Source organism: Pleuronectes platessa, chromosome 13 (assembly GCF_947347685.1).
Source record: "Pleuronectes platessa chromosome 13, fPlePla1.1, whole genome shotgun sequence".
NCBI classification, from domain to species: domain Eukaryota; kingdom Metazoa; phylum Chordata; class Actinopteri; order Pleuronectiformes; family Pleuronectidae; genus Pleuronectes; species Pleuronectes platessa.
Window position 1 is genome coordinate 6,078,550 of NC_070638.1, and position 139,785 is coordinate 6,218,334.

Sequence of the window (139,785 nt, forward strand, 5' to 3'; positions counted from 1 at the left end):
AAGATCTAAAGCCTCTGGCCTCAAACCAGAGAGACTGTTTTCACAAACGTAATAAACTGCTAAAGAAAAATTAAGAAATAAATCACACAGTTTTTCTACAGCTTTGGTGGAAAATGATGCTTTATGGTGCAATTGATTCATAACTCACCTTTGACATCTGACTAAAGTCAGCAAAACCACCTCCTCTGCCTCCAAACGACTGGCTTCGAAAGGGGTCCACCTTCCCAAACACTTCTGTGACAAGAGTACATTGAGAAGCATTTGGAACATTTGAATACATTTATGGAAAAGTCCAGAAACTATAATGAAGTTCAGTCCCCTGAACCACGCATTCAAAAGCATCTCTACATCTCGGGCCTATTCTGAGAGGGCCTGCGTATGATTTCCAGGGGAGGGAATGAGGCATGACCGTTTAATTTTCCATGACATTTTTCGGGGGGGGAAAAAACCTGGAACGCAGAGGTTTTGTTTAACCTGACGTATGTATCTGATCAACTAATTAAAGGCGTCAGTTGGCGCAGTGTTAACCAGAACTGTGCCCGGCTTGTTTTGAAGCTCAGTGGTATGCTGCTTAATGAAAAAAAAAAAAGGCAAGCTGCTGATCGTTACAGTGACAAAACAAAACATTGTAATAGAATATGTTTGTTGTGCATGTGCAACCACAAGAGACCCCATTCATGTGAGCTCCGCGGTGTTTTCTTTTACTCACAGTCACTGGGCTCGGGTCTACAGATGCCTCTGTGTTCTGGTGGAGGTGTGTAAGCGCTGCAGAGCACTGGCCACTAACTTAAAACAACTTCTGCACTGAATGAGGCAGAGCGAGTCAATAGCAGCCGATATAAAGGCAGGACAGAAGCAGGAATGAACTGGTTAAAGGAGTGGCAGTGTATTCTAGTAGAGCAGGACCAGCAGTCACAGAGTTTCTGTTATGCTTGGATCCTGCGAGCCTCCTGTTTTTCCAGGGTAGGGGGGAGTATTTTTAGTTGGCCAGTAGTTAAATGCGTAGGTACTCAACTAAAAATAGCCCAAAACCACAGGAAAAAGTGAAGCCACAGTGAGTAAAAATTGTTTGCCCCCCATGCCCCCAAAAACATAATCTAAATCTAACACGTCACCCAGAAAAGCAAAGAAGGACTCTTTGAGATGAGCTTCACAACGGGGACGCTCTCTCACGTTCTGACCTCTGTTAATAGAGTCGCATTGTGGGAAACCTGTGTGGAAAATCTGCTCATATTTAACACGGGGACGACGAGGCGTTCGCTCTTTCTATTTGACCAAGTGCCATGGCAGGAAGTCAGCGTAAAGTACCTTCTACGGCAGTGTAGTAGCTTCCTGATTACAATAATAGTAGTAAGAAATACTTCAAATAATATACAAAGGAATCTTTGACAACCTGTTTTTGTTCCGTGTGAAAAGAAAAACAACAAATACAAAATGACAGAACAGCCTAAATACTCATTTAAACAGGAAAATGAATAGTTTTGGACTTGTCTCAGAAACAACAGGGATAAACATGAACAGAAGAATAATCAGAAGTTAATCATCCTCTGCGAACTGACTTCCAATGTGTGCAGCAAAGTACCTGAAACGTTTGGCTTCGGGCTGTTTGATGTGAAGCGATCACCGCCGCTGAAGGCACTTGGCTGGGAAAAACAAGCAAAGCACAAGTTCAGCGGGTGAGCTGTTCAATGGATCTTTTGTCAAATCCATACGAAACGACCACATCTGCATAACCGCGTGCACACAATGGTGAAAGCACGTCAGGGCTTGTTTCTACAGTATCAGCACCACAGCAAGTCATTAAATCTAGAAAGGAAAACAGCATTTCAGAGTTTGATCTCTGAAAAATAGGAGGCGTCTGATACCTTGGCTGGCAGCGAGGGTTTTCTTCCAAAGGGTTCTGAGGATGCGAACAAGTCGGACTTATCCGTCCTCTTAAAGAAATCTTCAGATGAGGTGCCTTTAAAGGGATCGCTCTCCTTAAAAGGGTCTGCTCCAAATGGATCTGGAAAAAGACAGTCATCTTTAGCCTCTGACAAGAAATGATCATCGCCGCCGATTAGGGAGCTGGTGTTTCTTTTCCATAGATCATGATAAAGAAGATCAGGCATGGTTAGGGACATGAGAATGTGAGATTTGGTGCAGATTCAAATAAAAAATCCAGATCTACAGAATTAAATTGTGGTTTCATGCGGGGCCTGTTCGGCCTTGGTGGATGTACACGCTCTACTGAGTGCAATTCAAGATACTGTATGGATATAGTATCTTATTTATATTCTTTCACCGCATGAACAACAGCACCTATTCCGGTAGTAAAAGGAAGAATGAGAGCATTTATCTTCAACCCCACAGATATATAGATGCAAATAATAGAGAGATTCAAGAATGTGTTTGAGACCTTTGAAGGGGTCGGACTTAAAGGGGTCTTCTGTCTGGAAGGGGTCGGCTGGGGCCTCCTTAACACTGCTGGTGTTGAACATGGTGATCTTCGACTTGAAAGAATCATCCTGGTGCATGAAAACAGAAAAACAACCACGAGTTCAGAGAGAGACAACACTGAAGGAAAGTGTGCACACTAACTCAAAAAGAAAGAGAACAAACACAGAATATCTAATCTGTAGTCATAAGGAATGACTTATAGCCCCATTCAACAAAAATACCTTTAAATTACAGGAACTAAAAAGTTTGATGAGTGCTGTCCAACTATGAAAACAAGCTTTCAAGAGAGTATTTGTTTTTGAACTCTGGCATCTGAGTCGCACTGAACAGGTAAAGTAGGGGTAAGAGTGGTAAAAAAAAAAAAAGGGTAATTGGGAAGATTGAATAGTCCCCACTTTCTCCAGTCTGTCTGGGTTTTTGAGTGCAAGCCACCAAAACCAGTCAGGGTTTTCATGTGGAAAGGTCTAGACAAAAATAATATATACAGGTTTCATCGTCTCCTCACCGTGCTCCTGAATCCTCCGTTCTCCTTCTCGGCAAAACCTTCACTTAAGTCCGGCAGGTTGCTGAAGTTTCCTCCATTGATGTCGCTCAAGGCGCTGTTGTACTGCTCAATGGTCTTGGTCATCTCCTTCTGGTTTTCCTGGATCATTGACAGCTTGCTGCGAGCCTGAGCACATGTAAAAAGTATGTGATTCCATTTAGTATAGTTCATGTATTTGATTTCCCACCTGGCAGAAGTTAGTAAACTGATTTGATGCCACATTTTCAAATATGAAAATATTTTTAAAGCAAAGTAGAAAAGTGGAAATCCGGCTGCGAAGAGTAGAAATCAGTAAATTCTCATTTTCCCTGCTGTATATTCAGATGGGCTAACTCCGACATTTTACAAAAGGGCTGTCGTGAAAACCCCCAGAAATGTCGTTCGGACATTTGTGTTCTCACATGAAGAAAAAATATCCTGGGCTCAGTGCATGTCTGGAAGCAGCTTCGAACAGTTGCATTTCACTTAGCTCCAAAGCATGAATCATAAGCAGGACAATGATCGGGAGAAATGAAAGTAAAACTTATGTTTCCAATAGTGAACTTGCGGCATTCCCAACACGCTTTCCAGCTAAAGTTGCAGATAGTATATGAAATATAAAAACCTTTCTACCTCCAGTCCTGCATTATGACTGAGTATCCAGAGCTAATATTTGTGTGAACGACTAAACCTATCTAACTTTACAATCTTATCTTTATGCTACAAAACATTGGGTTAATCAGTTACTTGAACAATCCTTGTGTAACCGGTTGTCTCCACATCTGCACTGACCTGGTTGATCTCTTCCTGGGTGGTTTTGAGCGACTTGATGATGCTGTCCAGTTGGACCTGACCAGAGAGCAGGCTCTGCTCCAGCTGGACCTCCTCGTCGTGCAGCCGGCCCAGGTCTGCCTTGGTGCGGCTCATTTCATCCTCCCTGCTCTGGACGTCGCTCTCCTGAGAGCGGATCTGGCTCTGCAGGGACGATATCTGATACGTGCAACAGAACGAAAGAGAGAAGCTTTAAATACGTAGACTTGCTTTTATTGAATTTGAGTTTGATCCGTTAATTTAGTTTTGCTTGTTTGGACAAATTAAAGCAGTAGCATTTAGTGTTATTTAAGCTTGCTCTCAAGAGGAAAGAAACCTCAGTACAGTAAGATGATGATGATCATTATACCTACGTGTAAATTACACTCTTGGACTGAATCAATCAATTAGAAGTGCAATGATTCATGTACTAACATATTTATCATGTCACAAAAAAGATTACACGCCACACTTACACTGTAAAACACTCAGTGACTGTTTAAAAATAAAAACGTATCCTCGACTGACCTCAATGCTCGACTGAGTGTGACATTGCGTTCATGTGGTGTAAAAATAATCAGAATGAATCCACATTAATATCTGTAACCTGACTCCAAATACACCACTCTCTGCTTAGTAAAGAGATTTCAACACAATACGATGAGAACTGTGTGTGATCATATCACAAGAAGCAGAATATTTAACACAGCAGAATTTTTGTTATGTATTTAAGTCTCTGACCATTTGAGATTCCTCCTGGCACTTAATCTTGACGTCGTCGAGCATCCCTTCCAGCTTGGAGCGCTGCTGGTCCATCTCCTCCAGACGCTCCTGGGAATCCTGCTTTTGGGAATCCAGGTCCTGCAGGCTGCTGCCTTCTCTGTCCAAGTCATTCTGCATATTCTGAGGAACACACACACCAGGAGTTTTAGAAACCAACCACTGAGATGAATTGCAACTCGTGAAATACGAATTCACTGATGTTTGACGATAGATTACCTCTACTTATCCTTACCTGAACGTCATTGTTTTGCTGCCTAATGGCGTCCTCCTTTTCCCTGATCTCCTGCTCCAGGATGAATTTCTCTCTGTCGGTGAAACATGTAGGAGGAGAGCGAGGGAATCAAGTAAGAAATTCTGTTATCAAAAAAGCCAACTCTGACATTATGATATGAAACGCCTTTTCAACCTTGAAATCAGAAAAGATGAGGTATCTGTTGCAAACATCTGATCAGTATTTTTATTTCCTTATTTCAATGGACTAGCCATGCATAAAGCATATAAATATATCAGACTATTTTGTATATAATTGTATGCATTTGAAATATAAATCCATATTAAGTCCAACGGAAACTTTCAAATTATCTTGTTAGCCTTACAAAGTATCAGTAAAGCTTCATGGTGATATTGTTTTCTTTGCAGAGTCTCTCTAGGAATAAAAAACAAAAACACCAAGGAACACTTGGTTAAATAAACTAAAACTAATGTTTTAAAAGAGCTTTGATCCTGAGCCTCAACATCACCTCACTGCAACCTTTCCTCCTTTTTCTCAGAGGAAATGTAACAAAACCATCCTTCCCTCCTTATACTCAGGGTGCAGGGGCTCACCTCTGCAGCTTAGTTATTTCCTGACCGAGGTCATCCAGCTCTCTGATGCCTGTCAGCTCGGCCGACCCTGTGGAGCTGTTGCTGTCCTGAGGCCAGAGACATTGAGGCAGAGGAGTAAGAGAAAATGAAGGCAGGGTAAGAGGGTTCACTGTAGGATGTGAGGGTGATGGGAGGGTGAGAACCGAGAAACAGAGAGTGGCAACAGCAGCTCAGACAGGGGAATGAATAAATGGATGCGATTAAGATTTTAGCAGAAATGTTCTCATGTGAAAAGGGGGGGGAAAGGGGGGGGGGGGAGAAGGAGAACAGAGGGGAGAAGGAGAGGTATGCAGGAGGGAAGAGGAGCTCCCCACTGATCAGTCTAACAAAACAAAAGACAGGAAGGAAATACAAACACCTCGCACAGCTAGGGAGGGAGCCAGAGACTCAGACAATAGAAAAACAGAAGTGCACATAGGACAATGCAGAAGAATGTAACTCCACAGTGGCATCGGTCTTATCCATCAGTGTTCAACATCAGGCTTATAACAAATGAATGAGTTTCAATTAAAAAAAACTCAGTGAGAGCATTTGTGAAAGATTTACAAAAGTGTATATAATTCTAGTCCTTTGAAATCTCTCAGACTGAATTGTATTTTACTCTATTCTTATCATCAATTTCTTAATTAGAAACAAACTACATGTTATATTGGATTTAGTAAGCACGTCATGATGGACACATGTTGAAACTGGGTGCAGTGATGGGCCATTGCGGGCGAAGCTCCAGCAGGTGGCAGTGTGAGCCATAAACGCAGCTAAAGTTAAACTAAATTCACAAAAACAACAAAATATGTTGACAAAAGCGAAGAAGACCTAAGACGTCCTGTGCTTCCTTCTGTTCGGAACATAACTTGGAAAACTGATGTAAAACAAAAAAGGAACAAGGTGTTTACACCCTGTGCTTCAGACAGAGATGGAGAATATGACAGTACAAGAGCGCCACCTTGTGACACAAAGCTAAACTACTCACTCTGCGCATACTGGCAAGTGCAGCCGGTTCAGGCCTCACAGAGGACAGAAGGCCCCCATAGCTCTGTTCGGTTGGATAGAGAAGAGGTCATACACAGAAAAAGCATATAAGCAGGGTTGCAGAGCAAAGGCTAAAAGGCCAGAGAGCAAAAGTTTGAATTCAAAATGCGGCAGTTGCAGGGAAACACAGATTCTAAGATACAGAATCAGATGACAAGGACAACATTTGCTTTGGAAATGAGACAGAATTTAAATAAACAGAGAAACATAAAGACGAAGCAGGAGTGAGCTGAAGTCCAGACTCACGGGAACCGTTGCTGCTGCTCCAGTCCTTTCTGAGGGGGGAATCATGTCTGGGGTGAGACTGGAAGGAGGGTCGACACCTTTAGTGACCTTCTGCTGAATCAGATACATGGCCAGAGAGAACTGCTCATGGCTCAGCTTTCCCGTCCGTTTAGTGTCGGCCAATCCCCTGCAGACAGAAGAGTAAGCTTTCCTCAGAAAACTCATATACCATATATCCCTTTGTGAGATAATAATAATAATATCGGAGCATGTTTAACCATTTCCACTGCTGCACTTAAGAGGGACTTCAACGTTTTCATCTTATGTTGCAAACTTATGCGTGAGAAAATGTAATGATTCAAACTGTCCAAAAGATGGTGCTATGGTACTGAACCTGATAAGACTTGCCCTTATCAAGTACCCAGGTATGACAGCATGCGTATGATTGGATCATTTAATCTTAATAATGAAAAAGCCATTCAGATAAGAAATTTAGTTTTTCTAGGCAGGACAACAAAATGTGGGATTTTTAGTTTTGATCTAATGACAAGTGGACGGCGTTCGTCTGTTCACATTTGGCATTAAAATGTGTCCTGAATGTGTCTCCTGTCAGCACATCCCCACTCTATATGCAAATAATCACACCAATCAAGGTCCAAATTAGGTTGTGTCGATCCAGTGTGTGTTTGTGTTGGTGCAAGCTAGAGAGAAAGACAGAGAGATTTAAGATGTGGTCTCACCATATCTGCGCCAACATGGTCTGGGAAAGACTGGACTGCATAAAGATCTCTATCACCTCGGTGCCAGTGACCAGGCCGTCACCGTCTGAGTCTGTTTGATTGAAGATGTCTTTATATCGCTCCCTGTCAGCCACCGGCACCACCCAGTTCACCGCCGGCTAGAACGAGCAAAGAACAACACTTAGGTGATTTCAAAACATCTACAACAAAATCCTGTGACTTTCAATGAGCTGGACTTAATCTAAACAGGGCTGTTGAAATAACATGTGGCAATGAAGTCCAATGTTGTTTTAGGATGGAAATGAAGAATATAACATTTTAAAATAATTTACTATGAATCCTTCCTCTGATGAAAATGCAATGCTTTGCACATCAGCCATTTCCTATTTGTAACACACGTTCACACCCATACTGGAAATGAGATTACCGTCACTAAATAAACTAATCAGATTGACAGTGAGTAAACAAGAAACATCACAGTACCATTTTACACAAGGATCCCTACAAAATATGGCAGTTAGTTTTTGGTATTAGAGATAATTTACCACCTTAGTGAGGTTAAAAATAGCTTTAAAAGAAAATTTGAAATGACATTCATTGAGTAAAAATGTCATGAGTGCCACGTCAGGTAATGTGCCAAGACTGTGAGCAGGGAACCTCATTGCCATTCACTCTCAGGGAAACCTGTTCCTCCGAGTCGCGGGTGAAAGATCACTTCACAATGCTTGGAGCAATGTGGCGAAACAAGTCCAGCCATTAGCAATAGAAGAGCATCAATACATAATATGTTGGTTTCTTTGAGATGATAGGTCCCGCCCTTCAGACACTTCTCTGATGAGAAGCAGGATATGTGTTTATTTAACATTTTCACATTATATTTCTACTTCTACGAAAATTCTCTATATGAAGAAAAAGACATCCTCATACATACATGAGATTACCCTGGATTACCGGTCACTGCATTTAGAGATATAAATTAAGGATGTATTCTTTTTCTAAAACAAATCAATCCAATCAGTAATGAATATGTATCAATGACATCAGACAGCTTATAAAAGACCAGTTGATTTTACTGGAAGTAAGGAGGGAGAGGGAGAGGGAGAGAGAGAGAAAGAGAAAGAGAAAGGAGACAGAGAGAGAGAGGGAGAGCGAGAGCGAGAGCGAGAGCGGGCACTATTAACACTTATGAACCATGTTATAAATTGTTTTGACAAAATAAGTTGAGTGCTTCGATTCAGAAATAACTACACTAGAGTTATGGAGTTTATCATTGCAATGAACATTAGTCTCGTTATTTCATGTGATAATTCAGACTGTTTCTATTTTGGGGTGTATCGTCATTTATTCCTAACAGCACCTCAGGACAAACACAAGTGAGGAGGTGAGGTGACAGACCTGCGTGCTGGATTTGAAGGAGTGTTTTGGAGAGAGGCTGACGGCACTGACGCTGAGGGGAGTCGAGTTGCTCAGAGGAGGAGTGCTTCGCAAGGAGTCTTTGAACAGACCGTGGCCGGATGGAAACCCCGACAGACCCGGCAGCACAGCCACAGCACCGGGCATTGCACCGGCAGACTTCTTCCTTTTGGAAGGGGGGATGAGGGAAGTGGGTAGGCTTGTTGGGACGGGCTCCATCTCCATGGATCGGTATACCAGATGCATGGCCTAGACAACGGGGAAATCAGTTCATTTATGTGATTTAATGTTACATTTTCTTGTGATATAAAGTATTTATTTCAATTAGCTTACCACTGTGAACTCATCTTTGTCCAAAAGCCCATCTTTATCGACATCACTTAGGTCCCAAATCTATGGAAATGAAAGAAATAAAGATGATTTAGCTGCTCTGAATTGTTAAAAATGTGTTATTAGTGGGTATAACCACTCTAAAAGGATCATGTCACCTTTCCTAACACATCCAGAGGTAGCTTGGAGTTTATCAGAACGGGCCTGACTTTATCCCCAGGGAGGAGACCCTTCACAGGACCCAGACTCTCAAAAATACCCTCAAACTTTCCTTTTTCATCAGGCTGTGGAAAAAAAGAAAAACTTAAGATTAGATGACGAGCTTTACTTTCTTATATCTTCAATAATGTTTGTTTTATTATTATTAAATACTATCAACTCACCCTTATTGCCCACTGCGAGTCAGGCGCTGTCGTGGGAGCACTTAACAATGGGCTGCTGCTGTCTTTCTGTAAAAGATAAAGTGAGAATAAGGTCATTTTCAAGACAAACACTGAAACAAATGCAGGAAGCTCCAGGAATGGACCGTTCCCCAGCTGCCATTCGTCTCTCTGTCACACACTCCATTTCAACACTCACAAATTTCGGTGCCGCTAGGATTTGGTTGAGGTTGTTGAGGCTGATGTCATTTCCCCCCTGTGCTGAGGCCACCAGTCTCAAAGCGATGAAGAAACCCTACAAAAGAGGAAGAGAGGGTGTTAAACGCACATGTCAGCATCAGCAATCACTGCAAATGTACAGAGAAATCCAGTGTTACCCTCTTATCCAGAAATCCTTTACGTTCCGAATCTGCCAAATCCCAAACCTAAGGGAAACAACAACAACACAATCTAGAAGCCATGGATTAAATATACACACGTGTGTCTCATGTGTTCATGTGTTTGAAACCCACCTTCCCCAATGTGCTGTCCGACAGCCCGGACTTCTTAAGGAACTGAGCCGAGTCTACAGCTGATATTCTGCCTGTGTTCCCAGGATCCAGCTACACAAAAGAGTCAAAGACACAAACATGAAGGGGACACATGGAGACACAACTCGTGTTTGTTACAGAGATAGAACTGGGTGAACAGTAGCTCCTAGTGGACGTCTCACCTGTCTGTAGTAGTGTTCATAGGCTGGGTTTCCACCCGAGAGCTGCAGAGGGCAGATGGGAGAGACAAACACAACAACAGCAGCTGAGTCACAACGAGAGAGTAGACAAACTGGAGCTGTTAGTTCGCACTCTTTGACACTGAAGAAGATAAACAAAGCTAACGTTAGCTAGCTGCACATTGGCTTTGGTTCCACTTTAACGATATTGCGAGCAGGTGGCCCTCTAGATGTTAGCTCCCCTGTGCTAACAGTCGTAGCTTCCCCTCTTCCATGGAAGAAACCCACAGTAACTTTGTTATCTTCACTTCAACGAGCCAACCAACTCTTTCCTCCCCACAACGAAACGTCCCTGATACGGGTCCCCAGCTGGGTGTTCACCGCGGTTCGCCCAGCAGCGGGGAGGAGACCATCCAGGGACATGGACACTGTCCCTGGATGGTGAGTAGCTTCTCATTTAACAGGATTTTATGGACATATTTCGCTTCTTACCTGACTGAGCGTCATGAGCGCCGCCATATTTCCTGGTGTCTCGGGAGCGCGCACACGCCCCTTAAGCGAGGAGACGCGGGGCCGAGCGGAGGCAGAGGGCGGAGAGGTTCCGGAAGGGAACCGTCTGAGTCACAACACCTGGGGCCACTGACCTGGATTAACCGGGCCCAACCGGGACTAACCGGGACAGGAGCTTTGACGAAGTGGCCAAGAAAGCCAAAACAGAGCCAAGAAAAATATTACCAGTATCAGGGAAAATTTGTTTCAATGGGATTTACTTGGAAGAGCTGGAATCCGCTTTTTTGAGTGACAGCTGTGATTCAGTTGCTGTTAAACTTACATTGTGCCCAAAAAAAAGACTGGATTGTTATTATATTTATAACTTTGGCCAAACAAGTGATACAATAGGGATGGATCCAAATGTATAGTATGAAGCAAATACTACAGATTATCATCATTTTATTTAATTTGTTCATTACATTCTAGATCGTTTCATCCATAAAATGTTGCTATTATTCTTTATTATCTCCAAAAACCTCAACCTGAGGAATTATAAATGTATCCACATGTTTTGTTCAACTTTAACGATTACAAACAGGTGGCTCTCATGGTATTAGCGCCATATGCTAACAGCTGTAGCTTCCCTCTTCAATGAAATAAACCTACAGTAACTTTGTTAGCTTCATTTCATCTAATCAAACCATCTCAGGTTCAGAGATTCCACTTTTCAAATAGAGTATATGAGTTACTACTAGGGCCAGTGCCTCAGTAAACATTTACACTTTGACTTTTTATTCCATGGACTTGAGAAACAGAGAAAAATAAAGTTTTAATTCCAGGAATTTTCAGCCAGTCCTTGCAGGTCACTCTGGGAATGTTTGAGACTTTCTTACACACAGGGCGAGTTTTAGATCCAGTAGACGTCAGTGGACTGAGAGGGATTCACTTCTCCAGAATATTTAGATTTTTAGTTAGTCACTTGGGGTTACCAAGAAATGTTAAATAATATAATAATAATATATGTTTTCCGTTGTATATGTTATATTTTGTATATATTGTGTCAGTATTAACTTGTAATTTATCCACACATCATTCATTAGCAGAAGTATGTGTGTTTTCAAAAATATCACATCCCTTAATAACCTGATCATTACATCTTTAAATCTCATTCATTACATCAATCAGTCTGACACTTATTCTTACTTCTGTAGAGAAAGGAAGTATAAAATAAATATAATTGAAATCATATTTACAATTGAAACTGAATATATATTTAGTGGAATGCATTGCACATAAGCCATGGAATTCCACAGATAGGAGTGAGTAATAAACGGATAATAGATATGGTAAAATATATATCCAAGACAGGAACTCTCCTATCTTTCCTTACAACCCTTTTTAATTGATGTGTGTGTTATTGTCTTGTTAGTTGATCTCTGGACTCGTTAACGTAGCAATCAGACATTTTCTTTTTGCACTACTTTGTATTGAAATTCTATATGTTTAAAGGCAGAAATGATAATTCAACATGAAAAGTTTCTTCGTGGTTGAAGTTGATCCAACGTTCAAGAAACGTTTCTGCAGCGTCTTAACATGTTGAAAAAGAGTAGCTGAAACACTAAAGGTCAAGTTTTTACAATCATAAGTCAGTCTCCGCTGTCAATCATGTTTCACACCCTATTTTATAGCAACAAATAACTTGAAGTCCATGAAGTCGAAAACAATTTTTGAGACTAATGTATTTGACGAGTACTGTAACCTTTTGGTTTGGTCCATTGACACAGCAGATAGCAGCGTATATTACCCACACTGCAGCCGGCCACCAGGGGGCATTCAAGAAGCTTTCGTCTCAATTTAGAGGAACAGTCATACAGTCCATCCTTATACACTATCTATGGTCTTTACCAACACATACGAAGGTTGAATAACCCACCCAGCAGTGTGGGCAGCAGGCCCTCAAATCCAGTTTGTAGTAATTTGTCAAAGTGCAGTTTTGTTCGATATTCTCACCACTGAAGTTGTAGTAATTTATTTTTCTGTCTATATTTTGTTTTTAATGACACATGACTAGTTTCTGTAATCTGCCATTTCTGGACATGCATATATAATTAGAAGAAATATGACAATAAGGCAAAATGGTTATAATCTTTTAATAAAAACTTTGGTATCAATAACATTCTGTCCAATAAAAATAGGTTTGACCCTAATTGATGTCATGAGTCATACCAGGGGCTCACTCACTGTCTGTTTCTCCAGACTTTCAGGAAACAATGCATGTCCAATCACATGTTAAATTCATTTCAATGTCAGAAATCATTTACACTTGGGATACCATTCAATTGTGCCTTAAAGAGTGTAGAAAGGAAAATAAAAACTCAGTGCCAAAGACATAACCAAAATAAGTTACACTACAGACTGGAATTCTGTATTTTGTGATTATTTTTACTGTAAGCTTTACAGTTTTTTGCCAATATCATGTCGGGATTTGTGGATTCTGTGTTTCAACCAGGACGAAAGAGTTTTAAGTCAACACATGATTGTCTCTATTCTCCGCCGATCACAATTTGCCATATCAAACTTTTAATCACAGATGAGTGAGTGTGCAAAGGGAATCTGCAAATAACATGATTGTGTAAATCAAGGAAAAACAAATCTAGAAAACAGAAGATGTCAGCGCCTCCTTATTTTCTGTTTTGACAAAACGAGGGATGGACTTTGTCATCGGAAAACCATATAAATCAACAGGGCAACATCAAGACCAAAATGAAAGAGAAACTATGTCCGTTAACACCCACCTGCCCCACTTCACTAAATTTGCCCCCCAAGTTGGGTCGTGTCCAGATCTCAGGGAAAGGATGCACAGCAGCCACATTACCCCTGGGGAATACAGGACAGAGTTTCTAAAGGAGGGACAGAAAATCTCTGGCTCCTTAAAGCTCATCTTTAAGTTTTGCTTCCTCTTCATCCATTTCTGAAAGTGCCTCTTCCATTGCATCCTTTGAGTCTTCCTCATCCTCCTCCTCATCTTCTTCCTCTTCATCCTCGTCCTCTGCTGCGGCTTCTTCTTCAGCTTCGATATCTTGTTCTTTGTTCTTCGCATCCTCTTCTTTACGTTTCAGGTCATCTTGCTCCTGCTTCATTTTCTTCTCTGGTTCCTGTGAGGAAAGTTAAGGTAATTACAAACCGTGTCCCTGGTTGATGTATTCGGTTTCTCCCCGACAATAGTTTCATGTGTTGTGTTGTGTATGTAACAAAATATATATCAACTTACCTTTGTGGCACCCCACGTCTCGTTTCCTATCTCCTCTGCTTCCTTCACGTCATCTGAGATGAGGAAGTTGTCAAAAATGGTACCGGATTTCACCTGAGATGAAAAGTAAAACGTGTTAAACTGGTGATAAATATCACTGCAACAATAACAGGACTATCTAAAAGAGGATCTCTTTCTCTCTCACCTGCCACAGATCAAGACCTAAAACTCCAATGTTATCGAACTTGTAGATGGTGGAATCTGCGCTGTACTCAGGATTGTCAATCTCGGGATGCACCCAGGATCCTTTGTAGTTGGGGTTGTCGATCTGTTTGGGTTTCCATTCTCCCTGTAACAATAAATGTTTATGAGTCATTAACACTGAATTTTAGGCATTTCTCAGATAGAACGATCATATACATTATTTTAACCTACCTTGTACTCTGGGTTGGGGATCATGGGGGGCTCCCACTCTCCATCCATATCCACGTCCCAGTCTTCAGGCTTTTTAGCATCAGGGTCTGGAATGTTTTCAGGTTTGTCCCACTCCTATAGAGGAAAACAAACACAACTGTGAATGAAAGCTCCTTAAAGCCCAGGACTCAAGTGGAAACCCTGTCAGCATTTGAGATTTATATACATGATTACTTAGTTACAACAGTAAGCTCATCTACCTCAGGCTTGACGTCATCAGCATCGTCGATCTTGGCACGATCATCCCAGTCCTCTGGCTTCTTGGCCTCAGGGTCCTTAACCTTCTTAGGAGGCAGGAGGTCCCAGTCTTCCTCCAGGCTGCCAGACTCCACCTTCTCATTGTCAATTTTCACCTCATAGGTCTGGTCTGGATTCAGGATCAGTGTGTACAGGTGGCTCAGCTCATCATCCTGCAAGAAAAAGATGTGATTAGATTAAACTACAGGAGCAGAGGCGATTGCATTTTATTAGGGTATATAAAAAAACGAATTTAATAGTCTGAATTACCTTGCACTTAATCTCTTTCTTGATTAGGTGATTCTTGCCTTTGTAGTTGAAGATGACGTGGACTTTCTTTGTGCTGTAGCCACAGATATCAGGACCTGAGGGAAATAAATTGAATAAAAACACTTAGCAAATCTTGTAATTGTAACTATTCAGTTTATTTTTCATCACTGTGGCCGTCACCACTTACCAAACATGATGTAGTATGAGGAGTCTCCATGCATTGCAGTCTGTTCCAAATCGGCAGGGAACACCTTGACGTAGCCACCGCCGCAGTCGATCTTCTGCTCGTGCTTCACAGTGAACTGAATGACCAGGGACTTGCCCTCATTGCTGAATGGCTCAAAACGGATAGAGGAGGCATAGAACCGAGCATCCTGGCTGGTCTGGAGACCTGAAATACAAGTTACGAAAAATAAATATTTAGCAAAAACCGGTTCTCTTTAGCGAACGTTACAAATATTCCCAAACTCCAAGATAACAGCGTCGGAATGCCTCTGATGCTGCCGAAAGATTCTAGGTTGGGCACTTAGTTAAACCAGTTACGGAGTTAAGTGTCTTGTTTAATTCAGTAAATATTAAAGCTGTAGAATTAAGTTGCATCTGACCAACAAACTTAATGATTCTCTCAAAGATCAGAGACGGAAATGCTGTACTGATAATATGAAATGTAAATTTAATAACCCACCTGTTCAATCTGGTGTTCATAAAGCATTTCCCAATTTTATAGTTTTATAGTTACGATCTATTTCACAGGTAAGGCCATTTTGTTTTTACTCAAATTACTTTCACTTTCTCTTATAGTCTACTTTTCTATTATCTATTACTTTGTAATGCATTAATCTCTAAATCCAAATGTTTTAAACAGTTCTATGTCGATCACCTCGAATTGCATTGGATTTGTTGAGCTCTTACACTTTATTGATCTCTCAGACTTTACACCAAAATACCTTTAAGGACCTTTGAGGCCCTAATGCAAATAGAGTTGATTATCGTTTGAAGATACGTGGAGTAAAACCTCATTTACCTTTGTCCTTCTCTGCGTCTCCGTAGAAGTCCCCAGCCGTCAGTTTCCACTCTCCGTAGTCCGACTTGTGTTTGGAGCTCACCCAGCGACTTCTCCATTCATCTGCACAGACCAGAAGCAGGTTAAACCCCGGAGGAAGCGTCCAGACACACGCAGACACCTCAAGATAACACTCACACAACCAATACAACCTTTCCTGCAGGTTTAACCCACTTTAAAAAAAACTAAAAACACATGCAGACTCCACAACTTGGGGCTGGAACGTGTAACTTCAGCTGGGTGGGACGTCGCGTCTGCTAGCTAGCTTCGGGGCCTTTGCTAAAGTGAGCTAGCTAGCAGGCTATATATCGCATGAAAGTGAGACGACTGGTGATAACACTTGATTCCGTGAACACAGGGTCACTTCGATATCAAACCCAAATTATCTATTCACAGGTAAAATGCGAGGAATGAATTTAACACACGATTTGGTTTTAACCCCTAAACCAGCTCGTGTTGAGCAGAACCAAACTGGGAACTCACCACCGTCCAGGAACTCCTCCCGCAGGTACACCTTAGCATGTGCACAGTAAAGCGCCACGACCACCGCTGCTACACCGAGGACCTTCATCGTTCTTCTGCCCCACGCGAGCTGCTGCTGCCGGCGAAGTCTCTGCTGGATGAAAACCGAGAGGAGGAAGAGAAGGAGGATTTTAGAGTCGCTCCAGCGAACAGATGTCTCCCTGTCATTGGCCGGGGACGCGCCGTGGCTGGACCAATCACAGGAGACCACGAAACATATGTCTTCCGCGGTTTGCTGATCCGGAATCGGTTTTGTTATGTCCAACGTGTTGTTGTGGGAGACAGCCGGTAGAGGGCGCCAAATACTAAGGCCCCCGATGTTAGCTTAGCTGTGTTTGGTTATCAAAAAGTCAAAGCTGACATCCAGGGTAAGATAGCAACCAGAAATAATGAACTGTACTAATTATTAGCAACTATGACCTTTAGCCTTTACTTTTAGATGAGCCACTTAGAAGATTGATTACTGTTATAGTGGCTCAAAAGTTAAAAGTAACTAGCATTTAGGTCCCTGCCTGAAGTGTAATTCATTTACAAGCGTGCACATGGCATATTGTTGTGTGTTGCCCAATTCTATTGTATCATAGACTCTCATAGATATTACGTATAAGGGGGAATGACTGTTTAATGGTGGCTTGTGACTTTAGGGAGTGGTGGAAACAAAAGAAATGACTTGAACTACAGGATCTCTGAACTGTGAACCAGTTCTCCTGTTGATACCTTAGCTTTCCTTAACCAAGGCTCACCTGAAACTGCTTCGAGCCCCCTCCCACTTTGAATACCTGTGGCCTACACTCACGGATATATTATAGGACCTTATATATTGTATCATATATAAGACCTTATCTTATAATATTATAGTACATCCATGTCTGTACTGTACTGTGGCAATTCTTGTTAAATTAATTCCCTCTTCTGCCAATGAGATTCTGGCCTGCTCCATCTGGACTGATCCTGCCATTCTAGCTTAAAATATAAATTATGATAACGACCTACGACTGGGGAAACAGCAATATAGTCTTTGTGAAAAACTATTTTTGCAAATAAGCGATTGCTAATATTGTTCAAAATGAGAGACAGCAATCACTGATAAGTATCAGGGTTAGTTGAACATGTATGAATCATCAAGAGTTACTGGGTGAGTGGTCAAGTCAATATTAAAGTTTCAGTATGTAAAACTTAGTGACTTCTAGTGGTGAAGTTGCATATTGCAGCTGAACACCCCTCACCCTCCCCTTCCAAACATGACAGAGAACCTGTGGCAGCCTTCAGCTGTCATTAAAACTCAAAAGGTGTTTAGTTTGTCCAGTTTGGGCTACTGTAAAAAAAACATGGTGGCCTCCGTAGAGAAGACCTGCTCCTGATGTAAATATAAAGTATTTAAAATAACTTGATGTAGAAAATTACAATTTGTACAATTTAGATGAAACATACATAAGGGAAAACATCACTAGAATGATTTAATATTCCATTTCTGCCGATAGATCCTCTCACCTAAATCTTAATCACTGGACCCTTAAGCCATTGACACGGGCACTGGTGCATGTCAGGCACATGTTTGTAAGGCAAGTAACTGTTTGAGTGACATGTGCACCTCCTCAAAGTAAAGAGTGGGATGAAGACGAGCAACTGGCGCCAGCCATCAACCCCCCCCCCCCCCCCCCCCCACCCCCGTCACACACACATGCGCACGCACATGAACACACACTCTGCAATTACGTCAAGAGGGAAAAATGGTGTCCCTTTGAAAAGTGTTCTTAATCAAACCCAATTATTTCCGCTCTTTTCCCTTATTATTTCCACCATGGACCACGTCCCGCCAGTCAGCCTGTTAACTAGAGCCCGGGCCCCAGCGAAGGTCATGCTTGGCCAAGCAAAATAACATAATAATAATTACGAGGTCTGAGTGCGTCGCTTGTAATTTCTGGATGTTGCTACGTTGAGTCTTTTTGACAAAGGTGTGGTGAGAGAGGTTATCACTAAATATAGCATGGTCAAACACTTCTCATCTACATGCCTCTGCTGATTTATTATGCCAAACTGCTCAGGCATATAAATGGTGAGAAACTTTAGTGATTTCTCTAGGCCAAGCATTTCTCTCCCTGCAAAAATAATAGGAGGGCAGAGGGAGCAAGAAACAAACTATTGTCTCTGTCTAAGATTGCTCATACAGTATAGACATTGGGTAAAATGCATACATTCATCATTTTTTAATTGTATTCTCAAAGATCACAGGTCCAGGTTTCAACTCTGCAAAAATACTTAACTTGCTTCTAAAGTAGCATACTGCTCTGATGCAATATATCATCAAATATAGTCATTATAACCCTTTGTAGTAACCATGGACTTATTTGTTTTTTGCTATCACCTCTTCCCTCAGATGAACTGTGCACGCCATTGTTACTTTTAATATCATGACCGTTACACATACCTATTCAACCTGTTGTTTCTGTCATTAACATTTTTCTAATTTATTTTAATGTAGATAGAAGTAGTGAAGTATCTGACAGACGCAGCTAATTTATGTCAATTTAAATTGCTGAATATTGCAGATTAGGTTGTTACTCATGTGTTGCTGCAAAATGCTGCAAAAAAGACCACTGCTCAAACCTTTATCCCAAAATAAATTGGGGCAGTTAAGCCACACGAGCTACTGGAGGGCAATTAAGGCTTGAGCCCTTGTGGCCTCTGCAGCCTAGCAGGCGGGGCCTCCTGACACCCCTGGTTGGGCCTGATGGAGTGGAGCCTCATCTGCCTAACGGCCTGGCAAAGCTCCACAGGCCTGGGCGAACACAACAGGCCTCCATCAGGCCAGCTTGCTCTGTCACAGCTTACATGGCCTATTGTATGTGGGCGCTCATTAATGGCACTAAGTCATGTTGGTGGCTCACTAATGGATGTGTGCAAAGAAAAACAAGGTCTACAATCAAAGTGCTTCTACAGTAGTGCTACTGTAACTTTATTCTATGTTTTGCACATGGAAAAAAGGATATCACAGTTTTAAAAACCTGGAAGAACTAGAAATTAGTATACAATGATACTGAAAATGGATGAAAAAATAACAATCATCCACAAATATTCATAAATGTTTTTGCTAGTAAAAAGAAAAGTTCCTTCTTATTTCTTTGGCCTTTTCGTCCACCGGTGTGAACAGGGATTAGAACAAAACAAACAGCAAAACCTATACAACTGTGGATGATGCCATTTCTAAAGGCTGTGCTATGCAGACAATTGAGGACAGTGTTATCGATGGAGTCGTATTGATTCAGGTATTGATCAACTTAACGTCATGACACATTTTGATAAAGGGATGGGGGAGACGCTTAGCAAGATCTTTTCCCTCGAGTCCATGGAACAAAATGTAATTTGATTTATTGATTTAGAACCACAGAAGAAATCCTAATCATGAAAAAGGTTGTTTTGCTAACACAGCAGCCTTCGACATCAGCTTAATGCATAAACATAAAAAAGAAACACGTTGTCATCTCCTCCCATTTGTGGTCCAACAGTTTTTTTAACTGTGCTATTTCCAAGAGGTACGAGGGGCTGCCAGCATCCATTAACTTTCTCAACTGAAATCCATTTGACTCAAGTGACTATTGTATCAACAATGTAATAAGAAGCATCCTTTACCAATAAGGATGAAGACCAAGACCGTAGTAGTAGTGATGTATCTGTAAATTAGAAATAAAATAAACGAGCAAGTTTGAGGGGGGGTTAATCAGGTCTTTTAAAGGGGTTTTCAGGGGCATCTGAGGGCATGCTGTCTATGGCTGAAAATCCGGGGTTAATCGCTTTAAAAGCAGTAATTAGGTGTTAAGAGGTATGCTTGTCTGTTTAAATTAGCCCTCGAACCAGATTATGCTCTCTGACTTCCGATAACCTCCCCCATTCAAACTCCTTGCTCTCCAAAAGGCCATTTTAATGCTTTAAAAAAAGTAATCAGGTTGCTTTTTAACCCAAAATACAATAAAGAGATGAAACTTTTTATCATACGAAAGTACAGTAAAAAATTTAAATTAAATGGACAAAGTGAAAAAGCCAAACAATCAGATATACATGGGGAAAAAAACAAGTTTATACCAACAGTAACTATTTCTTGAGGATTTAGATACCAACAAACACCCTGAAAGTGCAGTTCAGTGGCCATTTATGTAAACCTCATGTTATCACTTCAGGGAAACAGGAAGATCTTACACTCAGGTACCTGTAGTGAGAGTTAGGTTCAGAAATTCTAAAGTATATTTCAACAAAAAGGTCAGAACGCCACTGGATTAAGACAGCACACGTATATAAATGTTTTGAAATCTGTAAAGTAATAACTCTAAATGGGAAAATGTTGCTAATACTGACCACATGGCTCTGCTAAGTCTCTCATATACTATAGTGTATTTCATTGTTTCAGTAAAATGTCTGAAACTGGTCAGAAATATACAAAATTAACAAGGACACTAATTGAAAGTGTCAAAACATTCACGTTGAAGATTTCCTCTCACTCCAAAAAAAAAGAATATTCCCAAACATCTAGTGCTCAACCAAAGTAATGACCACCAGAGATTTGATCATTATTCCTTGAGACCAAAAACCTTGTTTGGTCAAAATTAATAACTTTTTTAAAGTGAATTTTTAAAACCCCAAAAATCACAACAAGTCCAATTTGAGAGTTGCTTATTAGCCTCGTTTTAAAAAAAAAAAAATAGCAGCCTCTCAAACGCCTTTGGGGTCATGTACTGTATCCTCTTCATCAGTACATGAAACTAATTGTTGAAAAGCAGTTTGTAAACATTCACGGGAGCAGCTCAGAAAACCGTCCATAGTGCCGCGCCACATCACATGTGCTGCCAGGTTTTATCCATCGACTGAATGTGCTCTTTGGCCTTCATCCTGAGTGCTGCGATGCTGGTACTCCTGTCATCCTCCATTGGGTATTTATCGTTGAAGCTGGGAGGGCACTGGTAAGCAGGTGGGCCCATGGGCTGCATACCTTGAACCATGCCAGATGGGTTGTTGAGAAAGCCATGGCTCTGATAGGCGGGCTGCAAGCCCTGCGGTGAGCCCATAAACCCCGGGATGCTATGCATGGGCGTGGCACTGGACATGGGTGAGGTCAGCCAGGGATCCAGGGGCATCGTGTTGCCCACGGGACCAACGTTGGGAGGCATGGAGGGGCGACTGAAGGAGAGCATGGGGGAGTCGTGAAGCTTCATGGTGCTCGTGTCCATCTTTTCTTGACGTCGCCACTTGGCCCTTCGGTTCTGGAACCACACCTGAACAGAGAGAAAGGAAATGAGATGAGATGCAGTGACGAAATGGCACTGAGACATAAGAGCAGGAATACAATCATGAGACAAATACATGTAAGAGGGGATTGTGTTGTGTGCCAATGTGTATTTTCCTTTATTATCATTAGGTAGTGAAGAAGTCGGCCGCATTCCACTCCGTCACAGAGGTTATGTTGTTCGCCCCTGTTAATTTGTTTGTTTGTGGTTTAGTTTGTTTATTTGTTGTCAGGAGGATTACGCACAATCGTCTGAACGGATTTCAACGAAACTTGGTTGAGACAGAATGAGACATGGGCCGAGTAAGAAACGGTTAAATTTTGTTGTGTAAACCAACAAAAGACAGATTCCAGGATTATTTAATTTGTCATTTTCTTTAACATTGTGAGATAGGGTATTTTTTGTTGATGTTGTTTTTGTTTACATTTTCACAGAGTTCCCAGTGAAGAATAACTGATCTCGATGACAAAGGCAGGCACATGTAAGGGACCGTTATCAATTCTCAATTCGGCGTGGCTTGATTGGATTCAAGGGAACTCTTGGACCGTGGCGATCTGAGCATCACTCTAGTTTTGTTGGATTCTGAAGCATGAATTGATTAAATGTGTCACTTTGGCGGTTTTGTAATCTTTACCTGGACTCGGACCTCGGGCAAGTTGACCTTCATCGCCAGCTCCTCGCGGCTGTAGACGTCCGGGTAGTGGGACTTCTCGAAGGCTCGCTCCAGCTCATGAAGCTGATAGGTGGTGAAGGTGGTGCGATTTCTTCTGTGTTTCTTCTTAGTGTGCTCCTCCTCTTTCAGGGTCTCCGGAGACTCCTCGCCATCGTCCACGCTCTTCTGCAGGTCGCTCATTTCTCCATCACACTTGTCACCTGAGAAAAGGTCAGATTCTGAAATGAAGAAGAGAAAACATAAATAAGTTAGAAATCTTGTGTCTTAAATAACAACAACAGACACCCACTTGTTTATCTTCCTTGTTGGGGATTTACATCCATCAACACCTTTCAGAATTGATGAAACAACGACCAACTGGTGTGCAACTGGTATCAAGCCACTAAGCAGCCCTTAAATTTGGCAACACTGCCAAGTTAACAAATCTTATTGGCAGAGTAAAGCCAATGACGTGAGGGCAGAGCAAGGTTGAGCTAAAAGAGCAATTAGGGATCTAAGTAAGTATACAGAGGCTACGACCTAAACCACAAAGCCAAATCCACCAGTTTAGGGGCCTCACTGTGCATTACCACACCGATAACATCCCATATTAATTCATCCATGGGATTGGAAACCTTAAAGAAAATGTTTGGCTCTCCAGACTTGTGAGGATAGTGATTCACAAATACGGACATTAACTTCCTAAGTTACTTGACACCTTGTCACCAGAAGTTAATTTGCAGCTGTTGACGATATCCGACTATAAATCGTTTTGCGTGAACATGAAGACTTTAACAGTATTATGATCACTAGACAAAAATCTTTCTTATTACATTTTATACTTGATTTACATTATATTGTATTTGATTTAGTTCGAGGACAAAAACGTGTCTCCAGGAGAAACCGTCTTTACTCGTGTGATTGTGAATTATATCAAAATAAAAGAAATTTTGGGGATATTCAGTCTGATCAAAAAGTGAAACGTTAACTCCTCTCCTCACGATAAAACAGCTTAATGACTGATGAGCCTTTATAGGGTTGATGGTTTGGGAACCCCGGGGGTTCAGTGAGTCCAAATGACAACGTCTTTCACTGAATTCTTCCCCTGCAGTAATCCCATGGTAACAGATGCCACCAGTTAAAGCTGCGAGTGCCCGCCTCCCCTAATCTAACAAGGGACTTAAATTGGCTTCTGCACAGGTGGAGTAAAGAGCCATATTGTGTGATCCAAGAAATTGATGTAGAGCATGTGAACCATGTGTGTGTGTGTGTGTGTGTGTGTGAAGAACAAATGCTTTTTAATCGTATCACATCACTGGTCATTATCACATAACTGGTTTGCAATTGGAAGGACTTTGTGGTTGCAAAAGCTTTGTGGTCAGAGTTTGTTGTGATATTGAAAACGTGATTATTATAAACATGAATATAGAATGAATGGGATGTTTTTGTTCTGAATGACAGCACATGTTTTCCATATCAGCAGCTTGCTGAACTACGGCCATTGCATATGGTTCCACCTGTGGTGTGACAAGGCAATCAACACCCCATAGTGGCTTCAAGCCTGCAATATCAGGATCAAATATTGATCAGCAATTGTGGTGATATAAATGTTGAGTTTCTTCACGTGTTTCCATTGAAATCGGATTCTGTGGCCAACTTGTATTATGTCTCTAGTGGATCTAAGGAGAAAGATATCATTCCTGTCTCTTTCCTCTGTCAACATCCTGGTCCTCCATCGGACAGAAATGCTCCAGCCGAGCTCACCCACCATCTTCTGTCTGTTGTTTTTACTGTAGTCTGATTGTTATTGTACTGTTCGCATTAAGTATTTGTCTGCTATGATAATCAGCTGTGTATATTTGCTGCTTACATGGATAACATGCCATATTCTCACTGTGGCAGGTAAGAAGATGCAGTTTTTAGGGGTCCTCATGATGCATATGACATTAGTTAGGCTGAATAAGTTACACCAGGCCACATTCTGGCAATATGAGTAATACATCACTTGTGGATTTGATGGTATCCTTGATTCTACAGTGCTTTAACTTCTCTTATTGTTGCTATAGCCTAATTTACATGAAATATTTCAAATAACATAGTATAAGTTTATAAGATTGCATACAGCAGGTGATCGTGTCAACCACATAGGATTTATTTTCCAAAAGTGACTGAAAATTCAAAGTATCTATTAACATCCCTGATTTACAGTGGGTAGCAATGATATAAACGACCACTGGCCTCCAAAGCTCTTACTTTCAGCCAGAGTCACCTGTTGGTTCACATTCACTCGTGCAAGAAGATAAATTCTAAGTTTCCCAAAGTTACCAGAGCAACAGATAAATTAGGCAGAATGGACTTTTCTCATGATCATCATTTAAACAACAAGAGCACAAGTGAAGCTAATGACATTAACCTTCGCTCCCTGCCAGTCCGGTGTGTCGCTAACACATCATCAGCTGCCACACGTGTATGACATGCCAGTGAAATGTATATAATAAGATGTACAAAGCTTTCCTCACATTTGGCTTCTTATCGATAGATATAAAGCAGGTCAACAGAGAGTCCTCATATGATTTTGTCAGGCATGTTTTCTCTAATTTCAGAGCAATGTATTAGAGATGGGAGAAGAAAATCAGGATTCAACAGCGTAGCCTGGACCCTCATGAGTAAAGCTATATCATGGTGTTGAGCCAGTTTGATCGAGAGCCATTAGTGGATAATCCATCATTCTTCCACCTACTAGCCTTTCTATCAAGGTTTTTCTAGAGTACCTACTTCAAATGTAAATATTATATTATTCAAACCAAAATTGCATCTTTTTAGAGGGATGTACACAAATATACAGTAACACCACTGAATGTTGTTACTGTAATATCAAACAAGCCTCAATGACCAATAAAGACAAGATGGCATTTAGCTTCTTAATGGAAGAGCACTCGTCCAAAACAGTGGGAAAACTTTGGGGGAGTATTGTGTTCTATTCTCTGACAAACTTAGTTCCGCTCCAATTCCACTTGTTGCATGGTTAAAGACAATATGCCCTGAACTTATTACACTTCAAAGACATTTACTGGAGTTTCTGTGGTCGACAATAGCTTTTTTAAATCTCAAAAGACTCACCATGATAGGAGGAATGCTGGGAGCTGTCGCCCAGTTCTGGAAGGTGCCCATACGGGTCGAGCTGGACCTGCTTCTCAGAGTGATGAAGGTCTTCTCCGTTGGCCTTTTGTTCGTCACCATCTCCTACCGAATGGAGTAAAGGGTCCTGGTCTTTAGTGAATCCCAGTATGACATCGATACTGTGGACCCTGCCTCCACTGCTCGACCCGGCATTTTTTGCAATGTCATAGTTGTCCAGGCAACTATCGTCCACTATTCCAAGGGCATCCATTGACAAATGCATCCGATCCTTTGTAAACACTTTTTCTCCTCCTCGAAAAAAGACTTGGAACGTGACAAAGTGGGACTAAGCAAAGCAGCTGTCGAACCGAGCGCTTTAGGTTCTGCTTCAGGTGCAATGGGGCAGATTTATGTGAAGCATGGGGGCCGTATCCTTTAAGGATAACTTCTGTGACGTTCAATATAGTGTTTCCACAGAAGCAGAGCAAACTTGCACCTTCGGCTGCAAGTGAAAAGACAAATACAGTGCAGCTGTGAATTTACATTTAAAAAGTACTTATAAGTGCTCTGAACAAACTGTTTAGAAATTAGACATGATACTTGTATTACTGAGCAGTTTTACATGTTTTGAATATTATTAACTGCCTTAATAATGCACGTGAATAACTAGGCATAATTCTTATTACTAATGATAATTACAGCCATAAACTTGTGTTAATGAGATAAAGTGAGAAAGAAAATAAAAATACGAATAATTCAGTTTTGGATCTGAGTATGTTTAGCATGTAGCAATCAAATCATCTTTCCAAACTGTTTCCCATCAGTTTTTACTTTGACTCATCACATGTTAAAAGAGTTACTTCAGCTGAGAGTCGTTGGTTTATACACCCAAAGACATTTGAGCCTTTTGACAGGCAGCAAAAAACAAGCTGCATTTTGTCAATATTTTTTTTAATCTTTTAATGAAATAATGAACCTTACAGAAACCTATTCACAGAAAAATCTTAGATTTAAAACAGAAATCCCACAGATAAACATTAAGTAAACTTACCGCTCTTCAGGTTCCTGCAACGCACATGGTGTCTACATAGTCCATAAGTCGACTAATGACACTAACAACATGTAGTGTAGGCACTTGTTGCTCCCAGTTAAGTCCTTGAAATCCCCTGCACACAAGTGAGCAAAGGAGCGACTGTTGGGAGCCTTCAGCAACAAGCACAGATAATGTTGTTCTCCTCTGGAAAAACTCTCCTTAACCACACAAGACACCAAAGCTTGCGGGGGAATGGTCGTAAAACCAAAGGGTTTAAGAGGTTTATTAATTGGAATCCTTCCCCTTTAAGAATGACTGACAGTTGTTTTCTGGTCAAGTAATTGCTCCAAATGTGTCCTGCATTCAGACCACAGAGGGAGGTCATTGCTAATGAAGCCTCCACAAAACTTTCTTTCAAAAAATCTATTGTCTGAAAGATAATGGCTCGTACTGAGAGTTTTCACTAATCCTTTCATTATAGACAATGTAAGGGAGAAAAGACACAGAGATGGACTTTTAATTTGAATGGCTACACACTGTTCATAAAATAGTTTAATTCAAGTAGGCACCTGATTCTTCATGGGCACCGCTGCGTTTGGAGCGGCAGACTTTAATAATGAAATGAAACAAAGCGGTGAACACTCGCGGTTTAAAGCAAACATTTTTTAACACTGCATTGTTTTGTAGGGGAAAGGGAAGGGGCTTATTCTCGTTATAGTGGTTCTCTAATTAAGGAATTTATCAAATCTATTTTTTATTTTTGGTTACTATAAATAGCACAGAACTAATGAGATGCCCTGAACTTTAATAATAGACGACGGATGCTGCACGTTTCATGGTCGGATCAGGAGGAGCAGCAACAAGGCAAATGAGCGATGAGTTAAAATGCAGGTCTAGAGAAGCAAAGTAATAAATGGACAATCCGCTAACCTACTTTAACCTAATTAGCCTAGTTTAACCTAATTAATTCAAACGCGACCAATTAGTGGACAAAACCAATGTTGAACCTGTTCCCAATTATCCCTTTAAAATGTCTCCGTTGCAACTGTGACTCAGAATCATATTGCTTTCATGTGTTGAATAAATAAACAAATAGCGTGGCCTGTCAGACTGTGAACTTGTTGCGCTTTCCTCTTATGGTTCCCAGTGGAATTGGGCTGGGGGCATCGGGGGTGTTGCATCCTGCAGCCTACACAGTTCTACTTGGCCACTTGGCAGAACCGAAGCTTTGGCAGCTCCAGTAGGTGTTGCAGAGATCAATCCTGTCCTTAATGAGCCTAAAGACTTCACTAGAGATTTCCTCTGACCTCACTCCTCCTATGCGGAAGATATATTTAGGAGCTCTTTGCACGCCAAACACAAACTCCAACCAGAAAAGTGCTGCCGCATTTTTGTGCATATCTAACACAAGAACACAAATGTGTAGATTTTTTAGCATTGAGTAAAGTCTCGAGCATCAGAGCATCAAATCATTTAATGTCATATTTGTATACCCACGTCATTTGAGTTTTTCTTGATTTAGACAAATATTTTTGGCAGAAACTTCGCAGATCATTGAAAGCATAGAAATAATAATTAAAAAAAAACATTACAGTAATAAAAAAGTATTTCTGCTCACACAAGGGTCGAGGGTCAATCGTTTCACCATCTTCTCTGAGTCCGACTGACACAGACGTCTTCACACTTGTTTCTAGGAAGAGGGCATGTGTCTAAGCAGCTGAGGAATTCTAAACGCCAACAAGTTTAAAGCCATCTGGCAACACTGGGCTGCGTTGCCAATGCTTCTATGGGCAGAATGCCTATGGGTTAAGTGGCTTTGGCCCTACACCTTTTCATGGTTGTCAAGGTTGTTTTCCAAGAGAGCAGAAACTGCAAAGCCTTTTTACTTTTGCCTGAGACCCACAAGCTTCCCTAACAGACACATGAAGTAAAGAACTTAAAGATGCTTCCGTGGCAGGATTTACTGTGAAGTAGGTTGCGACCATATGATGACGGTAAGACAGTCCAGCCATGTGAGATATTTCATTTTGCGGAGCCAGCTTTTTCCAACTTTAACTATATGCACAAAACTCCACTGGAAAAAACAACCAATTTCCATATCGATGTATTCATCAATTAATAAGATAATTATGCTACTTGTAATATCTGGCAAAACGTTGAGAGGAGCATTAATTGCCTTAGTAAGCTGATATCATAAGAGAATCAATGGACTTAGGGGATGATAATTAGTCTGATAATTAGTAAAGGAGATGAGAAGATTCACTGTGATTCTGTCCATTCATTTGTACACCGAAAGATTGATGGATATAATTATCAGATGTGGGTGTGTGTGTGTGTACAGCATTCACATTATAAAAGAAGAGTTTGAAGTTATTAATCATATTATATTCATTAATCATATAAAGTGGAACTGATATCTATGTTATCAGTGCAAGTAAATCCATTGTATATATAGAATAGTTGGTAATCTCAGTTGACTGAAGCATGTTTGTGTTGCATTAAACCACTGGTGTATATCAGTGGTTCATCTTCATTAATGGCTCAGTTCCATTAGCGTGTTAGCTTGTGTAATGCATGTTCCGGCCTCGTAGTGACACACACATTCATGGGACTCAGCTTATGATGACCCGTGGTGATTTAAACTCGTTAAATAGGTCAAAATGTCAGATCTTGCATCTGTATTTGGAAATTCGACGATGCTATCGACAGGTAATCAATTCTCAGATCCAATTTAAAATATTCTGATGCAGACTCCATCAAAGAAAAATATTAATATAAGACCTGGTCCTAATACCAGCCAAGTCATAGATGAGGGGACTTGATAATCATTTTATCACATTGATATATTAAAGCTGTCCCTCTTTGCCTGTTTCCCCATTATCCTAATTGAGTACAAATTGGTTAAGAGGGTGCAGCATAGCCATCAAGCTCCTTAGTTTTATCAGATGACAATTTAAGCCCATGGCATCCTATTAGAAAGAAAGCGGCTAATGTTTAAAGGCGCTGTGTCAGCTTACAAGGGGGAAAGGGGGATGGTGAGCAGCAGGGGGATGACAGGGAGACAATGGAAAGGGAGGGTAAAACGCTGGTCATGTGATCAGTTTAAACGTGAAGGAAAAGCTCATTGGGTCACTTAGTGTACAGTCGTAGATGTCAATATCAATATCTTGTTTATTTTTTTATTTCAAACAGAATCTTTATTCAATGCTGACGCTGCTTTGAAGCTAATTTAAAAAAGGAAAAATATGTCTCATGTCTTTAAAAACAAAAAATATCAACCAAAACCATTTCAATATCAGAGTGAACAGAGGAGGACAAACCGGTATCAGGGTAGAAAGTCTAATCCTAGCTTATGCAGTATGTCCTATGAGGTGCTCTATAGGTACAAGCATTTCAAAATGGCTGCCAAAGCAAGGTGCACACACACCCAGGGGGGGAACATGCTGTATTTTAACCCGGTGCACTTGTCCTATACTTCTATGCTATTTTAAAATATGGTTATTTAACATTTGAACCATTGCAAACAATGACACATAGGTCGGGGGGGAAATATATGATTGGAGCATCAGGTATATCTCTTTTTTTAATCTTTTAGTTTGTCTCAACAGCCCCCCCTCCTCCATTCATCCAGATTACAGGACCTTCATTGCCCTATGGTCTTCTTCTTCTTCTTCTTCATCTGGTTAATCGGCGGGTGGCAACCAACATCAAGTTGTATTACTGCCATCCACTGGGTGTTTCAATATCATATTACTTCTTCTTCTTCCTCATTTAGAACTGTATTTATTACTACCCTTGATATTTGATAGCGGGGGGGGGGGGGGGGGGGTGTATCGGCTATCTGAAGTGTGGCAGAAGGAGTCTTGAGCGCTCTGTGAGATGAGTCGTTAAACGTGATTACATTTAGAATGATATTTACAGACCAGAGATGTTTCCTGGACAAAGGCAATGCATGTAGAATTTTAGAAGAAGTTCTTTGTTCTTTATTGGTTTTAAAAAACATGTAAAAAATCCATCCATCTATCCGATTTGATAGATAGATAGATAGATGGATACTTTATTAATCCCCTGGGAAATTCAGATCATCCAGTAGATTGTACACTTAACACATCACTGACATACTTTCATAAATCACATACGGAGAACAAATTTACAGATACAGGAATGCAATGATGTGATTGTGTCAGTGTCCAGTAGGAAAGTGTTCTTGTGCTGCTGGAGTGGGTAGTACAATAAAATATCAAATGTACATATATAAAAACAGCAGAAAAAAAAATATATCTAAATATATAAGAATATGATGCATACATTCCTTGCACATTGTTCGCACATTTACATGTGTTGTAAATCTCTTTATCCTCACTCCACCTTGTCCAGGAAGCCTAAGCTCAAACAAGTGTGTCCACGCATAAGCACAGTGTATTAAAAGGTTAGAGGGTAGACAAAGAAGCAGGTGGCTTTGAGTAAAGCTTTCCTTAAAGATCAGTGTCTTATCATCAGCAGCATTACCCATAGGCATTACCACATTACAGTAATGTTGTTAGCAGGGGAAAACAATTGACTCCAGCCGCACCTGAGCGGAGTCAGTGAGCTCACTCTATGAAACATTATCTTATTAATCTAATCAATTAGTCACACGTAACTGTCTGATTGTGGTTAACCAAGCTGGTTACTGGTCCTCATCCTTGTATGACTCTATGTGTGGATTAGTTAGAATAAGACAGTACTAATACCTTTTTGTCTTCTTTTGCATCCTTGCCACACTCGCAGTTTATCCTCATTTCTACTCCCAAAGTAATGAAGGAAGACAAAGTTCTCTTGTCTTTGTATGTTGGCACAGACTGACCTAACGGGGGCGCTGTGACTGAAGATCAGTAAACCTTGAAGTACCTTGAGTACTTCAACTAAAGGTCTGCATGGTTTAGTTTGAAATCTCCCCTGACCTGGATTTGACAGAACACATGTCTATACGTTTGGTATTTGCATTTTAATTATAGCAATGAAGGATCTTTATATATATACTTTTTCATACTTATACAGAGGTACTTATTTGTATCTTTTTAATACTAATTGTAGTAGTTGCATTTTAGCAAACCTTTTCATTTCAAGCTGAAACAATCGGCGCATTCTTCCACATCAAGATACACAGGTTATTTAATTCCATCAGAAATTTAATTCATTTTTATTTGTAAAGCATCAGATCAAAACACACATTATCTCTCCGGGCATTTTGCAGTGTAAGTTAGTTTCCATGTTGACTCTAGACTTGACCCATGTCTATTTAAGGGTGGTCTGCTCAGGCCCCGACTCTATTTTAATAAGATTATCTGATCCGAGAGCTGCAGCTTGGCACAGATTTGCAGTTACTTGGTGCCTTTAAGTTCTTTGACAGGGCGGCACTCCTTCACATTGTGCTGAGCACCATCTCTAAGATACCGTTTTGTGCTTCGACAGTTTATAGATTCTAGTTTAACCAAAGAAACTGTAAACAGCTAACGCACTGAATAGCTCCTGTGCCGCCCAGCGGGGTCATCACTGTGTGGACAGTGATGACGACCTGGAACTGTGAACCGTGAGTCAGTCACAGACCTAGATACTGACTCTTACACACACAAAAACTAAAAGTGGACTTATGTACCTTATTCTTGGAATAAAGCTTGAATAACAGTCAAATAGAATCTTAAACAATAAACAAAACTTATTGAAATCCTGGGTCTCTGTGATGTTTTACAAAAATGACTGACATGTCATTCAGTTCACATTCTCCGTTGGACTATGAGACACCAACGTCATTTAAAATCTGCCTTTTCACTTGATAATTGAGGACAACTAGCACGTCTGCATCCCCTGAGTGTGTAAGGTGATTAAATAATAATTGTTTTAAAGCGCGCTGCCTAGGAGATGTGTTTAATGGCGGCTTCTTGAAACTGAGCCCTGACCAGTTATTGCTCACGGAGCCTAATCTGCTTCTCTGGCTAATTTGAGCGCCGAGGAAATAAACCCCCACCTAAAGCTACCTTTTAAGCCTGGCTCGCATCCGTTGATGTCACACACGCATCACATGACGCCGCAGAGGGAAGCTAGTTCAAACTGCCTAATGCACGCCCGCACGCTTATATAAAGAGCTGTCAATCAATGCATCTCAGTTGTTATGGCTTTGTAATAAGCTGTATTGCTGGTAAATCAATAACGCTCATCATCTTGTAATATATTATCCACAGCTTGAATTAAATGGAATTAATGGAATTTAAGTATTTAATCAAGTGTTTGTGTATAAGGAAAATTATTTATATTTTTTTTACAAGTCACAAGTTTGTATTGTTCACTGAACACACTAGTTTATTGTCTTGTGTGGCAGATGGACCACATCTGGAAGAGTTTGCTAAAAAAGATCCAGAAGAGTTGTAGTCATTAAAATACTCAGATCGATGGATCATATTGTATCTGAAGAAGTCAGACTTTTTGGTTTGTTTGTTTTTATATTGATGGTTCTGAGACAAACATGAGGCGGGGGCCCACTTTAAGTCATACTTATCACACCTGCTAATCCCTGTTTATGGATATGTAGGTCATATTTCCTATGCTATCTCTCAGCAATTCACAAAGAACATTAGCACACTAATAATGCACACTTTTGTCCATGAAATATCAATATCTCTGAATTTTATTTCAAACAAAGTCCTTCTACTGAAAGACACAAAAACATTTAGACAGTGTAATGTTATTTCGATTCTTGCTGTGCACGAGGAAAAAGCACCTTTCATACACAGAGAGAGATTCATGGTGCACAATCGATTTTAAGCTGGACTTCATGAATATGATTTTCTTAGCACTGTAGCCAGTCGTCCTATTAGCATCTTTGCTTACTCACTTTTCTTCCACCAGCTTCCTCTGGTACACCTCAAACTCCTCCCTGGATATGACTTTGGATTCTGGGCTTTCCTTCCCACGTGTTGCTGCTTCTTCGTCATCTTCCTCTTCCTCCTCTGATGAAACTCTTCAACTTGTCCCCAAACATTTGATTCATGAGAAACGCCACAGCTCTCTTCAAATAGACGTTATTCAGTCCTGCAGGGATGAGGGGAGTCGAAGGCTGCAGGAGAAGTATAACGTAAAAAAACAACAAATTAACAACAAGAGCATCTCACTATTCAGACTTCTCAAAGTGAAACGTTGGATATTGTGTGCCGAGATGATCAGACTGTATCAATAACTTGTGGCTGGAGGAAAACCTCTCAAGAGCTTAGCTCATAATTGGCAGCCGACAGACAATGGAGAGTCACTGTAAACAAGAAGCAGGATGATAGACCTTCAGGATGAAGGCGGCTGTTGCTTCCCCGGTAATTACCTCTGCAAAGAAGATTGTGTTTTAGCCCCTGTCCATTGGTTTGTGTGTTTGTTTTATCTATTGGTTTCCACTGACTCCAAAAAACACATCTCAAACTACCCCTGGGTTGATGCCTGAGAGTCAAATTTGATTTGATAGTGACATTAGATAGTTTCCATTTCACAATCATCTATATCAGATCCTCAGCCCAGTTTGCACCATTTCAAGGGATTTTCCTGTATGTCCTGATGGGATTCCTGTCACTTGTAGATTTGTAACTATAACGTAAGCTGACTCTGTAACTTAAACAGACTCAAGTTGCACTAAGATACTTAAAATCTCCCTGATTAGCTCCACCGTCCTCCACCTTTGTCATATTGTCCTCATGAGACTCAGTGTTTTAAGGACACAGTTGACTTAACACCTCAGTGACCTAGAACCTTTGTACCCAACCCAGAACTAATAAGGCTGTGTACGTCAAGCTTTCAGGACTTACTTATAATCACAGAGTATCTGTTTGAATTATTTTCCGACAGACTAAAGCCACATTATTCAACTTTAACAAGGTGTGGCAACTTTGTGATTAGTTATAATAATAGTAAAATACACATTTTATAGAAATAAAATCTATAGGCTAAAGAAAAGAGAGTAAAATGAATAAATTAACCATTTGCCAAAGACACAAAGTTGATGATTAATGTAGTGAAGTGAATTTGTTTGAAATCAGCCAAGAGAAGAACAACTGGACTTTCCGACCTATTGATTACTTTGACTTACTGCTGACTGGACTTTATGCATTACAAGGACTAACAAATCAAAAGGTGATTTTTACAACATGTATTTATTCATTTAATTGTTTATTTGAGTTATTTAAGTACCAACCAAATGTGAGAAGTTCACCTTTATTATTTCTCTTTAGTTACTTCTGTCATGTTATTGATTTGTCACTTGTTGGTGTCTTTATTTAACTACAAGTTCATTTTCATAATTGCATCCTGGAGAATTATTCACATAAGTCCTGTTGTCCTATAGAGACAACAAACACTTGTCTCTGTCGTTCTTCACAGTCTTTGAGGACCAACAACCAAAGAGATGGAAACAGATTGTCTTCAGTCTGAGTTGACCTCAGTAGAAGTTGCAGAACCTCAGGAAATTCAAACATACCACAGATGTAATATTGTGGCGTTCCTGAAGAGAAACACTTTTGTTATTCTCACAGTTACAGCTGTTCTCTCAGGTAAGTGATCATCAAACATACTTCACTGTGGAAATTCTACTTTAATCCACCGTTGATCTGTTTTATAAGACAGGTTGGGACCTGCTGCTTTATATTAACATTCTTATTCTCTATCACTTCTCATTGAAGAGGCTCTGTTATATATATATTTTTTAAAACTCTGCCTTATGACAAACACAATAACTGACCAGCCTGTGCTTCTGCTTCTTCGAGGAATTGGTCTGGGCTTTGCTCTACGACCCATTCACATGTCAGACAGGGATGTCAGATACTTAATGTTTCCTGGAGAGCTGCTGCTGAGAATCCTGCAGATGCTGATTCTTCCTCTCATCATTTCAAGTCTGATTTCAGGTAAGATGCACTCATCAGCCTGTTCAAATGGATTTTCAGGCTCTTGACAAAGACACGGTTTGACCCACATTTCATGTCGTAATGGCTCCTGTTAATAATCAACCCACGTGGATAAACATGAGTCATCTGTTTGTCGAACTGAGGCTCTCAGAGATGGTAGCTTTGCTAAAATTGCTTATAAACGTATAGACTATAGTATATAGTACTTTCGTTCATGGTTTCACCTTTTTTGATACTCTGCGTTTGTTATGTTATAAAAACATTTGAACTATCAATACGTATCAAAAGGATTTTATAGATTGTATGGATTTATATTTATATTTTAATATTTGAATGTTTGAATCAGGTTTTTAACCCAATAAACAGATTTCCATTGATACAGTATGTGAATGTGAACCTGTTGCCCCTTCTCTTTTCATCAGGCACATCGTCTGTGGACAGGAAAGCTTATGGGAGAATTGGACTGAGGGCGGTTTGCTACTACCTGCTCACCACACTTATTGCTGCATTCACTGGCATCGTTTTAGCCGTCATCATCCAGCCAGGGAACTGGTCCAGGAACACCTCGGCCTCCTCTGGTGGTAGAACGGAGGCTGTGCAGAGCGTGGACGCTGTTCTGGATCTTATCAGGTTTGTGTGATGATAATTATAAACCAAGTTGGATATCAGCCTCCAAAAACACCCGGATATGTTTTTTTATTTTAGAAACATGATCCCCTCCAATCTGGTTGAAGCTTGTTTCAGAAAGGTAAGATCTGCAGTGGCTATGATTTGTCTTTATATTGATACTCTCACATATTGTTACTGACTTTTAACATTTGCTTGTTCTCCAGTTTAAAACAGTTTATTCCAGGAGTGTTTCTACAGGATTTAATATCACTGAGGCCGGTGAAGACAGTGAGACTCCTCTTTTTATTTACCTGCAAGGCATAACCTTAATTATTCCTATCAACATTGATACAATCTAATTTTGCCGCTTATTTTACTGTCATCATTTGGACCCTGTAGACAACACTGTACCAGTGCCGGGCTCGTCAGATGGTATGAATATGTTGGGGCTGTTGGTCTTCTCCGTGGCCTTCGGCCTCATTCTGGGCAGCATGGGGTCTCAGGGAAAACCTCTGAGGGATTTCTTTGACTGCCTCAATCAAGCTATTATGCATCTGGTCAACATATTCATCTGGTAAGCAGGGAAATCTCACATTTAGACTGAGATTGTTTCCTAGACGAATGTGTGTCACCTCTGTTTACCACAGGTACTCCCCTGTGGGAATCTTCTTCCTGATGGCAGCGCAGGTGGTGAAGATGACAGATATGGGAGAGATGGGCCAGGAAGTAGGGATGTTTACTCTCACTGTGATTGCTGGCCTGCTGATTCACAGTTTCCTCACTCTGCCCCTCATCTACTTTTCTGTCACACGGAAGAATCCCTTCAGATTCATGAGTGGTGTTCTGCAGGCTCTCGCTACTGCCTTTGGGACGTCATCAAGGTGAGCCAGTGCATTAATACCAAACATGAATGCATAACAGTTAAAACGTCTTTGCTCTTCTGTGTTTTCACAGCTCTGCAACTTTACCTGTAACTCTTCACTGCATGGAGGTCAATCACAGCATGGACACACGGGTGACCCGCTTCATGCTGCCTACTGGTGCCACTATGAACATGGATGGTGCAGCCCTCTATGAAGCAGTGGCAGCTTTATTCATAGCCCAGCTACATAATATTAATTTTGACTTCGGTCAAATCATCGTCCTCAGGTGAGTTCATACAGAAACCTTGACTATGTAGAAGTAGGTCTGTCTGTATCTACATATTTACATATAAGTCTAAAAATAACTTTTTTTAATCATTTTGTGTTGCTCCCTTTATTGCTCCCTATTATTATTGATAACACTAAACAACTTGTATTAGTCTTTGGCATTTAAATAGGTAGAAAGCAGACGTAACAGCACAGGACCAGTTTCCTATAAGGTTATCCTGGCTCTTGCTGATTGGTTGAGCTTGCACATTAACATTTTTAACGTACGACTTCACAAACCTAACTGACTGATCATAATTGGCTGATGCTAAGATCCCTGCAAATGCTGTTATGCTTGTTTTGGATATACCCCAATAAATGGATAACGATGCTTCGTCCCAGTTTGATTGTTACAGCTGCAAGCACTGGTGCAGCAGGCATCCCACAGGCTGGACTGGTAACCATGATGATAGTGTTGTCATCCGCTGGACTGCCCACTGAAAATATCTCACTGCTTATCATGGTTGATTGGATTCTGTGAGTGAACATTTCTTCACAGGGTTGTTTAAGGTCTCGACGTTAAGGTTGGAGATAAGAACAATAAAGTTTAGAAACTTTATATTTTGTTGATCCTGTTTGGAATGGAAGGACAAAAAAAAAAAACGATTTGAGGAAATTGAATAGTTTCTTTCAGCTGTAACATTTTGAAATCAAACTTTTATCTCGTTGGTCAAGTTCCTGCTATAACCTGAGATATTCATGTTTGTTTCTTGAAAGTGATCATTTGAGGACAACCACCAACGTACTGGGAGACTGTATTGGTGTCGGTGTGGTTCAGCATCTGTCCAGACGTGAGCTGCAGAGCTCCGGGCCTGCAGGAGAAAGTTTGATGGAAGAAAACCTCCAACTATGAGTTTCATGATACTTGACAGAATCATTTTCTATAAGCTTATGATTCGTTATAGCAGAATTACTAATCAAACCAAACTTTCTGAGATAAATATATTTGACATGCTTTGGCTTCACTTTTGAGCAGCTTGCAGTCTGTCGGCCATGATTATCTACAATCTGTGATGTATCCTAGCATAACTCTGTTACTGTATATATTTTGTTCTATATTGTTGTTTTTATATTGTTGTTTTATGTTGAGTGCACCAACGAACGACACCAAAGCAATTTCCTGTATGTGCAAACATACTTGGCAAATAAAAGAATTCTGATTCTGATCTGATTCTGATAACCGACTGTAGTGGTCAGGGTTTCTCACAGGGAACACTCTGCCACCACCTGGTGGTAGGAAAGTCAGTGACCCAGTTACATATGCTATTCATATAGGCCTATACTGAACTGTTTAATATTTTATGGTGCTACATTTCATGGAATCAAACACAGCACAATGCTTCACTGCAACTGAAATGATTGTGGTGTGTGTTTACTCTGCAAAAAGCTTCTGGTTTATTGAATAAAAACATCAGAAGATCCTTTCACCTGCTGACGATTAAAAACATCTTCAGATAGTGAAGCACTCGAAAAAAGACAATTAAAAGTTCAGAGAACCTTTCCTCAAACTCCTCCCTTGGATATGACTTTGGATTCTGGGCTTTCCTTCCGACATGTTTCTGCTTCTTCGTCATCTTCCTCTTCCTCCTATGATGATACTCTTCAACTTGTCCCCAAACATTTGATTCATGAGAAACGCCACAGCTCTCTTCAAATATACGTTATTCAGTCCTGCAGGGATGAGGGGAGTCGATGGCTGCAGGAGAAGTATAACGTAAAAAAACAACAAATTAACAACAAGAGCATCTCACTACTCAGACTTCTCAAAGTGAAACGTTGGATATTGTGTGTCGAGATGATCAGACTGTATCAATAACTTGTGGCTGGAGGAAAACCTCTCAAGAGCTTAGCTCATAATTGGCAGCCGACAGACAATGGAGAGTCACTGTAAACAAGGTGCAGGATGATAGACCTTCAGGATGAAGGCGGCTGTTGCTTCCCCGGTGATCACCTCTGCAAAGAAGATTGTGTTTTAGCCCCTGTCCATTGGTTTGTGTGTTTGTTTTATCTATTGGTTTCCACTGACTCCAAAAAACACATCTCAAACTACCCCTGGGTTGATGGCTGAAAGTCTAATTTGATTTGATAGTGAACTTTGATAGTGTCCACCTCATGGCCATCTTTAGCAGATCCACATCCCAGTTTACACCAGCTCAAGGGATTTTCCTGTATCTCCTGATGGGATTCTTGTCACTTGTAGATTTGTAACTATAACGTTAGCTGACTCTGTAACTTAAACAGACTCAAGTTGCACTAAGATACTTAAAATCTCCCTGATTAGCTCCACCGTCCTCCACCTTTGTCATATTGTCCTCATGAGACTCAGTGTTTTAAGGACACAGTTGACTTAACACCTCAGTGACCTAGAACCTTTGTACCCAACCCAGAACTAATAAGGCTGTGTACGTCAAGCTTTCAGGACTTACATATAATCACAGAGTATCTGTTTGAATTATTTTCCCGAAAGACTAAAGCCACATTATTCAACTTTAACAAGGTGTGGCAACTTTGTGATTAGTTATAATAATAATAAAACATACATTTTATATAGATAGATAGATAGATAGATAGATAGATAGAATCCTTTAATAGTCCCACAGTGGGGAAATTTGAGGGTTTACAACAGCAGCGCAGGTACAGTGCAACAAGAGAAAAAGAAAGAGCAAAAAAAACATAGTAAGAAACAAAAACAACAATGAGCAACAAAAAGTAAATAGTAAATAAATTGTAAATAATAGAACAATTAAATAATTAAATTAAATCATTAAATAAATTGCACAAATTGTGTTGTGTGTTAAATGGGATCACAGCTGGTTGTACAGTCTGACAGCAGCAGGAAGGAAGGACCTGCGGTACCTCTCCCCCACACACCGGGGGTGAATCAGGCGGAGGCTGAAGGAGCTGTTAAGAGCTGCCAGGGTGTCCTGCATGGGGTGGGAGGAGTTGTCCATCAGGGAGGATAGTTTAGCAACCATCCTCCTGTCTCCTACCACCTCCACCGTATCCAGTGGACACCCAGCACACTGCTGGCCTTCCTGATGAGCTTGTTAAGTCTCTTCCTGTCGGCTGTCGAGATGCTGCTGCCCCAGCAGACCACTCCAAAGAAGATGGCTGATGCCACCACCGAGTCGAAGAAGGTCCTCAGGAGTGCTCCCTGCACACCAAAAGACCTCAGACTCCTCAGCAGATAGAGTCTGCTCTGTCCCTTCTTGTAGATAGCCTGTGTGTGATCAGTCCAGTCCCGATTATTGTTCAGGTGAACACCCAGGTACTTATAAGATCTCACGATGTCAATGTCCGTTCCCTGGATGTTCACTGGTGTCGGAGGAGAGTGTTTACTCCGGTGGAAGTCCACCACCAGCTCCTTGGTTTTTCCAGAGTTGATCTGGAGGCAGTTCCTCTGGCACCATGTTATGAAGTCCTCGTTCAGTTCTCTGTACTCCTTGTCATCACCGGCAGAAATGAGGCCGACGATTGCAGAGTCATCAGAGTATTTTTGCAGGTGGCAGATAGTGGAGTTGTATGAGAAGTCCGAGGTGTAGATGGTGAAGAGGAATGGAGCTAGAACGGTTCCTTGTGGGGCCCCCGTGCTGCAGGACACCAGGTCAGACTCACACCCGCGTATCCGCACATACTGTGGACAGTTGGGGAGATAGTCCAGGATCCATGCGGTGAAGTGGTGGTCCACTCCGGTCTGCTCCAGCTTGTCCCTCAGAAGTAGAGGCTGGATGCTGTTGAAGGCACTGGAGAAATCAAAGAACATTATCCTCACAGTGCTTCCAGCCTTTTCCAGGTGAGAAAGGCATCTGTGTAGCAAGTAGATGACAGCGTCATCCACCCCGATGCCAGACTGGTAGGCGAACTGGAGCGGGTCCAAAGATGAGCTCACCAGGGGGCGGAGATGTACAAGGACCAGCCTCTCTAGCGTCTTCATCAGGTGGGATGTTAACGCCACCGGTCTGAAGCTGCTGAAGTCCTTGGGTCGCGGGGTCATTGGGACTGGCACCACGCAGGAAGTTTTCCACAGCTGTGGTACTCTCCCCAGCCTCAAGCTCAGGTTGAAGACGTGCGTCACTATCCCACACAGCTGGACTGCGCTGGACCTGAGGAGCCTTGAGCTGATCCCGTCTGGACCCGTGGCCTTCCTCACCTTCATCCTGCTCAGTTCTTTCCTCACCTGGGCAGTTGTGAGGGACAAGTTGGGGGATGGGGGCTGAGTGCCGTGGGTTATTGGGGGGGGGGGGGGGGGCGCTGATTGTGGACTGTGGTGTATGAGGAGTGGGGGAGGGGAGACGAGTGTTGTGGGGGAGGGGGTGGGGGAGAGGGGGGGCAGTCCACAGGGGGTTGCAGCAGCAGAGAGGACTGGATGGGGGGAGGGGGGAGTGGCTGATCGAATCTGTTGAAGAACAAGTTCAGGTCATTCACCCACTTCTGGTCCCCCGTAGGCTGTTGGTTGGGCCCCTTGAAACCAGACATGGTCTTCAGGCCCTTCCAGACCCCGCTGATGTTGTTCTGCTGCAGCTGGTCCTCCATCTTCATCCTGTAGACTTTCTTCCCGTCCCTTATCTTCCTCCTCAGCTCCCTCTGCACAGTCTTTAGCTCATCCCTGTTACCTGATCTAAAGACCCTCTTCTTTTCCTTGAGGAGGGCCTTTATTTCAGGGGTGATCCATGGTTTGCTGTGGGAGAAACACTGTACAGTCCTGGTGGGGACGGTGTTCTCCATACAGAAGTTGATATAGTCCGTTATGCAGGTAGTGAGACTGTCGATGTCCTCCCCATGGTCATCACTGAATACTTCCCACACAGTAGAGTCAAAGCAGTCCTTCAGAGCCTATAGTAACTATAACAGAAATAAAATCTATAGGCTAAAGAAAAGAGAGTAATATGAATAAATTAACCATTTGCCAAAGACACAAAGTTGATGATTAATGTACTGAAGTGAATTTGTTTAAAATCAGCCGAGAGAAGAACAACTGGACTTTCCGACCTATTGATTACTTTGACTTACGGGTGACTGGACCTCATGCATTACAAGGACTAACAATTCAAAAGGTGATTTTTACAACATGTATTTATTCATTTATTTGTTTATTTGAGTTATTTAAGTATCAAACAAATGTGAGAATGTCACATTTAGTATTTCTCTTTTGTTACTTCTGTCATGTTATTGATTTGTCACTTTTTGGTGTCTTTATTTAACTACAAGTTCATTTTCATAATTGCATCCTGGAGAATTATTCACATAAGTCCTGTTGTCCTATAGAGACAACAAACACTTGTCTCCGTCGCTCTTCACAGTCTTTGAGGACCAACAACCAAAGAGATGGAAACAGATTGTCTTCAGTCTGAGTTGAACTCAGTAGAAGTTGCAGAACCTCAGGAAATTCAAACATACCACAGATGTAATATTGTGGCGTTCCTGAAGAGAAACACTTTTGTTATTCTCACAGTTACAGCTGTTCTCTCAGGTAAGTGATCATCAAACATACTTCACTGTGGAAATTTTACTTTAATCCACCGTTGATCTGTTTTATAAGACAGGTTGGGACCTGCTGCTTTACATTAGCATTCTTATTCTCTATCACTTCTCATTGAAGAGGCTCTGTTATATATATATATATTTTTTAAACTCTGCCTTATGACAAACACAATAACTGACCAGCCTGTGCTTCTGCTTCTTCAAGGAATTGGTCTGGGCTTTGCTCTACGACCCATTCACATGTCAGACAGGGATGTCAGATACTTAATGTTTCCTGGAGAGCTGCTGCTGAGAATCCTGCAGATGCTGATTCTTCCTCTCATCGTTTCAAGTCTGATTTCAGGTAAGATGCACTCATCAGCCTGTTCAAATGGATTTTCAGGCTCTCGACAAAGACACAGTTTGACCCACATTTCATGTCGTAATGGCTCCTGTTAATAATCAACACACGTGGATAAACATGTGTCTTCTGTTTGTCGAACTGAGGCTCTCAGAGATGGTAGCTGTGCTAAAATTGCATATAAACGTATAGACTATAGTATATAGTACTTTCGTTCCTAGTTTCACCCTTTTTGATACTGTGCCTTTATTATGCTATAAAAACATTTGAACTATCTATACGTATCAAAAGGATTTGATAGATTGGATGGATTTATATTTATATTTTAATATTTGAATGTTTGAATCAGGTTTTTAACCCAATAAACAGATTTCCATTGATACAGTATGTGAATGTGAACCTGTTGCCCCTTCTCTTTTCATCAGGCACATCGTCTGTGGACAGGAAAGCTTATGGGAGAATTGGACTGAGGGCGGTTTGCTACTACCTGCTCACCACACTTATTGCTGCATTCACTGGCATCGTTTTAGCCGTCATCATCCAGCCAGGGAACTGGTCCAGGAACACCTCAGCCTCCTCTGGTGGTAGAACGGAGGCTGTGCAGAGTGTGGACGCTGTTCTGGATCTAATCAGGTTTGTGTGATGATAATTATAAACCAAGTTGGATATCAGCCTCCAAAAACATCTCATATATGTTTCTTTATTCATAGAAACATGATCCCCTCAAATCTGGTTGAAGCTTGTTTCAGAAAGGTAAGATCTGCAGTGGCTATGATTTGTCTTTATATTGATACTCTCACATATTATTACTGACTTTTAACATTTGCTTGTTCTCCAGTTTAAAACAGTTTATTCCAGGAGTGTTTCTACAGGATTTAATATCACTGAGGCCGGTGAAGACAGTGAGATTCCTCTTTCTATCTACCTGCAAAGCATAACCTTAATTACTCCTATCAACATTGATACAATATACTTACACCTCTTATTTTACTGTCATCATTTGGACCCTGTAGACAACACTGTACCAGTGCCAGGCTCGTCAGATGGTATGAATATGTTGGGGCTGTTGGTCTTCTCTGTAGCCTTCGGCCTCATTCTGGGCGGCATGGGGTCACAGGGAAAACCGCTGAGGGATTTCTTTGACTGCCTCAATCAAGCTATTATGCATCTGGTCAACATATTCATCTGGTAAGCAGGGAAATCTCATTTAGTCTTAGATTGTTGCCTCGATGTGTTTCACCTGTCTCTAGTTTGTCATCAGTTCACTTTGTATTTAAGTCACCTGCTCCCCACACCTCACTGTGACATTATGTTTGTTACATACCCCAAATTATTAGGGGAAGCCTCGAGGTTATTGTTTGAAAATCTATATATCCATGTCCTCATCCCATGAACAACTAGTGTGTGTCACCTCTGTTTACCACAGGTACTCCCCTGTGGGAATCTTCTTCCTGATGGCAGGGCAGGTTGTGAAGATGACAGATATGGGAGAGATGGGCCAGGAAGTAGGGATGTATACTCTCACTGTGATTGCTGGCCTGCTGATTCACAGTTTCCTCACTCTGCCCCTCATCTACTTTTCTGTCACACGGAAGAATCCCTTCAGATTCATGAGTGGTGTTCTGCAGGCTCTCGCTACTGCCTTTGGGACGTCATCAAGGTGAGCCAGTGCATTAATATCAAACATGAATGCATAACAGTTAAAACGTCTTTGCTCTTCTGTGTTTTCACAGCTCTGCAACTTTACCTGTAACTCTTCACTGCATGGAGGTCAATCACAGCATGGACACACGGGTGACCCGCTTCATGCTGCCTACTGGTGCCACTATGAACATGGATGGTGCAGCCCTCTATGAAGCAGTGGCAGCTTTATTCATAGCCCAGCTACATAATATGAATTTTGACTTCGGTCAAATCATCGTCCTCAGGTGAGTTCATATAGAAACCTTGACCATGTAGAAGTAGGTCTGTCTGCATCTATCCATTTACATATAAGTCTAAAAATAACTTTTTTAAATCATTTTGTGTTGCTCCCTATTATTATTGATAACACTAAACAACTTGTATTAGTCATTGGCATTTAAATGGGTAGAAAGCAGACATAAAAGCACAGGACCAGTTTCCTGTAAGGTTATCCTGGCTCTTGCTGATTGGTTGAGCTTGCACATAAACATTTTTAAAGGCGACTTCACAAACGTAACTGACTGATCATAATTGGCTGATGCTAAGATCCCTGCAAATGCTGTTATGGTTGTTTTGGATATACCCCTTTAAATTGATAACCGATGCTGCTTCCCAGTTTGATTGTTACAGCTTCGAGCACTGGCGGGGCAGGCATCCCACAGGCTGGACTGGTATACATGATGATAGTGTTGTCATCCGCTGGACTGCCCACTGAAAATATATCACTGCTTATCATGGTTGATTGGATTCTGTGAGTGAACATTTCTTCACAGGGTTGTTAAAGTGTCGACTTTAAGGTCTGAGATAAGAACAATAAAGTTTAGAAACTTTATATTTAGTCGATCCTGTTTGGAATGGAGAGACAAAAAAACTATTTGAGGATATTGAATAGTTTCTTTTCACCTGAAACATTTTGAAATCAAACTTTTATCTCGTTGGTCAAGTTCCTGCTATAACCTGAGATATTCATGTTTGTTTCTTGATAGTGATCGTTTGAGGACAACCACCAACGTACTGGGAGACTGTTTTGGTGTCGGTGTGGTTCAGCATCTGTCCAGACGTGAGCTGCAGAGCCCCGGGCCTGCAGGAGAAAGTTTGATGGAAGAAAACCTCCATCTATGAGTTTCATGATACTTGACAGAATCATTTTCTATACGCTCATGATTCGTGATAGCAAAATTACCAATCAAACCAAACTTTCAGAGATAAATATATTTGACATGTATTCTTTTGACATGCTTTGGCTTCACTTTTGAGCAGCTTGCAGTTTTTAGGCCATGATTATCTACAGTCTCTGATGTATCTTAGCATATAACTCACTGTAGTGGTCAGGGTTTCTCACAGGGAACACTCTGCCACCACCTGGTGGTAGGAAAGTCAGTGACCCAGTTACATATGCTATTCATATAGGCCTTTATTGAACTGTTTAATATTTTATGGTGCTACATTTTATGGAATCAAACACAGCGCAATGCTTCACTGCAACTGAAATGATTGTGGTGTGTGTTTACTCTGCAAAAAGCTTCTGGTTTATTGAATAAAAACTGAACATCAGAAGATCCTTTCACCTGCTGATGATTAAAAACATCTTCAGATAGTGAAGCACTCGAAACAAGACAATTAAAGGTTCAGAGAACCTTTCCTCAAACTCCTCCCTGGACATGACTTTGGATTCTGGGCTTTCCTTCCGACATGTTTCTGCTTCTTCGTCATCTTCATCTTCCTCCTCTGATGAAACTCTTCAACTTGTCCCCCAACGTTTGATTCATGAGAAACGCCACAGCTCTCTTCAAATATACGTTATTCAGTCCTGCAGGGATGAGGGGAGTAGATGGCTGCAGGAGAAGTATAACGTAAAAAACAAGAAATTAACAACAAGAGCCTCTCACTATTCAGACTTCTCAAAGTGAAATGTTGACTATTGTGTGCCGAGATGATCAGACTGTATCAATAACTTGTGGCCGGAGTAGAACCCTCTCAAGAGCTTAGCTCATAATTGGCAGCCGACAGACAATGGATAGTCACTGTAAACAAGAAGCAGGATGATAGACCTTCAGGATGAAGGCAGCTGTTGCTTCCCCGGTAATTACCTCTGCAAAGAAGATTGTGTTTTAGCCCCTGTCCATTTGTTTGTGTGTTTGTTTTATCCATTGGTTTCCACTGACACATCTCAAACTACCCCTGGGTTGATGGCTGAAAGTCTAATTTGATTTGATAGTGAACTTTGATAGTGTCCACCTCACGGCCATCTTTAGCAGATCCACATCCCAGTTTACACCAGTTCAAGGGATTCTCCTGTATGTCCTGAGGGGATTCCTGTCACTTGTAGATTTGTAACTATAACGTAAGCTGACTCTGTAACTTCAACAGACTCAAGTTGCACTAAGATACTTAAAATCTCCCTGATTAGCTCCACCGTCCTCTGCCTTTGTCATATTGTCCTCATGAGACTCAGTGTTTTAATGACACAGTTGAATTCACACCTCAGTGACTGTCAGGACTCATTATTTTAGCTAGTCTGTGTCTGACTGAACTCGATGAAATAAAGAAAGGGGGGGGGGGGGGGGAGCATGAGCAGTTTGAGCCAGATAAATGGCTTTCACACAAATTATTAATAACAACCTTTTCCTCCCTAGAGTTTAATCTTAAAGGTAGAATGTATGTGAGTCACATTGTTGTTTAGTCTCACACCTGTCTTGATAAATTCCCGGCCGGGAAACAACAAAATAAACACACACATCAAAAAAACAATGCATATTCAACTCACACAGCATGTTCCTTCTGCAATTTTTTCTTTCTCACACAGCTCAAACACTGTGATAATCCCATTCTTCACACACACACACACACACACACACAGACTGTTTGAGAGGGGGCTATTCCTGTTACACACACGTCCCCAGGGCCCCCTGTACACAGACACCCACACATTCTCTCAGCCAAGGAGCTCCCGCCCCACACGCATGCTATCTGCTGCTTTTTCCTTATTTCCACTATCTTAATTTTTGCTACCTTTGGAGATGGAGACATTCGATGAGCGGCTGCTTCAGACACTGTTCGTCAATAAATGTCAGAGTGGTAGAATGCATTCGAATTCATTTCTGCATCTCCAGTTTATTGAAAACTGAGGCCCATGCTACATAGCTCCTTCACTTGAGGGCTCCACTATCCAGATTTTTGCGGCTCTTTGATCAATTTCTTACTCTTATTTTCCTCTTTTATTTCTGTTCCTTACCACTTTACTGTTATTTATTTATTCAAAGTGACCTGGGCCCAGGTTATCCCAAATTTTCTGTTTAACTCAATTCCTGTCTATGCCTTGGCAGATTGTAACACAATGGTCTTACCGTGACTTACCATTAAGAAATTGAGGTACCATTTTTCTTAATTCTGCACAGATTTACCACCTCATCTTTACAATTTAAGCTATTCTAAAAAGGAATGTCTTTACCTTATTTCATTGCTTTTTTAATGTTACACCTTTCCCCCTTTTTTCATTTGCGACGTGCCCTTCGCAAATAAAATCAAATGTAGCACGGATCTTCTCTTCACACATCAACACAACAAGACACATCCCCCAAAACAGGTTTTTTAACCTAGTGACCTTACAGCAAACATAGAACAGTAACAATGAACGAGCCAGCAGTCAGTCAAAATGAGAAATGCACACCGCTTAAAGCTGTAGGAGGTGCAGCAGGTCACAGCTCGTCTCTGTCGTGAAGCCAATCTATCGTATCGTTCAAGCCGCAGTGTCTTGTCGAAGTCGGTGTTTGAAGAGAGGAGACGCGGACCCAGAACTTGCAGCATAACAGAATTTATCACACAGAAGTTTCACAGGTCAGACGGGCACCATGGTATGCCCGGAGAAATCACACAGGCCGATTAGTGAAAATCGAGACTTGCCTCTGCAAGTCAAGGTTTTTTATAGGGGAGTTGTTTACTACAAACCTAGAGATAAAATGATGTCACACATTCCTTAGGCGCCAAATATTCCTTAGGTGGTTCAAGGATAGTTCAGACAAGGAGAAACATACAGAACGCATCTGGAAATAACGCTTAGAGGTCTGAACATAAGATTCAAGGCACCTTAAGATATTAACATGTCATTATGATCTATACCTATGCTAGAGAAACTCATTAGCTGAATAAAAGTCTGAGCATAAGGCGTCATAGATGTAAATGTCATTATGCTTCATAACCATGTTCAAAAGATGTCTTAGTTAAATATACTATATCTGCTAAGAGCTGCTGCCTGTTCTGAAGGCTGTGAATTTTGGGACATGTGCTTTAACTTGTTCTCATTTCTAACTTTTGATATTAAAGTGTAACATTGTTTTGATAAAGCAGGAACACAATATTCCTGGATTCCAGTGCCAAGAGGATGGACTACGCCTGCGCACCATCGAGGAAGAACGTATCCTGGGAAATTGTGCTCTGAAAAACCTGAAAAACTTGTGTAGGGCTAATTATTCACATAAGTCCTGTCGTCCTACAGAGACACCAAACACTTCGTCGTTCTTCACAGTCTTTGAGGACCAACAACCAAAGAGATGGAAACAGATTGTCTTCAGTCTGAGTTGAACTCAGTAGAAGTTGCAGAACCTCAGGAAATTCAAACATACCGCAGATGTAATATTGTGGCGTTCCTGAAGAGAAACACTTTTGTTATTCTCACAGTTACAGCTGTTGCATCAGGTAAGTGATCATCAAACATACTTCACTGTGGAAATTCTACTTTAATCCGAAGTTGATCTGTTTTACAAGACAGGTTGGGACCTGCTGCTTTATATTAGCATTCTTATTCTCTATCACTTCTCATTGAAGAGGCTCTGTTATATATATATATTTTTTTTTTAAACTCTGCCTTATGACAAACACGATCACTGACCAGCCTGTGCTTCTGCTTCTTCAAGGAATTGGTCTGGGCTTTGCTCTACGACCCATTCACATGTCAGACAGGGATGTCAGATACTTAATGTTTCCTGGAGAGCTGCTGCTGAGAATCCTGCAGATGCTGATTCTTCCTCTCATCGTTTCAAGTCTGATTTCAGGTAAGATGCACTCATCAGCCTGTTCAAATGGATTTTCAGGCTCTCGACAAAGACACGGTTTGACCCACATTTCATGTTGTAATGGCTCCTGTTAATAATCAACACAGTGGATAAACACACCTGTCGTCTGTGTGTCGAACTGGTGATGATAGCTGTTCTAGAATTGCATATAAATTTATAGACTTTAGTACATAGTATAGACTTCTGTTCAAAGTATCCCTCAAAAGTTTATATGTTTTCACATTCACAAATATAAATATTGGATTTTCTGTATTGTGCTCTAAAATAGCAGATTTCTTTACTCTTTATGAAATGAAAAAAAAATATATATATTTAAGGTGTTTTTATTTTATCTAATTTATTTTTTGATACTCTGTGTTTGTAATGTTATAAAGACATTTGAACTATAAATAAATATCAAAATGATTTCATAGATTGTATAGAATTATATTTATATTTTTGTATTTAAACGTGTGTATCAGGTTTTTAACCCAATAAACAACTGATTGTTCCATCATGTTTACATTGATACAGTATATTAATGTGAACCTGTTGCACCTTTTCATCAGGCACGTCGTCTTTTGACAGGAAAGCTTATGGGAGAATTGGACTGAGGGCGGTTTGCTACTACCTGCTCACCACACTTATTGCTACAGTCACTGGCATCGTTTTAGCCGTCATCATCCAGCCAGGGAACTGGTCCAGGAACACCTCGACCCCCTCTGCTGGTAGAACGGAGGCTGTGCAGAACGTTGACGCTGTTCTGGATCTTATCAGGTTTGTGTGATGACAATTATAAACTAAGAGGGATTTCTAAAGGTACAGTTAGATATCAGCCTCCAAAAACACCCGGATATGTTTTTTTATTTTAGAAACATGATCCCCTCAAATCTGGTTGAAGCTTGTTTCAGAAAGGTAAGAGCTTCAGTGGCTATGATTTGTCTTTATATTGATACGCTCACATATTATTACTGACTTTTAACATTTGCTTGTTCTCCAGTTTAAAACAGTTTATTCCAGGAGTGTTTCTACAGGATTTAATATCACTGAGGCCGGTGAAAACAGTGAGATTCCTCTTTTTTATCTTCCTTCAAGGTATAACCTATCAACATTAATACAATATAACTTTGCCTCTTATTTTACTGTCATCATTCTGACCCTGTAGACAACACTGTACCAGTGCCGGGCTCGTCAGATGGTATGAATATGTTGGGGCTGTTGGTCTTCTCAGTGGCCTTCGGCCTCATTCTGGGCAGCATGGGGTCAAAGGGAAAACCTCTGAGGGATTTCTTTGACTGCCTCAATCAAGCTTTTATGCATCTGGTCAACATATTCATCTGGTAAGCAGGGAAATCTCACATTTAGACTTAGATTGTTGCCTTGATGTGTTTCACCTGTTCTTCCTGTGCGACCTGTCTCTAGTTTGTCATCAGTTCACTTTGTATTTAAGTCACCTGATCCCCACACCTCACTGTGACAAAATGTTTGCTACATACCCCAAAAAATCTATATATCCATGTCCTCATCCCATGAACAACAAATATCCCTATTTATGAAGCCTCTTTGATTTTCTCTAGACGAATGTGTGTCACCTCTGTTTACCACAGGTACTCCCCTGTGGGAATCTTCTTCCTGATGGCAGCGCAGGTTGTGAAGATGACAGATATGGGAGAAATGGGCCAGGAAGTAGGGATGTATACTCTCACTGTGATTGCTGGCCTGGTGATTCACAGTTTCCTCACTCTGCCCCTCATCTACTTTTCTGTCACACGGAAGAATCCCTTCAGATTCATGAGTGGTGTTCTGCAGGCTCTCGCCACTGCCTTTGGGACGTCATCAAGGTGAGCCAGTGCATTAATACCAAACATAACAGTTTGACAGAGTTTAAACTTCTTTGCTCTTCTGTGTTTTCACAGCTCTGCAACTTTACCTGTAACTCTTCACTGCATGGAGGTCAATCACAGCATGGACACACGGGTGACCCGCTTCTTGCTTCCTACTGGCGCCACTATGAACATGGATGGTGGAGCCCTCTATGAAGCAGTGGCAGCTTTATTCATAGCCCAGGTACATAATATGAATTTTGACCTTGGTCGAATCATCGTCCTCAGGTGAGTTCATATAGAAACCTTGACCATGTAGGTCTGTCTGTATCTACATATTTACATATAAGACTACTAAAATAACTTTTTAAAATAAAGGGGAAGAAAACAGACATAACAGCACATGACCAGTTTCCTATAAGGTTGTCCTGGCTCTTGCTGATTGGTTGAGCTTGCACATAAACATTTTTAAAGGCGACTTCACAAACTGAACTGACTGATCATAATTGGCTGATGCTAAGATCCCTGCAAATGATATTCTGCTTGTTTTGGATATACCCCAAAAATGGATAACTGATGCTTCGTCCCAGTTTGATTGTTATAGTTGCGAGCACTGGTGGGGCAGGCATCCCACAGGCTGGACTGGTAACCCTGATGATAGTGTTGTCATCCGCTGGACTGCCCACTGAAAAGATATCACTGCTTATCATGGTTGATTGGATTCTGTGAGTGAACATTTCTTCACAGGGTTGTTTAAGATTTCGACTTTAAGGTTGGAGATAAGAAGAATAAAGTTTAGAAACTTTATATTTAGTCGATCCTGTTTGGAATGGAAAGACAAAAAAAACATTTGAGGAAATTGAATAGCTTCTTTTTACCTGAAACATTTTGAAGTCAAACTTTTATCTCATTGGTCAAGTTCCTCCTATAACCTGAGATATTCATGTTTGTTTCTTGATAGTGATCGTTTGAGGACAACCACCAACGTACTGGGAGACTGTATTGGTGTCGCTGTGGTTCAGCATCTGTCCAGACGTGAGCTGCAGAGCTCCAGGCCTGCAGGAGGAAGTTTGAAGGAAGAAAACCTCCATCTATGAGTTTCATTCACTTGACTGAATCATTTTCTATAAGCTCATGATTCGTGATATACTTATATTTGACATGTATTCTTGTGACATGCTTTGGCTTCACTTTTGAGCAGCTTGCAGTCTGTCGGCCATGATTATCTACTGTCTGTTGTGTATCCTAGTTTATAACCCACTGTAGTGGTCAGGGCTCTTCACAGGGAACACTCTGCCACCACCTGGTGGTAGGAAAGTCAGTGACCCAGTTGCATATGTTATTCATATAGGCCTATATGGAACTGTATGGAATATTTTATCGTGCAAAATTTTATGGAATCAAACACAGCACAATGCTTGACTGCAACTGAAATTATCCTGGTGTGTGTTTACTCTGCAAAAGCTTCTGGTTTATTGAATAAAAACTGAACATCAGAAGATCCTTTCACCTGCTGACGATTAAAAACATCTTCAGATAGTGAAGCACTCGAAACAAGACAATTCAAAGTTCAGAGAACCTTTCTTGGAAACAAGATGTACTTTAAAAAAACATTAAAACAATGTTTGTATGTTCTTAAACCCCCCAAATACTGTCTAGTCTCAATTCTGCATCAGTCAGCTGATCTGGACCTGCAGGGAAACAAATGCTTTCAGTCACATGTCGGCATATTTCAGTATTTTACTGCTGTGCAAAATAACGTTGCTAATAGAAATCTATAGCCGGGAGAAGAATATGAAAAGTGTGGCTGCTCCCTTGCACCGGGTGTTGAGTGCAATGCCAGAGAGATCCAGTCTGTGTTTACTGACATGGGGCTGATCTCAGTGCAGTTGAGGGAGGAGAGAGGGAGAGGAGGGGAGGAATGGGGCAGGAGGGGGTGAGCATCACAGATCGTGAGACGAGGAGGGGTTTCATCAAGGGCGAGAGAGCTTAGAATAAATGGTGAGAAAAAGCAAGAGAGAGAGAGAGAGAGAGAGAGAGAGAGAGAGAGGGTAGCTGTGTGAGGGAGAGAGGGAGAGAAGGGGGAGATGCTGTTGCCTGGTAACAGCGGGGAAGTAGAAAACCCAGTGGTTTCCAGTTCGTATGAAAATAATCTGACTGGAAACGATGGATGCACCACGGACCGACTCTGAGGGAACAGAAAACAGCTGATTGTGTCTCCGGACGGCCTCCAGGGAACCAAAGAGAAGGTAGGCATGTGTGATTATGTAACCGCCATAACACAGCTCCCACCCGGGTGACATCATCACAGCGGGATTAGAGCCCTGGGGTAGGGGCATTATGAGTCTGTGCAGGGAGGAGGAGGAGGAGGAGGAGGAGGAGAGAAGTATAAATGAGAGGGAGTGATCATCATGAGACAAACTAAAAGCTCTGGGTGAGGATTATCTTTTGTCAAAAAAAAGCAAATCAGCACAGGATCTGACCGGCGGAGGAACCAGTGAAAAGATGAGAGCAGGATGGTGTCAGATGTGTGACGACCCTGGTTCTCCTCTCCTCTCTGCAGGAGGACAGCTCAGCTCATCCCTCAGCCTCCATTAGCAGCATCAGGATCCAGCCTGAGGTGTGGAGCCGCCTGCGGATGTCCCACCTGCAGATGTAAACAGTGATGACGCTCACTGGGAAGATCTAAAAATCAAAAAAATAAAAGGATCTGAAAGCAGAAGGAGGGAAGCTCTCCAAACACGGAAGAGGTCGTCCTTCCTCACTGCATCATGTGAGTAAAACCTGTTCCTCTGCACGTTAACAGCTGGATCAGACGGTTTTCTTCTTGGACGACACATTCTGATCAGATTCATTCTGCTTCACTATGTGAATCCATTTGTGAAGGAATGTCTGGCAGTGACATTCACTTTCCCAGTCGGCTTCTTAGTTTGAGTAATTGGATCCTGCTCATTTCTGTAGAACAGTTATATGTTATTTTTTCATAAACTGCAAGACAATTGTGTTATTCTGTATTTGTGTGTACTTTTTCTCATTGATTCATTGAAGTGATAGCATCAAGATTTAGCCCCATTTGACCCTGATGACAGTGTCGGAGTTGTTCGGTCATTCAGCAAGCAAATCTCATTATTATTATGATACACACACATACATATATATAGGTCATCTCTGGTTGTTACTTACTTCTTCATGAATATTAAATGTTACATAAAAAGTCCATGTTTTCAGGGGCTTACTTTAAAGTCTGTTTATGTCACTGACCTCGTGCCTGTGCATTTTAGTCAGACAATTTGAGGAAAGCTACTGTGTCACGTCTCTGTTACCTTTCATCATCAGTGGCTCTATGGATGCTTATCTCATGCACGCTGCAAGTCATGCAAGTTATTCCATAAGGCAAAGAAGGAAATGTGTGTGTGTGTGTCTGAAATTCTATTTTCAAAGTTAGAGCAATCATGGTTGGAATTTATTTTGAAGATTTAAAGACACAAATCTCCACCAAGGCCCAATAGTCATTCACATATTTAAATTCTTAAATTCACTAGATCAAGACTTTTAATTGGATCTGCATCAAAATTGAGCAGCCTCATAAATACCAGTCCTTTTATCATACCCGTTTTCTTTCACCAAGATCCATGAATTATACTCTGAGACATCGAGTAAAATTATGAAAAACATCCTGTTTCGCAATGTTAAAGAAAGTAAAGAAAACATTCAAGGTTCTGCTCACCCAGTTCCTCCTCTGGTCATTTCCCACCCCACCACAACACTTCATTAGTTATTGCATAATCCTGCCAACTAACAAATACACACAGATGAAAACATGACCTTTCTTTGGCATCTACAGCTGCTTTCGTTCCTTCTCTGAGGCAGTGTGTCCACTCTCAGGTCTGACTGGCAGAGCAGCGGTGAAAGTCTGTCCTCACGAGTTAGTGTTGTGTAAATGAAGGCAGCGCTGCCATCTGGACACAAATCCCCAACAAACACACTCTGCTGCAACATAACTCATCACTGTGCAGTTCAGTGTGCGAGCAGCTGAGCCTCAGCAGGAGAGAGAGAGAGATCTGCACCGACCACAAACCTCACTCACTGATCTGCTGCTTCCGTGGGAACTTTCTGTCCTGATTCTCAACTGCAGTCGAACCCCATCTTCATTCATGATGATCGATCTCCTCTAATGGTGATTTATTAAAGATTATACTTGTGAGAGAGCAGAGGAAGATTATTCAAAAGTGTGATATAACCAGAAGGGGTCTTATAAAAGTAGCAGTTAATGAATTCCCTCGCTCTGGAAACATCAGTGCTCCGGTCACAGCAGCACCAGCCCCCTGCAGCCCGAGGCCCTGCTCCTTTTAGTCCACATTTGCTGCTTTTTTTCCATATGTGCTCTGATGTGTGTCGCTAACAGCACATCAGTGCCGTCCCAGTGGACAAATGGACTGTGGTAACGTCTGCTGCAGCCTGAACTCTGACTGGGACAGGGATGCAGGAGGTACACTCCTCCCCCCCCCCCCCCCCCCCCCCCCCCATACGCACGCTTCTGACACAGGGCTGCCATATGATGTCTGACAGTTCCCCCGTGTGACTCTGTAAAGCTTTACGTGACATGTCAGGAAACGACATGCAACTTTGGATGGAGCCTTCTGGCGTCTCTGATTCAATAACGCCAAGGAGGTCATGTTTTCAACCCTCTCCTTTTGTTTGTCGGTTTGTTTGGACGGATTAGTAGTTTGACAGAAGGATACAATTTGGGTCAGAGAAGAACCCATTAGATTCACGTGCAGATCCAGAAATGTTTTATTATCACTTTCTTTATCATTGCGAGATTGGACAATTTACCGGGTAATAATTAATGGATCTTAATAAAAGACAATTAACAATTTAGAATTTTTTCAGGGTTAAATCTTTTAATATTTGACTGTTGGCAGAGGAATGCACTCTACTGAGAGCCATTCTATTTTGGTTATGTAAAATATGATCACTATCTGCTTTGTGCATCACTTCTGATTTGCTTGTATCGCCCTGAGGGGCTGTGTGAGCAATGTGGAGTTTTATTTTTGTCTCCTGCCTCGGGGACGTGGGGGAAACAAACCCAGTGGGGTTTAGTTGTGCCTAATTTTTGGTCAATTAGACTCTGCTGCACATTCACCCACAGTAACATTTTGTACTTTATTTTAGATTTGTTATTGTTGTTTTGATTCCTCATAACACCAGTGCTGTGCTGCTGCTTCCAAGAGGAACTAATTACAGCAGAAACCTACATACGTCAGCTTTTACTTTATTCAAGGGACATATTAAGTGATTACTCAAACTGAGAAATGAAGCAGAGGCTGCTGGAAGAAGTGTGAGCCCAAGGTGATACTAAATCCTACATTTCCCAGAATACAACTGCATCATTTCTTTCTCTACTTCCCTCCCTGCCTGGTAGACACCCTCATCTTTCCATCCTCCACACCCTCTGAAGTCAGTTAATCCTGATGAAATCACCAGAGTCTGGAATGGGTGGAGTGTTGCTCCACGACGGCGTCATGCCCTGTGTGTTTTCCTCCCTGATGTCCACTCAATGACTTTTGTTTCACATGTTTGTCAGCCTCAGAGAGCTGAAGCCTGTCCTCCCCGGCCGAGGATGGGCACAGCAGAAGCCACTTTACGCATGGACAGCATGGAGGTCAAGGACGAGTGGCAGGACGAGGACTTCCCCAGGTAATCCTGCGTTTGAATGGGTGAAGGAGAGAGAGAGAGCGTCTTTGTGTGTGTGCGTGTGTGTGTGTGTGTGTGTGTGTGTGTTTGTGTGTGTGTGTGCCCAGTTTGTCCGATTTGTGCTCATGCTTTGACAAACAGGCCACAGCAATGATCAGTCGTGTGTGTTCAATGCTGAGGGACGGCAGGTGTGTTCTGTCCTTGATGTCGTTGTGTGTTACGTGAGCAACACAACAGGCAGGAAAAAACCACAGGGGAAGTCAAACACATCAGGCTCCATTGTTGAAACAGTCCTCCGCCTACACTCTGACTGTCGAGCATCTTTCCTACCGCAAAGGGAATGTGTGTGGGAAAAATGAAAAGAGGGAGATGGATTATTCACAATCATTCACAACATATTCACACACCTTCATTTCCACAAGCTGAAATAACATAACTTTATTATTCGATAAAATAAAATTGAATTAAAACCCAAAAATATCATGTTTTAGTAGTTTTCTTGTTTTACTTAATCTGAACTTTATATTTCTGTTTGTGTGTTTTATTGAATAAAGTTTCAGATACTTTCAAAGTCGTTGCCAAACAGAAACACAAAGGAACAGTCTTTCTCAGCTCCATTGTTTCATCCACTCCCTTAATGTCTGTTGGTTTCGCCTTCAGCTTACCTCCACAAAGCCACTGACAACATAATAACAGCAATTACTCCAACAACAAGCCCGTGCTTGTAGTGTTTAAGGGCGTGTGTGTGTGTGTGTGTGTGTGTGTGTTTTTGTGTGTTACTAAAATAAAGTCCTCATCCCCCAGCACTGTGTGTTCAGTTGTCTTGATGGAGAGCTGATGGTAATTACTGGTGTTGTTCCCGAGAAAAAACACAAAACACAAAGAGCAAACTGTCAAGAGATACTGTAGAGTTTATTTTAGCCATCTTTTATTACAGTGTTTTTAAAATGCTTGCAATCAATAAGGCTAAAGTAACGTTTTACTGAGCAGCAGGAAACTGCTGTGTTTACATCAGTTCATTTCTAATTTATAATGTTTCTGTTGTTATTGTTCTTCTCCATGTTAAATATTCCTGTTTCTCCCTGCAGGCCTCTACCAGAAGATGGAGATGTTGATTCTTCCTGTGGCCTCACCGACAACAGAAAATGTAACTTAACACACAGCATTGAATATGATTTTGTATTTTTAAATTGCTTCTTCACTTTGTATCTAAACTCTCCCGTTCTGTTGATTCCAGACCCCCCCGCCTCTCTGAATGTGGGCGAGAGCGTGGCGCAGCACAAGCGTCGCACCCTGGTGGCCCCGGACATGAACCTGTCCCTGGATCAGAGCGAGGGCTCCGTGCTCTCTGACGATTACCTGGAAACGCCCGACGACCTGGACATCAACGTGGAGGACATCGAGACCCCCGACGACACCGACTCTCTGGAGTTCATCAACAACGGCAACGAGCTGGAGTGGGAAGGTCAGACAGAGGTTGAATTACACTGACATGTTCCAGCATGTTTAGCAAGAAGGTGCTGCCCAGGTTGAAAGTGTCACAAACACTAGAAATGTCCAACTCCCTCATCCACCTCATGATGATTTCATAAATGTCAGGGCAGAGGAATGGGGAAACCAACTGACCAGCATCTTTCTTGCGTCCCCCTTGAATCCAGACGACACGCCGGTGGCCACCGCCAAGCGTCTTCCAGGCGACAGCGAGGAGGAGAGAGACTCGTCGGGTCGTCTGTGGAGAACGGTGATCATCGGTGACCAGGAGCAGAGGATCGACATGCAGGTCATCAGGCCGTACCTGAGGGTGGTCACACATGGAGGTTAGAGTGTGTGTGTGTGTGTGTGTGTCTGTGTGTGTGTGTGTGTGTGTGTGTGGCAGGGTCTGTCCAAAAGGTCTTGAACTATGGGAACTACTATCTCTTATTTACTTGATGCTTTTTTCAGATTTAAAGTTGCTTTTCCTAAGTTTTTGCTATAGCCAGCATTAACAGCTGTTTACTTTACAATCAAGCAGAATCATGCAGGTTAATTATGTGATTGAATGATATCAGTTTCCCCTCTTCTCTCAGGTTATTATGGTGAAGGTCTGAACGCCATCATCGTGTTTGCGGCCTGCTGCCTTCCTGACAGCAGCTGTGAGGACTACACGTACATCATGGAGAACCTCTTCCTGTGAGATTCATTCTACTCTTTTACAACAACACGTTTTTTAGAATATTTTTTCATTGTTGTTCGTCTTTTCTTTTCTTGTTTTCCCTCAAAGGAGATGACCTGAGTAAATGCTTCAATGGAACGAGCATGTCAGATCGTGTCGGAATAGATTCACTTTAAATGAGAGAAATAAGAGATGAATCAGTTTAACAAACCCTCACTTATTCTTCTTTCATGCCCGAGTCAGATGTGAGTTTGTCTGCTCTGTTGTCAGATATGTGGTGAGCAGCCTGGAGCTCCTGGTGGCAGAAGATTACATGATCGTTTACCTGAACGGAGCCACTCCTCGCAGGAAGATGCCCGGCATCAGCTGGCTGAAGAGATGCTACCAGATGATCGACAGGAAGTAAGGCAGATACCATCAGAGCAGTTTGGGCAACTGTCGGGGGGGAATTTATGAATAGTCAATTTATGTTGGTGAAAGGGAATCGATGATGTTAAGATTGAAAACATCACTAAACACGTGAATGTCTCTCCTGCAGACTGAGGAAGAATCTGAAGTGTCTCATCATCGCTCACCCCACGTGGTTCATCCGCACCGTCCTCGCCATCTCAAGACCCTTCATCAGGTGAGGATGAGCTCAGGAGTCTGAAAGAACAGAGAGAAGACAGAAGATAAATGGATTTACATTGAAGCCAACACAGTACATAAGAGTGTTGCTGTTACATAACCAGTCAGGAGCATCTGTGGCACTAACTACATGTGGCTTCTATGTTTTCTTCAGTGTGAAGTTCATGGATAAAATCCGCTACGTTCACTCACTGACGGAGCTGAGTCAGATCATCCCCATGGAGCATGTGCAGATCCCAGAGTGTGTGCTGCAGTAAGTACTCTGAGCCACCAAGGGTCAACGTTGAGTTACTACACGTGTGTGTGCGTGTCACAGCATGTTGAATGTACAGTTAGAAATATGCTCAGTATATTGAACAGTTTGTTATTATTTAACTGAGTGTGTGGTTATCCTGGTGTTATTGTTTATTTTCATGTTCTTGGCTGAAACAGTGTGGGATCAAGATGGTGTGCAATGTGTTGGCAGTGACAGAAAAGTGATGAATTGAGATCAACATTCATTTTTTATGACTTTCTGTCTTTTGTGTCAATCAGCAGGCATCTTAAAACTACTCTCAGATTAAAGTCCAACAGAGAGAAAACAGCAGATCTGTATTTCTGTTTGATTTGATTTAGTTAGTAGCTATTAGTAGCTTCAGTGGAGCAAGGAGTTGAATGAATAAACACAATAAACGAGGCCACGGTATAAGAGCAGAAATGATCTTTTATTCATCTTCTGTCTGCCACCGATGAGAAGTATATGTGTGTAATTACACATCATTTACAGATTTCTATCCTCTGCTTTTAAAAGGTACGATGACGAGAAGATAAGAGCACAGACGGAAAGGTGAGAGTTGAGGTTCTATGTGGTTTTTAAATCATTCTCCTGCATGTACTTATTAAGTAGTTCCTTCCTTCCTTCCTTCCTTACAGACTTGAGCAAGATCAGCAGCACAACAACTCAACAGCAGCTAAAGAAAGGTGACTCCATGTTGCAGTACATGCAGTAATATACACACAGTTCCAATAGCTGGTATGGAAACTTCACATGTTTCTCTTTGTATAAAAGTGCTGATTAGACTGAAGCCATTGAATTTAACTTCAGTTCTTTCCTTTTGTGTCATGTCACCAGTTCAGATTATGAAATAAGACCGTTCTCCTCATTAGAAGTAAACTGGGATGTTAGTAGCTGCATGGAAAATCAATTAGTGTGTGACTCTTCCCTTTAGGTTGAATAACAGCAGCAGCTACACAGATACATTTCGGCAACACACAGCTCAGCCTAATATAGGAGAGATGACTGAGCAGAGTATTGATGTACTCATGGCTTGTCTCTAATTTGTCACTTCCAGGCCAAAGTCAATGATAGCAGATGTTGGATGTGACATCTGACATTAAGGTAAGGGATCTTCTTCACTCAAGTACCTCTCCATCAGCTTCACACAGCCTGGTTTGTAATGTCAAGCCACTGTAACTAATCTCCAACATACAAGGAAAAGTTCTCTTCTGCACACACACACACACACACACACACACACACAAACATAAACATGCTGATGTGTGCAGAAGCTTCACGATGGAGTAAATCTCCTAAATGATGAATGATGGCCTGTCTGCAGTGTTGTGTCACTGAAAGGTCCAAGGGTTCGGTTCTCAGTGCAGGGACACAAAGATCCAATTCCCAGTTTGGCGGAGTCGACCAGAGCGAACGAGGGAATGAGTCGGACCTTTAAACCAGATGATATTTTTATGTTCATATGTACAATGAACTCAAACTAGAGTTTAAGAGTTTAATTCCAATTTAAAGTACATCTCTTTACATGGTACTCTTTACGTGTTTCTTAAATGATGATGTTTTGTAATCTTATATTTCAAATTGCATTGAAATCAAGGGCTAAGGTCAAGTTGAGGTTATGAAACTGAGGCTTCAGTCTGCGGTTGTAGCCACTTGCTCTATTTCCCCTCTCTCTCCCTCCCATCGTTTATAAAAAGTTGAAAACAAGTGTTTATTTCCTCCCGGTCGTAGTAACTGAGTTCACTGAAACCCTGAAGCACAAACAACATCTCAGATGATCACTGTGAAATCCTGGAGTCCGGCTCATTTTCGCCTCTGCCAAGTCACGTTTCAGCTCTTTACATTCAGAATGAACCAAGTCCAAGAACCGTCAGCTGATCCCCGGACACCGTATTCCCTCCCTCCACTCTCTGTTACATAAAGCACAGCTGCTCCTCTCGTTAAGCTGCTGCAACAACCGATCGACTCTATTTTTAATGGGGATGCACAAGGGGTCTGGCAAATTGATCTGCGCCTCACGACCCACCCACCGCAGCAGGCCCGGGTGGGGAAAGGTGGGTTATTTTAGAATCACCACCCCCCACACCTCTCCCCACATGCTCCGACCTGAGCTGCTGACTGTTCCTATCAACCTCCATATATCAAAAGAGCTATCAGCACAAAAAGACTGGCCGACATCCCAGGAATGTCCACAGGCAGCGTCTCTCACCGGAGGCCGGCGCAGGAAGCAGGAGGAAGATGAAGAGTAGAACCTCCTGTGTGTCATGTTGGATCTAATTTAGTGCCGACTGACCCGCTGCCAAACCCAATCTTTGTATTTTAGTTTTTTAATATGTTGAGTTAAACCTTCTGTATTCTGCATTGCAGGGTTTGAGATGGAAGAGGAACATTCATTCATTACTGCAGGAGAACTTCACAAATCAGTCCCGACTGGATTCACCGGCTGCAAGACAATCATCTTTCAAAATGTCCTTCGTTGCTCCTATAACTGAAAGTTCATTTGCACCAAAGGCATCGACACACATACGTCAAAACTAAATCCAAAAAAGTTGTTTCTGCTCCCTGCATGACGAGGTGAGCTTCATCCACAGCATGACCTCCATCGTATAAACATCTATGGACTCTGACGAACCTTCAAACATCATCCGACAGAGAACGTTGTGTAAATAAATGTTGATATATATTTTTGAGAAAGGTGTTTGCACAGATATTTTGTTTTTATATATATACATATATATATATATGGATGATATGGAATGGGTATCGTGAAGTTTACTGAAAAATAACGTGCAATGATATTGTTCTTAGACCGACAGTTAGATGTTACCGATGCAAATGTGTTGCAGTTCTCAAAGTTTTTCCAGAGTTGAATATGCAGGTGGCATGCTCGTTCATAAAGTCACATGTTACGTTTGTTTTGCCATCATGTTTTAAAAGATACTTTTACAAGACAGATGCAGATGAACCCAATGAACTATATTTGAGGGGAGAGTTTAATTAATTTCTATAAGTGTTATTTATGAAAATGTGCCATTTACTGTTTGTAAAAAAAATTAAATGAGTGAACTTAAAACATACTTTGTCATGACTCTGGTATCCAGACTTCACCCCTGATAAAAACTACAGTCAATATATTTTACAAATACACAGCTTCTAGTCCATATACATTATAAATACACTACTTATGGCCAATATACATTCAAAATAAACAGTCTAGTCCATTCCATATGCATTTAAGAATTATTAACCCTGCTACTCAAGTATTGCATGATACTTATTATTACTCACTGATGCCTATTTTGACTCTTGCTGCTGTAATATTGCAATTTTTTCCATTGTGGGACTAATAAAGAATTATCTTATCTTACACATATATAGCTTTGCCCTCCATATATAAAAAATAAGACAGCATGCCCATATACATTACAAATGTACACTGTACAACCAGTACACATTAAAAATATACAGCGTAGTCCTTTCCATATACATTACATATACCCAGCTTTGCCTGGATACATTACCAATGGTCAGCCTTGCCCATATATATATTACAAATACACAGCCTCCCCGTAAGCATGAAATAATTAACAGCAGAGCTAATGTACGAGAGGAATATAGAGCATCAGCCTTAACCATGTACATTAAAAATGACAGCTTTACATTATAAATAAACAGCCTTGCTCCTATACATTACAGCTTATGTCTAATCCCTTTGACTGCCTCTTGCTCCACTTTGCTCCTGCATGTTTTTGACACGTCCTGGTGAGTTATGAAAGGACATAATTCTGATTTATGAGCGTCATCACAGCTGATGTTCTTTGCATCATTTGGACTTCTCGAAGGGGCCCTCTTCTTTTTATTTGCAAGGTCACTGAGATGAGGACGATATGTCACTTGTTGTTCTGTGTGTTATTTAAAGGTCTGTGGTGCAAAATTGATCAGTATGACAAACGATTGATTGGTATTTTAATATCCAATTAGGTCTGTCAGTCTATGATAATATTAGCATTCTAACAAAAATCACAAAATAGACAAAAGTCTGTTTCCTGATAATTAATGTTGAATATTTATAAAGAAAAACACATAATATATCTCAAACATTCCAGCACAGAGCCAGAAGCTGGAGGCCAACGTCTTATTTTAGAATCAAGGCAGGAAACAGGGGGACGTCTTTCCTGGCTGTGTCTAAAGTTTGTAAAAACACACACCAACACCTCTGTGGCTGACTGACTCACACCTGGTTTCATGTGTACGTGCACAGAAATGTAAAAACCACAAACAATTTAGATGGAATAATAGTTGGAAAGTTTAAACAACCAAATTAGATCATGTTAATAAGTGAGCTTTTAGCAAGGTTGGATGTTTCCATTCACCTTTGTGCTAAGCTAAGCTAATTTACCCTCATTATCCAGTAATGAAGCCAACATCGACTAAGATGGAGGAGGTAGGGGTTTGTGACCTTTACTGCAGCCAGGCATTAGGGGGCGATGGAGACACTTTGGCTTCACTGTGACGGCGTCCATATTTATATACTGTACAGTCTCACTACTTACTACTGCAGAAACATGAGAGTCTCATTTGAGTCTGTGAAAATGTTGTCCTCAGAAAATGTCAATCTTTTCCTTTAAGCCTTGGAAATGTAGACAATTTGACAACTTCCCAGTTCAAAAGGTAATTTGACTGTCAAATTCTAAATGTACGCGTCACCATAGGGCTCAAGTGAAGGTTTGTCTTGTTGGTCTTAGATGGAAGAAGAATGTTCCCCACATGCTGAACATACTGGATCACATGCTCTGGGGTCCTATAGTGTGTCTGAGCGTATGCATGGCAGTTTTATAATCCGGAATTCTTTATCCACACGTAACTTCCTGTGTTTACCAACAACTAACAACCTCATGACTGATAACAACTTTTATCTAAGAGGGGAAAATGATTCATCGAAACACTTCTACTCGTGTGAAAGTGTCTTGAGTTGTGAAACACGAGTTCAGCTTCTCCTTCACACCCACGCTCTACTGAGATAAGAGGCCGTAAAAAAAGACTGTAACACAACACAAAGTGATGCCGCACACATCCGGAGGTGTGTGAGGAAAAGGGGGAGATGAGCGGTGGGCTTCTGCACGTTCAGAGAAAAGCTGCTATCAGACATGCGGCCGTGACTCGTGGCCACACAGCTGGCGGCCATGCTCTCCGGCCGGTTGCGTCAGAAATATGTGTGTGACACAGTAGGCCGACTCACAACAGCCGTCTAAATATAACCGGCTGCTTCTGGTTTTCACCCGTCTGGAGCTGTCCAAGCACGGACACTTTTTCCGTGTGAAAAGCCAAATACCCAGGTTGTGTTTCTTTGTGATACAGATGTGTCAGGGATGAGGTGTGACTCACACACCCCGGGCCTGTGCCACACTGAATCCTAGTGATTGTGCTTTTTCCTCATTTCTAAATTAAACTTTTTTCTAGGACAAAATCTCTTTGTCTTAAAGACTTGGAGTTTTTCAGAATGATTGCAGAAGCTCCAGACTGTAAGGGTCACCTGTCTACAGCTGCAGAAGCACCACGTGTCAGTCAAGCTTCTCACAAGGTTTAACTTTACGTTTCACATCTCTGCCACATCACTGGTTTCTCTCTAATCATCTAAGAACTCTGTTGGGTGTGGGATCTATCGTGTGTTCACGATGACCCCCCTGGACAGCAGGTGGAAAATCAGGGATCCGCTTTCATGCAAATGAGACGCTCCTACTTCGTCCCCCCCTCGTTGGGGCTCCAGGCCGTGAAGCGTCAGCTGACTGGCTGCTGGACGGAGAGGCCTGATTGGTTTGGGGGGGGCGTGACGCTGCATCGAATACCTATATATACCCGGCGAGGAGATTGTCTATCAATGAAGTAGTAAAAGGAGGGAACGTCTGTGGAACAGAGCGAGGGGAAGGTTTTCAATAGAAGCCTTTGGTAGAGACTGTTTGGTTTGGCCGGGTTCCCTTCTTTTATTTACTGAATTCCACAAGTGACCAACACACACACACAACAGCTGAAAATGAAGTTCATCATCGGCATCGGAGGGTAAGTGTCATTTCACCGATTCACCTGCTCGTTAAAAACAATAACGTGTGACTCGTGTTTATGGCATCAAATCTGTTCTGATTGCAGAGTGACCAACGGTGGGAAGACCACTTTGACAAACAGTCTTCTAAAGACATTACCTAACTGCTGTGTCGTGCATCAGGATGACTTCTTCAAGGTAAGACCAATTCACGTAACCGTTTAGTTCAGATTTAAAACTCAGTAAACATTCAATTCAATGCTACGATAAGTATTATTTTGAATTGTGTTAATTTAAGCTTGAGTTAACAAGAGAAGTATTTTTTGATATATTTCATTTGTTAAATAAGATGTAGCCTTGAGGACGTTTTGTGCTCCAGTCTGAGATGTGCTGCCATCGCAGTAGCCTAGTAATGCATCAGGCTGATTGTTTCCTGGACAGCCAATGAAAGGGCCGAGCGTCCCCACTTAAAGTGACTCAGTCCAATCACGTTGCAAATTGTGCAACCAACGTTTTGCATGACTAGAAACACAATTTGGCTTAAAACTAAAAAAAGCCATACGTTTTATTTCAACAACAAACCATCTCTTCGTGCTGCATTCAGGGACGGTCGACAACTCATCAACACCACTGACTGTTTTCACATTATATGAAATGGAGAGAAAGAGAATAAGGGTGGTGGCTGGATCCGCACAGAAAGAAAATAAAAGCGAAATAAAAAAAAAGATCGCAATTTTTCTTACAAGAGGATTTGGAGACTTAGATTAGTTTTAGTTATTGAATACGATAGTTCTCCGACAAAGTCCTAGAACGAGCCTCACCACCCTTATGCAAAGTTTTTTTAAATACTTTAAAGACATTATTTAGGGTAAACTCAAATTTCGTCAGCGTTCGCTCCTTTAGGTGGAGACGAGTCCTTCACTTGTCCTGTCCAGGTGTGATCAGCTCCAACTGGTTACTAGGTTGCAGCAATGTTTTATTGGTGACTGTTTCAGAAACCCGATCAAATAGAAGTCGGGGAGGACGGCTTTAGACAGTGGGATGGTAAGAATGGATTTCCCGTGTAGGAAAACCATGCCGTAATGTACTTTTTCTTTCCTGCACATTTCTTAAAAAACTAACTTTGGATATGTCATCTATTGTGTGAATGCTACAGCCATTCACTGCTGGTGACTAGTGTCAAGCACATTGTTGAGCAGCGTTGGTTGCACGTGTGGTGAAGACCCTCTCTTTTCTCTACCTCCAGTTATCAGCGCCCTGGACATGGAGGCGATGGTTAACACAGTGAAGGGCTGGCAGGAGAACCCGGTCAAGTTCGCCCGCTCCCACGGGGTCAGCCTATCACCTGAAGCCGAGGAGTCCGAGAAGGGGACCCACATCCTCATCATCGAGGGGTTCCTCATCTATAACTACAAGTGTGGCTCGCTCATTATCACTGAAAGATTTGACATCTTGACCTCTAAAGCCTTTCACTAACCTGAGCTCCTCCCTGCAGGCCTCTGATCGACGCCTTTGACAAATGTTACTACATTGACATTCCTCGTGAGGAGTGCAAAAGGAGGAGAAGGTAACGAGCTCTTCAGTAACAACGACAAGTTAAGTGTTGGACACGTAGTTCAGGTTGTAATATGACTTGATCCCTTATGTTTCCCCCGCAGTACAAGGTCATACACAGTCCCAGACCCCCCCGGCCTGTTCGACGGCCACGTCTGGCCCATGTTCTTGAAACACAGGAATGAGATGGAAAGGAACTGCGACTCATTAGGTTCGTTAAACCGATTATTCCCCTGTACAACTAAATGTCAGTTTCATACATTAATCCATCTTCCTATCCACAACCTGGACGTCAGAATAAAAGCAGAATGTTTCTAATCCTTTGTGATTTGTCTCTGCACAGAGTATCTCGACGGGACGACATCTACTGAAGCCATTTACAACAATGTCTATGAAAGCATTCAGAACTCCCTGCTCAACAAATCATAGGTACGAGGAATCCTGAGATGAATGGACTGTGACAGATGAACAACACGTGTGTTATTCAGAGTGTGTAACTCCTCTCTTCTTCTCTCTGCAGCCGGACGGGGACATCTGCGGACTTGTGTATAGACTTGTAAATATGATGTTGAGTAAATGTGTAACACCAGCTCGGTTCTTCTAGTCTGATCTGTAAATAGTCAATCATGTAACTTATTAAGAACTAATGACAGAAGTTGTTTTGTTTTCTATAATCCTGTAACTTTTTCTAAAACGATGAACCACCTCTTGACACCCCCGGTGTTTAACATCAGGGGCAGATATCAAATCAGATTGAAGTCAAAATCCCCATTGGGAGGAACGATTTGTGTTATGCAACATAAAGAAATGACTGAATCCACCGTATGGCTCCTGTTCTTCTTCTCAATCCACTCATTCACTTTGTTCACATGTTTTGTTCCAGGGTCATAAATCTCACGTTTTACAACACAAACACTGAGGGTGACTCACAACGTCCTGCAGCTCTTGACCGAGTCTCCTTATCACAAAGATAACCGCCACTATAAAAAGCTTCTGACACAAAGAGCTCAGATAGAAGAATTCCTCCGAACAGACAATAAGACACTGTTTAACAGGAAGGAAAATCATAAACTCAAATGTCAGTTGAAACAATGTGAAACATAAACGTGATAAGAGCGTCACTCAGCAGGGAGCATACATGTCTCTTTATGAAAACACATTCCAATTTTAAAGATTTTTATTTGGATCTGCACCAAATCCCACACGATCATAAACATCAGTCCCATGAACGTATCTGATTTAATTAATTAAGATCCATGAATTATTTCTCTAAGGAATCAGTGAATAAGTTTCAAAACACCTCATGTCACAATGTTAAAGACATTCACGATCCACAATGAGAACTAGTCGTTTGAAAGGAAACTGTATTTACTCTCATGCTGCTGATTACAACACATTAATAACGATAATGGATTTAATTTTTTAGATTTTTGTTTCTTTTATTACAAGGAGCTCAAACACACTTTATTAAGAACTTAAAGACAAAGTAAAGATAAACACTTGACATTTGACTAAAGACTAAACATTAGATTAATTTATTATTCTTCCTGCTGCAGCTTGGTCAGTGGTGTTTACCTTAAGCCCTGAACTAATCCTTAACGCTCTTGTATGTAAGTTGCCACACAAGCAACATATAGTGCTTTTATTTGCACCTGTCACTCGAGGTGGAACTAGTTTGACCTACTTTTTAAAGTAGATTCATCCACTAGCTCCTGACCGAGCGGCCGGGAAATGAAATGATCAATGGGAAATGAAGAATTTGTATCAAACTTAATATTTCTTTTATATTGAATAACCTTTTTACTTTGAGTATAAAATCCATCCAAGAAGTTTAAAGGTGAAATGTATCCTCAGTGGAAATTCAGAAGTCGACCGACTCTATGTTTATTAATATTAGTATAACATAACAAAGTATAACATAGTATTTTATAAGCTTAACTTGTGTTTCTTTTTAATATCTGCTAATGTGAAAACAAACTCCGGAAATAGTTGAAATTAAAGTTTCCTTCTTGAGTGTGTAAAAGGTTTGAAGTTATGTAAGATGGAAATAATCAAGTAAAGTATTTAGTTACTTTCCAACTGTTGTTTCCAAAGTTACCACTTCCTCAAAAGTTCCAAAGTCCTTTCATAAAGTCGCCCACACTGATCTACAGGCGGCACATGAAACATAGAACCACAAGTTTTATTGATATTTGAGATCAAAAACTCAGTAAATTAGGGTTATATATTATATATTATATATATTATATCGGGACCATGAGGGTTTCATTTCCCAACTGTAAAACAAATGATTAACAAATCAAAGGTTTTTATAATCCGAGCAGATAGAGTCAAAGATACTCGGCCTGTTTATTACTCTTTATTATCACTGTTCTGAATCTGAGCTTGTTCTGATCCCTGAAAAGCTCTCACTGTACTTTACCGGATCCAGGGGCCGAGGGTGTGTTCGGGGGGGGGGGGGGGGGGGGGGGGGGGGGTCTTGTGATGCGTGTCTGAGAGTTTTTACATGCCAGCACTTTGGCCTGGAGCAGCTCTGTCAGTTTATATTTGGGATAAGGGTCTGGGGTGTCAGGGGAGTATATTTAACGAGTACACACACACCCACTTGACGCTGCACAGCCGGGTCTGACTCAGGGGCCAGTCCCCTCACGCCACCTCAAGGCGGGGGGGGGCAGCACCTTGTGGGGCGGCATGTGGTCCCACGTCATCCGCCACCATGGAAACCCCCCAAAGTTAAAACTGGGGTATCCATATAAGGATTATGGTGGCGAGGCAGTGACCCTGGAGATGAGTGGCTATCACATGTCCCTGCCCCCCCCCCCCCCCCCCCCCCCCCTCCTATGAGTGAGTGAGGACCCCTGAGGCATGTGAACAGTTGTGAATGTGCCACAGAAATATTTATGGCTGCCGCACTGAGACAAACAGGAACAAGTGACTTGGTTAAAGTGCAACACTTGTTTTAATATCCCCCCCGTCGTAAATATTATTCATACCCAGTATATAAACATAATTTTAACACATTTCATTTGTGTTACATATATACACTACACCCATAGAGGATGGTCTTAAATCACACTGACAGTTTAACTGTTTAATCAACATAACACAAGGTTAAATATCAACTTGCTTTCAGGATTGTCTAGCTTTCCTAATTACTTACAATCTTTTTTTGTTATCATTATTATCCAAATGTTTGGTCTCCAAACATAATTCTATTCTATTCTGTTTCATTCTTTTCTATTTTTTTCTATTCTAATATATTGTATTATATCATTTTATATTGTATTATACTATGTTATATTATATTACATTATAATATATTATATCATTTCATATTATATTATATTACATTACATTATAGTACATTATATCATATTATTTCATATTATGAATTAATGTACAATATTACATCTTAATTTTTTGGTTTATTACTTTTTGTAATGTCTTGTCACCTCAGACTTACATCTCTTGAGTAAATGTGCTTAGTTACTTATACAACTGATGCCACGTCCCAAAACTTAAGGCCGAGACTTGTCGGATTTGACATTTGACAGAATTTGTGTAAAGTTTGAGTCGGTGGGTCACATGTCAAGTGGTCTCAACACTAACTTGTCACGTGTAGTTAAATGAAAGCGTGAGGACGGACACAGCGACATGTTCCTCGGAGCTGAAACGTGAGGAGAGCTGACCACGCTGACTCTGGCAAAGCTTAATCAAAGAGGAGCGGGACACGGGTCACAAGAAACCTGAGGACGTGCCGAGCTGCAGCTGCCAAACCACATGAAATTCACCATTCATCACAGTTTCTATTTCCACTCAGGTCACATTGCAGAAATCAGTTCAGCTTTATTCAAAACGTTTCCATCACCGTGTATCATGATGGAGCCTAAGTATCCACATGAGTTAAGATTTGCCCAAAGATTAATCATTTTTACTTGTCAAACATTTTTTGTCAGCGTCTCACCTGTCTTGTCTCCCCATGATCTGTGGTAAAGCTTCAGGATCTATCATTTTACTCCTCAGACTGGCAGTGTGAGGCCTCGGGGGGGAGGACAACAGGTATAATCCTTGTAGGAGAAGCTTTCTTGTGGTAAAACCATTTTAAGACCATCATCTTCGATTAATCTCACAAGAAGCAAAGCCTGGATACCTAGATTCATGGGATCAGATATATTCAAAGCGTACAAGAATTAGTCTTTCACTCAGGGAGAGTCCTGCTGCTGCTGCTGCTGCTGCTGCTGAGCACCATGAAAACAACCAGAAACTTTATTTTATTTCCAAGCAACATTAATTTACAGAAAACATTAAGGTTTTTTTTTGTGGCCACATTTATTGTGATTTGTTTACTTCCACGTCAGACACACAAGAAAGACTAAATTCAACGTTAATACTCACTCGCTAAATTTTGTGGTTTACATGTCCTGCTCGGGAAGTCTTGTGCCAAACCAGTACCGAGGATCTGCCGCTCTTATAAATCTGGTCTGGAGCCGGGCGGAGCCGAGCTCTGCAGCAGGGGTGGGGTTTCTTTTCAGCTGAGAATAGAAAAGCACGCGGCCTCACCACCATGTTGCCCTATTTGGCAGAGGAAACACTCCCCGTGATCCTGCATGTGAGAGGTGACAATCACAGAGCTCTGCTGGAGTCCTCTGTCGACCAGAGGGTGTAGATTCTCCTCTGTGCGTGTGACCCCATACCATGCAGCCTCACACGTCCCTGTACCTGAGTCATGCCAATAATCTTTAATCTTTAAAGTAATGTTTGTACTTGAGCTGCTCAGGATAATACACAACATGCTGCACAAACTCTCAATCTGAACTCTCTGAAGTCACCATACTGAAGAACCCTCCTGTTGTGTACTTATATGTTTTTTAACTTTTGATTTCTTTGTTTTTAACTTGTACTGTTCTATCAATTGTCATCTTCCTCATTTCAAATGCTTCAATGTATTATATAAAGCACATTACATGCCAATGTGCTGTAAAACGTGCTATTACCATGTTCTGCTCCACATGTATTAGAATACACACATTTTCTGTTTGGCAGCTGTAACTTCGAGTTACTTTGCAGAAACTATAACAGAGTATAAAATATGATGCATCATTATCCTAACAGGGTAAGAATATGTTTTTTGTAAAAAAAGAAACATAGAAACAAAGAAATATAGAAAATACAATTCTTAAGGGGCCAGTGATTAAAAGTACCATCTGCAGTCACCTGTTCACTCTTTGTTTTATTCTGTTCTCACTGTGTCGACGTTGCTTTTTGCACGTAGTGAATTGACCTTTGAACCTGAACAGCCCCATCTGTATAACTTTATGAGGTCGCCTGTTAATGGTCAATGAATAATAAGTGACTGGATTCTGTGAACAGACATGACAGTACATTCTGTGTATTTCCAGGAAGGACAAATATTAATATCTATATTGATGTAAAAAAAATCGCAGTTAGAGACGAAAAATGTTATCACAAAAAGATTAAGTTCAAGAAGAATTGAAGGTCAAACAAACTTTCATTTGAAACATTCGTGTTTTAAAATGACATTGGAGTTTGTTTGCATTGTTCAATTTGGGCCCAAACATAGACAGAAATAATAAAAACATTGTTGGACTGTGTGACCGTAAAACAAGATGTGATCACAACCGAGTCAGTGAAGCCTTAAACTACAGGATCTCTGTGAATGGACTCATGGGATCTGTAGGACTGACGATGAACTCTCCACCGAGGGAGGGTAATATGTAGATGCAGCCTGCCACCGTGTGGTGGATATGTAGTCCTGCTTGGGACCGTGGAGCAGAGTAGAATTGTTAAAACGCATCTTCAGATACTTCTTGTGTTTTTCGATATTGATAAACTGAACATTTCAGACCATTTAATGATACGAAGTCAAACCAAATACTAATAATCCAATTTTATAAAGTCAGTCTTATACATCAAAGACTCAAATAATCTGTTTCTCTGCAGATTCTAATTTAGAAGACGACCGATGTGAAAGCGAAGTTAAAAACCTTATTCAACAGAAAGCTTTTTCTTTGTTTCTGCAGTGGAGAAGTTCTGCTCCTTGAAGACCAGCAGGTTGACTGGTAACATTCAGATGACTGCAGCTCACACCCGTGCGTAAAGTTTACTCAGCAAACTCCCTTGTGTAAGGCTTGTGTAACGGGACCAAACCCGGGCAGGGATGGGTTAAGTCTTCCTGACAGAAACTTCGACTTTGCATCAGTAACTGGGCTGAATTAGATAAATGAGTTTTGGGGGAAAGACTCGAGCCCTCCTCTCCTCTCGTCTCCTCTCCTGAGAACTGATATGTTGTTCTGCGTAAAAGGAGCTGAGAGCGCACTCCTGCTTCCCATCCACCTTCCAACAAGAAACATCCGTGCGTGCACTACATGTCATTAATTTATTTCCCATTAACTTATTGAAGGGACATCACTTTCACTTAGTTTTTACTGCCATGGCGAGATCACTTTTACTTTTATACGTTTTCCAAGGACTACTTCCCCTCATCTGCGGGCAGCTGCGCGCGGCTGGGCCCTGGCGGCACCGGGTTCAGTGGCAGAACAACGGACAGGTTTACAGTTTGATGAGCACTGGGTCAGAGTACCAGGCTCCGGTTCGCTCCAGAAGCCAGTCGAGGGTTTATGTGAGCGGCAGGAGGGACGGCACCAGGAGCCAGATGTCCGGAGCGCACAGAGGAACGATGCTTGTAAGAACAGGGCAGGGTGAGTCCAGAGTGATCAGGACAGATCCAGGTGTAGAAGCAGGGTCATATACATCAGGGCGCGATGGTAGACCGTTCGTGCCGGTTAATGCTCATGCGTCAGGGGCCAGACAGCAGCCGGAGCGCCCTCAAAGAACAGGAGCTGCAGGTTATCCAGTTGCACGACGTCTTGTCCCTGAACACATCAACAGCATCAACGCTTCTGCACCGGCGTCTTCAGCTTATTTCCCCGGCAGAAGAGGAGGTGTGAGGGTGGACTCTCCTGCGGTGCGCACCGCTGGAGGAGAACCGGGACCCGGTGCGCCACAGTTACGCGCGGTGCCACAGGCTGTTCCTGTCCTCCGGCAGACAGGTCAATCCATCTCAGCATATCCCACAACTGTGGAGAGAGAATCTGAAGGTGCCGCTCCGGCCCCTGCACCCTCAGAGGATGCTTCCAGCGAGGCGACCACAAACAGAGACGACATGGTTAACGACGATCCTCGAAACCCGTTTAAAAACCACAGGAATTCAGTTTTCTACAACTTGTATCCCAGCAGAGAGAGGGCAGGGGCGCAGCGTCCACCCGACTCGGGATATGGAACAAGATATTTCCATAATGGTAAGAGTCACATTTTTGAGTTTATCCTTAGCAATGGATTCAACTCCTAGACCAACATGGTCTTCCAGAGGGCAGTTGTGGGATGAAACAAAGTACATTAACTTTATTACTGCATTTTTCATTTATAAGTACTGTATATAAGTGAATTCATCTTCAGGCTTTTGCTCCAATTATATAAATATTTGTATATCCTTCTACCCTACATTTTTACAATGCATTGTGTGAAATTTTACTGTAGTATTTTAGATGTTTTTGTAAATATTCAGTAACAAACAGCAGTAGCATTCACTGGTGGTGATGAGGTAGTCATTCCGGGATAGACTACACTTGGGAAGTACTTTTATTTTTAATATAAGTATATATTTATATAAGTACCAACTGTTACTAGAGTAGAAAAGTTAAATTGGTACCGTTACTTACCTGTGCACATTTTTTACTATTTATTTGTACTTTTACTTGAATAAAATGTTTGAGTCCTTCCTCCACCAGAGTGGGCATCAGTCAGGATAAAACCCACTTACTCTAAATGTTTCATCTCTTGCACTTGTCTCACTCACTGAGAGAAAAAAGATTCATGTCAAGTCGGGAACAATCCTGTTGGTACAGTCGATCCCAGAATGACACATCAGGAATGTAAAAGTGATGAATTAAGCCAACAAAACACAAACAGCTGCTTGAATTTACCGGTTTATTCTCAGTGTGAGCAGAGAGTGTGTCAACATCCAGATCTCAAACTTGGATTGTCCCTTTAATTTCCTGCAGGACTCCCCGACCTTGTGCCGGACCCGTATGCCATCCAAGCAGGTGCTTACATCCAGCGCATGCAGATGTACGCGCTCCGCTGTGCAGCTGAGGAGAACTGTCTGGCCAGGTAATCTGTGGTGCCAGGAGTGATTCACCTCTTCAGCACGCTCACAACAGCACGTAGACACTGAGGCAGACACACACACTCACACACACAGACGTTACACACACAGACGTGTATTTCATTTGTTTTTACTGCTTGGCGAAGATACATTTTACATGATTGAGGAGAATTCTTCGGTGGTTTTGAATATCTTTGAATTATCTCACCGTCCTTGAGGATAAATGTTAAGTTGATAGAGTTACAAAAACTGTTTGACCTTGTTGTGGAGCAGTGATTCTCCAACATCTTGTCCTGCCAAGACATAAATGTTCTGGATTGGTTTTCCCCAAAGCATTAAGTGCAATGGAACAACTGGTTCCCTGGGAGCTCGGCCAGTAGCACTTTCCAACGCAGCTTATACGTCCATTTCCTCCTGTGATCCATCCAAGGTCAGCTTATGGACCCGGCGTGCGAGACATCGACTTCAGAGTCCTCCTGAGGTTCCCCCAGAAAGTGAAGAATCAAGGCACCTCTGACTTCCTGCCCGTCAAGCCGAGATACCAGTGGGACTGGCACAGCTGTCACCAGTGAGTCTACACAGCCGCCCATGAAGGGAAATGACCCAGATGTTGTGATTAACACGGCTCTGCTTTCATCTGATAACAGAGAAACACCACACCCTCAAAATTCAGTCAAAGTTTGGTCTCAAAGAAAGTTCTCATCCACCCTATGTCCTCAGGCACTACCACAGCATGGACGCCTTCAGTAACTACGACCTGTTGGACGCCATCACTGGACATAAAGTGGCCGAGGGACACAAGGCCAGTTTCTGCCTCGAGGACACCGGCTGTGAACCTGGATTCAGGCGGCGCTACGCCTGCACATCCCACACACAGGTAAAGGTAGCAGATAGATAGATGGATGGATGGATAGATAGATAGATAGATAGATAGATAGATAGATAGATAGATAGATAGATAGATAGATAGATAGATAGATAGAGAGAGAGATAGATAGATAGATAGATAGATAGATAGATAGATAGATAGAGAGATAAATAGATAGATAGATATATAGATAGATAGATAGATTGATTGATTGATTGATTGATTGATAGATAGAGAGAGAGAGAGAGAGATAGATAGATAGATAGATAGATAGATAGATAGATAGATAGATAGATAGATAGATAGATAGATAGATAGATAGATAGATAGATAGATAGATAGCAGAAGCATACTTTTTTATTTCCCAGAGTAGCTGTGAAAACTTTCAGTACAAAGGTTAATTTGATGGTAAATTTGACACTCATGGGGGAAATGGATCAAAATAAAGTATTTTATCTAACTTTATTTTATCACATTAAAACAGTGAAGATATTTAATTGGACCAATCAGAGGCTCCAGAGTTTGTTAGTTTTTTCTAGAAATGTTCCAGCTCCACGTCTGAGACCAGTTTTTCTAACCAAAAACAGATTTATCCCCAAAACCATCCTGAAGACATTTGGAATATTTATTATATCTGTTGTCTGGGTCTGGGCTCTGTGATTCTGGCTTTCCGCTCTTCAGTCCCGGTGTCTTGTAACAGCTTCACGTCCAAGAACTGTTTGTATAACTTGTTCTGAAATCGGCCTCATTTGCAGCACTTGCAGGAAAACAGTCGTCAAACCACACTCAGGGTTTTGGATGTTGTTATTTTCAGGGCCTGAGCCCAGGATGTCACGACGTCTACGCCGCCAACATCGACTGTCAGTGGATCGACATCACTGATGTTCCTCCAGGAAACTATATCCTGAAGGTAAGCAACGTGTCAGCTCGACTTTATATCAACTCCTCAACTGCAGAACATCTCTCAGATTTTGATTTCTCAGCATGGAGATTTATTTTACTGACCTCCCTGCAGAGCAAACTCTTATTCCAGATTTCTTTTCCCAGGTTACTGTCAATCCCAATTTCCACGTCCTGGAGTCGGACTTCACCAACAACGTAGTGAGATGTGATATCACGTACACAGGAATTTATGTTCAGACGCGGAACTGCCGAGTAGCAAGGTACTGTAGAGAGATTATATGTGATTTATTCTTTATTTTAAACAGTTTAAACACTTATTAGGACTATCTCATAATTTACCATTATCCAATGACAACCTTGTATTTAATAGTTCATCAAATTGTCCTAATTATGAAGCCGAATAAACGTTTAAATCCTGTTAAATTATCTGATAAATTCATTGTTAAACAGCTGAAAATATGGTTCTATATTTTAGTTTGAATAAAACAGTGAATGTATAGAAGTTGTAAACAGTCTTATTGCAGGTGTAAGATCTTATGTCATTGCTCACATTTCTTTCTCTCTCTCTTTCCAGGGGTTGAAATCTTCATCAGCATCAACACTCTGATTAAGTTAACAAGTGTAAAAGCCAAAGAGTTAAATAAATAAACTGTTTACAACAATTTTGTACATGAAACAAGTGAGATCATCAGAAATAAGTATTTCTACTTACATGGCTTGATTCATGACATATTTCTTTCGGGCTTAACAAAGACGAGTACTGTGTTTGTATAGGTTCGGTACTTGAATGCATGTTTAATTTCTTATTTGGTGCTTTTTGTCGGTCTGTGTCTTATTTTTCTGCTTCATGTTATTTTTACACGTATGACATTTGTTTTATATGAAGGATGAATATTCTATATTTTTGTTAATGACAAAAAATCTCATGAAAAGACCAAAAGCCAACGATACATTCATTCAAAGTAAATCTTTAAAAATAAGTCACAAATATAATTTACATTTTTAAAGAAATTATTTTCTAAAAACAGTTGGATCCTGTAATCAATGTTAATCGTTTATTTGATCTTTATAAGAAATAGAATATCACCTTTATCCACCTGATCATCATGAATATCTCTAATAGCAGTTGTAGTTTGTCGGTGGTGTATGTTTATGTAAATGTTTGCTTGTGTATATCTAAGTGAATGGAAGATGTTGATAACTGAAATGTTAAACTGTTGATATTGCTTGAACATTTTTATCTTATTCTGTTAAATTTTATGCAATAAAGATGTTTAGGAGTGAGATGGCTTCCCTGTTATTTTCTAAATAATAACCACATGCATCACTTTATTTTGAAAGGACAATTAAAGAACACATACTTCACATAGGTTTTGAATGTGGCCTGTTCCTCTAGTCTCTCTGCAGGGGGATCTGTGTCTGTCTGTGAATGGAGCTTCCCTCTGAGCGCTGCGTGCCGATGGTGGCCTCAGAGACAAACAGGCCCGCAGACAGACACTGGCGGCATGTTTGCTGACAGGCCTCTGTGAAGACACAGCCGGCAGGATCTCCTACAGCCGCGCCACATCCACTAAAACACAGCCCGAGCACGATGAATGGAGGCCTCTTCTCACCCTTTCCTCCTCGGCACACGTAAAAAAGCAGCGTCTCTCGACTGCCGGCCCAGAATTCACCACATCGTCTATCTCCAAAGACAAATGTGTTGTGCGGGAGGCACTAGACTGTTTCAAACAGTTAAAGAAACGGCAGGAAAAAAGCCCAAATCGAGAGTAGCGACTCATTCAAAGATGTTTTCTTTCACCTTAAACGAATCGCTCAATCCCAAAAAGGTTTAAACATTGTGAGGCCATTTCGAATCCAACTGGAAAACACGCAGCCTCTGGACAATGTATGAGCTGTTAAATGCACAGATGTGAGCTATTTACAACAAAGCAGCGCCGAGTCTCAGCTTAAGAAAGCGAGGGAACCAGGGATATTAAGCCCAAATGAAATGGTTTACGTTGGAAGTTGCCAAGGCGCTTCCCTGCCAGAGGAGATTGTCTGTGTTATTGAGAGTCTGGAAAATCCCCCCCAACTCCTATTTAGTCGACTCCTTTCCTGTGTGTCTAGGAGTTTTCAGGACAATATTTACAGACAGTGGTTGTTAGAGCAAAGGATCTGTGAGGGTAGAACTTCTCTGGGTCCAACAAGGGGTAAACTCTTCAGTTTACTATGTTCACCATCTGAGTTCAGCCGTGTTAACCCTTCAACATTTGTAACGACTAAGGCTCATGTGTAGTTTTGCAGGTATTTGGTCAAACTGTGGATCAGAAGTATTACAAATTAAAAGGCATTACTTCCACACGTAGCCTCTTTATCCAGGGCAAATTTGGATCATTCACACAACTCTCTGAGAAGTTCGACCTTCCAAAATCACATTTTTTTAGATATCTCCAGGTAAGACATTTTGTGCAGAAAAACATTACTTCATTTCCAAATTTACCAGCAGATAACACAACTGACAATCTTCTCACATTTTCTCCACACCGTAAAGGCTTAATTTCAGTCCTTTACAACCAAATTGGCAACATCTCCCCCCAGTCACTGCAAGAAACTAGAACACTTTGGGAAGAAGACCTAGGGGTGGTACTGAGAGAAGATCAGTGGCAGGCTGCGCTAAACTTAGTTCACACATCATCCCCCTGCGCTAGACACAGCTTAATTCAACTCAAGATCATCCTGAGAGTTCACTGGACCAGGGCTAAACTTGCCAAGATTTTCCCTGATGTTGACCCCTCTTGCCCCCGCTGTAAAAGTCAACCAGCTGATTACTTGCATATGTTCTGGTCTTGCCCTCTTCTCAGAAAATTTTGGGCAGATATCTTTCAGGCTTACTCAACAATTTTTGGTGTGGTCATCCCTCCAAACCCATTATGTGCCATTTTTGGCTTTACTGTTGAAACACGTCCTCTTAAGGGTAGGGCCCACGTTGTCATAGCTTTCACCTCTCTGCTTGCCAGACGTCTTATATTACTCTTATGGAAAGAACAAAAACCTCCCACATTCAGTAGATGGATTAGAGACACCATGTCCTTCCTAAAACTTGAGAAAATAAGATACACTCTGAAAGGCTCCACACAGAACTTTGAAAGAACCTGGACCCCATTCCTGTCTTATTATGAGAGCATACAAACCCCACTACAAGAGGAAGACCAGATGTCACCCCCAAAAATATGGACCCCATAAAGACACGGGTGGAAAAATCTGATAATCACTGATGTCATCAGTGGCTGTGGATTATGACTGTCTGTACAAAATGTCACGGTAATCCATCCAACAGTTGTCAGGATTTTTCCATCTGGACCAGAGTAAAAATCCAACTAACAAAAAGTTATGTCTGGATTCTGCAATTGTAGGATTGCAAACACATTGAAGTTAATACCAGCAATGACCAGACTGGCACTCAGTGGAAGCACATACCTGCACTCAAGGCCCAACAGTCCTCTCATGAAACCACAATTTAATTCAATCCAGATTTGTATTTGGATCTGCACCCAACTCATAAATATCAGTCCCAAAAACATTGTTGCTTTCATGAATTCTTCTCTGAGAAATCAGCCAAAAGGATTCAGCTCCACACCAAAGTGTAATGGGTTCAGGTTCTTCCTTGGGTCAAGCCCCACCCTTCCACGGAATTTTTACAGATGAAATAAAAAACACTTTGGCGGAAATAACAATGAATAAGACCCAGATCTTTTTTTAATAATGCCTCTATCCTCTGATTTCTGTGTCTTCTACTAAGATCTGTAAAAAAAATCCCAGGCCGTTGAACTTAAACATGTTCTATAACAAGCTGATCACGTGACAAGGGCTGGGCTGCTCCTCAGTGCTCAGCTGGTCTCCTCCTTTTTGGACCAGCGTGTCATTTTAAACATGTCACGCTGTAGAGAAGACAGCCACTGTTTGCTCAGCTGTGCAGCTTCACACCAGCATCTGGTCGGAGTCTCGCGTTGGCTTTACACAAGCATCGGCAAAGGCTGGAAACCCCAAAAAAAGAAGAGAAGGCCGGCTGGCACCTTTCACTTGGCCTCAACAAACACAGTCCAGCGTGCAGGTAGGTAAGGTGAGGAGAGGACGGGTTCGCAGCACACACTGAACTCACTGTGGCGAGGAGTTCCCGGATGCATCTGCACGCCGGCGGGCCGGGTTGGGAGAGGTTACCGAGGGCAGGGTTTGGAATTTGTAGGGTCATATTTCAACAAAGCGGGGGGGGGGGAGGGGGTGCACATGAGAGCCGGCGTGGGGACGTAACAAAGGAACACGCTCAGCCCAAAGGCAGCATCTTGACAGGTTGGTTTTAGGCACCGAGCAGAGAAATTCCTCAGCGGTTCTGTCATCCCGTCGAGACAGAGAGCAGCTCTGAGGTCAGCTGACGACCGGCGAGGGCGTGGAGGGCAGACACACTGGGCCACTTCCTCTCCCCCGGGGGGTCAATCGCACAACCGGCTGGACACAGAGCTGCAACTGTGGAGAGCGACAACGACGTGGAGCTCTGAGACAAAACACAGAGGACTTATCTTCCATTGGGACTGATGATGAACTGTGTTTCTCTTTCGAGCTGGGTGGTATTATGACTTGGGTGGTGTCTGAAGGGACGGCTCAAAGGATTTGCTCGTCTTTGATTGCTGATCCGCCGGAGCGTGCGTGTGTGTGTGTGTGTGTGTGTGTGTGTGTATGTTTCATCTCTTGCTTCAAACACTCGTATTAATTTCCCTCGAATTCGATTTGTTCTCTTCAAAAGGCCTCGAGGGAAGAACCCGGTCGAATCCGGAGCCTCGAGACACAAAGGAGTTTTAGACAATGAATTCCATGTGTGATCGTCTTTGTAAAAAAAACACTTTGTTGACTAGAGAGAGAGAAAACAGACAATCCGGCTCATTTTTATTTTGTCAGTTGCTGTTGCCTGTTTAGTTTGAAACTTTAAGTATTTCAAGGTAAAGTCCACAAAAGGTTTTATGCAACTTTGATGTACAATAATGAGACAGAGCATCTTTTCTCTTTGTTTAATCTCTGATGGTATAAGTAAGAAAAGAGTATAAGAGAAGGGTTGAATGTGTCCTTTGTGATATTTTGTGCTTTGTTGAAGAAGTAATAAAAACAGCCCCTTAATCGTGTTAAAATCTTGATTAAAGGATTATTCACTATAACTAGATGTCAACAACAACAACAACTAGAGTGAATCATCAACAACACTAATTATCGTACGTGTGACAAAACTTAACCAGTTGGAAACTTTAAACAGAGGAAAGTCAAACACCTTTTTACAGTGTAAGTTATTCTTTGAAACTAACATTTGTCCTTGCTCTCTGTTCAATAAATACAACTGTAATTTAGATCCTGTTTCTAAATTATCTCAAACTTGCCCTTGGAATCTCTGTGCTGTTATTTCTAATTTAACATATTCACCAGTACCAATATCTACAATCAGATGATATTCTGATGCGGTCGATTTGATATTTGGTCTCCAATAAACATGTTTTAGAAATCTGTTAAAATGAAATAATAGAGCCCTATGTCAATAAGAATATATTAATATATAACCAAAATCTGTCCACTGTGTTTTTCTAGTCATTAAACCAAACCACAGTCTTTGTTGTAATCAGTTTAGTTTTACATGTTGTGATCTGAAAGCTGTTCCTCTCGCTGCCTGGCTCTGGAGGCCGCTGGGATCTGTTAGCACCTACATGTTGTTCAGGATCCGACCCTGGTCTCAGACACAAAGACCCTGGTTGTTCAGGGAGCTGCAGTGTTTCCATCCAGAACCCCAAACAGATCAGGAAACAAATACTCCGCCGGACAAGCATCCAACACCTGCGGTTTGAACTGCATCCTTCTCCTCGTGTTATTTTTGGGTGGATGAGACAAACGGGAAGTGGTGCTACTCAGAGTCGGTGCTGTTCTTGGTCTGAATCTCCGTCTGACATTCCAGAATCACTCCAGTATTTGCAGAGGCAGATCATCAAGCGGCTCAGCCCGTGTTCCTCCTGCCTGACAGGCTCCTGCAGACAGGGCGTGGAGAAAGACCCAGACTTGGCCTGAGTCAAAGCCCACCAGGCTTTCTGTTCTCCACACAAACCATCCAGGCCAACAGATTCTCAAATGACCACTCTGAGGATTGATGGTTGTTTTTGCGATTGGGTTCACACGGCGCTCGGAAAACATCTCTTATCCTCAGACGTTTGTTTTAAAAGTTTGACTTCAAATAAAATACATCAAGGAATGGTCTTTAAGAAAGCACTTTTATCTCCCTGCCAAAACAGACCTCTCCTGTGAATAGCAGGCAGAGTGATGTTGTATCTGAGAAAATAAAGTGATTTGACTGTATGTTTATCTATTATTAAGTCATTTGAAAACATTAGAACATTTTCAGCGTTACTTTCAAGTTAGTTGCTTGGAGTTATTCATCAGGCAAACATGTTAAACATGTTCTCCAACGTTCCAACTCCTCATGTGTGATTATGTGCTGCTTTCCTTGGTTTTCTAGCTTTTGAAAAATGTATGATTTAGGGCAGGGTCATGATCATTTCAAAAATAACCTTGGTCAGCAGTCTATGTCTATCTTACCCTTCCCCATCTCTCTGCTTAGCTGCAGCCTAAATTTGCACCATTATCAAATCATCGCACAATAAAACAGTCCAGGGACCATTTTTCAATTTGAATGTTACTCCTGACAATAAATAAGTTGACAATAAACAACCTTCAACGTTTCTCCTTCGACTCTTTTCATTCACCCTCCTAACACAATTACTCTCAGAGCTCATCCAGCCTGCAGACACACACAGTGAGTGACAGTTTGCATGTGTCACCCTTCATCGGAACATCTCCATCAGTGGGGAAATGGAAATGGTGAAAAGTATCGTACCAGAAGTTTTAAATGATCGTAGTTTGAGGGAAATAATCGTACGAGACCAGAGAAGGGATGAGACGATTGGCTGGAAAGACATCATGTGACGAAAGATGCGTAAACACAGACGTGATCCATATTTTACTTTATCAGCCTGATAATACGAAGTGTTGCAAAATTATAAAATTATTGTACATCATGGACATTTTGGCATTATTGATCGTACCGAGGGCAAAATTATCGCATACTATACATGAATACTATAGTTATCGTAGATCTACTGGCGAGGGATGCGTTTTGCTCTTGTTTAATGGTGGATGAACTGTAGTGGTTCTCAGAGGGAGGTGGTGCACTCTGATGGCAGCAGGGCCCTTTGAGAGCAGAGTGGTGAAAGTCTCAGACTAGATTTAAACAAACACTGACACAGACGCTGGCTCGACCGGCCCGGGCTGCGAGCAGCGAGCACCCCCCCCCCCCCCCTTGACAGAATAAGGCCACGAGAGATCACACACTGCCATCTCCAGACCGGCCAGAGAAGTACTGCTGCTTCCACTTTAACTTCTGTTCCACACAAAGGACGAACAAATCATTTGTCAGAGTCAGGGGCTGATAACAGGCTGGCGTCATTTCCTTTATTTCTCATTAAAATGTGGAACATTCAGCCGTCAACACAACATCTCTGGAGTTAGATAAGTGAGATGTCGGATTGATTTTGTATGAGAAAAGTGCAGAGGACTCTATTATATTGCAGGTTAAGCTTTCTTATGCTTTTCCAGCTATCTTGTCTTGTCCCCGTGAAAAACAGTCTAGATTATTTTAATTGTAAAATATCTGTATAACAGTTTAGATGGTAAAGCATCCATTAGAATCCCTAGCATCCAGACTGGTGTAAGCTGCCTGAACACAGATTTTTCTTTCTTCAATTTAACAAAAATAGTAAAAAATAAATTAACACTGGCATGAAAAGATACCTTTATGTTTCTATGGGCGGTTGCAGCGGTTCACAGTTTATCTTTGTTACTCTCCACTACGTCTGCAGTGCAAAGTAGAAGCATGAGTCGTCGGAGAGGTTCGAGCGCCACTCGTCCGTGCGGCTGGGCTCGCTCACTCACAGGTCGACTCCTGGGAGAGTTTTCCCTTTGGAAACATCTCCACCTTCAGGCCGTGCTCTGTTTCCTTCGGCTGACAGCTCGTCTCAGCGGCATCAGCTCCTGCCGAAAACATCATAACAAGAAAAAACAAAAAAATAAGAATTTAAATTCAGAGCTCAGCTGAGCCTCCACGAGCTCCGAGTCAAGGCTGCTCCCCCCCAATCAAATAATGTGCACACAGCTCCTGCTTTGTCTTTAAAAACTTTCTACTGTACTAGAAGTAAGTTGTTAGTGTGTTATAATTTTGTCCGGATTAATTTGGTATCAGGGAGAAACTTAGCCGAGGGCAGAAAAACAGGATAAGCACATAAACACAACACGAAGAAGGACAATTAAAGATGAGGACAATTAAACAATTGAAAACCAATTCTTAAAATCCCAAGTTCGCCCGAATGCAACATGATATTTTAACATAGTAAAATTAAATTTTTAGAGTAGCAGTAGTTCTGCTGAGTGTTGCATTATGGGTTGAAGGCTTACTGTTGTGTTAATGTAGTGTTTTCATGTCCGTCTGTAGTGAGTCTGTCAGAGGCAATCACATCATGATTTCAGTTGATATCGCAATTTAGTCGTGCATATTCACAAATAAGACAAATCAAACTGCCACAAAGTACTAATCTGTGGCTTTCGGGCCCCCTGCTGGTCTAAGACTTCATGGCACAGGTTCCAGCATCGTGGCTGATGTAAATATATCTGTCCTGGTCCCTGTCGTGACTTGTGTTTCTAGTGTTTTTCTCCCTCCCCTGTGTCACCAGTGACTGTGCCTTCTGCCATCCATCACCTGTCCATCAGCTAGTCGACACAGCAGTGCTTAAACCCCAGGTCTTCATCACCCCTACATATGTTTTTTAATCACTGAAATGAATAGAATGAATATATATATATGTAATATGTTTGTTTTGTGCAACCACGGTAAACAATGAGTAAATTCAACAGAGCATTTTTGTCAGTGCACTGTGTAGCTTCGTGCCTGCCTCTCCATCTGCAATGCTCACTGCTCATCTCCCCACGTTCCTCCAACTCCTTCTCCTCCATCTGTCCTCCACCTTTCACCGGCTGGAACCCTCACTTCCTGAATCATTGTCTGATGGATCCACAACCATCATTCAACCGTCTTTATACTGATGTTCTCCATTTGGACTGATTTATTCAACATACCACCGACCTTAGAAACTCTACTAACTCAACGTCTTAAATTCCCTCTGTTCATTTCTTCTTCTGCCTGTTTACTTTTTATGTAATCGTATATGGCAGCATATAGTTATATATATGTTATATAAACTGTAAAGAGGTCGTCAGTGTTTATTAATGGACTCATTATTAAGACTAAGAACTACCTTAGGGGGAGCTAATGGAATCCAAATAGTAAAAAAAAAACAAATAAAAGTCTGTGTGTGTGTGTGTCTGTGTGTGTGTGTATGTGTGTGTATGTGTGTGTGTGTGTGTGTGTGTGTGTGTAGTACCCTTGGGTAATGGTTAAGCTACCTCCTGTAAAACTAATAAATAATAAACCAAACACAACAGTTACTCGACTCACAACATAAACAAGGGAGTGTTTGTGTGTCTGTGTTGCTCAGCACACAGTCTGTTGTGCCAGCCTTTCTAACACTGAACCAGCTCTAGGTGACTAATTCGGATGATTCAGGCCGTGTCGGCAGCATTGACGCTCTGAAAGACTCTGAAAGTGAAAAGACAGGACGTCGTCTCAGAGACAAGCTCCGTTGCACTCACAGCCAATCAAACGCGTATCTCACTAGATGAATGAAAGCTGGAGATTCAGGCACTTTTCTCCTGGCTGCCGGCCTCGACCCGGAGCTGCAGCGCCGCCGGTGCGTCTCTGCTGCAGCACGACGTGGCGGAGAGCTGCTCTGCTGTGCGGAGGTGCTCCTGTTTATATGGACGTCACAAATACACCAGGAGTTTGCCTCACTCCGTTCTGGCACGTGGCCACGGGGATTTTATGATTAAATCCAGATTGTGCTTGCCCAACTCTGAGAGGCCAGAAAAATAGATTGCAGTAACGCATACTCTGCACAAGAGGGAAGTACAGAAACATGCAGCCTCTGCAGCATCTGCAAAGGTGGACTTTGTTTTTTAAGGGGGAATACTACGCAGGGAGTTTTTCACAGATGTCATCTTGTTACTACTTCTGCTTCTAAATCCGTCAGTAATGATACTTCTGAGTGTGGCATCAGAAGAAAGGTTTGGATTTCTCGTCATCGCCCCTCCAACAGTAAATTATCCCAATTGTGAGTCAGAGCTGTGATCATCCTGTAAACAGAATGACTCCTCTTTTGTGTCACATAATTGGAGTCAAGTGGCTCGAGGGTCTCGCTGTGCCAGAAAAACACTGAGCTTCTGCCAAATCTCAGACAGTTCAAGATATGGTAAGATGAGTAAGATACACTGTAAAACAAAAAAAGTCAGAATTATCTTCTTCTGAGTTTTAGGGGCTTGAATGATACATGTCTTATAGATAGATAGTCTTAAAATATGCAATAAAGTTTGTTTAGTGGTGGAATATTATCACCTCAAAATGTGTGTTTCACTTGTGCTGATCTGACCTTCCAGGCTGATCGTCAATGACGTCTAAAATAAACGGAACTACAAAAAAGGACTTCCTTCTCCTTTCACTTGCAGAGACAGGCTCATTTTGCAGTGTAGTGAAGACTGGGAAATCATGTGACATCAACAGAAGCAGACACATCCCCCCCCCCCTTTCTGCCGCCGCCCACACACACACACACACACACACACACACACACACACACACACACACACACACACACACACGCACGCATACATCAAACACTCAATAAACCCTTTTTTGTAACTGGGAGGAACGCTGCAATTCATTTACTGACTTTGAAAACCACGCTGCCAGTAAACACGGCGAACGTCATCAGCTGCGAGCACCGACGGAAACATCAACACTGAAAAAAGTAGTGAGAGAGAAAAATAAACATCCTCTTGTTATCTGAGCTCACCATGAGTTGTTCCCCTGCCTGGTCCCGTCTGACCGCCACTCGCTGCAGCAGGGTCTCATGTTTCTGGCCCCCTTGGCACCGGGGCAGACCACCACCAACCCCCAACCCCCTTCACACCATGCTGGTGCTCTGACGGCCTCTCCCGAGGTAGGCAGGGGTCCTTGCAGGTTTGGGAGGTGGGTACGGGCCCTTGCCGCACCGCCCGTTTTGAGGGTAAGGTGGAGGCTTCTGAGTCTTTGAACTGGAGGTGCTGTTCCCAATGATGACCTTGGGGTCCAGAGTCTGTGGATGGGGCTGTGGGGGAGTATGGGGGTGCAGGTGAGGCGGGTGGCCGTTCATACGCGGCCTTTCGTGGTTGGCATCCTTACTGTGGCTGGGTCTGGTGAAGCGGCTGGTTTTAACCACAGCTGCCATGTGGACGGGGGAGGGAGAGTTAGTCCTTAAGATGATTCGCTCCTCGTCGGCGTTTGGCGACGCCAGGACCGCAGCGGGCTTGTGATTGGGCAGCGGCGCCGCCCTGGTGTCACCGGCATGAGCCGAGCTATCAAAGTTATTGGACAGCCCCTGAATGCTGCAGGGCACCTCCTCGCTGAGGTCAATACTGGCGGTGAGACGATCAATCTGCTGGACCACCTGAATGATAATAAAGAAGGTCAATACGTGTCCAAACTGCAGTGATGGAAAATAACTGAGGACATTCTGTACTGTTTTAGTCTGTACTTGTGTACAGTTCTCAAGTTAGTTACCTGAACTTTATTTGCATTAAGTGACGCTTTATTGTCCACTTTATGTCAGAAGGAAACTCTTAATTGAATGTTACTTTTCAGAAAAGGAATAAACATGGAACAATATGACAAAGCGCAGAAAATTGTTGAGATTGAACATGTGGTTCCAGCAGATTTGAGAAGCAGGACTTTCTTATCTCTTCCCTCCCTCATCCCATGACCTCTCATTTGTCAGGTGACACGTTGGGATGAAGCGGACTAAACCAAACGGTCACAGGCTGATTTCAAGATACAAGTCCTCTTCCTCTTGATTCTCGAGCTACATTAAGCTCATAAATCCTCTGTTACTTTACTTAAGTATGATTTTACTGCAAGATTTTACCCGTAAATTGAGTTTTCTTTTTCCAACACCACTGCCAAACGGTATTTACAACCTCAACCTCTGACTGTGCTAAAGCTGAAGTCCCAATCAGCAACTCAACCAAACCTTTTCAGACCGAAGCTGTTTCTCAGATTTGCTTTGTTTTGAAACTGTCAGAATGCACAATCACCGAGATGATTTTATTTTAAATGTATTTTTGCCTCCCACAGATGCATTCAGTGGTGAATCGATGCTATTCCACAGCTGCATGCAAAATGGATGCTGTAAGAGCAAGGCATAATTCAGTAACAGTCTCCAGCCAGGCTTTTTAATGCGCTGGTCGGGAGGCTGCCAATTTCAGGCAGCGTTCTGCAAAAGGTCAGAGCAAATCGCTCCCAATCGCTGCTTCGGTAGGAGGCCGTGAGTGAGTCACAAACAATGCAGTCAGCAAGTACACACACACACACACAACCGGATTACACTCTCATGCTCACACAGACACACAACCTGTGTCCAACTGATCTGCACTGTGACTCTTTCGTTAGCGTCGCGGCTTAATCGCTTTAAACGTGACGATGTCCAGTGGAGCCTCTGTGAAAGGTTGGGGCGTCTGCACCTGACACCGACAATCGAGGTTAAACACCCGATTTACATCTATTCAACAAACGAATGACAGGATAACAACGGAGCCTCCTACCTCTCTCATCTCCACGTGAACTTGCTTCAAACCCCCCAACACATCCTCCAGATCTGTCACCACTTGTCGGATCTGATCCCTCACCAAGTCCTCCCTCCTCTTTGGCTTCACCGCCTCAGAAGCCCGGTGCAGGTGGTCGACGGTGGGTGTCGGTTTTGAGGTTTCCGCACTGCTGATGCAAGATGGAGGGATGCAGGGCCCCTTCCGTTTGCTTTGGTTCAAGTGTTTTTGTGGGACTTCGGTGGGGAAGAAGCCTTTGTGGGAGCCACTGCGTGCGTTGTAACCTTCCTCTGATCCACCCCTCGGTTTGCCCCAGTCCTGATGGCTATCTCTTTCCTGCCCTCCCTCCAAAAGCACTGGCCTCGGTCCACAGTGGCCATTTGGCACGGGTAAATGACCCGGAGGGGAACAGTGCTGCTCCACGTGATGGCTCTCCTGGGTTCGTTCACATCCTTCCTCTCCCTCCTCCACGCACACATACCTGACGGTCCTCCTGTGTCTGTATCCTTGACCTTTGACCTGAAGATGAGGAAGAGGATGTGGCGTCCCGGCCTTAAAGGTGTGCGCCCTGGTGTCACCCTGCACCACACAGCCACACTGTTCTCTGACAGACGGGTAGTGTCTCACCCCAGACTCCAGCGCGTAGCTCCACTGGGCAGGGTTCAACTCCCAGGGGCACACTTGGCTAAAGTCGTCTGATTGACTGCAAGGGCCGGGCCCTGCAAACACAGGCCTCCTCTGTGGGCTGCGATGACCGCTTAGCTCTACCCTGTCCACCAAGAAACCTCTGCCTCCTACGTTTTTAACCCGAGGAGCCTGGACGTCTCTCCCGCAGTCCAGAGATGGGTGGTCCGGCTGTCTGGCTGATGCTGGTTGGTATCCCGGCCCACCGTGATGGCCATATGGCTGCTCACGGTGGACACAGTGCTGGCAGGGGCAGGGTGCCGGGGTGCCCTTGTGCTGAAGAAATCGATGGTGTCCCGCTGATTGTGCGTTTTCTGTGTACATGTCCAAAGAAGTCCAGAGGATTGTGTGGAAAAGGCGTCAGAAAAACAACTGGTTTCCTCCGCTCCCTGCTCTCTCCAGCCCAGTCATTCACTCCCTCTGTTTTCCTCATCTGCGCCTTCCCACAAGAAAACTTTTTCTTCAGCTCTTTTTTCCTTTTTTCTTTCTCTCTACCCAAGACTTCTCCCTCCCCTTCCTTCCTGTCTGTTGTTTCCCTTCTCCTTCTCCTACTCCTTCTCCTTCTCCCTCTCCTTCTCCCTCTCCTTCTCCCTCTCCTTCTCCTTCTCCTTCTCCTTCTCTTTCTGCTGCTTCTCCTCTCCTGCAGTTGTTAATCCCTGCTACAGTTCTTTTCCTTCCCTGGACAACGGCTCTCCTACTTCTCCCAACTTTTTCTTACTCCTTCTTCTTCCTTACCCTGTAGCCCTCTCTCCTACACTGGGCCCCTCTCCCTCCCTCTCTCTGTCTGTCTCTCTACCTCTCCCGCCTCGTTGTTCTATCTCATTTGCTGCTGCAGGCTTCTAGTCTCTCTCTCTCTCTCTCTCTCTCTCTCTCTCTCTCTCTCTCTCTCTCTCTCTCTCTCTCTCTCTCTCTCTCGCTCTAGCTGTGTATTTCCCGTTTCCTCCCCTCCCCTCTCCTGCTCTCCTCTTTTCCTCCACCTCTTACTCTGTCCCTTGCCTCTGGTTTATTCCCTCACATACTCGGCAGTACCTGGATCTGTGAGCTCCTTCTGCCTCCACCACCTGAGGTCCCGGGCTCCTCCGGTAAGGGACTCCATGCGGGGCTTTCAGTCTCTCAGATAGTGTGCGAAGTGGCTCCTCCGCTCATTAGCCCAACTAAAGCCTTTGCACTCTGCAATTAAACACTGTCTGGGATTCCGTGGCCAGAGACCGAGAGAGGAGGGGAGGAGAGGGGAGGAGAGACGCACCGGGGGAGGTGGGGTTTCCAGCAGCCCTCTGAGTCAAAGAGACAGAGCCACTGCTTTTGTGCGAGAGGAACACTTCCATGCTTCTGAGTCTTTTCTGCCTCTCTCTCCACCGATTCATCCCGTCCCTGCCACTCCTGCCATTGTCTCAGATAAAGTGATGTCACCTCAACAGTTGAGCAAAGCTTGGTCAGCATAGTAGCTCTGACTATAGGAAAGTAAGCCCCCCCGCCCCCGCCATATACTAGCTGTTTGTGTGCTGTCAGAAATGTCAAGCTATGCATTAAAGCCATGTTGGACTGAGCATCCATTTCATTACAATTCTCTTCTATACATAACTATAATCTCTACATGAATGGGACCAAAAAAACTGCCTCACACAACACTAAAGCAGGATATGCAATCGAGCTCCCCCCCACGTCTAAAATAGCATGAGGCGTTTACGTTGCGGCTCAGCGACGGAGGACATCCAGGCGTTTATTTTCAAACAAAGCTTTGAAAACAATGTGTTGTAAAAAAAAAAGAAAAATAAATAAACTACTGGGAATCACAACATGGGAAGATAAAGAGGGTTTATGCATCCCAGCAGGAGGATGAGCAGCAGTCCAGTCACAGCTGCTGGGAAACACTGCTGCTGTATAGATGAAACGAAGCTGCAGCGACTACACCTAACACATATAGTAGATATTCTCACAGGAGAGGGAAGTGAATCTATATAAAACAGGGCTGATAAACACTAGTAAGTTAGTAGGCAAAGTTTTCAGGCAGCAAATCTCCAGTGACTGATTTGTTCGGGCTGTTTGAAGAAGTGAAAAACGAGCTGTGAAACTAACTCGTTGGCCAAATGCAAACACAAGCAGCGGTTACAGAGCAACACTATTCTTCATTTGAAGTTCTGCTTCTGCTCTGTGGCAAAAATCCAACTGATTTCATCTCAACCAGCTCCTGCAGGAGAATATCTGATCCACACCCTCAACAGATCCTGAGTCAGTCTCAGCTGTCAATCGTGATGTTTCATCCTGTTTGAATAGCATCTCATAATTACTTAAACCAAACCAACTTACTGGTAAAATGAACACATGCACACACATCATAGTGAACTGAAGAGATACCTAAAATGAAACTGAAACTGCCTCAGAGAAAAATGTATTTGACTTTGACCTATTTGTTTGGTCCATGTCCCAGCTACTAATATGGAGGAGGCGGGATTTATGTCCTAAACCACCAGGTGGCCATCTTGTCGCTTTAGCTTCACTTTTGGCGAGTTTTCATGGCATCCATCTTTACTTTCTGTTTATAGTTCGAAACTAAACTGTAAATTTCTGGACCCTGGAATCAAGGAGCTGAAAAGTCGTAAAACATTCCACCGAAGTGCCGAGTTAGTTGATTTTTCTTTGTGAGCTCAAGAACAATCCCACAAGTCATTTGATCGAATGTTAATGTAGCTTGAAAAATCAATCAGTCTGTTTTCAGTTAATCTGTAAATTTTAAACTTTTAAATTATACTCTAAAATGTGGCCAAAAAGAGGCAGATACCAAATAGAAAAACCTTCCTCTCATCTCTCAGCAATTTGATATTGTCCAACCCTAGAGTACAATAGTTTGATCGATCTTAGTACACTGCTGTTATACATATTTCATGGTCTCTTAATAAACACAGAGTTGGAACCACCTACAATAAAATATCCCGACAGGCTCTTTTGAAATTACATCATCGTTAACTTATGAAAACTTCCACTTGTACTTGACTTGAGCAAAATCTCAGCAGAGCAGTATTTCCACCTGAGTGCGACAGTTCAGGCTCTTTTCCACTCCTGAATTGAAGCACTGCACTCTGACGCTTTGTATCTCATCCATATGCAGACGATCCAGACAGCAAGTCGATGAGAGGAGACTCGGGAACACCTCAACCTGTCATCTTAATCTCAGTATTTCTTCAATAGCGGTTCCTCAGGCCCATTCTTTTGCTATACGCTCCATTAGAAATATAAAAAGTTGTAGATGTCATACACCCATACATTTAGATGAGTGTAGCATGTGTGTGTCTGTGTGTGTGTGTGTGTGTGTGTGTGTTGCCTCAGAAAGTTCCAAGCTTGTGAGGCTCTTACATCAGATTTCTTTGTGTCGGCCTGCCCACTTCCCCGCTTCGCTGCCTGACTTCGGGGCATCCACAAAGTAGAGAATGGGAGCCACACTTCCCCACTCGCAGCTCCGTGCTCTCACATCCTCGCCAGGGTCAAGATGACCTAATTAGAACATATGGATGATTCTAAATGAGACTATAACAGGAGCTCAGTATGGTGTCGGGGATGTGTCGTATGATATGTGGCCTATTTACCCTCTGATGCAGCATCCCACGATATGCAAATTGTTCCTTATGTTACTGGTTTCATGCAAGTTATATTGTTGGTGATATGATGGATGTTTTGTCTGTGACTTCCTCAGACTCTACAGGAACATTCTAGTCTCATTACCCCGGCTTCCAGTGTGTAATGTTGATTTAAATCAATTTAACTTACCACCCCTCAGTGGGTCTGCAATCATGTTAAAGTACCTTTAAGACATAGCTTTTGCAGCTGTGGTCGACTTTATATCAGTAGTATTTAGAAGTAGTCCTTTTATATCAATCTAAAGTTACATTGCATTAGTCCTTCTACGAGTTGAGCCTGTGTTTCTGTTCTAGCTGAAGGTTTCTATATATTAAAAGGATTGAGAGTCCCGATGGGCTCGTACACACATGCATTAGCGTGCATGCAGCTGGCAGAGAGCCTTTGTTGCATTTCAGCCCCGCTGCTCTCTCTTTCCCTGCTGTGAACTTTGAAGAAAAGGTAAAATGCCAAAAATAAAAAGCGCAAATTACTATTTACCTTGTGCTGTAAAAGGAAATGTTGTCGGATCAGATTGTGTTTATATAATTGACAGAGAGTAAAACCAATATCCCCTCGGTTGCCTGAGCTATAAGAAGATATACAGTATGAAATGATATTGCACTTTATTTTACCTACACCACAAACATGTTGGACAAAACCTTCCTCCTTTAATTATTGAATATTTCCAAAACAAAAGCATCTACAAACATGAACCTTTTCTAAATTATACAAATTCTGAATTTAAATCTGAACTTTCTGATAAGTTAAACACATTCATTTTCAGCTTTTGATTTTGACAGTTTTGGATACTCTATGTTCTATGGACCCATTTTGATTGTTAGCCAAAGAGTGATCGGGTTCAATACCAGCTCCTGTTTATCACTATTCAATAAAAAACCAACAAGCTTCTTAATATCCCTCCACAACAGATTCAGCAGTGCACACTTTGCAGACACTTCACTTTGAGGGTCTCGTCTTGAATCGTAAACGTGAATCATTCATGCAGCGGCTCACGTCCATGCTTTAATGTAGGCTGAATGTATAAGAAACAAGGAGCACCTGTGTGACACTGCAGCACTCCTCTGCCTCTCTCTCTCTCTGCACTTCCTCCTCAGCCGCTGCTGCAACACTCTAATAAAGAAAATCTATGTTGCCTGAAATTTTGCATATTCATTGCACACTGAGAGGGTTTATGAGGATGAATAGTTCCTGCGTCTGCAGATGAGGTCAATCTAATTTCACTCGCAAATTATCTCCTATTGTGTGTATTGCACTGCAATTTCCTCAGGAGCTCTCATCACCATGAAACAGACACAGCACAGCGTCCGTCCTGCTGCCTTGAAATGAGATTGTAGGTTTTGTGCTCAGGAACGACCAAAACAAAGTTATACCTGAATCAAAAATGGAGTATAATATCAAATACTGGCACGATTCATGCTTAGTCACGGAGACTCCCCCTGCAGCCAAGAAGGAAGTGTGACTAAGGTGTTTGACTGAGAGTATGGAGCAGATTGGATGTTAAACTGTTGGAAACACCTTTAAGTCCCTGCTGGACGAGACGCACGTCATCAGGGTGGACACATGGTCCATTCAGACTAAAGAGGGGACTGTGTTTGAGGGCCTTGTGTGGTAAAATGAACTGGAGAAACCAGAGGGGCGTATTTGTTTTTCCACTTGTTTCAGAGACGCCATTTAAAGGAGACACATGAATGCAGGGATTTAAACCCCTAAATATATATATACAGTATATGCTTTGAGATAATAGTTTCCTTTTTTTGCTTTCCAAAATAGATTAACTCACTCTAAATGATATTGAAATACACCATGCACCCGTGTCCTGTCCAATAACCAGCGTCTCTCTCAGAGAGCAAGAAGGAGCAGAGTTTGACCAATTATTGTGGGATTTCGTGTTGTTATTGTTAAAGTTAAGTTTTCCTTCTCTCTCTGTTGGGTTTTCACATGTGATTCAGGTGTTTAAATGTCCAAAACCCATTGAAGCAGAACTGAGGTGACTGAGACAGAAAAACTGCAGTCAGAAGAGATTCTCCACCGAGAGATTTCCAGACCATTTTACAGAAAACCCTGTTAGATCCAACACCCGATGAGGTCACATCTTATATCAGTGCATGTCCTGATTTAAGGGAACACAATGGTTGCGTTGTTCCAAAGAGGATTATAAAACAATTCCTATTTCCCAAGCCAGGAAACCCAATTGCATCATGCCACAAAAACAAAAAAAACACTGTAACATGCAAATCTCAGGATACATTTCCGATGAGTTTTTGTGAGAAAAGGTTTAATTTGTGTTGTTGGAAAAGGGAAGTTGAGACTCGGATGCTCTAAGAGACACGAGGTTGGATATTAATCAAATCCCTGCTGTCGACTCTTTGTACAAGATTGGATAATTATTGTCACAAGAGAAAAATTACTTCCTACTTTTCATCTTCTCTGTAAGAACTAACGGTCCTTGAGACAATTCCACATAATGAGTTACTAAAGGCAACTTGTCTCACAATGCATTGCACATACTGTGAACCTGCACAAAGCTTCAGACCTCAGGGTGCTGCAGCTAATTTGTCTTTATACGCTGAGCATCAAGGGCACCAAGCGGGAGCCTGCTGTTAAAGGAATAAATAAAAAAAGCCTGAAATCCAAATGACAATGGCAAAAAGCATTAATGGGCGGGAAAATGACGGAGTGGGGTGAGTGTTGCCTTGAGAAACAAGCAGAGGTGGCTCGCGGGAAGCTGTTGCCATGGCTGAGAGTAAGAAAGTGGAGGAGAGAGTGTGTTCATCTTTCTCCTGCTGGGGTGAGATGCACCGAGGGGACATGGGGACAAGACACAGCAAAAAAACGGTGTAAATATGGATAGATATTTAAATGGCCATGAGGAAGGAGGGACAGATTGACGCATACTGTCTAACATGGGAGGGAGGTTTTTTGCAGCTCTGCACAAAAGGACATACAACAGTGGATGATTGTGGTTAAAACTCCCTTCAATGTGTGTTAAGTAATTCTGAGACCGGATCCACTTGAAATAGATAGTGTGGTTTACATCAAGACCCCGAAGCTGTGCCAATAACAGATTGACAGATTGTATTGTTTCAAGGATGAACAGTGACAGTGATGAATCTGGGAGATTCTCCAGTGTACAGATGCTGATGGGAATGTCAATAGTTTTGCAGGTATTTGGCATCAGCTGTATATAAAGATGGACGACATGATGGCTCCCAGAAAGGGAAGCCTTGGGTCTCTATCAAACTCTGGAGGCTGGCTGCAGTATACACCTCCTCCATGTTAGCAGATGGGACAATTAAAAGCTAAAAAGTCAAGGTAGACATTGAAATGTTTTTCTCGTAGATCGTAGTTCTTATCACAGATCTTCAAGTCCTATTTTTTCTGGTAAGTTTGGTTTTAATCAGATATTTGATGTTATAAAAGTATGGTGAAACATCATGATTGACAGCTGACACTGACATGTAATTGGTCAAGTTCATGTATCGTTATAGACTCTAGCTCCAAAATGATTTCTTCAGCGTTGGTATCCGGGATATTTTTTCCTCGATTCTGGATAATGGGAGGAAGGGGAGATGCAAAATCTACTTTAAGTAGTAAAACTATGTTTTTGTTGCACAGGGCAATGAGCAAAGTTTCGTATTGTATTTTATTACAGAATATTTATTGTTCATAATTACTAATGCACCGATTTGCAAGTTGTAGTTTTAGTTCAATCTATAGCAATGAGTCCTATTTACAAAAGGTTTTGTGTGTAAAACCTTCATCTGAAAAAATATATGGAGAATGAAGTGAAATCTTTGCCTCTGAAATGTAGGAAAGTGTAAATATCAATAGAAATACTAAAGTACTGAATACAATTTGCTTACAATTGCACTTGAGTACTTATATACCTCTCGGAGAAAAATACTTAGTGAAACTCTGACAAGCTTGTCAAGGACTAGTTCCTCTACCTTTTATGCAAAGACTTAATGTTCAATATCAAGATTATATCATAGGTAACATGGACGTTTCTGCACAAAACATTTTGGTTTATCTCTTATTTTATTGAAATGAGTGACTGGAGCAGATTCTCGCCTTTTGATATTTAGATATTCGCCTTTGAGGCACCAGAGTAAAGGTCGGCATCTCACAGAAAAACTTTCAAGGATTCAACCGTTTATCTACAACAACTTTAGAGTAGTAAAAGATCCTTGACAAATATTACAGAAAAATACTTCAATTTGAAGTTTGTGATTTGCTCCTTGAGTGAATCCTGACGTGAACTGTGAAGAAGGAGAATAACAAACCTTGACTCTTGATGTTCATGAATCCACAGGAGGATGTTAGTGTCTTTATTAAACTGTCCGTTAAAAAGCTTGAGATATAACATGAAATCTAAATTAATCAAAATCACACTTAGCCTCATAGTGATGCTATGAAAAGTTACTTTGATTGTTATCCTCTGGGAACCCACCCATCTTATAGATATTGAGATGTTTCATAAAAAAACTTTCTACTACTGGTGAAGCTTGATGGAGACACTGGGGTTCATCCTCTGGGAACCATGAATATCTTTTCCTGCATGATGTTAACTAACCCATCTTTTTTTTTGATATTTCACAAGACAAACCTTGAGCTTGAAGAAAAGAAAAACAAATGACTCACAATGTTTACCAACCCATGAAGTCGATGTTGAGATATTTAACAAGTCTTCACTTGAAGACATTCAAATCAAATCTTCTACTGGTGGAGCTTGAAGACAAGACTTACCATTAGAATTCATTAGGACTCATCCTCTGGGAACCATGAATATATTGACTTGTAAAGGTGAATCAGCCCATCCAGTATGTTTTACAGGCTATAACTTTAAAAACGTTCATCTGAAGATGGATTCAATAGGACAAGGAGTCATTAAGATGTATCCTCTAGGAAGCCAGATACGTACAAACACGGCCAACATGTTACCAGCACAGCTAACATAAGGAAATAAAAAGTAATCTAACCTAGAATCCCTTTTATTCCCTTTTATCTTTCCTTTTCTTCCAGTGAATCACTGGAGTATTTTCCTCTCAGCTTCTAAAACCATTTATGTACTTCTAGACCATCACAGGCCAAAAATCAGGGAACCTCAGTGTATCTGTTCGTTCACATGACAGAGTCGAGGATCCGGTTAATTAAAACTGATCACGTCACATCAGGGGAATCAGAGGCTCTGCAGAGACCCACCACATTAAGATTTGATAAACTTGTTCTCAGATGCCAGTGAGATATAATTACTGCACAAATCCTGCTGTAATTCACATTAAACAGAGGATTAAGGTCAGATCCCATTTTTTAATTTGCAGCAACTTTCCAAACACATTACCCTGCCCTTCAAGATCAGGCCCGTTCCGTTTGTTCGGAGTAATTTCTCGTGTTTGCACCCCCACCCTGAAATAACAACAGCTGAGTCATTTATTCATCACCATTCAAAGCTCTGCGTGTCTTTCACACAGCAAAGTCAGAGATGATGGTGAAGTGGGAAACTGTTGAAAGTGCTGTCGAGCCTCCAGCCTTCATGTTCTGAGATGAATAGCAATGAACTCCACTTAAACTTGACAGCCGCTCACTATCTGTGGTGCTTGAATTCGGATAATGTGCACAATACTCCAGGGAAACCAGTTAATGTCATAATCTTCATTTGCCCCTCAGTGTTTCACATCTGCTGCAAATGATGACTTTAAATTGGCCTCAAACAAAAACCTTTACTCTGGAAAATATGAGGGTTTGTTTTATGGATATTTCAAGTGAAGCTCAGTGTCTTCTATTGAGTAGAAGTAGAAATGTACAGAAGATGGCAAAGAAAATCATCTTCTGATTCACTGGAGAGCCATTTGAAACTGAGACCGCTGCTTAAAAGTCCAGTGTGTAGAGTTTAGTGACATCTACTGGTGGAGTTGCAAGTTGCAGCTGAATACCCCTCACCTGACCCTCCCCTCCATAGAGAAGACCCACTCCTGATGTAAATATAACGTATTTAAATTTAAAGGGCCCATTTTGGGGTAAAGAACAACAATAATTCATACAATTTAGATGAAACACACTAGTGAAAACATCACTAGGATTATTTTAAATTCAAATTCTACCAATAGATCCCTTTCACCTAAATCCTACACACTGGACCTTTAAGTCATGACACATGCCAGCACAGATCGCGCGTCATTAAAAAGGCCGGTGACCTCACATGGAGAAAGTTTGTGGACGTGTCCTCGTGCAGCCTCGGAGTCGGAGCTGCTACTGACGGTCAGTGAAGGCGTCAACAGGGTTCTTATGCTTGGTAAACAGCCATTAAAGAAAGATGGCAGTCCTGCAAGACCTCGGTTGAACCAACTCCAGGAACAGCCCCAGCCTGGGAGTGTGGTTTTTAACACACTGCGCTGACACCACGCTCAATCTTGGCTGCGGCTATGTGACGTCTCTTATTTTCCTAAGTGGCAGTATCTTATTTAGTGCCGCAGCTCTCATGGAGCATTGTCCTGTGAACGCTGGGGCTTTTTTTCGGTCCTTTAAATCACTGTCAGATCTGTGGTGAAGATCACACGAGAAACCTCCCAAGCTCAGGCCTCTGTGCACTCACTGGATTCTCAGTTCATGATGGGACTGAGACTCAAGTGAGTCAGTTCAGGAAGAAACTGTTTCTTTCACAATGGGAAAGAATAAGACACATTCATCTTTTCTTTGTGTGAATGTTTCATAAATCAAAGGCTTAATCAAACTAATTACCGTTATTTGTGGCGCCATCGGGACACAGTTATGATCCACAGCATTTATGAGGATGTATTTATTCATAGCTGCCAGTAAAAACTACGGTGGCCCTGAAGTGCAAATCACACAACAGCAAATCAAAACACATAATAAAACACGACCACATTAAACATTAAAAAGGGAGGTACCAGCTATCAACGAGGATGGTTGTTGCGTTTTATTATTTGCTGTTATGATTTTTTATATATGCTGTTGTACTCTATTATTTGTTGTTCAGTTTTGTCATTTGTTGTTGTGTTTTATGTTTTGTGTGTGGATTAAAGTGATTTGCTGTTGTGTTCTGCTAATTTGTTATTGAGTTTTATGTTTTGTTGTTGTGTTTTGTGAATTCTCCCCCTCTCCTCCTCCTCCTTCGCCTCCTCCTGAACAAATTCTGTTGTGTTTTCCCATTTATTGTTGTCATTTGCACTTCAGGGCTATCGTATTAAACACACAATTTTAACAGCAGAATTTGTTTCACAAAAACTCAGCAGAGACTTGCATTCAAGCCTGAGACGTTCACTGTTTGAAAGCAGTGCAGAGTGTTTCCTCCTCTGAAGAGATCGGTCCCCGGGTGATTATTTATCTACTTTTAAACTGAAACACGTTCTTTGAAGCTTCACTTCAGATTCACTGACTATAATTACCTCCCTTGCATTTCCTGTGTGACACCGCTTGTACCACAGAGACGAGTGGCGCAGACAACCTCACAGCTTGGTCTGCACAAGTGTCACCGACCCACACTGACCACAGGGGGGGTCAAAGGTCGGACAGTCGTGTTCACAGATGTTGTTTTCCTGTCTTGTTGCAACTGGATCTCTACTGATCCTGCAGCTGCTCTTTGTTTGGTGTTTCCTCCGGCGTTTAAAACATTTTCTAAAGAACTGATCTTTGCATCTCAAAATAGATTTGGAATTCTCATCATGATCAATAGGTGGCAGTCTCGATCTTTGAGAGTTTTGCAAGTTCACACTTACAGGAAGAGATTAGAGCTCCAAACAGTGAGTCAGGTACAAATACATTTTGCCAACTAATTACCACACAGTCCATCTCAAAACACATGTAAATGTCACATGATATGTAAAATGTCCTTTATGATTAGAATACAATGCAATCCATCATGAAATAATGACGTTACCAAACTTCTTGATGGATGTTAGAGTGAAACAACCTTTTCTGACACAAGAACGCTGTCCTTCAATTTCAATCTTGGCAGCTGAAAGTCTTATTCAGGCATTTATCACCTCCCGCTTTTGATTAATGCAACAGCACCCTCTACGGCCCATTCTCCCAGGATCCTGCAGCACATCCGCCTGAGTGCTCTCTTTCTCTCTCTCTGTCTCTCTCTCTCTCTCTCTCTCTCTCTCTGCTGCTCTCTTATATAACTCGCTCCCTCCAAAATACCCATTGGCTGTGCACCCAGCATAGGTTGCATATCAATCCACTTCTCTCTGCATAGAGAGCGGTTCTTCACATGGCTTCAGTCCATCTCTGTGGCCTTTTTAACTCTCGCCCCCTGCAGAGCTGTGCCAAAGTCCTGATCCTCGGCGCAAGGACGGAAAAAGTCCTTCGATTATCCACCTTTAGTCAAACTGTTAACTGTCTCCTTTATCAGTGGGACAGTCTGAGATGTCGAACCATTACTGTGAATGTAAAATTACATAAAAGTGACGGATTGGATGGAGCTGGTTCATTGTGACTCTGAATGTCTGCTTGTTTCCTTTGGAAGCTTATTACTGTGCATCGGTGAAGCTGTGAGATCTGTTGCTTTGTGTAGATAGATAGATAGATAGATAGATAGATAGATAGATAGATAGATAGATAGATAGATAGATAGATAGATAGATAGATAGATAGATAGATAGATAGATAGATAGATAAATAGATAGATGGATAATTAGACATTTTTCTCCCGAGAGCAATAATGGCCGTAGAATGGCTGAAAGCAGAAATTAACACAGACATAACATTTAATTATCACAACTAATGATCAGAGACTTGTTGGACGTCTGCAGCCAAAGAGCAGTTTACCTTCAAACTCCTCCATCCACATAATGGACAATCAGGCCTGTCGGAGCCAGCTAGCCCATTAGCCCGGGCTAATGCATCCAGGACTCCCCGCCATGCGCTGCCCATCACTCTCGACCGGATCCGGTTTCACACAGGAGCCGCCTCATCTCTTTGTGCTGGGGGAAACTCTCCCTCCAAAACAACAACCCCTGGGAAAAAACAGGGGTTGTGTTTGGTAGTTGAGGTCATTTAAAGATCTGTGAGTATCTGGAAAAATTATAAACATTTCCAGGTTTTCACAAGACAGACATATTGTTAGGAGGACAAGCTGCAACAACCTGTAAAGTGGAGAACTTGTGTAATGTGCGTGTACAGTAACACGTATCGGATTCCCATTTCAAAGTGTAAAGTGGATATTGGCTCAATCAGAGGGTGAAATTGTTTTTGACCAGGCCTGTGATCTTGGGTTTCACAGCTCTGCCTTGCTAAATGGACCGGGTGCATTAGGGGCCAGAGAGGAGCGAGGCTGCAGAGTGCTCTTAAAAGGCAGAGGAGGAAAAACAACAACTCCAGAGACGGCCTCCCTGCTCCTTTCTCTGCTTTTCAGCTGCGGAGGGACAGGGACACGTTCCAACCATGTATGGGAGTGAGGCGTGTCAGGTTTCAGCCGTCAAATCAAAACAAGCCTCCTGATGGAGAGAGGGGCCGAATGGATACGGAGGGTATGGTGACTGACACGAGGGTCCCGATGTGATGGAGGGGGAACGTTTTCCATTCGCTCTTCTTTGTTACAAGTGGATAGAGTTTACAACTTTTTCCTCTCATGGGCTTAGAATACCAGGGGAGCGGTGCTTGGACATAGGAAACAAAAGGAGAGAGCAAGAGTCAATTTCTGTGATTGTTTTTTTACGATTTAATCATTATCTCATGACGCAAAAAGGATTGTGAGATGTTTTAATCTGTATTTCATTTTGTAATTTCGTTACACCGGCTATAGCTAAGTTTGCGATAAGTAAACTTTCCTTCTCTCATTTGGTTAAATAATTTTCGGTGAAATTGAAAAACTACTTTTTTAGACTTCTTTGGCAAACATCATAGCAAATAGTTTCTTATTTAAACATCCATAGATATGAAGCAACATTATCAATCATCTGGAGTTTTGATGACTGCAGGCACAATGTTCATTCCTTTCAGCTCTGGTTTTGGTCTCCACCACCTGTTGAGGGGACGATCCTGCTCTTTAGCTCGTCTGTGTTCACAAACAAGCTGCTAACTCTGTCATTCTGCTGTTTGGTGCATACCAAGTGTTGCACAGTGGGTTTTTTAGAGCTTTTTAAATGAAAGCAGCTGCCGGCTGTGGCTGAAAACTATGCAAAAAGCGGTGGGAGTGACCCAAAACAATAAAGCTGTCGACCAAAACAAAGACTATCACGACATTATGTTGAGCTGAGAGAAATGCCAGAGATTGGATTTAATTTCAGTTTTATCATTTCACTTTTCATACAGCCTGTATAAAGTACTAATTAAATGTACGTTTATACTTTTTCACTAGTTCAAGAATGAACACCCACCGTCAGAATCTGAGTATTATTCCATCTTCTTGTCTTATGTTTTGGTTGCAACTCATAACTTCTTTCACACAAGTCAAAAAAGTATTAAAGTTGTCTACCAGCGTATCAGTGCAGTGTAGAGTTGTGCTCTACACTGTGATTTAAGATCCCCGCATCAGCACTTTGGAAACTTTGATCAAAGCTCTCACTTTTAAATAAAAAAGAAACAAAATGATAAAAGAGATAGGAAAACAAACGTTGAAGATGAGGTTACGTTTGATATTTTACCAACATATCTCCAGAATAATTGAGGGGATTGATCAGGTATTCAGGTTGCTTGCTTTTTGTTATCTGTTATTCTCAAATGTCTCTATTTAAGCATTGTCACCATTTCTTTGATTCACATCCCAGCTCTCTCCCTTAATCTCTTTTAGAAACTAGTTTTTCTCATGAATGTTTTTAATGCTGCTACTTTGTCGATGTGCTCTGTTAAATCTGACATCTACTGCACTCCTGTCAGTCCCCAGCTTTCTGTCAGGTTTCTGCAGTTGTTCCCACTCGTTAAAATAGTTTTTGGAAAGTTTCTTCCTCAATCTAGTCGAGGGTTAAATTGACAGAGCATGTCACACCTTGTTAAACCCCATGAGGCAGATGATGTGATAATAAATTGGACTGAATGATTGAAAACCTTTATCACGTTGTATTTCCTCACACCCTGAAACATTGACACATCCTGTTCATTTCAACACAACCTTTTCACTCCTCTGTTTTTCACTCTGTGCCTCCCCCACACCCCCCTCCATAAGAACGATGACTCATCACGCTGAAGCAAACATGCCAACAGTGAACGCCACCAGCGGAGTGTGTAAATTCCACACCTGTCCGATTATCCTCCGCCCTTCTCTCCCTCCCTTTCTCCCTCCCTTCCTCCCTCCCTCTTGTGTGCCTCCTCTCTTCACCACACATGCTCACCCCCCCCCCCCTCGTTCACTCACACCTCACACCGAGCAGCTTGAGGAGTGGAAGGCAGCGCTGGGAACATGCAACAGAGAACCGGGGGCAGCAGCAGGGACCGACGAGGGCTCAACAACACCGAGGGCCTCTTCTCTTCTGTCTCATTAACCACAGCTTGGGTTTACCCACAGGTAAATTGAGATTCTCGTCCTTTTCACAGGTGCTTTTACAACCAGATGAAGGAAGGTGGATTTTTCAGCTCTTGGAGGAATTTGGGATGAGATGCAACAAACGTGAAAATCCTGTGCATGTGTCGGAATCATACTTTAATAATGCAGTTAAGTGCATCTTGTTCAAGGAGTGTTTTTACAGAATATAACACTACTTGATTGCTTGTATCGACTATTTTCCACTCTACCACTCTCTCCCTTCTGTTCTCTTCATTTTCTCTTTCTCAATCCAAATCATCCAAACACTTTTCCCTCGTAAGAACTTCCCCATTTTCCCCCTGAGAAAGAGTCAGGTGATAGTGGAATGCTTTGTTGTCCTGCTCATTTCATCCAAAGATGGATCATCTTCACACTTCTTCTCTGCAGGAGAGGAGGAGTTCGCTGCATGACAAAGGCTGCAGCTGCCTTTTCTTCTCAAGAAACGGGATGAAAAATGACATAATGGCAGCTGAGCTCAGGTAACTTCTCCCGGACAGTGATACCCTTGAAACTAATCCAACCCCTGGGTTGAGTTTACAGGGTTTGTGCCGCTGCGAGTGTGAAATCTAAGCTATTTTGAGGGCAGAAACTGAGATGATGACTTATTTAGGTAACAAGACTGAAGGACTTAAGAAAAACTGACTAAATGATCTCATTAACGCCTCCACTTAACCTTGTGTTTGTTGTTTTTTACTGTGATTAAACCAGAGCAACTTGCAGGAGTGAAGAGATGAACATTTGAAGCCTAAACTCAGATCCTGTCTTTTCAATTAACACATACAGAATGGATGCATGTGCATGGTGTGTAAGGCTCCAGATCGTGGCGTGAGTGAGTTGTTTTTCAGTGGACGGTGATGTCATGACTCCACTGTTCGGATGGACTAACAGTTTGTAACAGAAAACTGAGCCTGTGTCCTGAGGCTCAGGCAAATTATCTGAGTACAAACGACGAACGAAGAGACTCCTGATGGGAAAAGAGAAAACTGATATCTGCTCTTAAAGCTCGTCGAAATGTGCAGTGAGCTGAACTTTCAAGGGATGTGCCGCCCAGCGCTGGACGCAGCATCCAGGAGAGGTTTGAGTCTACACTCTTTCATTTTTCATCCTTCTCAGGGACTTTTATTTATTATTTTCATGTTCTCTTACTTGAGAATTTCTATTTCACCACATTTCGCATTTAAATATTAAACTTTTACTTCACTGTATGTATTTTTTTAAAGCTAATTCTAATAAACTTGCAACGTCAAATTCCAAATGGAACTTCTGCATCATTAAATGTTGTTTACATGATTATAGATCATTATTAATAATCTACTTATACCTAATGTAAAAATCTAACATCGACACGAACCCTCTGCTGTGTGGATACATGTACTTTTACATACTTTATGTCCTTTTTGCTGTTAATCTGTGACTTTACCTTTTACTTGTAATGCGGTGTTTTCTCATTGTTTCCTTCCTGATTTTACTTCTGTAAAGGTTTTGAAAACTTCTTCCACCACTCGATCAGAGGACGGATGTGAGGCCATTTCATTTTTACAATGGTCATTAACATGCAGGTCATGAAAAGAGCTTCTCAGCTCGTGCATTTCAAAGTAATAAACTGACGTCTGACTCCTCAGCCGACCACTACTCTTACGTCTCCATTCATTATTAGTGGTCAGTTAGACAATTAGACTTTGTTTTTATGAGCAAATTACCTGTTTACTTTCCCTTTAATGACTTCTGTGCCTGAAGTGGAGCTGGAATCTCATTCGAATAAACATTATCACTTTAACTGGGCTGCACGTGACTGCACCTCCATTTAAATCTGTGATCTCCATTCAAAATCTGTATAATTTTATGAGTGGTACAAGGCTGTTGTTGTTTTTTCTTGCAGAATGAGAAGCAGCTAGCTCGGATTTCCTTCTCTGCGATGACTTTTCTGAAGATGCAGAACTTAGCTCATTAGTGAGCATTCAACTTAACAGGAATTGTTCACAGTGGCTAAGTTCAGTGTCTGACATGAAGGAAGGAGCTCCCAGCACACCCGAGCGTCCTGGACATCCGAGCACGGAGCGGTGAGGGAAGGAAAAGAATGAAAAAGCACGACATCATGCACTGTACAAGAGAAAATGCTGTAAAGGGATTTGCATGTCCAGACACACAGTATCATACCTGGTTTCTTCCGATTTATGGGAGGTTTATGAAGAAGGACAAGAAAAGACAACAATGAATGACAGAGGAATTAGTCACTTTTATTACGAAATGTATCGTGCACATTTATAAATTTTCTGAGATAAGATGATTTCAGTATTGTGTTACACTGTGTGTGTCAAATCTGCACTTTCTTCGCTGTGCAGAGTTAAAAATAGAAGCATAACTCGCTCGATTCTGTGCTTTCAATCATTTGGGGAATGTTGCAACAAGGCTTTTTTTTTTCGGCTGTGTACTCGTGTGCCTACTGAACTGGTTTCAGTGTGTCTTTGCAGAACTGGCTCAGTCCAGCAGGAACAAGAGTGACATCCAAAAGACACCATTGGTGCTAACAAGGCCTCCATCATCGCCCCCCATTTAAATCATCAGACTAACCAGGGACATGTTCATAAACCACTCAGTGGAAGGTATATGTCAGGAGTGATGAATTTGTGATTGTGACACATAGAAACAATGTGTGTGTGTCTATCTGTGTGTGTGTGTGTGTGTGTGTGCCTCCTAATTTGTCTTCCTGTGTGGGTGAATATGGCTGCGTCTGCAGGCAGTCGTTATCAGCAGCAGCTGATTTGTGCTGAGCAACACTTTACCCCCTCTTCATTCCTCACACTATAATAAGCTGTCAGTGTGTCAGGAAGCTTCTTCACCAAACTGAGGTACAGTTTGATACGGGCTCGACACCTCTGCTCTCGTTATGCACCCGAGTGAGGCAGAGGCTGCATTAGCATGAAGCTAAACTGGTCATCACAAGACAAACCATCGATTCAGTACATATCCTCTGTTTTCAGGGTGTCACTTAAACCAGAACTTTCCACCATGGGGCCCTTCGTTAAAAAACTTGCTGACATGGACAAAAATGCTGCTCAAAAAATGAACTGGTGTCAATTTTCATGTTGATTTCGCTGAGTAATACTTATCAGAATAATAACAGTAGATTGGACTTTTTTTTTATTTGTCATGCATGGCGATTTCTGCTGTTTCAAACCCATAACTGTGCAGTTCACGGTATTATCTTTTTACAGCTGAAGGTGGAGAATGTACCTAAATAGTCAAGACACTTTTCTGTCTGTGCCTTGCTGAGGATTAAAATGTTTCCAATCAATGTGACAAAAATCTGTTCTCTGGCATCATTTTTGGGACTAAGATAAATTTAGGACTGGGTTTGTTTTCAGATATAAAAACACTACGGTAAAAGCACAGAAAATTGATTTTAGACGACAACGTTGATAACTATATCCAAAGCTGGTGTATTTCTGAAAATTAGATCACTGAAAATTCATTTTTGTGTCTTGTTGTTTGTTTTATAGTGGTTTTATGTCTCTTTGTGGTCATGTTGTGTCTCTAAGTGTTCGATATATGTCTTTTCACAATCATTTTCACCTTCCTGTAGTCGTTTTCGTTTTTAAGTTGTCATTAGTATATAGAACTTTTAAATAAAAGAAGTAGTTCTTCTTTGTATAGTTTTTATATTTATTTTGTGTGTTCGTGAGTGTATTTTCATTTTAATTTGCACACAAAAGTGGGAAAATCACAACCAAATTAAAGGTTTGAGAGTTTTTAAACATTACAATATGATATTTGTCTGTGTGTGTGACGTCACAGAATGTTAACATGTTTAAAAATATAAATCTATTTTTATAACTTTCACAAATATGTATGAAGTCACTTGTTTACAAAGACAGTTGCTGTGCGCTGGGTTTGCTGTAATACCTCAAACATCCAGTAGGAGGCGCCCCGAACTCACCCTGATCAAGCCTGTTCTGTTAAACACATTTAGATAAACAATGGTGGAAAATAATGAATTGTCGTGAAATTACAAAAGTCCACATTTAATCAAACCTGAATAAAGTCCATTTCCATTATTTATTACATGAGTATAAGTCTCTGTATTTAAGACTTTTAGATATAAAATGTGAAATAAGGTTTTTATTTTATGACTGTTTCTGTCCAAAACCCTCTTAATTTATTAACTTTTTCTAAGCAACAGGTAAAACCACAACTCTTCAACTTTGAAAAGATCTGAAACAAACGATAAAAATCTAAATATTGGATCCTTAAGTATTACTATTTTAAACTTTTCTGAAATCATAATCTTTTTTTTAACAGCTTCAATGTCATGTGACCCACTGAACCCAAACCAAAGCTGAGTTGTATTATCACCTTGAATAAAGAAGACAAATCTTATTGTATGTTACTGCTTCTGGTATTTTACATGAATATTAATGATTCAAAGAATAATACAAAATACAAAATACAGTAATTCAACTACAAAATTGTATTATATTTGGTCTCCATTATCAAACAATATATTAAAATCCCATCTTTAACACTTTAATAAACATTTCTATATTTTTTGAGTAATAAAAATGCTTGAGTGCGACGTTCACTGCCAATGGGACGTTTACGTACATGTATTGCGTAACCCCTCCGCACTTTGCAGTTGTACCTGCTGTGAGCGAAACATCTGTCCGGTCCGTGAAGGCATCACTTCATTTCCACCTCGTCAATGTGTGCGCGTGTGCGTGCGCGTGCGTGTAAATCTAGGAAGTAAGTTCACGACCCGGGGCAGCACCGCGGTGGACACGTCAGATCCCCCACATCTCTGATAACAACTTTGATTTCAAGGAAGAACTGTTTTCTCCCACGCGATTTGCGTGTGAGCTTCTGGGAGGGGATTTGAAACTGATCGAGAAACAGTTTCCTGTCTCACCTTTTTCCTCTGGAGGCTCAGGTGAGGGAAGTTTTTCTCTGGCTTGGTTTCACTGGAGCTGCAGGAACTCGTCTCCTCTCTCTCCCCTTCGCTGTGGTTGGGACTTCTCCAGCTCCTCAACATGCAATGAGCGGTCTGGTGAGTTTTTATCTGGACATTTGAATCCAGTTGGACACTTGTTGCTGTCACCGTTTGACATTTGTCCCCTGGCTGGATGTGTGGGAACTTTCTGTGGTGAAAAAAGGGAAAAGTTGGTAATTCCTGTTACAGCAGGTTGATACTCTGTGTGGAAGTGGGGGGAGCACAGTGTTTCAATGTGTTTTGTGCCAAATGACCGTACTTTGAAAGTACGTTCACTGAGTCTCAGAGTTTTCAACCACAATAACACTTATAACTATCAGAGGACACACAGGAAAGAAGGAAAGGAAGGAATATACAAGGGGGAGACATTGACGGAGTAATGATCGTCTAATGTACCTCAAGACCATGTAGACCCCTTCGAGACTGATCTGGGCCCTGTCATCTCCACTGTAGTCTGGAAAACTGTCTTTCAGTCTTTAGGTTACACACAAAGAAAAAGAAAGACACAAAAGAAACCAAGACAGAGAAAAGGAAGTGCATCAAGAGTCAGTTGATGACCTCTGTCTTCAATCAACTTCTCTATCTGGACCCCGTCATCCTTGGATCTTGTAAAAACTTGAACAGCTTGTCTCTCAGCCAGAAGCATATCACTTCCAGAGAGATACATTCCATAAATCTCCAGATCCAAAAAAACATATGCGGACATTGTCCAATATCCAAGGAGTGAGAACACGTCTCCTGACCGGGGCAAGACAGAAGCACCTCAGTGTGGATTGAATGATTGTAAAAACTGGTCCCAACCAGAAAACCATTTACAAGAGGACAGTGGAAAGTATAATATTCAACAGTTTTAGACTTATTACAGTATTTTGAAAGCAAAGGATTGAACTTGATACGTTTCACTGGGGTAATTTGAAGCATCTTGAATGAAATAATAATAATTTTACTGTAAAAAGGAGGTTTTGGATGCTAAATTCGGTCGTGCTTGGATTTAGTTGTTTTGATTTCAGTTTGATTTTCATCATCTCACCATTTCATTTAATCTCATTATGTGTGTGTTTCCACAGTGGAGGCTGGCAGAGAGTTGGCGCAGTGAGTTATGCTGAAGCCTGCGTCCGTGTATCAGGATGAGCACTACAGACGGAGCCGGGGCCCCTGAGCAGGACGGAAGGGCCCGAGTCGTGCAGATCTACCCCCGGGTGTCCCAGGAAACGGCCGTCTACTGTCCCCTGCAGGTGAGCGGCGGGGACAATGCGAGGTCCGTCATCCACAACGCTATCGTCACCCTGGGGCTGGACTCCAGCCAGAGGTACGCCCTGCTGGAGGTCAGGGAGAGGGATGGAGAAGAGATGCCTCTGGAAGATGGCGACGTTCCTCTGGAGCGAGTCCTGCTGTGGCCGACACAGGCACAGAGGTGGCATCCTCGGAGCCAGGGCCACTACTTCATCCTGCAGCAGCAGCCGGCCGCCATTGGAGGCGACCAAGTGGGCAGCACCGAGGACTATGATGACCTCTGCAACCTCCCGGCTGTGACTGAGCAGAGTATTCTGGAGGCTTTACGCCAACGCTTCTACAAGTTCAAAATCTACACCTACGCCAGCAACGTCCTCATCGCCATCAATCCCAATAAGCTCCTTCCGGTTTACTACAACCCCAAGTATATCAAGATGTATGAGAAGCAGCCACTGGGCAAACTGAGCCCTCACATATTTGCGGTAGCAGACGTGGCCTTCCGCACCATGCTCAGCCGGCAGGTCAACCAGTGCATCGTCATATCTGGAGCGATCGGCTCGGGGAAGACGGAGAGCAGCAGTTACCTCATCCACTGCCTGACCGCGCTGGGCCAGAAGACCTACTCCACCGGGCTGGAGCGGACCATCCTCGGGGCGGGACCGCTGCTGGAGGTAGGTGACTCCAGAATCCACTGACCCCTGCGTCTGTAGTTGAAGAATGATTTTCTCTCTGTCTGACACGGGTATCGAACACACAGTTATCGCACTTTCGGATTTCCTAGCATAACAATCAATCAAAAGATTCAGATTATCAGTCACTGATAAAGCATTGTAGTCGTTTAATAAGACTATATTGACTAGATTGTGAAAAAACAATTATTAGAAGACAGTTTGATGACTCAGGGAAATGTAGGAACATGTTTGTGGCAATTTCGAGCTTTAAACTCTCAAAACTAGAGCTCTACCTAACGATTATGCAAATCTTTAAAGATTACATTTCTCAGTTAATCATGGGATCTTTCCAAAATTGGCGAGAGTCTTGATCTTGTTGGATTAACTGTGTTGTGGCCTGAAGAGAGGGACACTAACTGAACCTACGTCCGGACCTCATAGAGTCACGGTGGTATGAGTTTTTGGAAACAAGCTATTTCATGAATAAAGTTTATACTTTAGTGTCAAAGCCTTTTCCGTACATGTTAATCACTGCTATTCTGGTTAAAAATAAACAGAATCCACTGCTGTAATACAGGAAATATAATCCAGACCCTTGTGTTTTCCACTTCCTGCAGTAAAAAACATGATTGTGTTCAAGAATACCCACAAAAAGCTGCCGTGTGCCCCTTGGTTGCCTCCTATAGTAGTTGTGTATTTCTTGGATAAACTGCCACAGGTGATGGATGAACATAAGAGCCATAGACATGAACCAGATCGATAATATTTAGATTTTTTAGTTTCCTCAAACAAACCTAACTCAAAATGCAAACACAACTTTAAATTAACATTTAGGTTAACTGGTGTCTCTGTTTTTTCTGTGGCTCTCCTCCACAGTAGCTGTGTCAGTGTCAGGAACTTGAAGCCACAGTTCCCTCAGATCTCAGCTTTCTGTTTCAGATGTCGGTTAAATTACACAACATGTTCAAATAACCGACATGAAACTAGGACAGATGTTTTTTTTTTAAAGGGAACTTTAAAACTCGCCTCGTCAGAACTTGTGTTTTACAGGAAAAACACAATTTCTTTCTCAGTTTCCCTGTTGTCAGTCTGTTTTCATTGCTCAGGGAACAGATCAACGCGTGGGAACTGGAAACATCAACTGGTTTTACTTCATTCCAAAAACAAAATTCTGAAAGGGAAAAATTTGGTTGATGCTTTGAAAGTGCAGCATGTTACTCTTTGCTTTATACCTTTTTTTAAAACCACTGTATCTGCCAGTAAATGTGCACCGTGTTGGAGCAGAAGGCGTGGAGACGTGTCAAGCCTGGTTTTTTTCTGTTTTGTTCTTGAATCCATTCTCTGTGTCTTCATCAATACACCAGCTAAGCTTTCACATAAGAGATCCTGGTCCTATTGGTACTGTTCACACCTCTACACACACAATCCCAGGGGGCCTGAAACAAGATATGTATTCCTCCCCTTTCTGAACAAGACGGACAGACTTCTCCTTGTATTAAGTATTTTTCTGCCGAATGATCTCACTGGTATTTTGTTGTTTTGAGCTCATGGTTCGAGGTTAGACCTGAGCAGAGAATGGCTTGTTCTGTTAATGGCAAATTGAAAATGCAGAACAAGCCCCCCCCCCGATGAAGAAATCTTGAGGAAGAATATAATAAGAATAGAGGAATCGATCCAAAGCCTTCTTCCATTTGCACTAATGAAGTTTTTTTTTGGGTTGTTGTATTTCTCGAGACGTTCTTCTTTTGCCCTTTACGGATTCCCTTTGCATTCATGAGTCATACCCTGTGCAACTTGTTCCTTATCGGAAATCTAAGAAGTGTAGCTTCCTTATCTTTCCCTCTGTTGTGTCATTAAATGATCTCTCGCCAAAGTTGAGTGACAGACAAATTGCCACTGTACTCTGAGCTTCTTTTTAGAATGTTAGAAATGAATATTGCAAAGTTTGATGTGTGTTTTGGGATATTAAACCCAGGTGGAAAATTGCAGTTGATAGCCAGGGAGTGATGACACCTTGCGGTGGTGGCTGGAGGTTTGTAGCTGCTCTCCACGGGGGGAATGTGCAGGGCGTTGTCCTGGAGGGAGCACCAGAGAGAGAAAAGAAACGGGAACGTGTCAGAACAGGCTCAGCCAGTTAGCGGGAAAACCCACAAAGCAAAGCAGAAATCACCTCCTCGCTCTCTACCTAAACCCCATTCTCACAAAAGCACCTTTCCTCCCCACTCTTCTCCCTTTAGTCCAGCTGTGTGTCAATCCAGAGATCTCAAATTCCTCCTGAGTTTTCAATTCAAGCGCACTTTCATCCCCCTTTCCCAATGTTGACAAGCATATTCTGTCACATTTTAATGGCCTCCATATATTCCCAGCTAGAAATGCAACTTCTATCTTAGTCTCAATTGGTTTGACAACACCGGTGGATCCTTTGCAGCCTCCTGTATCCCATAATCCACTTTGCAGCATTTGCATCAGGTTATGTTTTTATCAGCATGTGTTTGTGAGTTAGCAGAAATATGCAAAAACAACCGAACCCCTCTCCATGAAACTTGGTGGGGTGATGCAATGTGACTCAAGGACTGTGCAGGAGTTTGTTTTCACTTTCTTCAACGTTGCGAAATAGTGAATTTAAATGTGGTTTCATAAGACTTTAGTTGGGCCTTGGCAGAGTAAGGATCCTTAATCTGTGCCAAAGTCTTCGATTGTGTTCACGAGATCCTCGTTAATTCACAAAGCCAGTAAATGATCACATGATAGATCCCAGGGGAATAATCCCAAATGTTTAGTTTTTGACCCCAATATCTTCCAGAAAAAATATGTGATTATCACAAGACTCCAGATATCAACTCCCTAAAGGTTTGAGCTGTGGAAGCATTGGTGTTTATTTCCATTAAACCAGTAAATCAGTTCTATCCAGTGAACCCCTGCTTGTCCATGTGAGCCTGTTATACTTCTGTCGCTAAAAGGAATATGACATGTTTTAGCTATTCTCGCTTTCTGCCTGGTGCGTTGCTTTTACCATAATTTCTCATCTGCCATCTTTACTGGTGATGTAGGCTTTCACTGTTTCGGAATCAACCACTCCCATTGGCTCGGGTGGGTGTCGTCACAGCCAAGTGTCGGATTCAGAGGACGCGAGCCGGGCTTTGTTAGTAAACGCAAACAGGAATAACATGGGATTATTCTGGGCTCAAAGCAAAGAGGAGGCGGGCTCGGTTTGTTGTAGTGACAGAAATAAAGACAAATAGATGACGCGAGTGAGATGTTTAGTAGCGTATGTGTGGTGGAAGTTAACAATTTCTGAAATGAACCAATTACTGATCGTGAACAGAAACTGCTCCCTCGGTTTCCTGTTTAGGGACATTTGGGAAAAGGCCTTAAACTGGCAAAAAGACACAAGAATATAAAAGCTTCAATCACTTCATACATAAACCAAAGTAAAGGTGTGAAACCTGTTTATGTTCAGGTGTGGTTTTGATATCATGGGTTACAGTGCTTTTTGATTATAAGGAAATTATCTTATTGGCTAATACTTAAAGAGTATTGACTCATAATAAGCGAGTCAGTGCTGATTCTGGGATGTGCAGACTTGATCACAATGTAATTATTCAAACCACACACAGTCTAAATGTGGATCTCAGAGAACGGGATATAAAAGCAGGAAAACAGATGTCGTCTATAAAACCTTAATGCCTCGGAAAGTTCTGGAGAAAATCTGTGGTTTAACTGGTAATCGCCCTTGCTCCTGTGAAACCAGTGCTGATCGCTCACAGCTAAAAGTTTGGGACCAAACTAGATGAATGAAAAACAGTGTGTGAATACTGGAGTGGATGCAGGGTTTGAATTCTATCAGTGGTTTTTATTAATCCTCTTGTTTTTTTGTTAGTCGTGAGTTGTGAGTATTAGAGCTAAACGGATGTGGTAACGATTAGGGCTTAATAGAACAATGACCTTTTATTATAAGTTTATAGATGATTTCTTCTGTGCATGAATTAATCATTTAAGATATAAAAGCATCAGGAAATTGGGAAAAATTACCGTTTGCTCGTAAGCAGTTAAAAACTCTGAAAGTATTTAATTCATATTGAAATGAAACCGAGACGTGTCACAGCAGATTAGTTATCACAGCTCATTCTGTAAACTCAAGTATTGTGGAACCCTTTGCCCCCGGTGGTATTCCACTTGTTTCCTGCAGGTGAATATCTGGTTACAAATATGCAAATCTTTGACTCTTTGAATGATCTGTTGTCTGTCATCCTGTAAATCAGGAGGATTCCTCTAAGCCTGTCCGTCCTCTCTTTAAAGATCATGTCCCTCAGAGGAACCAGTCCATAAACTGGGACCTGACAAACACCTGTTTCTCTCTCTCTCTCTCTCTCTCTCTCCCACCATCTTCCCCTGCACATTCCTTTCATTCTTATCTCGCTACATCTTCCCTCTTTTATCGAGCTGGTTGAAAATTAAATTCTTCACCTCGGTGCGTTTGCAAAAAGCTTCACGGGAACATTCCAGTGATTCAGAGCTTTACAGTGTGTGATCAGTGCAGATGGCAGACCTGTCTCACCATCTGTGTAGACATTACTCCGGCGGGTTGAGACACGGCTCTCCGCATAGCTCCCACAGGAATGAAGAACGGGGATATGTTTGGAGACAGACCTGGGCTCAGTTGGGATTTCTCTTTTCCTTTTAGGAAAGGTTCAGTCTTGGGAAGTAGAAGCTGATCCAGAGTCAGCAGGGGCTGATGTGTCACTTTACCCACTGACGTTACCTGGGTGGAGTCTCCTGTGCTTTTGGTAGTGAACCTTGGATACTGTCTCCAGTGTGTCGTACAATAACACACTGTGCAATGTTTGTGGGAGGGCTTCACTCACTGATTACCATCATTACTGTTTCTCAAAGGATAAAAAAACAATCACAAGGTTTTTCGGGCTTAAAATAAACATGATGAAATATCTTAGTTATAGTCTGAACCACAGTTAAGGAGTTTGATTTAAGATAATTGAGCTGAACCGATCAGATAATAAATGGATTGGTTGTTACAGTTATTTCAAATTGACCGTTGTTATAAAACTATTTAAATGAATCCTTCATTGATTGCAAAGGACATTCAGGGTTAATTGTTTATTTATTGCTTCCTTCATTTTTAGACAAACACATGTTTTAACTACATTTCCTCACTTTTAACTCTGAATTGTTAATGGATTATTTAAGAAAATAAGATAAAACAAGTTAATCTTTTAAGCTCTACACATAAGAAACACAATATTCCTCACATTTGAGATGTGGGAACAAGCTGAAGTTTTGTACAAGTAGTGAACTCATCCACCACACGGAAAAGAAATGTTTATTCATTCACAAGTTCTCTGATGCTTCGAGGATTTAATCCTCGTCGTCACTTCATTATGTGCCGGATGTGATTCTCCTGGTGTGACTGCATTGATTAAACACATTGCAGTCCATGAAGGCAAATCAGAAGGACTGAAATATAATGTGGTGAAGCAGGTGAATTCTTAGAGTAGTAAGGTTGTAAATCATGTGATTCACTTATAAGTTCTTAGGAAAATTGTTAAAATCAGACAAGCAGTTTTGAGATATGGAAAAACTCTATTATACAATTTCTGATTTATGCTTTTACATCCTTTTTACAACTTTTTTCTATTTCTCACAATTCTTGTACCCATGGTATTATCTTAATACTTATTAGTACGTAGGGATCCGTCACTTTCTTTTTGTTTCGGAGGCTACACTCATGAAGAGAGTTTTCCCAACTCCATCTCTGCTCTTTTCCTCGTGGAACACACGCTCTACCATCCACACACCGAACTGACTTAATTTATAGCTCCTCTGAGCAGCCGACATTTGCAGTGTTTAGGTTTTGGTGCCAGTGTCTGTGACAAATGTGTCTGTTCATTTCCGTGGAAACTTATGCTGTCTATATTTCAAACAGGCTTTTGGCAACGCCAGGACTGCACAGAATAACAACTCCAGTCGCTTCGGGAAGTTCATCCAGCTCCACTACCTGGAGAGCGGTGTCATCAGAGGGTGAGGCGGCCAGGCCAGTTTTATTATCCTCCACAACCTCCGGTGTTCCTTTTCTAAATGAATCCTCCAGGCATCTGCGCTTTACTGTTTATTTTTGGAGGATGTCTTTGTTAAGCAAATTTTTCTTCTCATGTCATAATTGGTCAATGCTGGCCACCTCGGCGAAGCGTCGCAGGCTTTGTTGACACTCTCCTCTCGTCTGTGTGTGTCTGTGTTTCTTGCAGGGCAGTTATTGAGAAGTACCTACTTGAGAAGGGCCGCCTGGTGTCCAGAGATAAGACGGAGAGGTAAGATGAAGACAGGTGACATTTCAAATCCTCAGGGAAAAAACTCAAATTTTTACAGAAAATCTGAGCACGGAAATGAATCTCTACTGAGACCAACCTTGCTCAGTCCAACAAACAAGGGAATAATACATGCGTGAGCAGGCGACTGAACCCCACGTTGCTCTTGATGGCTGTGACGACCATTTGTTATAGTGCTCGAATAGAAGCCTTGTATGAATATGTGTCTGAATGGACAAATTCTGGAATTGTCGATAACTCTTGTGGACGGCTGTGGCTCAGGAGATCGAACCGGTCGTCCACCAACCAGAGGGCTGCGTATAAAAGCGCTATATGAATATGATATGTCCTGTAAAGCCTTTTAAAAGTTGTATAAGCCTTTTTTATAAATACAGTCCATTCACCGTCGTACCTGCAACCTGATCTGTGGAAGGGGTCAGGAACAGCAGACCTCACTCAAAACACAGGCCTGCAGCGACATGTTGAGTGAATAACACGAGCCCTGACCGACTGTATCTGCGCCCTGTGACCTCTGACCTGCAGGAACTACCACGTGTTCTACTATCTGCTGGTGGGAGCGTCCAAAGACGAGCGGGAGGAGTTTCACCTGCTGAAGCCGCAGGATTATCTTTACCTCAAGCAGGTAACTTTGATCCACAATCTTTACAGCGGCATGACACATCGATGTGTCATTTAATGCTGTCAGGGGGAGGGGGGGGGGGGTCAGTGGTTGGTGTTTTATAGACGGAAAACAATAATATCTTGAAACCGTCACATAAAACTGTAAAACACTTCACCTAGTTCTATCCTGCTCCTGTTTTCCTTCAAAATCATTTTATTACATTTTCAGTTTAGGAACATGTCGACCTACAACATGTTTATTTAGGTTTCAGTGAACATGCTTTACTTTAGTAGCACTTTAAATTCATTTAGTCATATTTATTTTTTACTGTGGTGTCATTGAAGTCTGTGTGTAGACTAAACAGGACAAGGGGTCAACCTGAAAACATGGATCTTTATGTGGTTTTATGGTGTTTTTAATTTAAGTTATTGTGACAATGCAACTTGGAAGATCAAACAGCTTTTACCGAGATCAAGTTAAAAAATAAAAATTTAAGTAGCTTTTCCTTATATGTGGCTGCATTTCAGTTGCAGCCATGAGTCGTGGATGATGCTTAAAAACAATTCAGAAAGAAAACCTATAAGTTCAGTGATGAGAATCATCATTTTGCTTAAGTCAGTGTCACTGAATCAGATTTTTCGGTTCATGCATTCCTGATGATGAAGAATGACTCTAAATTAAACTAAATCACAGGTGTCAACACAACCTGGGAAATACAAAAGTACCTTTTTAGACCTGGACCCATGGAGTTTTTCCCACTGTATTCTCACATGGACTCACTCTGACATTTACTGGACTTTTTCCCAGGGGCCCGGCAGGAAACAATTTGGAAAATGTCGGGGGCAACTCGCTCTGATATTTGCATTCTCACAAGCAGCCCCCGATGCAATGCTTCAGGGAAATGTCTGAGTTCAGTGCATCTCTGAAAACAGCTTTATAAACCACCAAAGTGGATTATAGAGAAATGGAAACGAGATAAATATTCACAAATGTACATGAAGGTCAATAAATAGCGTGAGAATAAATAGACAAACAAATAAATGAATAAAAAAGCTGAAGATGAATCTGATCTTGTTAGTTTGACATAATGTTTCCATGCATAAACCTCTGTGGCTCTATGCTTTATATTCCTGTCTATCTCTTAACATCCCCTCTGTTTATTCTGCAGGTCTTCCTCAGTCTTATAGATGATGAGGAGAAACTTCGGCAGGAGTACAAAAGGCTCCATCAGGCCATGGAAATGGTCGGCTTCCTGGCCTCCACCCAGAAACAGTATGTATGGTTTTTATAACACAGCTGAGGCAAATCATAAGCAATATAAGAGGTTATGATTTGATAAGAGTTAAATACAGAATACAGAATCAAACAATCAATGAAAAGAGTTCAGTTTACAAAATGTGTAATTTGAATGACTTAATAAAAGTCCATGGCAAACAGGACAGTTTTCAGAATTGATTTTAAAAGGAACTAAGATTTGCATTGGACCTGCACTTCTCTTGAACAGGTTCCACACTTTAACGTCAGCTGCACCAACCTGGAATATAAAAAACTGTGCGTGAACGTGAACTCTTGTGAAATTCTAACCGAACCTTCTCTGAGAGCCTCAGCTTTCTTTGCTCATGTAGCAGGTCAGAGCTTGTCAAGTGAAGCAGGGGAAAAATGCAGCAAGCATGTCGGCAAGTGCCTGACAGCCTTGGGACACAGTGCACACATGAAAGCAGCAGCAGCATAGTTTTCGATCCTTCCTCCGCAGACACCTGTAGTGCTGCCACAGGGATCCAGGGCAGATTGCTTGTGTGCAGAGTAAATCAAGAAAATCTCATTAATTTGCCACGTTTGTTATCAACTGTCCTCGAGATTTTAGGATTCTAGATGTGTTTGCTCAAAGGCAACATCAACACAGCAAATGTTACTGTTCACAACACTGGCTCCAAATGCACCAGTTTCACATCAGCTTTGTGTTCATACTGACGTGCTGATGAACCATCAACCAGGCTTTACAAACAGGAGAAGACATCAAAACGAGATATGAAAGTCTCTCTACAGAACAGTGATCAGTTGATAATCTGAATATGAAGCAAGTCACTCAGTTTCTAGAAAATTAAAAGTTCTATATATATTTGAGGCTGAAATTATTTCATATTTTATTGCCTCTGTCCTTGTCATTCCCGAATAAATTGAAATACTTTGACCCGGAATCAGTCCGGCTGGATTCGCCTTCTGATCCAGATCCGCCCCAAAAGTGAATGGGTTCTTTCCTCACTCATATTGCATCCTTCCACCATTCGAAATTATTCGTCAAGTAATTTTTTTCATAATCTTGCCACCATGATTTTACTCAATATGCCACAACTAAAGCTCCCAAGTGTGTCTGCCAGATGTGCACCAAAAACACTGACCCTGTGTGTGTGTGTGTGTGTGTGTGTGTGTGTGTGTGTGTGTGTGTGTGTGTGTGTGTGTGTGTGTGTGTGTGTGTGTGTGTGTGTGTGTGTGTGTGTGTGTGTGTGTGTGTGTGTGTGTGTGTGTGTGTGTGTGTGTCACGCAGAATATTTTCCACGCTCTCTGCCATCCTCCACCTGGGCAATGTGACGTACGCCCTGTCAGAGGACACTGAGGTCCTGGAGGTTGGACCTGCTGAGGTCCTGTCTACACTGTCTGACCTGCTCAAGGTGCGTTCCTAAAGCCAAACACACATCACTAGATCCTCATCTGGATTTATTATCTACACTCAAGATTCATCTGGAATTGTATCGGTGCATTACGTCAAAATAACTTTATAGTTTCGATGAAATCACAGATTAAAACAACCTTAATTATAGTTTTGTTTAATAACAGTTGTTTTACAGTGGATTAAATATAAACAGTATATTTGTCACATGTTGTAAAATTGTCTCAACCTTTTTCTGTTTAATTTATTTCCAGGTGAAAGAAGAGTTGCTGGTGAAGACGTTGACCAAGAGGAGAGTCGTGACCACCAACGCCACCATAAACTATCCGTACACACTAGAAGAGGTATGGTGTTTAAATGTAGGATAATGGCTGCCTGTGTACCTTTTTAATTACTATAAAAATGTGTTATTTTGATCTTATTGTGCATTAAATATATGATTTTCTGTGCAGGCCTCCAAAGCGCGGGACTCCATGGCCAAGTCTCTGTACAGCGCCCTGTTTGACTGGATCGTCCTTCACATCAACCTCGCAATGCTCAACAGACGAGACATGGAGGAGTCCGTCTCTGTAAGTCACCAGGACTCACCACGGGAGGACAACATGTGTAATGTCCCCCACAGAACTCAGAGTATTCATGTGTTCATTGTTTCAGTGTTTGTCCATCGGTGTGCTGGACATGTTTGGATTCGAGAACCTCCACACAAACGGTTTTGAGCAGCTGTGCATCAACTACACGAATGAAAAACTGCAGCTTTACATCAACCAGAACATGTTCAAGCTCAAGCAAGTAGGTGGATTTACAAATACACACACATATATACTGTATATTTCATTTGTCTTTAGGTTTCTATGGATTTGAAACGTTTCATCTCTGCAGCTGCTGTTTTACCCTGTGCTCTGATATCTCAGTGCCTGCAAATATCTAAAAATGTCTTTATTCCAGTATGTTCTGTTTGACCATTACTACTGTTTCATTTAATTTACATTTGATCTGATCGTGTGATTGTGAATAAAACTCTATTCCAGGAGGATTATGTGTCGGAGGGCCTCACGTGGCAGAACATTGACTACAGCGACAACAGTGGCGTCATCGAACTGATCAGCCAGAAATCAACTGGAATCTTCGACCTGCTGCACAACGAGGACGAGTGAGTGAGATTCATCTCTCAGATTAATGCATTCGATGGGTTAAGGATTGTGTATTAGTACAGATTTGTTTAACTATATTGTCAATGATCGTTGTTTAAACACCAAGGAGAAGGAATAGCTGTTGACAAATGCCTGTAACTACATTATTGTGTGTTATATGTTAAAATAATTTAATTACACCTAGTTTTCCAAGCAAAACAAAACAAACAGGGTAGATAAAGCAAGAGTCATCATGAACACATGTTTTCTGTGGGGTAAATATGACTGGGAAAGCAATATTGAATGATAATCTAAATATATGTACATACATGTAGATATGATCTTAAAATGTTTTTGTAAAGCTTTAGAATTTGCTGGAATATCATCATGTCACCAACTTGTTCTATCAATGAAAACAAATAATCAGTCAATACCTTTAATTGAACAATGCAGCAGATTCCTTTGCTGTTCACATGCTCCTCTGTTCGAGTCTCATTGTGTTTCTCTTGTATCACATGTGTAACTGGATATGTTGTCCTCTGTGTGTTCCTTCAGACTCCCCGAGGCCACAGATGAAACCTTGATGCACCAGCTGAAGCAGCAGCATCACAACAACTCCCTTTTTGTACCTTCTCCAGACACAAAGCTGACTTTTGCCATCCGACACTTTGCTGGGACTGTTGAATATCACATCAAGGTGGAGTATTGTTCCCACTTTGCAAACGTCCATAATCATCCGTGTGAATTACGATTCCTCCAGCCACATTTGAAACACTCAGTCCTTTCCATCATTCCCCTGAAAAGGGTGTTGATCTGCTGTGGCCTTGTCAGATAAAGCAGTGTGAGAAAAACCTGAAAATATGTGAACTAAGTGAATGATTAACCCGGCTCCCTCCTCGCATGTAACCAATGTGAAGCCTCACAGATTCCCGGACTTCTAGAGCAGAAGCTTCCAGAGTGTGAATCCTGATTGTTTTTATTCTGCAGGACTTCAGAGAGAGGAACTCGGAGCACATGCGTCCTGAGGTCGTGTCTCTGCTACGCAGCAGCGAGCGGTCCTTCCTGCATCAGCTGGTTGCTTCCAGCCCAGAGGCCCTGTTCAGATGGGGCGTCCTCCGAGCCACCATCCGAATCCTGTCCGTGTTCAAAAACCTGGGACGCCAGCGGGCAGACAAGGGTAGGTGGCTGGAGCTGCTAGTTGAGTCACATTTTTACCTGGAACCAGCAGCTGCATACCTCACTGTGTTATCTTCAGAGAAATGTTGACTTGACAGTGAATTTGTTGTTGCTGGAAAAGCTGGTTCCAGTTCCTTGACTTTTTACGAGCGACACCATCAACGTGTTTTTCTTCTTGTCATCAATGCTCTGATGATTTTTTTTTTAAACTGACTTCTATTGTCACCACAGCCACCAGACGCACCTCCCGCAAATCCCTCAAAGAAATCAAACAGCGCAACAGTGCCGTGGACCGACTCTCCAGGTGAATACACATAACTGAACACAACACTTTAAATAAATCAGGCAGGAACTTTCTGTTATAGAGTTAGCAACTGTAGCCATTAACCATCCAGGTCTGATTACAACACAGCATTTAAATATAATTCATTCATTTTCTTGTGTTTTTCTGTTTTGTCGCTCAGCTGTATTTGTTGAGGAAAGATTAAGTTGCAAGTGTATTTTTCTTTTCAGTGACCTGAAATCATGGCTCTGAACTCGACTGAGGATGTTTTAATTATTACGTTTATTTGTATTTATTGTTCTTTAAAAATGTTCAAGAGTGATTCAGAGGAAACAACGTGTGGTTCACCATAAATGAAATACAAAATGTTCACAGCCACAGCATCACTCTGGACTTCTCCTTCGATCGCTCTGACGAACATCCTCTCGATGTATTCGAAGACATCTTCACCAGTTATGAAATGAGGAAGTAAGTCAGCCATATTCATCTAGTTTAAACTAAAGTGGATCTACTTTTAAAGTTCTGTTAACAGCTGTAGTCTATTCAGTTTTTTTGTGTAGAGACTCATTTCATGTTTGTTGTCTTCAGGAGGAGCAGAGGAGGTCGACAGAAGCAGCTCATTCCAAAGGTAAAGTGTTTGTCAAGTGTTTGTCGTCTCAAGAGTTTGTTATTAGCTGTTAGATGTATATTAATTATGTCTCTTTAAACAGAAACTCATGGATTTCCGGTCACTCCATCATATTGTTGGTCTCACTGCGCACGACCGAACCAGCAAATCCGTCTTCCACCCTAACCCGAGAGCCAGGCCTCTCACAGTCAGTGCTCAGCTGCAGGTTAGTCTTCTCTTCTTCTCTATATGTCACTTTACCGTGTTGCTCATGTGTGGTTAGGATCAGCTAAAGAATTATCCCAAAATGATGAGAACCATGTATCAGCTGATTCCTGATAAGTAAAGATTATATCTATTGAATCCTTCAGGCTTCGCTCAGAAAGCTGATGGAGACGATTGAAAAAGCCGAGCCTTTTTTCATTTTCTGTCTTCGCTCCAACACTGAAAAGGTAAAACGTCATTTATGAATCTGCAAAATCATCCTGATGAATTTAGTCTCACGTTTTGTTATCACACTGATGTTTGACATTCTTTCTATCACAGAAGGAGCTGCACTTTGACGAAGAACTCGTGCTGAAGCAAATCCGGTACATAGACATGCTGCAGATGGTTCACATCCAGAAGTCTGGCTACAGCGCTAGATACACATTCATGGTAAGAAGAAGACCCTAGATATTTACATAGCATTAAAAAGCACAAATAGGATAATGATAACACTGCTTTTTTGTTGATAACAGGACTTTGTGGAGAAGTTCAGGATGTTATTCCCAAAAGGAGCACGTGGAGCTCCTGAGCACATAACTGAGCTGTTTGAGAAGATGAAGCTCGACAAGTCCAACTACCAAATAGGAAAAACAAAGGTGAATCAAAATCATTACTATTTTATTACGAATATTAACTCTGCATGTTCCTGTGTATTACTGTGACCAGAAGGTAACAGTAGCATGTCTACAGTAACTGTAAATGAGACGACAACCAGAAAATTCATGAACATACGTCTTGATGGTTTAACAAGGTCATAAAAAACATAATGAATGAACTTAGACGTTAAACTGACTTCACAGTATAACTAACCCATACTTTTCTATGCCTCCCTCTCATCTGCTCAGGTTTTCCTCAAGGAAAAGGAGAGGCAGCTGCTCCAAGACACTCATAACAAAGAGGTGATGCGTCGCCTCATCATTCTGCAGCGCTGGTTCCGGGCCTCTCTCATACGACAGCACTTTCTGCAAAAGAAAGATGCCACGCTTCTCATTCAGGTGCGGTTTGTGTAAAAACATGCTTTAGAATAAAACAGTACTGTCAGAAATCTCCTTATATGGACTGCTGGACAATGAAAACTCTCCCCCCCATCACATTGTACAAGCACCTGGTTGATATTGTGACACAGTAACTATTCACCCACACATGTACATGACTCTTAATCAGCTAAAGGTGTCACGATGCCATTGGCTTCTCATTTTGAAGAGTGAAAGGTGAATAAAGAACAAATTACATGTTCCGGCATCAGACTGATGTTGACAGAGGATTTCTGTTGTTTCAGAGGAGCTGGCGAGAGTTTTATGAGAATCAAAACCAAGCTGCGACCGTGATCCAGACGGCGTGGAGGACTTCCCTGAAGAGGAAGGACGAGGGGACGACTCGGCAGGGAAGGGACAGGTACACAGACCTCTGTAATGATTCAGTAGATTTCCAGTCACTCTGCAGATCAACACTGTGTTCAGAGGCATGTGTGCAACAGGTAGAATATGAGAGAACAAAGTCCAGGTCAGTGGTTCGATCCTCCATTCCGTGTGCCAAATTTCCCATGGGCGAGACGCTGAACCCCAAATTGCTCCTGACAGTTGAGCTGGAAGTGTTTTGAGTATTGTGAGAGAAAGTGCTGCACATGCTGCACTGTAAAGAGCTTTGAGACTGAAAAGCACCATTTAAAAACACAAGAAAAAACCAAAATGAATACAGTTACTGCAATGCCAGTCTAATATAATGGTTCTTGCTCCACAGCATGACCAAAAAAGAGTTCAAGAGGCAGCAAAAAGTTGAGCAGAGCCCCAACAGGACCCAGAGGCTCGACCCCGACAGCAACCGGTCGGCACCGAGGGACCAGAGCCGGGAGAAACGAGACGGCAGAGGATCCCCGCCGCCGCTCACCAGGCCCCACTCCTGCCCTCTGGACCCTAAAGTAGTAGGTGTGCACCGCTCCCCCAGCCCCTCCACCTGCAGCTCGCTTCAGCGCTACACAGACATGGAGGGCTTCAGGGAAAAGGCCGAAAAGTGGAAGGAAAGAAAGAGTGAGGGCGAACCCACAGATGAGTCGAGTCCAGAAACATTCAGGCGAAATGTACAGGCAAATAAGGCAGATGAGTTTCAGTAAGTAAAAGCTCTATTATCCTATCATTATTCTGCATATCTTGATGGTTTAATCAGCAAATGCAAAGTGTCTAATATGAGTTCCCCAGTAATCCACAGCTTTGCTCTGGTTTCCTTCTGTAAAACAGCCGAAAAGGGAAATCCAAGTCTGTGGATGAACTGTCAAAGATCTGCTCATCAGGCTCTGATAGTTCACCTTCCGGCAGCGAGGTAAACCTTTACCTTTCCTTGGTTTTCTTACACCCTCTAAATATAATTCAAAGCATGGCTGTTGTTGTTTTTTTTCCCTTCACAACAATAGATGTTGACGAGCTGTAGTTGTGTGCACTGTAAACGTATGTTAAGATCCCAAAGCCGTGGTGGCTCCGTTCCCATGAGTCCCAGTCCTCCCAGTCTCTGCCTTACCACCTTTCCTGACCCAATTAGGTCAGGGTGCGCCTCAGAAAGCTGCCCAAACGCAAACGGCGCTTAGCCTACGCCCGCAGCGGTTTGATGGCTAACTTTGGGGGCTCCAAGGAGAGTGAGTACTGGAGCTTCCCGCTGCCTCCCCTCAGCCCCCACATAAACGCCCTGAAGAGCTCGGTCAGTAGCACGGATGTCCGGGGCTACAAATCCCGGGTCAAGGTACTGACCAAAGGGACGCTGGTCTACGATGCTGCTTCTCTGCATGCAGGCCTCGCATGTCTATGTCCCGAACAGAACCGCGGTTTCGTTCTTGTGGAACTTTGCATTTTTCTTCTCTGCAAACCGGCGCAATGATAAATGAGCAGTTGCTTCCAAAGTGAGAGGCAATATGAAAACCCATTTCCACAGCTCGTTGCTCATCTTTTTTTTTGACCCCTTTACCCAAATGAGTCGTGCGTCAGTAGATTCAATTTACAACAGAAGATAGTGACTGGTTCCAGTGTCGGCTTGTTTTTGTTCATAGTTAAATCTGCGGTTTGTTCATGGTGGCCTCAGGAGTCCCAGGTTATGGCTTCATACAGGCTTATTGTGATTGTGTTTAATGTACATGCTCACTAAAACTTAACCATGGCCTCTTGTGTTGATCTTAATCTGTATATGGACCAAGTAATCAATTAACCAATGTTCAAAAATCCTCACTTTAATTAATCTAATCAGCACTGGAATATCTTTCATTACTCATAAAAATCCAACTTTTTGTGCACAGAGCAAATCACATCAAACACTTAACGCATTAACATGGGAAATATGAATCTGTAAATGTATCTTTTAAGTCTTACTAAGCTGGCGTTAAGGAAAAATAATGACATACACTTATTAACTACAAACTAATTTCTATCATACTAATTGAAAGGAACCAGGTTAAAGTTGAGGAGGCAGCAGGAGACCGTGTTCCCTTGCATGATAAATAAAAATGGTGAAGGACTAAAGCGGCTGTGCTAATATTTGATCTTGTCTACGGGTGTTTGATTTGGTGCTGGAGGAGATTTGGTGGTGGAGGAGCTGTGGGCGGAGTTATGGAGGCGTCTGGTGCGATCTGTCGCTGCAGGTGAACATGGCGGGGGGGAAAAGGGGCTAACTCTGATACCAGCGGTATTTATTTTTGTCTTGTTAAGTCGGTCACACGTCAACTTGAAGTCTGTTCACGTCTTAATACTTTTGCAGATTTCAGCAGAACCTGATGGGTCGAGGTTCAGCCTCCAGCCCAGGACCAGCAACGAGAACTCAGGACAGGGGTCGAACCAATCGCAGCTCACGACTCCTGATAAGTGAGAATTAATAATAACTATATTAATTAGCGGCTTGAGTTTTTAGAACCAAGCTCTTTCGTGAATATATAACCTCTGCATGGAATTAACACAAATTGTCTTTTCTACAGGATCTGGTTTCTCAGCAGATTCCTGAAGAGACGAGTACCGAAACTTTCCCCGAGCAGTGACTCTCCTACAGGTACAACCGGTAACACAAAGCTGTAGTTTTATTCTTTTTACGTGTGCAGTGCAGATATTTGAAACATACACATGCTTTAAATACACTGTAGCAGTAGCACAAACATGTGAATACGATGATATACCCTGATATACCCACGCTTCTGTTTACTGCCACCTGGAGGTCAGTTTCCCATAAACAATTGCTGTCAGACTTTTCATGTCATTCCTGTTTAATGGCTTTGAGATTGAAAAGATAATCTCTCCAGATAAAGATGAATTCATGTCCATCTCTCCTCATGTCACCTCCAGTCACCCTGCCCAGCTACACTCCGCATTCCTACCACCTGCCGAGCAAAAACAGTGGGAGGCCCAATCAAAACCCCACCATTAAAATCAGCCGCACCACCCGGTCGATCGAGTGGAACACATCTCTGGACCGGGAGATCAGCAACACCAAGGAGCTAAGACATCTGGACGAGTTCCTCGGAAACCAGGTGAGATCGGGAGGAAAAAGAGAAGAATGATAAATCCACTTTTCACACTCGTGTCAGGGGACGGATGTTTTATATATTTTGATTAACCCTCTTTTGTTCATCTTCATCGTTTCCTCACCTCTGTCATCAGGTCAACGAGCTCCGAACAAGAATAAAAGAGCTGTCGCCAACAGAGCGCATCTTCCTCACAGCCACCATGCAGTTCAGAGAGACCATCAAAGGCATGTACTCGTTGGAGGTGAGTCCATTTCTTTCCTCCGTGTGAACGAGAACCTTAAAGCTTCATGGAAGGGGAACAGATTTCCTCTCCCCTTTTTGTTTTTTTAGCATGTCTCACTTTTGTTTATTTTGCAATCGCTGGTCAGAAGGGGATTGAAGGTAAAATCTAATTAACTGTTTCAATGGGCACTTTGTGACCAACAGAAGCCGCAGATTGCCTATAAGGATCTGATGAAAGGTTACCACAACAAGGTCAACACACTCGCTGGCCCCGGGGAGAAGGCAAAAGTCTCCCTGGTGGTCAACCTGTTCCAGTCCGTGCTCGACGGCTTCATCAGGGGCGAAAGGAAACGAGAGGAGTCCGAGCCGCCGAAGGTAAGTGTGAGAATTTAAGTCGATCATCACCCTCTGAACCATTGTGACAGTATAAACTAAATATCTTCCTCACCCTCTCAGGCGCCTAAAGGGACAAAGAAGAGGCGGAAAAAGGAAAAATGTGTAAGAGTAATATCTCTATCTGCACTGTTTGGTTCTCTCAATATGAATCTAGTGAAATAATCCCGGTGTATATTCTCTGTCACAGCTCGACAGTCCTCTGGATCACCTGTTCAGCACCTACCAGGTGAACATCATGCAGTCATGTGACTTGTGTGGCTCCTACATCTGGGGGATGGAGAAAGCCTACATGTGCAGCGGTGAGTTGGAAAAAGCGTCACAATCAAATATTAACATACTAAAGAAACACAATGGCCTTAAAAAAAACTTCTGTTTCTATTTTAGCCTGCAAATTAATATGTCACAAGAAATGTTTGGACAAAATCATCACAGATTGCTCCACACGGTGCGCCAGACAGGTAAGGATGGAAGTTTTTAATATTTCCTAACGTCGCTCTCTCAAGACTGAATCCCTCACGTTAACTCATTCTGTCTTTCCGTCCGACAGGATGAGAATTTGCCAGGCTCCCTTCACTTTGGGGTGCAGGTGTGTGTCCTCACCAGTAAAGCCAACCCCGTGCCCAAGGTGGTGGAGATGCTTCTGTTGTATGTGGAGATAAACGGCCTCTACACCGAGGGCATCTACCGCAAGTCGGGCTCGGCCGTTCGAGCGAGGGAGCTTCACCAGATCCTGGAGACCAGTAAGAAATGTCCAGCCTTTGTGTCTGTTAGTTTGATCTACTGTGAATGTTTGCTTACTTGTATTTGTATTGTTCAAGTTCTAGTCTTTAAGAGTAAATAACATAAAACATACAACAATTACAATATATATAAACTCAATACTTGTTGGTAAAACAAATCTACAATCACATCCTTTGCCACCCAAAAACATTTACTGAGAAATGACTTTGGACCATTAAAAAGTAATGTTTTTATTAAATCTATGTTTTCTGTCTTCTTCCATCAGATCCTGAGTCAGCATGTTTAGAGAACTACCCCATCCACACCATCACCGGTCTGGTTAAACGATGGCTCAGAGAGCTGCCTGACCCCCTCTTGACCTATTCCCTCTACAGTGACTTTCTCCATGCTGCAGGTGAGAACATTTTGATGGAATACATATTTTCATTTCACATATAAACCTTGAGGGATCCCGTTACAGCGTAGGCCCTTGTTTTTCATTTCCCTTAATACTTTCCTGATCTGCTTCTTTATTACGATATGAAATATAAAATGATGAATCTCCATTTTGTTTTCCACTTTCAGAGCTGCCTGAGAATGATGACAGAATCCGGGCTGTGTACCAGAAGGTTGATGAACTTCCTCCTGCTAATCACAACACATTGGAGCGGCTCATCTTTCACCTCGTCAGGTATGAGGATGATTTTTGTTTGTTTGGGTTTTCATTGTCAACTTGTGAGAGAAAAGGGAGATCTTGACCTTTGTGTCTTTTAGGGTCGCAAAGGAAGAAGAGCACAACAAAATGACGCCGACCTCTCTGGCTATTGTGTTTGCCCCCTGCATCCTGCGCTCTCCTGACTCTGACGACCCCTTCCTGGGTATGAAGGACGTGTCCAAGACAACACAGTGAGTCAGACTGCTGCACATCCCTCACAACAGGCGTTTATTTTTTCATGTCGCAACACGGTATGTTCCCGATACTGTCTGTATTTCCAGAGATGGATTGTGATTCATGGAGGCGCTCTGTTTTCTGCAGGTGTGTGGAGACGCTGATCTGTGAGCAGTTCAGACGCTACAATGAGAAGATGCAGAATATCCAGGAGCTGGAATATGCCGAGGCCCTGGCTGTGAATCAGCTCAAACTGAAGAGGCAGAACACGGTGAGAGGACAACACAAGACCCTGTTTTAAGACCTGGCGTCAGTGCTGAGGTCTGAACGCAACCGAATACGACTTCTTTGTTTTTAAGATTCATTCAGCCCATCCCAGTCTCTAGGGAGACACACACACACACACACACACACACTCACACGCCAACACACACATGGACATCGGACTCATCTGTTTACTCAGACTGGGTTAAAACAACCTAATTTGATCTTCACAAATGACGTAGGTGATTATTTGCACGTGGAGCTGGGAAGCAAGCTTCGACACGAGTGGTAACAGGAGACACATTCAGGAAGCATTTTAGTTCTGTTCACTCTCAAAGGCTTTCCTTAATTTCAAACAAAAAGAAAAACTTGATTGTATCTGAATGATGAGACATCTTGTAATATAAACCTAAGCTTAAAGATGAGAGCAACTATTCTGAATATATCTATTGTTCCTCGAGCAGTTGGATGTCACTTCTGCTTTCTTGTGGAATGAATTCCAGTGGAGCCAGCGTCTCCATTTAGCAGTTTACACCCAATCACTAATCTGATCCATGTGCAGGTTGTTGAAAACCCTTCCGAGCTGAATGTTCCAGAGACGATCAACACTGATGAAACAGAGATGACTCTCATCGAAAGGATCAAGTCCATCAAGCAAGAAAAGTGAGATGAAGTTGTTGTTTTCTTTCATTAAAGTTCGTTAGAGATTCATCAGAGTTTTGATATTGATACTATGTTGTGTTGTTCTCTCCAGGGTGGACCTGGCCTGCAGGCTACCTGACCTGGAGCAGGAGAACTCCGACAACGAAAACCTGGACTCATCGTCATCAATGAGCTCCGAGAGCCTGGATGATCGTCTGGGGAGCCTGGAATCGGAAGGTCAGTAGGGAGGTAAGGTATTTTCACCTTCCCCTGGGTTTAGAAGAAAACACACCAAAAAGCTGATGTAATCATTTAGTGTCTTTTTTTGTTTTGTTGCCCTACCTCCTTAATACATAGTTGGTCACTGTGCATGCAGACATGTGCTATAGGCACATATATGAAGAATGTAGTTGCGTGTAGAATTGAAGAAAATAGAAAAAGCTCCTGCCTCACTCTGGCAAAGAGAGGGGCACGATTGTAAAGTTGTCTTTCCGTCAAACTCAGCCAACTCCGAGCTGGCCGTTCAGAGAAGCTGTGAGCACTTGTGTTGCAAGTGATTAGATGTTTGGCTTTTTCTCTTTATTGTCTTTATGGCTCCAGAATCCCATATGTTTGCTGACTCCATAAATAGGCTTCAGACTTAAGTCCGCACATGAACTTGTGGTTGTACACATTGTGTCGCTCCCACTGACAGAAAAGCTACAACAACACACCCACACTCTACATCAGCGTACACACCCACCGCCATTTAACACATAGTTATCATTCTCCACCAGTCACTCACCGCACACAGCTGCACAGCTTGCACTTTGTGGCGTATACAATCATCATGTATGTACATGTTTTTGTGCTATATTTCTTTTATATATTTTATACTTTTTTTTTTTTAATTGCATGTATTTATTTATTTGTCGTGTTAAAGTAGTTTTTTCTGCTAAACTAAACTCCTTAGACCTTAACGATGCTGACTAATCTGATGTTGCTCCACCAGGAAGGGTGACCATGCGATTGAAAACGCGGAAACCCGACTGCCCGGTGAAACCTCCTGACCTGGCCCAGAGAGTCAGGAGCCTGATGGCTCAGACAAACGAGTTCACACCGGGACGAGGGACGGGTGTCACTCAGTCCATGATATTCCTGTCGAGCCCAGACAACCCCTCCGCCAACGGGAGCTTTGAAGACCTGGACATCCCTTACATCGATGAAGATGAGGATCTACCTTGAGCGCAACACCACCGGCATTATTTTAGATTTTCTCAAGTACGTGTTAACAGAAGATGTGCACTTTGTTTTAAAGACTTTTCCATTTGTCAGTGCTGCTATGGAGACAAAGTGCTTTGAGGACTTATTTGTATTTAACGGAGAAACAGTTCCTTCAGGGTTTTTAATCACAGATCTGAAGAAGAACCATCAGCAAGGTCTCATCCTTGTGTATCGCTGTATGTGATTGTAAACATATTTCAGAATTGTACAGGACGCACGTTTTAGAAAAGGTCCCTTTGAGCTGTGTATCATCTGTAGAGATAAATAGAGAAATGTGACGAGGAGCAATTTAGGATTCAAGTACCTCCTTTATTCACAGACCATATTCTGAGCTGACGACTGTGGTGCCAATGGATGTGGAGGAGTAATTTGTGAAAAGAACAAATAAATGTACCAAAAAAAGTTCTAACATTGTATATAAAGTGATTTTCCATTGTACAGACTGTAACATTGTATTTTGGGCATTTGCTGAATTATTTGAAACTGATCAGTTGAGTTTTTGGGGCTTTTCTTTATTACAACTGCCGTGAGTGATCCCTGATTCAACGAACCTACAAAGAAAAATGGTCGCAATGCTTTTTATCCAGACTGAAAATGTATCCCTCTGTCTTTTTTTTATTTCTTGTTCCAAGGCTGTGCAGTTTTCACTAAGTAAACACTTTGTCAATACATTTTTTTATATGCATGCATGTACATTTAATAAGGGTTTAGGAATTCTGTTTGTTGTGGGGGATGTCTTCTAATTTGGACTCTTGATTCCCCAAATGAAATTCACTGACCATTTTCCTAGTGTCACTACATGAACTGATAATAATAACTGCCACCAATAATTACTCCCTTGACATCAACAAGCGTTGTAAGAGTGTATGTCATATTCTGGTCGGACATTAGGATGCAAGTACATGGTATCACCCTGACAAAAACAACCTGCACAAATAAACATTAAATGGAAATTAAATTATAAAGCAGAGCTCCATTTATATATCTATTATTTAGAAAATTTAAAAAACAATTTTGAAATATATTAATTGGAATTTATGCTTTAAATGTTGACAAGAGACACGGCAAATTAGTCCAAAAGGATGAAGTTAAATCAAAAATATACATAAAAACTTAACATAACATTTAGGAAAATAGGATTTATTGCAGTGCTGTTGACTGTTTAGACTGCACTAGTTTCAGTCAGGTGTTCCTAATAAACTGACAACTGAGTGTATGTTATGGTGATTTTATGTTTCTAAGATTTATCTCAGAAATGGGCCAATGATTACTTTGTTTACATTTAGTATAACAATTTCTACAGTGTGGAATAACTACTTTAACTTGGATGACAGATCTGACTACCTCTCCCACCACTAATGAAAAGTAGATCAATTAAGCAGAGTGAATACAGTATTATCGTTAATGTCTGACAGGCATCGTCAAGCAAAGCCCATCTCTAAATTCTTGGATTCTTTCTTTTTTTATGTACAAAATATTCATGTTTAAACTTTAACAACACTTTTGTTATGATAGTGGAGGTTGAGAAGATTGTGTTGGATTTTAGTTAAGACGAATCAAATGTTAAGTGTACATCTTGAAAGTGTTTTTTTTTTTGTATGTTTCTGATGTGCTTTTCATAAATAAAGTTTTCTTTTCTCCTGAGTGTTTCGTCTGCAGGTCTAAATGCAGGAACGGGACTTATTTGAATAGTGGGTTCCTGTACAGCTGACTTTGATATTGAACATTTTTAATTTGGGGGACAGATTTGGGGTTTATATTTATTATATGGACTTTTAGAAACCAATTTTTTTACATGTGCGAGAGGGTGAATATCCGTTCCCTGATAAAAAAAAATTAACAAAATCATCTCACCACATTCCTAGTGGGTGTTAGTGGAGGAGAACTTTAAATGAATATTCTAAGACATCCTCCATTTTTGTTTAGAATCTGTCCGTGCAGTTTAGATATCTTCTACACACACACAAAGGGATGAAGACGACACTCCTCTTCCTCTTCCGTGTTGTTATTTTCTCAGATCAGTGTTGTCAATGAACATGTTTACAAAGTAGAACAACTTGTCCATTACTCGGCGCATCAGGCGTTTCCTTCTTCTTACCCGCGGTGTGACGTTGACATGTCACCATTTGCGAATCATTGGCAGTGACGTCCGGTCTCCGAACCAATCAGCCGCGGTGTTTGGGTTTGCGCGTTCAGCAGACGACCAATCGCCAAGCGGCGTTGCACTGAAGAGGCGGGTGCTCTGTCTGGTTGCGGAAGTCCCGTTGAAGTGAGGCGGGGATGAGAAATCATCGTTGAGTTAGCGCGCTGCTACCTGCTAGCTGTTGCCCGGAGCCAGCTGCCGAGCTGTTGTCAGCTAAGTAGCCCAGTCGCTGTGTTCTTTTCTCCGTCAACAGGCGCGACGATGACCCGCTGACACCAAGAATGGACATAAGTTAACAATGACGGGGGAGAAAAAGAAGAAAAAGCGGCCGAACCGCAGCATTCTTCTTGCAAAGAAAATTATAATAAAAGATGGAGGAAGTGTGAGTTAAATATTTATTTATCTTCGTTGCCCGAGCTTGGCACTGAGCCACACCGGCCCCTAGACCGCCGGAGCTAGTCCGCAGCGCTGCTTGTATCGAGAAAACGCAGAAATAAGAGGCGGCGTTCGATGGTTTGTGCCCGGCAGGTCCGTTAGCTTGGACCGCCTAGCTAAGCGCTAAGCTAACGCCACTCGTCAACTAGCATGGGCTGACGTTAGCGGCCTGCGCTTGTGTGGTGGTTTACACGTCAGCTCGGCTAGCCGCGCTAGCTGTGTTTTTCTCCATCGGACCTCCCTCGTATACAATAATCCAGCCAACCCTCAATCCAACTTTATCCAATTTTAAACCAGCTCTTTATAATAGGGACACGTAAGGTCGGGTCTTGTTTAAAAAAAATGTCCGTGTGGCACGACGAGGAACAAACAGCAGCTTGGTCAGCGTTAGCTCGCTAGCATATGTGTTGAACGGTGATGGGGGTTATTTTTCTTTCCTTTTCCAATACACTGACCGTGTTTAAGGCAAATATTGTACAAATACTGCAAAGTAAGAGCGGCAACGCATCGGCATAATGACCCTTCGTCCATAATGGTGGATACATGTTACCCCTTGCTGCAAAACTACAGTGTTGGTGCAGTTAATTTACATAACTCTGGAAAATAGTGAGGTAGTAAACAAACAGTGCAAACAAAAGGCCGCAGTTAAACTAGGAGAATACACACAGTAGAGTATTTAACCGGTTGTAGACTACGTGTTGAAAACACTGCACACACGTAATGTGCTTTAAGTTGTTATGATGAGCTATACAAACCTTAGAAGCTCAACTTAAATAGAAATGCAACTACCAGTGCTACAGTTTGAGATCTATTGGTTTAATTAAACCCTGGGTTTACTTGGGGAAATTAGGCAAACATGGGGTTTAAGTCAACATCCCGGGTAAGTAAAAACACAGACTGTCCCTGCTGAAGCTATTATCAGCTGTTTAAAGTGACGTGCTGTTTAACCACCGCCTGTGCTCGGTTATTCACAGTGTGATGGTGCTGATGTGTGGTTAATTATCAGCCTGGGCCCGTTGCTCCTGACACATTCATGCCCCCTTCTCCGGTTCAATGACACCTGTGACCCAGCAGTGATGAGACCGTTGCATAATGTTGGTTAAATATCACAGCAAGGGATTGCAGTGACGTGGATCGTTTAGATGGTTGGAAGCAGAGATTGTCCCAAATTAGGCAGTGGGCAGCGAGTGGGTATGATGGGATTGTTATAAATATAGTGTGGTGGCAGTGTTGCTTATGTAATCAGTCGGACAGATATGCCAAACATGCTGGATGTCCATATGAAGGCACACAAAGTTGTAAACATAATGAATGGAACAAGAAACTTCTCCTTTTTTTTCTCAACACACTAATGATGGAGTCACACTGATGCTAGTCTGTCAGCATCTCCGTCCTGGCTCTACTCCAGGGAGGTCCTTAGTTCGGATTATTGTTTTTGCTCGACTGTGTTACCGCAGCTTGTTCTGACCACTCAGCCATTAAGACTTCACTATCAACATCCAGCCATTGCATCTAATAGGCTTAGACGCTCACTAGTCAATAACAAAATGCGATTTTGAAAAAATGTGTGGCTGGGTGTTCGTTCAATAGAGAGGAAGTTGCAACATTCATACGATGGAACATTGTTCCTCATTTTCTCCCTGAAGCTGGTGGTGTGACTGTATGGTTGGTTATCATGGAACAAAAGGGGAGGGGTTCCTGTAGACTGGTTTCTGGTACTATTTCGTTCTCC

At 42.0% G+C, this 139,785-nt stretch overlaps 12 protein-coding genes and 1 long non-coding RNA gene across 28 annotated transcripts in view; 8 read left to right on the top strand and 5 right to left on the bottom strand.

Moving 5' to 3' along the window:
* LOC128454127 (epidermal growth factor receptor substrate 15-like 1) overlaps positions 1–10,823 on the bottom strand; it is a 15,434-nt gene extending 4,611 nt beyond the window's left edge. For 5 of the 6 annotated variants that reach the window (XM_053437377.1, XM_053437375.1, XM_053437376.1 and 2 more), the window contains exons 1-21: positions 10,738–10,823; positions 10,249–10,290; positions 10,049–10,138; positions 9,914–9,961; positions 9,736–9,831; positions 9,540–9,605; positions 9,315–9,440; positions 9,160–9,219; positions 8,809–9,075; positions 7,414–7,571; positions 6,695–6,860; positions 6,390–6,452; positions 5,381–5,466; positions 4,788–4,860; positions 4,514–4,675; positions 3,755–3,952; positions 2,945–3,109; positions 2,399–2,507; positions 1,866–2,005; positions 1,583–1,643; positions 149–234 (exon numbers count right to left, since the gene is read on the bottom strand). In XM_053437377.1, coding sequence (XP_053293352.1) covers positions 149–234; positions 1,583–1,643; positions 1,866–2,005; positions 2,399–2,507; positions 2,945–3,109; positions 3,755–3,952; positions 4,514–4,675; positions 4,788–4,860; positions 5,381–5,466; positions 6,390–6,452; positions 6,695–6,860; positions 7,414–7,571; positions 8,809–9,075; positions 9,160–9,219; positions 9,315–9,440; positions 9,540–9,605; positions 9,736–9,831; positions 9,914–9,961; positions 10,049–10,138; positions 10,249–10,290; positions 10,738–10,764 — 2,289 coding nt within the window. In that variant the 5' untranslated portion in view covers positions 10,765–10,823. The remainder of the gene's footprint in view (positions 1–148; positions 235–1,582; positions 1,644–1,865; positions 2,006–2,398; positions 2,508–2,944; positions 3,110–3,754; positions 3,953–4,513; positions 4,676–4,787; positions 4,861–5,380; positions 5,467–6,389; positions 6,453–6,694; positions 6,861–7,413; positions 7,572–8,808; positions 9,076–9,159; positions 9,220–9,314; positions 9,441–9,539; positions 9,606–9,735; positions 9,832–9,913; positions 9,962–10,048; positions 10,139–10,248; positions 10,291–10,737) is intronic. The other variant, XM_053437374.1, reaches the window with a different exon arrangement.
* Positions 10,824–12,872: 2,049 nt separating this feature from the next.
* calr3b (calreticulin 3b) lies at positions 12,873–16,683 on the bottom strand. The gene is made up of 9 exons (XM_053437842.1): positions 16,515–16,683; positions 15,993–16,094; positions 15,156–15,359; positions 14,969–15,063; positions 14,662–14,871; positions 14,423–14,536; positions 14,193–14,336; positions 14,009–14,101; positions 12,873–13,892 (listed from the first exon to the last, which is right to left on the bottom strand). The coding sequence occupies exons 1-9, from the start codon at positions 16,600–16,602 to the stop codon at positions 13,668–13,670; spliced, it is 1,275 nt and encodes a 424-aa protein (XP_053293817.1). The 5' UTR covers positions 16,603–16,683; the 3' UTR covers positions 12,873–13,667.
* A 2,866-nt stretch (positions 16,684–19,549) lies between these two features.
* Positions 19,550–35,646, bottom strand: LOC128454202 (retinal homeobox protein Rx2). 3 transcript variants are annotated; one of them, XM_053437503.1, is made up of 5 exons: positions 33,983–35,646; positions 33,506–33,727; positions 25,602–25,724; positions 22,464–22,720; positions 19,550–21,817 (listed from the first exon to the last, which is right to left on the bottom strand). In XM_053437503.1, exons 2-5 carry the CDS (start codon positions 33,603–33,605, stop codon positions 21,380–21,382), a joined length of 918 nt encoding a protein of 305 aa, XP_053293478.1. In that variant the 5' UTR covers positions 33,606–33,727; positions 33,983–35,646; the 3' UTR covers positions 19,550–21,379. The 3 variants fall into 3 exon arrangements, with proteins under 3 accessions (XP_053293478.1, XP_053293477.1, XP_053293476.1); XM_053437502.1 differs by having other exon boundaries at positions 35,387–35,641; XM_053437501.1 differs by lacking the exon at positions 33,983–35,646 and adding an exon at positions 26,653–26,767 and having other exon boundaries at positions 25,602–26,103; positions 33,506–33,643.
* LOC128454200 (excitatory amino acid transporter 1) lies at positions 34,642–38,514 on the top strand. Of its 2 annotated transcripts, XM_053437499.1 has the most exons (12): positions 34,642–34,782; positions 34,994–35,198; positions 35,412–35,549; positions 35,972–36,179; positions 36,255–36,297; positions 36,383–36,446; positions 36,558–36,732; positions 36,806–36,884; positions 36,975–37,039; positions 37,113–37,307; positions 37,691–37,825; positions 38,066–38,514. In XM_053437499.1, the coding sequence occupies exons 2-12, from the start codon at positions 35,054–35,056 to the stop codon at positions 38,199–38,201; spliced, it is 1,383 nt and encodes a 460-aa protein (XP_053293474.1). In that variant the 5' UTR covers positions 34,642–34,782; positions 34,994–35,053; the 3' UTR covers positions 38,202–38,514. The 2 variants fall into 2 exon arrangements, with proteins under 2 accessions (XP_053293474.1, XP_053293473.1); XM_053437498.1 differs by having other exon boundaries at positions 36,806–37,039.
* LOC128454199 (excitatory amino acid transporter 1-like) lies at positions 34,654–46,409 on the top strand. Of its 5 annotated transcripts, XM_053437496.1 has the most exons (11): positions 42,268–42,402; positions 42,614–42,818; positions 43,035–43,172; positions 43,595–43,802; positions 43,880–43,922; positions 44,008–44,071; positions 44,183–44,357; positions 44,596–44,829; positions 44,903–45,097; positions 45,469–45,603; positions 45,839–46,409. In XM_053437496.1, exons 2-11 carry the CDS (start codon positions 42,674–42,676, stop codon positions 45,972–45,974), a joined length of 1,473 nt encoding a protein of 490 aa, XP_053293471.1. In that variant the 5' UTR covers positions 42,268–42,402; positions 42,614–42,673; the 3' UTR covers positions 45,975–46,409. The 5 variants fall into 5 exon arrangements, with proteins under 5 accessions (XP_053293469.1, XP_053293468.1, XP_053293467.1 ...); XM_053437494.1 differs by lacking the exon at positions 42,268–42,402 and adding an exon at positions 34,654–34,782 and having other exon boundaries at positions 44,008–44,357; XM_053437493.1 differs by having other exon boundaries at positions 42,263–42,402; positions 42,649–42,818; positions 44,008–44,357.
* On the top strand, positions 42,263–53,136 carry LOC128454201 (excitatory amino acid transporter 1). The gene is made up of 11 exons (XM_053437500.1): positions 42,263–42,402; positions 49,348–49,547; positions 49,766–49,903; positions 50,473–50,680; positions 50,776–50,818; positions 50,904–50,967; positions 51,069–51,243; positions 51,511–51,744; positions 51,820–52,014; positions 52,317–52,451; positions 52,688–53,136. Exons 2-11 carry the CDS (start codon positions 49,403–49,405, stop codon positions 52,821–52,823), a joined length of 1,473 nt encoding a protein of 490 aa, XP_053293475.1. The 5' UTR covers positions 42,263–42,402; positions 49,348–49,402; the 3' UTR covers positions 52,824–53,136.
* A 1,065-nt stretch (positions 53,137–54,201) lies between these two features.
* Positions 54,202–63,534, top strand: atcayb (ATCAY kinesin light chain interacting caytaxin b). 2 transcript variants are annotated; one of them, XM_053438828.1, is made up of 13 exons: positions 54,202–54,499; positions 57,314–57,426; positions 58,512–58,570; positions 58,661–58,888; positions 59,082–59,240; positions 59,490–59,592; positions 59,846–59,977; positions 60,114–60,200; positions 60,357–60,455; positions 60,993–61,028; positions 61,115–61,162; positions 61,534–61,580; positions 62,844–63,534. In XM_053438828.1, exons 2-12 carry the CDS (start codon positions 57,350–57,352, stop codon positions 61,571–61,573), a joined length of 1,068 nt encoding a protein of 355 aa, XP_053294803.1. In that variant the 5' UTR covers positions 54,202–54,499; positions 57,314–57,349; the 3' UTR covers positions 61,574–61,580; positions 62,844–63,534. The 2 variants fall into 2 exon arrangements, with proteins under 2 accessions (XP_053294803.1, XP_053294802.1); XM_053438827.1 differs by lacking the exon at positions 54,202–54,499 and having other exon boundaries at positions 57,139–57,426.
* LOC128455155 (uncharacterized) lies at positions 60,108–72,524 on the bottom strand. The gene is made up of 3 exons (XR_008341682.1): positions 72,463–72,524; positions 72,032–72,217; positions 60,108–60,220 (listed from the first exon to the last, which is right to left on the bottom strand). It is a non-coding gene; the product is annotated as an uncharacterized LOC128455155 (long non-coding RNA).
* On the top strand, positions 66,372–68,888 carry LOC128455154 (nicotinamide riboside kinase 2). 2 transcript variants are annotated; one of them, XM_053438829.1, is made up of 8 exons: positions 66,372–66,533; positions 66,621–66,711; positions 67,509–67,557; positions 67,760–67,928; positions 68,009–68,080; positions 68,172–68,278; positions 68,411–68,496; positions 68,588–68,888. In XM_053438829.1, the coding sequence occupies exons 1-7, from the start codon at positions 66,508–66,510 to the stop codon at positions 68,494–68,496; spliced, it is 600 nt and encodes a 199-aa protein (XP_053294804.1). In that variant the 5' UTR covers positions 66,372–66,507; the 3' UTR covers positions 68,588–68,888. The 2 variants fall into 2 exon arrangements, with proteins under 2 accessions (XP_053294804.1, XP_053294805.1); XM_053438830.1 differs by lacking the exon at positions 67,509–67,557 and having other exon boundaries at positions 66,484–66,533.
* Positions 72,525–74,395: 1,871 nt separating the features above from the next.
* On the top strand, positions 74,396–79,296 carry loxl5b (lysyl oxidase-like 5b). Its single transcript, XM_053438832.1, has 7 exons — positions 74,396–75,386; positions 76,149–76,257; positions 76,683–76,820; positions 76,973–77,129; positions 77,935–78,030; positions 78,168–78,283; positions 78,598–79,296. Exons 1-7 carry the CDS (start codon positions 74,519–74,521, stop codon positions 78,602–78,604), a joined length of 1,491 nt encoding a protein of 496 aa, XP_053294807.1. The 5' UTR covers positions 74,396–74,518; the 3' UTR covers positions 78,605–79,296.
* A 6,215-nt stretch (positions 79,297–85,511) lies between these two features.
* On the bottom strand, positions 85,512–92,748 carry LOC128455104 (uncharacterized). Its single transcript, XM_053438742.1, has 3 exons — positions 90,828–92,748; positions 89,045–89,677; positions 85,512–86,117 (listed from the first exon to the last, which is right to left on the bottom strand). The coding sequence occupies exons 1-2, from the start codon at positions 91,833–91,835 to the stop codon at positions 89,156–89,158; spliced, it is 1,530 nt and encodes a 509-aa protein (XP_053294717.1). The 5' UTR covers positions 91,836–92,748; the 3' UTR covers positions 85,512–86,117; positions 89,045–89,155.
* Positions 92,749–111,325: 18,577 nt separating this feature from the next.
* On the top strand, positions 111,326–137,119 carry myo9b (myosin IXb). The gene is made up of 41 exons (XM_053437845.1): positions 111,326–111,667; positions 112,678–113,514; positions 119,456–119,550; positions 119,775–119,837; positions 120,378–120,477; positions 121,625–121,728; positions 123,002–123,125; positions 123,379–123,468; positions 123,577–123,693; positions 123,779–123,913; positions 124,153–124,274; positions 124,810–124,951; positions 125,242–125,431; positions 125,662–125,734; positions 126,089–126,181; positions 126,302–126,341; positions 126,424–126,546; positions 126,692–126,772; positions 126,867–126,977; positions 127,061–127,183; positions 127,433–127,582; positions 127,867–127,982; positions 128,328–128,693; positions 128,822–128,903; positions 129,120–129,317; positions 130,323–130,426; positions 130,537–130,607; positions 130,898–131,082; positions 131,213–131,320; positions 131,506–131,676; positions 131,758–131,799; positions 131,885–131,996; positions 132,082–132,155; positions 132,245–132,437; positions 132,704–132,832; positions 133,003–133,108; positions 133,192–133,323; positions 133,454–133,577; positions 134,133–134,233; positions 134,325–134,449; positions 135,204–137,119. Exons 2-41 carry the CDS (start codon positions 112,738–112,740, stop codon positions 135,434–135,436), a joined length of 5,625 nt encoding a protein of 1,874 aa, XP_053293820.1. The 5' UTR covers positions 111,326–111,667; positions 112,678–112,737; the 3' UTR covers positions 135,437–137,119.
* Positions 137,120–137,726: 607 nt separating this feature from the next.
* mfsd14a2 (major facilitator superfamily domain containing 14A2) overlaps positions 137,727–139,785 on the top strand; it is a 14,844-nt gene continuing 12,785 nt past the window's right edge. The window contains exon 1 of one of the 2 annotated variants that reach the window (XM_053437460.1): positions 137,727–138,000. In XM_053437460.1, the coding sequence (XP_053293435.1) occupies positions 137,917–138,000 (84 nt within the window). In that variant the 5' untranslated portion in view covers positions 137,727–137,916. The remainder of the gene's footprint in view (positions 138,001–139,785) is intronic. The other variant, XM_053437459.1, reaches the window with a different exon arrangement.

Coding starts and splice junctions, on each gene's coding strand:
- LOC128455104 (XM_053438742.1), bottom strand. CDS start 91,835: ATGTACACAGAAAACGCACAATCAGCGGGACACCATCGATTTCTTCAG. Junction 89,678..90,827: donor TTCACGTGGAGATGAGAGAG/GTAGGAGGCTCC, acceptor ATTATCATTCAG/GTGGTCCAGCAGATTGATCG.
- loxl5b (XM_053438832.1), top strand. CDS start 74,519: ATGGCGAGATCACTTTTACTTTTATACGTTTTCCAAGGACTACTTCCC. Junction 75,387..76,148: donor AACAAGATATTTCCATAATG/GTAAGAGTCACA, acceptor AATTTCCTGCAG/GACTCCCCGACCTTGTGCCG. Junction 78,031..78,167: donor CAGGAAACTATATCCTGAAG/GTAAGCAACGTG, acceptor TTCTTTTCCCAG/GTTACTGTCAATCCCAATTT.
- LOC128454202 (XM_053437501.1), bottom strand. CDS start 25,884: ATGCATTTGTCAATGGATGCCCTTGGAATAGTGGACGATAGTTGCCTG. Junction 22,721..25,601: donor CCAGCATTCCTCCTATCATG/GTGAGTCTTTTG, acceptor TCTTCATTTCAG/AATCTGACCTTTTCTCAGGT. Junction 21,818..22,463: donor TGCCCGAGGTCCGAGTCCAG/GTAAAGATTACA, acceptor CTCTCTGTTCAG/GTGTGGTTCCAGAACCGAAG.
- LOC128455154 (XM_053438829.1), top strand. CDS start 66,508: ATGAAGTTCATCATCGGCATCGGAGG. Junction 66,712..67,508: donor ATCAGGATGACTTCTTCAAG/GTAAGACCAATT, acceptor TGACTGTTTCAG/AAACCCGATCAAATAGAAGT. Junction 68,279..68,410: donor AAGGAACTGCGACTCATTAG/GTTCGTTAAACC, acceptor GTCTCTGCACAG/AGTATCTCGACGGGACGACA.
- calr3b (XM_053437842.1), bottom strand. CDS start 16,602: ATGAAGGTCCTCGGTGTAGCAGCGGTGGTCGTGGCGCTTTACTGTGCA. Junction 15,360..15,992: donor AGACGCAGAGAAGGACAAAG/GTAAATGAGGTT, acceptor CTTGTATTTCAG/GTCTCCAGACCAGCCAGGAT. Junction 13,893..14,008: donor AGACGTGGGGTGCCACAAAG/GTAAGTTGATAT, acceptor CTTTCCTCACAG/GAACCAGAGAAGAAAATGAA.
- myo9b (XM_053437845.1), top strand. CDS start 112,738: ATGAGCACTACAGACGGAGCCGGGGCCCCTGAGCAGGACGGAAGGGCC. Junction 123,469..123,576: donor ATCCGTACACACTAGAAGAG/GTATGGTGTTTA, acceptor TTTTCTGTGCAG/GCCTCCAAAGCGCGGGACTC. Junction 131,083..131,212: donor ACGAGTTCCTCGGAAACCAG/GTGAGATCGGGA, acceptor CTCTGTCATCAG/GTCAACGAGCTCCGAACAAG.
- LOC128454200 (XM_053437498.1), top strand. CDS start 35,054: ATGGAAACAGATTGTCTTCAGTCTGAGTTGACCTCAGTAGAAGTTGCA. Junction 36,733..36,805: donor CTGGTCAACATATTCATCTG/GTAAGCAGGGAA, acceptor TGTTTACCACAG/GTACTCCCCTGTGGGAATCT. Junction 37,040..37,112: donor GCCTTTGGGACGTCATCAAG/GTGAGCCAGTGC, acceptor GTGTTTTCACAG/CTCTGCAACTTTACCTGTAA.
- atcayb (XM_053438827.1), top strand. CDS start 57,287: ATGACTTTTGTTTCACATGTTTGTCAGCCTCAGAGAGCTGAAGCCTGT. Junction 58,571..58,660: donor CCTCACCGACAACAGAAAAT/GTAACTTAACAC, acceptor TGTTGATTCCAG/ACCCCCCCGCCTCTCTGAAT. Junction 58,889..59,081: donor CAACGAGCTGGAGTGGGAAG/GTCAGACAGAGG, acceptor CCTTGAATCCAG/ACGACACGCCGGTGGCCACC.
- LOC128454201 (XM_053437500.1), top strand. CDS start 49,403: ATGGAAACAGATTGTCTTCAGTCTGAGTTGAACTCAGTAGAAGTTGCA. Junction 50,681..50,775: donor GCTGTTCTGGATCTTATCAG/GTTTGTGTGATG, acceptor TTTTTATTTTAG/AAACATGATCCCCTCAAATC. Junction 51,745..51,819: donor GCCTTTGGGACGTCATCAAG/GTGAGCCAGTGC, acceptor GTGTTTTCACAG/CTCTGCAACTTTACCTGTAA.
- LOC128454199 (XM_053437494.1), top strand. CDS start 42,674: ATGGAAACAGATTGTCTTCAGTCTGAGTTGAACTCAGTAGAAGTTGCA. Junction 43,173..43,594: donor CGTTTCAAGTCTGATTTCAG/GTAAGATGCACT, acceptor TCTTTTCATCAG/GCACATCGTCTGTGGACAGG. Junction 45,098..45,468: donor GGTCAAATCATCGTCCTCAG/GTGAGTTCATAT, acceptor GCTGCTTCCCAG/TTTGATTGTTACAGCTTCGA.